The following is a 110,698-nucleotide window of genomic DNA, read 5'->3' on the forward strand; positions in this document are numbered from 1 at the left end:
TAGATACTACTCAAGTCATTTTGAGATTATTATTTTGCAGATCCCATTCTGTTAATATGCCACATTAACATATTTTCCCTGTGCCTTAAATAGCATGCCAAAGAAAGAGATACCAAGAAAATGAAGAATGTGCTATTTTCTCTTACACGGCCTCTTACAAGGTGCTTTTATTAGTAAATTACTGTAGACGTGCTTTTAGTAACTCTTGTATCTCAACACAAAAGGCAGTAAAATGTAAGGCCAAGCTACGAATAAACACACCAATGTAGAAAGGAAATTGCCCTAAAGATTTTTCTTAATTAATGCTTCTAAAAAAATAACTCAAATTAAATTAACAATACAATAATTTAAAAAAATGTATTGCTATCAGCAATAACTTTCAAAACAATTGCATAAGAATAGAGTTGGAGGCAAATTTCTGTGCAATCTTTTATTTAAATAAGCACATCTGACTAAAACGCCAGAATCAACAGACTTAATAATCATACAAAGTGAAATAATCACAAAATAATAATATTCTATTTCAGAAATAGCAAACTAATACATCTTTACTTTCGACCACTCATTTACAGTTATGATCTTTATGGTACAGAAAATGATTCCTTACACACACAAACACACATAGACACACACACACCTAAAGCCAATGGTTTTTCCCTCTAAATTCAGACAGTGTGTATGTATGACTTGTCTGCTATGCTACATGTACAGACATTGGACATTGAGGAAATAAATAAACATTAGCATAAAATTACACCCTGGTTGTTCAGCTTCTGCTGGTGTAAGACTGAACTTGCTATTATCATATTAATCTCAAGCCTTAAATCACAGCAGTCGCACACACATCTTCATATTTCAACACTTTACTGTGTCACTTACTGTATCAGTGTTTTTCCATGCTGTAGTCATTTGCTACACAACACATATAGTTTATATTACTGCTGTGTTTGATCTAATTTAAATGTGTCTTCCCACATTCCGGGTAGCAATATGCCTCACTCCTCTCTTTGAGCACGGTGGGTAGACATGATGAACGTCATATCTACCTTAAAAATGGCTCACTTGCCTGCAAATAGCTTTTTCTCATACAGACGCAGGAAAACACATTAAACAATCTTTAACTTTTCAGCAACAATGTAAAAAAATATGTGAATTGAAGTAAATGAGCTGGAACATGCATAAAACACTAAAATGGACACACAAAAAACTAAAATGTGTTCTTGAATGTGCAGTCACACACACTTACTGTACATGCACACAGTTACATACGTTTTGTGCAGCCTCGATGGTCAAATGGGTTTTTAAAAACAGCTCACAAATCAGCATTGTCACTGTGAGAGAAGTCCCTCATGGCAAATTACAGTAAGAGACTGTTTCTGAGTCTGTGTGTGTATGCGTGTTTGTAAGGTGGGGCAGTTAGAAGTAGTCTCTTCTTCGTGTATCATCACTAATAAAGGAGGGGTTCCACTGAGCAGGGTAGATGCATGAGTGGCGTGAGCCCGGCAGACCCATGAACGGGTGTAGGCCATTTCTATCCAGGTCCGAGTTACGCAATGCAGGCTAAGGGAATATGGAGAGACAGAAAAAGTAAGCATAGTACATTATTTATTTATTTATGTGTAATATTGGGATTTTCCAGTTGCAACTTTAACAAGTAAGACACATGTAGGAGTGGAGGACAATTGGAAGTGTAAGAGAGAGATGCAAGTCTTCTTACAGAGTAGTAAATGTCAGTCATCTGCAGCAGGTTCTTGGTGCTGCCGTTCTCTTGCATCTCTATAGTTTCCCTGCCCCACTCCATGGATATGCGACTATTTTTGGGGAAGTCTGCATATGGAGACATCTGCAGATCTCCACTCTTGAAGATGATCTTGTTGATATCATTCTTATCTTTCCTGGGAGATCAAAACATTGTTAAAAAGTGAAAGCTCCGCCACAGTTCATCAAAAGTGTTTTTATTACAATATAAATTTAGATTTTTTTTGTATTGATCAATTAGGTTGAATGAGTTTTACTTTATTACATCTTTCTGTGCTTTTTTTTTTAATTGTCACATTAATATTAAGCATAAAATAGTAGATTATTGTTGTAGTGTCAAGAAAATGTCTGAAAACCAAATAAAATAACAGAATAATGAAGGTATTTTATGCTAACAATATTAGCTGTCATACTTGCAGCAGGTGACAATGAGAACAATGAGGAGGATGAGCACCACAACGCCCCCTGCAGGTGATACTATGACTGCAATGAGCTTGTAAACTGTAATATAAAATAACAAAAAGTAATTATTAAGTACACCAACTAAAAACCCATTGAAAAATCTCAACAGACAATTACAGAATCTTTAGATCTTATTAATAGGCATAATCTAAGGCATTCATACAGCCACTTACAATTTCCACAGTTGAATCCTCCAAATCCAAAACTGCACCTGATAAGAAAAGACAACAACTGCATTGAGAATTTGGTCTTAAATCTTAAAATATCACTATTTAGATAGTGTAAGGAAAACAAAAATCAGGAAGTGGAACTTACGGGACACAGGTGTAATTTTCCAGCTTGTAGCCATCCCCACATTCTGAAATCAGACATGTAGCTCAACAAAATGTCCATTTCCATAGTTTAGTATGATGGGCTTTAAAATCAATAAATTTTTCAATATTCATGTCTTTAATTTGAATTTATTTTTTAAAAACTATTTTTCAAACTAAAAATCTGTGGCGCAGGAGGTAGAGCGGTCTTCCACCAATCCTACAGGTGTTGGTTCGATCCACGGCTCCTCCGCTCACATGTTGAAGTGTCCTTGAGTAAGACACTGAACCCCAGCTTAGTTCCTCCTAATGCATAGCAGCTCCCCTAACGGTGTGTGAGTGTGTGTGTGATTGTTTGACTGAATGGGTGAATAAGAAGCAGTGTAAAGCCCATTGAGTACCAATAGATAGAAAATTGCTATATAAGTGCAGACCATTTACCATTTAAAACAAAAGCTAAGACAGAGAGGGAGCTTACCTAGGCAGGACAGGTCCTCAGGATTGTGTTTATAGTATCCTTGAAGACACTGGCAGTTGGCCTTGCCACTGTTGTCTATGCAGACGGAGCGTGCTGTATCACACCGAGTCTTCTGAGCCAGACACAAACTCTCCACTGAAATATAAAATTTAAAGTCATCCTTCTAATGTAACTGGAATCTGATCATTAGTTGGACAACAGGAGAAGTAAGAGAAGTCACCAATTTTCTGCTCCTTGTTTCCCCCATTCCACTGTCAGGTTTTAATTGAATAAGTCTGTATTTATTGTCTGAGCTCAGGGTAATTTTTTGCCTATTCTGGAATTTTATGGCATTGCACCCTTTGATCTCATATGCTTTGGATTACTATATATTTGTATTTAAATAACGTTTGTGCATAATTTTAGCATTGCATCTAATAATTTCCATAATATATCAAGCGCCTCTACAGGAGAGCATTTACAGCTACATTCTGCTCTCTAGTGGCTATAAATATGTCATTACCTTATAAAGGGGATCATTTAATCATATTTACAATAGATTTAGCTGAAGCAATTGGATTTGGATTAAATAAATAAATAACCATATCCTTTTAAAAGTTTCGTTTTAATATGGCTTTAATATATTTACCATGATAACTGAGACTGCAACCCCAGACAGTGGAGGAGGAGGAGAAAGAGGGGCAGCTCTTAAGAGACATCTGGATGCTGTTGTTGACCACATCACTCGTCACATTTGTTGAAATGGAAAAAATGTTGACAGCCAAGATAGAAACCTTATCCTCCTTTCTGTGGGGAGGAGATCAGAGGTCAGTACTGAGGTCTACACTGACAAAATGGCCATGTTTCTATTAAATTGTATCAGTTTCATTAAAAACAAAAACTAGTAATAAGTCTGCGGGAGCAACAAAAAACACATTTACAAATCTAAATGTCCGTCACTTCATAGGGTCCTCCGGAAACATTGCCATGACAGTTGTCTACAATGGTTCGGGGGACACTAAAAAGTGACAGACATTTAGATTTGTAAATGTATTTTTGGTGTTTCCTGGAGCCTTTGCTGTTGTGTTGTGCCCCTTTGCAGTGCTTTTCATCATTTGGTTGTGTTGTAGCTTAATGTTGTGCCTGTGTTGTCAAATTGATTAATTTTTGATATATTTGCTTGTGTTTTTTATATTTGCATGTGTTTTCTCACTGCAGAGCTTTGAGCTCTCAGGGGCCACCGTGGAAATGGGATATGAACGTAAAACAATGCAATACTAGGAAAGCAAAAATAACTGTACCAAATTTTTCCTTTTAGGATTTTGACAACATTTTTAAAAATGTTCTGAAAAACTACAGAAATGAAAAGATCAGTGACTGAAAATCTTACTTGTTGCACAGAATTGAGCCACGATAACCTTGAAGGACTGACAATGAGGCATTGAGCTGCAGTGAAGACAGAAGGATAATGTATATCAAATATAATACACATACACGTAAAGTTGTACAATGCAATGATGTTATTGCCTCTCACCAGCTTCATGGTGGGGTTGAGGTCATGTGATTTGTTATGACTGAAAGTTCCCAGAAATGTCTTTGCTATGAAGGGAAAGACAAACATTTTTAGTAAAAAAGCCTTTAAGATAACAACTTGGATGTAGATAATAAATAAGATATATTTTTATATTTACTGTACCTCTTGTACAAGTGCGTCCATCCTCATGGTTGAGGCTGAATGGACAATCACAGTGGAGGGAGCCTATTGTCTTCACGTGTGTGAAGCCAGGTGGGCAGGAGTTCTTCCCACAGTCATTTGTGTCTGCTAAACATAGTACATACAAGTATATTCTATTTAAAGGTCCTTGAAATAAACACCATTAGGAATTCATAAATTAATTTTTAGTTTCACATTTAAATGGCCTTCACATCACTTGAAAATTCATCAACTACTAGGCAGCCACTTCTATCAGATCAGAAAGAACAGATTTCTGTATCTGGATTCTATCTCCCAAAATTTAAAAATAGGCATTTTTGTAATTACATCAAAGTTCATAAGAATCATTGATCATCACTTGGTGATACAAAAAGAAACTCACTTGATGATGGTGGTGATGTTGGTGTTGGAGCCTTAGTAAGTTGGATGTCAGTAGGTGATGTTGTCATCACCAAATCTGTGGTTCCCCTGTCTGTCTGTTTCACAGTCGTAGCCAGAGCCTCTGTAATTGTGGTTGGGGGTCTGTGGGTGTATGTGGTGGTGATGTACTGGGTGTCAGCTGTGGTTACTTTTAGAGAGCCTGTGCTTGTTGTTTCTGTCTGCAGGGTGGTGATGTCTGTAGGGCTGGCAACCCCAGTTGAGGGCTCCTGGGTTTGAAGGGTTGGCACGCTGTGAGTTGAGTGCACTGTGGAGGTCTGCAGGTCCAGGGTGGAGGCTGTGGTGGAAGGTGTAGTGTTTGGAGTGGTGGAATCTGTGTGAAACTCTGAAACAGAAATGCTAGTGGTACTGCTGAGCCCAACGGATGAAGTTGCAAGTAGTGGTGGGGTAGTTGTTCTGCTGGTGGTGGTAACAGGGGTGGTGGTGGTGGTGGTGGTGGTGGTGGTGGTGGTGGTAATGGAGGCAGTGGCTTTGAAAGTTTCTTGCTCTGTTATCTGTGGCCTTAAAGAGAAAGTAAATGTATTATATATCTAACAGTCTGCTAACAACAACTGAAGTGAGAATATGAGAACAAGTTTCATTTTCACAAAGCTGGCTAGTTCACCTCAGCGCTTATACAACAAATGTATTCATCAGGCAGCATAATGACAGTTCAAGTGAGTAAAAGCTAAATGAGCAGTAAAAAGTACCTTTCTGTTATTGTAACCGTGGGGGTGGAGAGGAAGACCTTAGTAATCAGAGGTGGCATGTCTGTCAGAGAGTGGTCCACCTCAGATGTACTGCTAATGACAGTGGGGGACAATGTGGTCAGAGTGCTGGAGCTCTGGCCGACAGTGGAGGACTCAGTGGTGGTTTCACCATTCGATTCCGACTCTTGTTGTGTCCTGGTCCCGGAGATGTTGGTAACACCTCCCGCAGGTGAGGTGAAAGCAGGCGTGGAGGAATTCAACACTTCAGTTGGGTCAGTACTGGGCTCTGTCACTCGGTCACTGACAGGTGGTGTTGAGCCAGAGATCTCCCCTGATGTGGAAGTGTATTGAGGATGGGTGGCATTAGGTAGTCCAGTTAAACTCTGGGTTCCTCCGGACAGCCCTGGGCTCCCAGTTTCTGAAGACAAGCTCTTGGAGGAGCCGGTCATGTGCTGCTCTGTTGTGTCCTTGCTGTCAGTCTTGGTGGACGGGGCACTGTGGGTATAGCCCTCAGTCTCTGCAGTCCTAGGACGAATATCAGAAGTGGAGAGCGGGTGTGGAGAGTTGGATTTTTCTGTAAATGCAGGGGAGGTGCTGTTGCTGGAAGAGGATGTGACAGACAGCAGGGTCCTCTCTCCAGCTCGGCTGATTGTGGTGGAAGCATATTCGCCGTTTGTGAGGCCAGCTGTTTGTGACCCAGAGGCTGTGGCGTCTTCTAGGCCAAGGGTGGTGCCTGTGCTATCCTGAGACAGCCGGGAATCGTCTCTAAACACAGAGGACTTGGTCTCCCAGAGCACAGCATGGGAGGTGTTTGTGACCTGTACTGTGTTAGGAAAGTCCTTCCAGGTGCTGTTGCTGCTGCTGCTACTGCTACTGCTGCTACTACTGCTACTACTGCTACTACTGCTGCTGCTGCTGCTGCTACTACTGCTACTACTGCTGCTGCTGCTGCTGCTACTACTACTGCTACTACCGCTGCTGCTGCTGATGCTGCCACTGGTGCTGGTGCCACTGCTGCTGCTGCTGCCGGTGCCGCTGCTGCCGCCAATGATTCCGCTGCTGCTGCTGGTGCTGCTGCTGATGCCGCTGGTGCCGCTGCTGCTGCTGCCGCTGGTGCCGCTGCTGCTGCTGGTGCCGGTGCCACTGCTGCTGCTGGTGCCACTGCTGCTGCTGCTGCTGCTGCTTCTGCTGATGCCGCTGTTGCCGCTGTCACTGGTGCCGCTGCTGCTGCTGGTGCCGGTGCCTCTGGTGCCGCTGCTGCTGCTGATGCCGCTGCCACTGGTGCTGCTGCTGCTGCTGATGCCGCTGCTGCTGCTGGTGCCGATACCACTGCTGCTGCTGCTGATGCCGATGCCGCTGGTGCCCCTGCTGCTGCTGGTGTCGGTGCCACTGCTGCCGCTGATGCCGCTGTCACTGGTGCCTCTGCTGCTGCTGATGCCGCTGCCACTGGTGCCGCTGCTGCTGCTGCTGATGCCGCTGCCACTGGTGCCGCTGCTGCTGCTGCTGGTGCCGCTGCTGCTGCCGCTGATGCCACCGCTGCTGCTGCTGCTGATGCTGGCCTCAGTGGTGGCTACAACAAGGGTCGAGGCAAGTGGCTCAGTAGACAGAGCTGTGCCCTCTAATGATCTGCTGCTTGTTTCTGTGAGGGTTTGTGTCTGCTCAGTTTCTGTGGAAAAAACAAAGAAATTTATAGTATTTTTGAATTTGTCATTGTTAATTCTATTTGACACTTTTAGACATGGTGCTAAAAAGATAAGTTAATCAGTTCAGAAAAGTAATGAATATTAATTTAGAAATCTGTTTTTTTTTAATGATTTAAGTGAATGATCAACTTCCACATCGGCCTGGGCTTTAACGGGTCAAGGGCATTTGTAGGGCATGACTATTTCCTGACACTTGGCCAAACTACAAACTTTTGTTTTACATGACTACTGCAAAAATATGCTTGGATTTTGTACTGTTGTAAAAACACAACAGACATTATAAGCATGTCACCTCGGACATCGTTTTAATACTGGGGTCTATGCAGTTCTTCAAAAACATATACGTTCATTACAAAAGAAAGGATCTTTCAAGTTTCTTTCATACTTCAACTAAATTATAAACTCCTAACCCAGTGGATGCTTTGGCCACCAGAGGGTGCTGTGTCAGGCCTGTTCAACCTGGCAAAAATGGGGAGATACATTATAGGTACTGGAGCTTATAGCAGGGGCAATGATTTTAGGTGGAGAACAATTGGCATTCAAGCTCGTCTGCTCTAACAAAGGGCTTAAGTCCTAAATATGGCAGCGACTGTCTCTGCTGGGAACCAGCCACTTCCTTCCTAAAGCTGAGTGAGCACAAGGCTCTGGCAGTAAACTATTACCGCAGATCAGGGCGTGTATTCATGATCACTGTCTGTGGAGAGCTTTGTAATCTGGCTCAAATTGCCCCTACATTGTTTAAAAGTAATTTCTTTAAAGCTGCATTAATTATTCTACTTTCCCTTTTTGGGGGGAAAGGACACCCTGAACAGATATTTAAACATACAGGGGGTTAGTATCGACTTTACTTTAGTTCTGTTTATGGCTTTATGACTAATTTAAGTCGAGTATTTTTTAAGTCCAGTATGTTTCTTGCCTTTCGTCTGCACCAATTTATCAGTTGTTAAAGCTGATAATGCTGCACTTTGTCATTTATAGCAGAGCACAGGGGGTTTATCTACCTTGATAAGAACAACCGTGAACTGCACTTTTTATCCCCTTTCAGCTTATCCCGTGGGTTCAGGGTCGCCACGGCAGGCCATTTGTCTGCATGTTGATTTGGCACAGTTTTTACGCCGTATGCCCATCCTGACACAACCCTCCCAAACTTCTACCGGGCTTGGGACCAGCACTGCAACGCTGAGGATAGGGACGGGCTTTTGGGGATTCAGTGTCTTGCCCAGGGACACTTCCACACATGGTCGATAAGAGCAGGGTGCGAACTTCCGACCCTATGGTCAGTAGGCGGCTACTTTACCAACTGAACCAGAACTGTGAGCTGCACCTTGAAAAGCAAAGATGTGACAGTGAAGGCAAAACACTGAGCTGAAAGACTGGATCAAAGAGGAACTGCAGTTTGGCACTGCAACCAACCATTTTCACACCACACACCGCACTGTTAAGATAAAGAAGCGAATAACTGCTGCTTTTTATTTCATAACTAATGAGCTGCTGATGGGCCAAATGAGTTTTAAAGATCTTTCTGTGACCTAAAGGTCCAGGATTGGACCAACTGCATTCTGAGGGTGAAAGTCAGTGCTGGACAGCATCCTGACCAGCTGCCACCAACCAAAACCAGTGGAGATGAGAGCTCAGCGGCAGAGCAGTCCATCCACTGGGAGTCTGTAGGGAGAACTAGGCCACTGGGCTCACTTCCTCTGCATGTGTCTCTCTTATTCTTTCGTATTCTCGATCTGGATCCAGTAAAACTCGGACTGGAACGTGTTGTTGGCAACAAGTGAAAGACACTCCCAGATTCTATTCTGTTTATCTCTGTACTCACAACTGTTAACACAGTAGTCATTGTGGTCTTTTCACATCTGGTATGCTTCACAAACTCTGTCATATTAATGTACTTACATGCAATATGTTTAGCATAGTACTGAGCAACAGCACAGGCCAAAAGTAATTTGTTACCACTGACTTTTACTGTGATCTGGTACAAAATGCTGAGCTGTGTTTGTGATTCACAGCTTTGTTTGAGTGTTTGTAACCAGATGACTGTGACCCAAGGACTTGGCTATAGAGAGGAAAGGGAAGAAATCTGAATGAGGAAAGTTAATCATTTGCACCCATTCCTCAGCAGCTTCTATGCCTTCAAGCACAGTTTGCACATTTGGCTCTTAGACTGTTCAATGGCCTTGACTGTGTGAATCAAGCTGACTTCAATACAGTCAAAATTGAGCCAAATAACCAGTGGGCAAATAATAAAAAGTAAAAATGACATCTTTAGAGTGTGGCAGACTGCCACAAGGAAAACAGATTATCACTGACATTAAATAAAATTATATGTATAACATATGTACTGTGGTGCAGCCTGATGTAAGTTTGTGTTGCCTTCATTAGAAGTAGCATCCAAAAGTTTAAATTACAAAACTACTGTAGTCACTGACATTACGTTTTTTTGACAAGTTTATTTTTAAGGCACATTTAAAAACAACAAACGTTGAACTGCTTTACAGAGAATAATTAAAATGTAGGAAAGAAGTTAAAAACAACAACTAACAAAAATGAAAATATATTTAAGATGATGTAATGAATGAAATAAAAGTGGGCTAGCCATGACAGGCAAATTAGAACAAGATATGTCAATATGTTTAACACTATGGGGAAAGTCAGGGGTCAAGTGTTCCACAGTCTCTATCACATGGAGGTTTAGACACCGAGCATGAAGAAGAGAGGGGTGAGGCATCAGAGAGGTCTGGATGTAAAATGGAAGATGAAGAGATCAGGCATAACAAGCTGGTGCCAATCTATGTGCTGATTTAAAAACAAATAAAAAGATGCGTAAAAAGTCCACTGTGTGTCAAAGAGGAGACAGTATGTAAGTGGTCTCTCTACTTAGTGCCGATGAGGTGATGCATTTTCATTTAGTAGATAACAGTTGCTTTTCAGCACCAGCGTTTCATCCATTTAAAAAGATTCCTAGTGGTTGGTGGTAGGTATATTATATTTTGTATGGGGATAAACAAGTAAAGGTAGTAGTACTTACATAGTAATAATGGCAGTGGAGGAGAATGGATTAGGTAAAGGTGGGGGGTTGCATAGTAACCTGATCTTCTGAATACATTTTCAGAATGTTTCTCATGCAGACTTTTTTTGATCTGTACCAGTAAGTATCCTAGACTCTAGCCCACCCCCCCCCCAAATAGCTAGTAGCCACTAAGCAGGAACTGTATAGGACCTTTAGGTGAAGTTGAATGGGGGTAATTGTTGTCACTGCATTTGCCTTTTTTTCTGTCCTGATGGTAAACCCCGCTGTAACGACCACTATATTAGGGACATCATCGACCACAGGCCATACAATTAAAGCTCTTTATTTGTATACTGTTTGTAAATCCAAGTAAGTCAAGTCTATATCACTATGATGTCAGGATGTTCTGAGACAAATCTTAATACAAATATGGTTTCCACTGTAAACAAAAAAGTTTTTTCTTCTAGTTTAATCTTTGACATTGGGCTTAACACCCTTCCCCCAGTCAAAGATAGTGGAGTTATGATGTAATTTTTATTCTTTGTTAAATAACAGTCCCTTTTTAACACACCTGCTACTTTGTGGTTATCATAGGTACATAGGAGGCTGTCAGTAGAAAGAAAACCAAAAAGATTTGATCTGAATTGAGTTCATTAATGCACCACCCCATGTGCTGCACATGCGGTAAGGTACAAACAACTGTCTTTAACAGAAGGATGCCGTGCTCCTCAGCATTCATCAGCATCTGTATGTTTACAGGCTCTGTGGCAACAGCAACACCTCAGCTTGAACAGGAAACCAGAGAACGTGTTAAATGGGGATCGGAAAGCAAGAAGCAGTTTGGTGGAGTGGGTGAAAGAGTGTTTAAGATATTGATCATTACATTAAACAAAGGGATAATTGGCTCGAGTCAGTTTCAAGCATCTTCCAACAAAAGAATATAAAAAAACAGAAAATCAGTCTGCAACTACTAACTATAAGAAAGTTTTTTTTAGCACAAATGCCAAACAGTTACAGAATTTCCTGAAGGCAAAAAGATTGTTTTGCTTTTCGCAATCTTACAATAAACCGAGAACCTGAAGGCTTTGAACTGTTAGTAAAGTAGTTCATATGTCCCCTGGGGCTTTAGGGAATTAAAGGTACTTTGTACTGTACATCAAGCAATCAATCACTCTCTCAAACAATAATACATACAGATATATTAAAATGAATTCTTACAGTCTTACACTGAGGATCAATGTACTTTTTTCATGGCCATTTCTTTAGGCTCCATATGACTTAATTTTGATACTCAATTTGTTAGAGAACAGCTTGAAAAAAATCTAATTATTGTAATTACTCTACTGCAAAATGTATGTGGACCTCTACATTTTTTAAGTAGACATGACTGATACTTCACACAAAGTTGATGTTAAGGAATCAGTCAATTTTTTTTGCACCATATGGATGAAATTCATGTTTTCTGACCCCTTCAGGCTACTTTAGAAGGAAAAGCCCATAGGACAGTGGGGTAAATCATGAGGCTGAACTAACATTGTGTCTAGTCTCACAGCAGGCCTGATCTTACCGAGGATCCCAGCAGTTGCAGTGTGTGTGTCAGCGGTGTGTGTGAGCAGGAGGTTCCTCTGTGATAGTGATAAACTCTCGCTGAAGCCTGAAGTTCCATGGTTTTTAGTATGACTGAGTTCCTCTGGGTCGGCCAAATAAAAAGAGCTTCTCGTTACAGGATCCGTGCTGCTGTTATTAGGGGTCCCTGTCCCAAGGCTGCGCGGCAGACCCAGCAGGAGGACAGACAGAGACAACCCGAGGACGTGATTCAGAAACCACGTTTCCATTGTTTTTAAGACCCCGAAACTGTCGCCGATAGTTTCCGTAAAGTTGAGTGAATGCCGGCGAGACTCCCGGGGACACCATGAGAGGACCGCTTCAGCGTTTAGGGAAGTTGCCTAAGAATGAAATAAATCCTGGTGCGGGTCCGGAGGAGCTCCGCTGCTCGGGCGGCGGGGAACGGAAGATAAGACAGGCGAGGCAGCAGCCTGTTATCACACAGTGGAGGAGCCCGGGCTCCTCCTCCTCCTCCTCCCGCGCGCACACACACACACACACAAACACGCATACAGTCCCGTTATTCAACCAAATCGCTTCCTCTGCTGCCGTCAGGTGTTTGAAGTCCTGCTGTTAAAAGACAAATAGGTTTCTTCTTTAGTGAGACTAGAGAGAAGGTGGCGCTTCAGACACTGGAGGAGACTTACACTTAAGTAAAACATAAAATCGGAATAACCCACCTAATCAAATAAAATCAGAAAGGATCCCCAAACTTTGCAGGCTGAATGACCTCCAGTATGACTGCAACATAGTGCAGCATTAACATGCTCATTTTGATTTGCGTAGTATTTTTCATTATTACCCTGAATGGACTTTCACCATATTTGACTAACAGAAAGATGCTTTTCAGTCCTGGTGCCCCTTGGAAATAAAGACTACTAATCAAAGAAACATTAATTCACACTGACCCATGGGTCAACTGTAAATTAACACACTCCACTAACAAACATCTGGTGTAAAGCAGTAACTTTAAGTGTCAATGGAGTTCTTACAGATTGTGATAATTCAAATATATCAATATGTTATATTAATACAAAATAAATTATTCTTAGTTTTAATTCATACTAAACGTAATTTTAAAAAAAAACATATACATTCAATCCACAAGTATCTCTCTCATTCTCACACACATTCTGTGCAACTTCACAAAAAGTTCAGATGTCCTCTAACCACCACAATAAAAATAAATCAGAGCCACTGGATGTCTCTGAAAATAAGGATATGTGTGCATAATGTGGCTCACAGAGAAACATGAGACACGCTTTGAGGCAGAGAATGTGGTTTAACGCTCGATGCACAGACATGAAGCTGAGGTAGTGTTTAATCCAGTCAGTGGAGAGGTGGTTGCACCATCTTGTCGGCCCTAATGAATGAGGATTGGTGATAGCGGTGGCGAGAGGCAAAGTCAGCATTTTCCTCTGTCAGCTGCTTGGTTTTCAGCCCAACCGCCGACAGAGAGGGTGTCACTATAATCTCATCCCGGGGAGAGCCTTTCCTTCTGAGAGATAGTATGAAGAAAATGGTTTCAGGTAAAACAGAGACACAGACTACTGCAAAATATGAAAATGTACCTTACAGTCTGAGGCTTAGCAATACTTGAAACAATATATTATGAGGAGTAAAGATTTACGCTGTGCTTCATCAAGAGAAAATCTCATCAAGGAATTTCTTCAGTGAAAAAGTAATTCTAATGACTAATACTAATGACTTTGGAAACATAACCACACAATACCTGCAAATGCCATTTACTGTTGATTTGAGCCATGTGAAAAAGCTGAATCGAGGTGAGATACCTGCAAACAAATCAAAACCAAAAAGGTTATTTTCTGTCCTGCTCAAATTAGTGAATTACATTCAACACCACCTAGAGGGTTAAAAGGAATATAATAATTTTATTGTTAATATGAAAACCTTTGTTACTGTGTCAACGTTTGACAGCAGTATGCAGAAGACTAGTAACAGAGGGAAAGAGACTCCCAGTATCTCATCGAGCACCTGTGCAACAAGTGTTGAACACTTGCTGAGCTTAAGCTCTAAAATGTCATGACTCAGAAAGCTAAAGTGCGACGTAATGTGGCGAGTTTAATGCAAACATGCTGTCCAATTGAGACACAAATCCTACGCCGCACCAGTTTCCAACCTAAATTCCAAGAAATGTGCACAAGTATGTTACACAATCGCATAATGACACCATAGGGCCCAAATCTACATTCTTCTACTGTAAAACTGCTCATGAAGATGTCTTGTGATGGACATAATGGAATACTCTAATAGGAAATGAACAACTGGCTGCTCAGCTGTCCAGCTGTTCATCAACACACGAGACGACAAAAAGTCGAGCGTCCATGTTTCGCATGTGAATTTCACATTTGTTGTTAACGGTCATTGTGAGTCCAACCTGAAAAAAATTAAAACAAACAGTTTTTTCTGTTCCATACAAATGCTAATCTACATACTGCAGTGTATGCTTTGGTATGGGTAATTAAAAATGTACTTAATCACCTATAGGTAGTCCAGGACTTGTTTTCCCAATGTAGAAGAAGAGCAGCAAGGCAACGACTATGTTTGCTAAGGCATAAACCCACTGAATAACAAACATGATGAGTATAGAGCACAAAGCCTGCAAGGAAAACAAATATATTAAAGGTTATCATTAAACCATGGAAATATTATCTGAAAAACGCCATGAAAACTAATGTACAGAGTACAATCCATCACCTACCCCGATGAGAGAAATCCAGTGGTTGCAGAACCTTGCATAGAATGAATGCGGCATGGGTTTGATTTCAAAGCTCAGGTGTTCTGCTTTACCTTCATTGTCTGACAGATTTAATAAAATGCCAGGTTACTATAAACAGGTACAACTAACTTCAATGAGCCCTGTGTTTTCTAGTCTAATGTTTAATAGGTAAACGTCATCACCTGCAACGTGACTGTGAGCATCAGCAGATGAGTCCTGTTCATGACATGCGTTTGTTTGGCTTTTGACTTGTGGCTCTTCCTTAGGCTGCCCACTTCCACACTGGTTGTCAGCTTCCTCATATGGGGGAGCTGAGCTTATCTCCTCTGCTCTCTCTTCTGTGAATGTGTTGCTGTTCATGTCCAAGCCAAAGCTGTCCATCAGCTTCTGCTTGGCAGTAGCCGTTCGGCTCTTGCCCCCGCTGCTGGGCTCTTGCACGGCATCAATGTTTGAGACAGGTGGGAAGATCTGATCCATGTCCTTAGTGAACTCCAATAAAGTGCCTTTACTCTGGGGTCTCTCACCTCCACTGCCATAGTTTGTAAAAGAAGATTCAATCAGAGGCCGGGAACTCTGCCTGGTGAGCCTGCGTTGATTTCCTTTGACTAGGACGGATGTTTCCCTCTTTTCTTTACTCTGCAGCTGGAAGGTCATGGCGACGCTGAAGAAGGAGTAGTCAATGAAGCTGTAGGTGAGCATGAAGTTGATAGTAACGATAGGTGCTAGTACGTTGACCTGGCCAATGAAAATGAAAGCCATGGTCAGCAGGCTGGTCAGACAGATGGCAGCCACTGGGGTCTTGTTTGGGCCTTTCTGTTAGAGAAAGAGAGAGTACCAAACTTTGTTTTGTGACTGCTGTCAAAATATATCTGCCTTTTGGGCATAAGACAACATTCCTCTTGACTGAAATTCATTCTTATTACAGTACATAGTTATCGACACTGAGGAGAAACATTCACCTACACAAAAGTGACTGAATATAACGTTAATCTTAATATTATAAACCAAAATGAAAGCAGACAGTCAATTTATTTATTTTTTTATGTAAACATTCAACGATGTTTGAATCTACAAACAAATGGGATGATTACTAATGTGGATCACTATGCCATGACGCAATTAAAACTGGGCAGTAACAGTATAATTTGTGTCTTGTTATACAATTATCACCACAACCATCAAAAGCTCAACACAACCCAAAGCTCATATTTTTTCTCTACAATTCTGCTAAATAAACCATTCCACAAAATCTTCCCATGACCTCATCAGACCCTTTGTTGGTCAGTAGCCACGGTCAGTCATTTCTCACATATGCTAACCTGACACTGGACATCTGCATGGTCTATGAAAGAGTATGGCCTACTTTTCAGTATTCATTCTATATAGCATTTTTCCATCAAATATGTCTGTTATCTTTACATTTAGTTACATTTAGAACCCATGCTCTAGTCCACAATTAAGAGTGAAAGTGGCAGACTTTCACTCTTTCACTCAAGTGGGTTTAAGAGCTAAATGAGATTAGCTGTATTTAAAAATCATTAAATACAGCAAGAACCAGCTCTAACAGGAGGACAGACTAAGGTTCTAACAAAATCCCTTTTCTCCGTAACGAAAACATTGTTTCAACATGTGGTTGGTTAATCTTGCTTTCATTTCCCAGGTCCCATGTCATACAGTTTAAGGAGTACTGTTGTGTGCCTGGCAGGCCTCCAGAGCACACAGCGAAGCAGGGCCCAAACGCCCTTCCTGCGTTTGTTCTAAAGCTTTGATTTGGGCCAAGATGTCTATGGCCTCACCGCAGCTCACTGAGAGAGGTCAGCCATTGCTGCCATACAGGGAAGTCTGAGGAAAACTAGGGTCAATGGGGTCAGGACGTCGACGTGACAATGTCTATTAGTGTGTGCAACAGCCGTGTGTCATAATTCTTTAATGTCAGTCCACTCACTACAGAATGAAGTTCACACTCTATAATTAGGCAGCCTTTTCATGATTTCCTGTTAATTCCACCCATCACATTTTCTTACTTGTCTTTGAGATAGTTGACACAAAAACGCTTAAGTAGCTCTTAAGACTCCACTATTAATTATTAGGTCAAAAATTGTATTTATTGCATAAATTATAAAATTAAAAAAGGACAAAAGTGTCTTGATGCATAAGTAAGTTTTAATTACTTTATAAAAAATGTACATTTAATGTACATTTAACTATGTTTCTTGTCCTTCAAGATCATGCATAATCTTAAAGACTCTATAATTGAGCTAAGCTTTGGAGGCATTCAAAAGTTAACATGAAATTGAATCATTCTATAACAACTGTTTGACTACATGTCACCATGCTGCAGATAAGTATCTCTAAGTACTCTATACTAAGTCTTATGATTGGTGATATGTGCCGCAGCAGTGGCAGCAAATTATTATTGTCAAAATCTGTTAAATGTCAATGAATGATGACGTGGTACCCTCCCTGTAATGTAAGGAAACTCACTGTTACGTAAACAAAAACTGACACTAAATAATCTACATACAGTAATCCTCATGATGATTAGCTAATATTTTTATAACATGCTGTCAGTGAAAGTCCAGACATCCCTCCCCTACTGTTTATGCAATCATTCAAACACCCACCCCTCTTGCCAGGAAGGCCAGAGCGGGGATGACCCTCTCCTGGGCGATGCACTGAAGGATCCTGGGTGCTCCATACAAGCCACCCATGCAGGAAGCCAGGGAAGAGATGTAGAGGCCCAACAGAAAGAGGAACCCCACCAAGGAGACCTGGAGGAAGAAGGAAAACAAACAGAGGCTGGAAGAGGATAGGGTGGGATTGAGAGCTTACAACAGCTACACCCAGTTCAGTTCCGCTGCAGCCAACTCATTGTGAAAACAATAGGTTCTAACCACTGATGGAGTCCTCAAGAGCTTTGACTTGATTCAGTGGCAAAATTGAATGTGTTGTTGTTGTGTGAGAGTGAGCATAATAGGCTTGTGTTAACAATAGATCATACAGTGTAGTGACAATTGGTCAGTAACACTCTGATGCTATATTTGAAAGCACCACCTACTGAATGTTAATTTACACAAGAGCAATGACTGATCTATCTCTGATTTCAGATCAACTAGCATACAAACTGACAAATGGCTGGTTTTGCTTATCTGCTCCTAACCATACTCCTATGGCAGATTTTAAAGCTGCGAGTGGGATATACTGCAGGAATCTAACATGGACAAACTACATCGATCATGCCCAGTCTTCCTGGCATGAGCTGCCAGTTGGAGCCAAACCCAGTCTAAATATGGCAAAGAATTCACCATCAAAAGTATTATAAATAAATCCAAAATAGCAGAAAAATATTTACAATAACTCACATAGCTTGACATTCTAATATTTTAAATATTTTAATATTTTAATGCTTATTTTGACATTAGAATGCAAATATTATACATTTCAATTAGAGTAAAAAAAAGATATGCTTAAGGGTTAAACATTTAAAAAGCACATAGAGTCAGTACGTGGACTAACCACACCACATCAACAACCTGAGCAGTCACGGGGACTCCCCTCACCTCGTCTCACAGGGTAGAATGGAAACAGACAGGAGTTACCTTTTCTGCTATCAAGAAGTCATAGCGCAGTGCTTCTCTGGTGCAGATGGCTCCCAGGAGAAAGACAAAGACCAGATACAGGAACCACCTGTACACCACACAGAACTATTAACAACTGCTTCTTTCTCGCTATTAATAGACAAATTGTGCCATAACAAATGCACAGGTGACTGATATTGCTATGCTGGAAATGCAGGTTTGTTTGTTCTTTCCAATCTAAGTGGAAAAGGCTGCCCTTTTCAAAAAAAATACTACAAAGCAGTCTGAAAGCACCACAAAAGTAAAAGCTAAACACTGGAAAGTACCCTAATTGATGAATCATACTTTGAGAGAGAAACTCCAGGGTGTTGAAAACCATCCTTGTACAAGGAAATGTGGTTAAGCAGATACAAGAAAGAGGAGATAAAGATCATAAACCAGACTCATCGCTTTGGCTTTCACTGTTTTCGGGTCATTGTGTACGAAATTTACTGTAGATAGAGTCTTGCAAACTGAACTCTGTGGTATCTCAATGTGGTCTTTTAGTATTTTACAAAACAGATGTGTAGTTGTGTGTTCAGGGTGTTGTCATACGAGGTGAAGACAGCTGCCAGTGTTCCCACAGGGATGTTGTGCTCAGGCCGCTGAAGATCTGAGCTCATGTTGAAGCCTGCCATTACTCCTACACACACAAGCCACAAAACATTTCACATTACACAATGTTTTTTACAGTGCATGTTTAGCTGCAAGAATTGGAAGCTTTGCTTGAGGGTTAACATTCATCCTATGTGCTATTCTGACACTTTAAATTGTTCACACAGTGTGAAAAAAAAGGAGACACCTGTAGCAGCAGGGAAGAAGACCCCAAAGACCGTGAAGAACGTTTCTCCTGAGCTGTAATCTGCCATTGTGTTGCTTCTGAGCAGCTCAGCTGAATAACCAATGAAACCATGTTCTGGAAAAGGAGGACATACAGCTCATTAGTAATATAATAAATGTGAGACAACTGTTGTTGAGTTTGAAATTAATTGAGCAAAGGGCATGACAGAATAAAGAAAATGTAAAAAATTTAAAATTACATTTTACATTTACTACTTACAAACTCATCCTAAATGAGAATAATTTGCTTTGGATTTGGATAAACTAAACTTTTTTTTACCTTTTTCCCCCAATGATGGAAGTGTTAGACGCTCTATTGCTCCCCGTGTGATGACTTTGTAATTTCTCTTAGTTTCTACAGTGTACAAGTTCACAGAAAATCTTACATATCGAGCCTGCATCAAGGGATTTACCTACAGTTGTACTAGATCTCGGTTTTAAAACAATATAAAGTATGTTATGTTAAAAATATATCTGCGTAGTTAAACTTTTTACTTGTTCCCCTGATAAGGTAAAGTTCATTGCTAACACTACATGGTTAGCAGACTAAAGACAGAACAGGTCAATCGATTTCTGATTTGTGAAGGCATTGGTGGGGGCCATTTAAACCACACGATTTGAAGGAACGTCTTATATTACAAAACCGGACATTTCCCCCTTGGTTATCTTGAGATTGGAAAGAATGAGTTCTCTCAGATTAATGACATGTTTATCCAAGAGGAAGTCACCACCCTTTTCAGAAGCTCAGCAGCTTCCAAGTTTGAGAGAAAGAATGAGAGTGAGCAAAAGAGGGAGACAGAGAGTACGAGAAGAGAGAGACAGAGAGAGAGAGAGACAGAGAGAGAGAGAGCACAGGATTTTATTTTGTTTTAGACAAAAGCCAAAACCAAAAAAGGTTGCATATACTAGCCATTCCAAGTTCACATATTGACCAGGATAAGAATTTAGAGTCTGTAAAAAACAGACATCAAATCCAAGTGGGAGGCCAAACTCTTGTTCACTCTGTGACCCAGAGAGACAGCCCTCTGTCCAAACAATCCAGATCTGAAAAATACAGGTCAGTCAATGTCCATGTCTGCAACTATGGGCTCCCCACCCGCATTACAACATCATACTCCAACATCCATCCGTGCCTATTACCCAGTTGAGGGCGTTCACATATTTAGGGGGCAAACAATTTCTATGAACACAGATGAAACTTTTAGATATGTTGTCAGTGTTTCTGTATTTGATCTTCTGTATTTGGACGGTGAACAAAAACTGCAAAACAAATGTCTCTCAAGTAGGACGTCTGTATACGTTTGTCATTTTCGTCCATTCCTTTTTTTAAATGTTATGTTGCAGCACAATCGATCAAATAAAAATTTTCCTCATTAATCTGAACTCAGCACCCAATAATTAAAAAGTGAATTAAAACAGAATTAACAGAATTTTAATTAACAGAATTTAAAAAAACAAACAAACTGAAAGGCAATGCAGGTTCCCAAAAGCACAGTGGCCACCATAATTTCTCAAATGAGGAAGTTTGGTACAACCAGGACTCTTCCAAGAGCCAGTCACCCAGCCAAGCAATCAGGGGAGAAGGGCCTTAGTAAGAGAGGTGACCAAGAACGCAATGGTCGTTCTGACAGAGCTCCAGAGAATCAGTGTGGACGAACTTAGAGAAGGACAACCATCACTGCAGCCCCCCACCAATATGGGCTTCATGGCAGAGTGGATACATAAAAGCCCACTTAAGAGTTTGCACAAAAGCAGCTGAAGGACTCTCAGACTGTGAAGAACAAGATTCTCCAGTCTGATGAAACCAAGATTCTACTATTTGGCCTCAATTCTAAATGTTATGCCTGGAGAAAACCAGGCACCGTTCATCGCTAACATCTCTACAGTGAAGCATGGTGGGTGCAGCATCATGCTGTGGGGGTGTTTTTCAGCAGTAGGGTCTGGGATACTGGTAAAGGTTGAGGAAAAGCTGAATGGTACAGAGATATCTTCATTTGAAAAAACATGACATCAATCCTACACAGACAAGACAGCACAGGAGTGGTTTAGGGACAACTTAAACCGTATTGAAAATCTTTGGAGAGACCTGAAAATGGCTGTCCACCCACTGTCCCCATCCAACTTCACTGAGCTTGAGAGGATTTGCAGAAAAGAATGACAGAAAAGTCCCTCAATTACCGACTAATGGTTTCTGAATGGTTCTTTCTTTTTTTAAAATTCTGTTTTTACTTTGTCATTATTGGGCAACTGAGTGTAGATAAATAATGCTGCAACATAACAAAATTGAAAAGAAGTGAAGGCCGTTTGAATACTTTCTGAACGCAGCGTATATGAAGCATCATGATTAACCTTTGTGGAGCCCCAGGTCCACTGTAGCAGACTTGAGCTTTACTATAATTTGCCCAAAATCCAAAGAAACAAATGAACTGGATGCCTTGATAATACAGCAGCAGCTCTTTATGGCCTCACAGAGTAGCTTGGGATTCTTAAGCCCTGTCTACACCGAAAGTGTAGCCTGTTCGGCCTGTAGTCTTAACTTAACCCCAGGCCATTTACACGTCTGCACTGGAAGCACTTTGATTAAGAGGAGCGTACTGTACAGGAGCACACTAGAAAAGAGAAAACTACTTTAAACTTGTTAAAATGCTGTAGGATTGATAGAAGAGAACCTATAGAGGATTCTTCAAGTGTGTTTCCTGATGAAATGTTCTTAGTTTTGTGTAGAAATATGTTGGTGGTTTTCTGTGCAGTGTTAAACACACACACAAAAAAAAGACTTGTAAAAATACACTTTGGGATGCATTTATATGCAGTAAAGCAAAAGTGACATCTAAGCCAACAAACAGCAGTAGTTAGATTCATTCAAATAGGAGCTCAGTATTTGTGTGACAAGCACGTCAAAAAATAGCAAATAAAAGCTCTTAGTGTAGCCAAGATGTCTGTCTTGGTGGATAAAAACCACCCATCACACAAAATGGCTTTGTTTTAATAAAGCTAGTGCCCAAGCAAGCTTTAGGACAAAGCTGAGGTGGGAGCATCAACATTTCAGAACAAGTGTATAGACAGAGGGGGGCTCCCCCTGAGCTCGGCATTCCTGATGCAGGCAGGAATGTGCAGTCAGATTACATGAGCATCTGAAGCGTCTCCTGCTGGGTGACAGACCTCAGTCCTCCCACTCTAACCAGTATAAATGCCTGCACATGGGGAACGGGGCTGTAGTGTTACAGAGGTGGGGCTGGTCCCAGTGGGCTGAACAATATATTATAGTAGGATCACAGAGAGAAATGATGTGATGGTGTCTGGAGTAGCAGCAGGCCTCGGATCTCAGTTCCGGCCTTCTCTTTTTGTCATTTTCCAAAAATGTGGGTGAGACTGGTTAACACCCTAAACCTCAGACCCAAGGAGCACATTATGGCTTCCTGTTGTATGAGGAAAAGACTTTGACTACAGGGAAAGAGTCAGGCGTGTCAGATTGTATTTAATCTAAGTACTGCTGTGAGAAGAGTTTGTGGCTGAACTGTTTTGTTGCAGACAATACACTGGCAGTGTCACTATCCCAGCTAAAGAATTTACTACACTTGGAGAGATCAAGTGAGAAATGATATTTCCTCCCTTTGGGGATGATAAAGTGCTATTCTGAGCTGCTTTACATATTGCACTTTTGCACTTTGCACTCCATCCACCTGTCACAGCTCAGCAGTAAGGACTTGTCATATGAAGTCACTCAACAAATCCTTGTAGCTGTGGAAATGAGGAAGCCAGGTTAGTCTTCAAGTGAGAGTAATAGCAATAATAATATTAATAATAATAATCAAGTGAAAATGACTGAAACCATGGTCAATAATGCAAATTTAAAAAAGGGGAATTGTTTGATACACTGAATGTAAAAAAATATATTCTTAGCTTACAATGATAAGCAGCAAATTCTCATGTTTTAGAAGCTTGAACCAGAAAATGTCAATTACAAGAAAAAGGCATTTCGTCTTGACAAATTCCCAGATCTGTTTTTTTTTTTAAAGTTTCTTTTTTTTTTAGATTCATTCATATATTGATATAACAAATCACAGATGAGACATGCCTGTAATAATGTACAGTATTGTCTGAAACCTGTCACACTGATAGTGTTTCCAAGCATACACAGGGGATATGTTATCAAAGTATGACCACATGATTTTGGCGGTGGCTCGTCTTCCTTCAGGATGTGCAGTGCAAACTAATCTGTGCAGTTTCATCTAGTGAGGGGTCCGGCTGGTGCTTTGCCAACTATGAGCTCACCCCCCAACACACAACAGCTCTCAACTGGAAGGTGCAGGTTAGGGGCAGAGCCTGGTCTTCGTAGCACAGGGGCTCTGGGAGGAGTACATTTAAGTCATACAAAAAAATAACCAGTGTCCAGTATAATTTACTGGTAGTTTACTGGGAAACACCAATGCTACAGGTATATGTATGTTTTACTGTGTGTGCACTACATGTTACGTAAAGTACAGTATTCTTCAAAAGTATTCTTATGTCTGAAATGTGTTTACAGAAAGTCTGGATTGAACTCTGGAACACTTTTCCCACTCACAGGACACTGATAATCAGTGAGAACAGGAAATGTGGGGAAGGACTTCCTGAAGGCCAACAAAAGAATACAGGCTACTCAAAAATGCCTTGCATTGCCTTACAAATCACACACACACACACACACAAAGAATGTGAAAAAGTTTCAATTAACACAAAATCACGGACAGAAAAACTGCACAAGTACTAAAACCATTCATTAAAAATGTAGCAGAAAAAAGGTGTCACAGACATACCAGCCTTCTAAAATCCACCCGCACTAGCACAGTAGACCAATACTGACAATGATAAGTGATATTACAGCTACACCTACTGGCCACAACAGATCACAGATGTTCACAGATCTGCTCCACAGGATTTATCAGAAGTTTCAGAGTTACAGCCTCCTCCCACACACATACATGTGGTGTGTTTTTACTCAACGGGCTGATAAAATTAGACTATCCTCAATATTCACAGGCTGGCTATCATCATGGTCCTCTTGTGATTTTATTGTTTTCTAAGCAGACTGTGGTAGCAGGAAAAGCACAGGTTGAACTAATGGCATGAATGAGTGACTCCGTATCTACCACTTACCTCCAGCTGTCTGCTCAAATCCCAGCTTCATTTTTTTTAGAAGAACACTGAATACATTGGGTACTATTTTGGGTTGAAAATACACACAATAGCAGGAGAAACATCAGTGATCGCTGATTTAACCCTTTTCCACCAGCACAGACACCTTTTTACTTTACCTCTTATGCATCTAGGGGCCCATTATGAGAAAATGGGCACAGAGAAGGGAAGGGCCCCCCTCTTCTTTCTTTTTGGCTGTTTTTGGTCTGTTTGCTATAAACATATGTTTTTAGTTTTTTAGTTATTTTGTTTGCTTTCAGTCATTTGGTGTGTTTTAGGTCACTTTCACCTCGTTTGTATTTTGAATTTTTAGGACTGATGCATTTTTTTGTGGTCATTTGGTGTCTTGAGCACTTTTAAACAAATATAGTATTAACAGTAACTTCCGCTGCCCCCTGACCTCTTAGGCCACCATGCCTGTTTCCGCTATAGGTCCATTCAATAATCCCTCCATGCCTTTATGTCTATATTCACAAACCAATCCCTACCTGGATCAAGGTGCGTAAAGGTGCCTATGACAAAGTCGAGCGTCGAGACAGCCAGCACAGCCAGCAGCAGCAGCTGAAGTCGGACAATCCACTTCACCCCGGCCAGGTTAATTCCGAGCAAGGCCAGCAGCACAGCCGCCGACATGCCACGCACTGCCCACTGAGTCTGCAGACCCAGCAGTTCTGCCACAGACTCAGAGAAACCAGTGATATACATGGCTCCAGCAACGCACTACAGGGGGCAACAGCATAAGGAGACAGAGGCTCATGACACATGTGGTTCTGTAACACATCTATTACTTACACTACAACCAAAAACCGGAACAAAAACATTCACATAAAGCTGTAAAGCTGAAAAGTCGAGACTGTCACTCACTTGTCCAAACACATAAAGGAGACCCACTGTGCCCCCGATCCTCACACCCAGGACGGTGGAGATCATGGAGTAGATTCCTCCACTCCCAACACCGCAGTGCTCACACACACCGATCCCAGACATCACCGTGACTAAAGCAACCACCACAACCATGGAGACCAGGAGCATCCCGAGCAGCACACCTGTGTTTCCCTGAATGACGTCAGGGGACAAACGGACAAGAAAAATAATCATTCAGTTTTTATTTTATATAAATGCAGGATGCAAGTTTCCTACAGCTGCAAACTGAATGTATTTGAATGACTTATCATCCCACTGGTATTTTTAAGCACATGTTTCGCACATTGCAAACTATATTTTATCTGCCAAATGGATGTACCAATTAAGATCACATTCTCAGTAGCTTTGTCCCAGGATGACACATGCACATTACAATGCTTTGTGCTCTATGACAGGGTGACACATGCTTAATGATAGTTGCGTCTAAAAATAAGAATCTGAGGCTGAGACAAAAGTCCACAGCAATAATAAACATGAGGCTAGATTTTACTTTTTTTGTGTGTAAAAGTGTCACCCGTTCACTTTGTCCTACAGTCATCGATAAATGGACGTTTGTCCACAGATAAACAAAATAAACTACCAGTCTCCATTGTAATGACAAACATAAGTGTCTGGTAGAGTGAGAGAGTGTTTTCTCACTGTGAGGATGAATAATGCACTAATCCAAAGTATGTTTGTAAGCTGGAGAATCAAAAGCCAATTTCCAAGTGAGGATGTTTTATTTTTCGATCTTCTTCCATCTCTTCTGCAGTACTTGGATGCACTATTCAGTTTAAAAAATAACAGGACATTAGAAACTTTGGGAGTACTGGGGTTGTCTTCATAACTGTTTATTATTTGATCTTATTTCTTTTTATTTATGTGGGTGTTAAATGTTTATCCTCTGATTTTTTAACAGTTACCTGACCCAGAGTGACAATGACTAAGCCTGAGTCAGAGAAACTCCAGCTGACAATTCATACGCCATGTTTAAACTGAAATATCTTAGGTTTGTTTTTGTTTGTCTCATTAATTCCTACTCTATTTATAAAGAGAAGATGAGGATCAGCTGCTTCATGACTGGTCATGTTTGAGGAATTTTGCCGTAACACAGAGTAAACTCACCACCAGGTAGCCGGTACGCAGGAATAAAACCACACCAAAAATGTTGATCATGCAGGTGGTGAAAACTCCATCCCAGGTCCCAAAGAGAACTGGCTCCCACACAAACAGTTTGATCCTCCACCATGGTTGGCTAGACTGCTGAAAGCCCTAAACACAGACAAACAGCTGCTTGAAAAATGCTTTATTTTAACAACCCCACATCCTAATCATATTCAATGAGGCATCCGGCATTACTCGTAAGCTCATAACAGTAAAAAGAAAAACAACACAGCCACAACATTTTACCATGAATCACCATGACTCTGAATGTTTTTTGAGCTATGACACATCTCACCTGTGCATCTTCATGAAACAGATCGTGGACATGTGTGTTCGTGTCAGTAACTGCCCCCTTCAACAGTTCTGCCCCATCTCCCTCATGGTCATCTGTGTGCACTGTCCAGCCTACAGGCAGGGTCCCCATTGCAGTCTTAGTGGTGTAAACAGGTGTTACCTGGTCAGGTGGCCCTGTTGAGCCAAGTTAATTATGTGTTAAATGACAAAGTGAGAACAACACAGCTGAAGGTTTAAAAAGGCATTAATACGTGACCACATTAGTTTGCCCTGTTGAGGAAGTACATTTGTCTTAAAAGCCGGTCCCACCTCTCCAGGTTAAACAGCAGGAACAGGTGCAGCATAATAAAACCCGGGTTCAGCAGGATGTGACACTGCAGCCAAACACGTCTCAATGAGGATTGACTGACAGTTACATTAATACGCCAGCTTACACAGAGATGGCCACAACAGAAAGCGTCAAACATTAGCAGTATGAGTTATCTAATTGTTAGCGATAAATCAACAATTCCGGCTTTGTTTGAGTCTGTTTAAACGTACAAACAGGCTGCCGGTGTTTCCGGTTTACTGGTGACACCGTTAACTGGTGGCCGATTTACGAGGTCATCTGTGCTTAATCGTAGTTACGACAGCTGTTGAGGACAGAATCCGCAGAACCCGCTCTTGTCGTTGCCTTTTTAAATCACATTACAGTAAGAGTCGTGTAGGAAACATTTAGAGTCCTTTTTAGAGTAAATGTACACTTTTCCTGTTTTTAACAGTTGTAGCGTAAAGCACGCGGAGGTCGGTCACCAGACAACGGAGTCACTCTTCACCTGAGGGTCCCCCTCCCTCACAAACACAGCAAAGACAAGTCCCATGGACAAACGTGTCAATTTAAGGTTATCTGGTGGAAAAGGTTAAGTATGCAGCTTTATTTTCAGAAAAAAAAAATCCTTACTCACTTGTGACGTGAGTCAAAATGGCAAACAATTATATTTTTGCAAATCTTGTGATACTGTCTCTATTAGGATTTCTCAGCCAAACTTTGCAGGTAGCTAGCCACATCTTACCTTTTTGACTGTAAACCTCATTCCATGGTGGTTAAGATTAAAAATTAGTAGTGAGTTATCAATATTCCACTACAGTGCTTCAGTGATGAACCCAGCCAGTATGACCTGAGCTCCCAGGTCCTCCTGCAGTTACCCCTGTGCTTTGTGTAAACGTCAGCAGCCTGTCCTGGGTTGGTGTTATCTTCCAGGGTGTGTTGCTGCTGGTTTGCACAAGGATCCAGGTGTTAGTTTTGGCAAGTCCTACAGTGGGCAAGGCGGGCCAACGATTACAGCTGAAAAATGCACATACCCAATGTCTGTACCTTTTTATTAGTGGAATTCTTTCCTAAACATATTTAAATACTATGGGAAAGGAAGTGTGTTGCCTGCATTAGGTCAGCAGAAGGATTTTTTTTTAAAAAACCCAATCAAAGCAATTTTTACTCATGGCAGGATAAAATAAGTTGTGAGAACAAATGACTGTATAACTGAAATGTAAAAACTACAAATCTATGTGTTTTGCATTCTTTATTATTAACTTTCATTCAATTGACAGAAAATCAATCCACTACTACAAACATATGTGGTCGAAGCTTTAAAGGTGAAGGTTTGTTGTGTTTCACCCTTTATTCTATTCTTTACTATTTTCTGACATTTCTCAGATCTGTGGTTTAAAAAATGTAATCTACAAATAAACCGCTAATGACAATTGTTTGCTGCAGCTTTACACTTTTGCTAAACGATTTCTTAAAACTGTTATTAGTTAACAGCTAACATATTCATGGCCAGGACTTGACTTTACTCCCTTCATTTTCAACTCAGATTTAGCATAAATGCAATATATTAAATAATCAACTTTGAAGTTCACGTACTGTGAATTCTTTTATTTGTAAAGACGTGACACACAACAATCAAAACAACAATTTAATCTGATTGTTTACAAATCATAAGATATTGCAAAAATCTAATCATATGGGTTACTTGACTGAAATTAATCAGCTACAATTAAAGCTGCACATTATTCATAAAACAAGTTCACTGGACCCAACAAGTTAAAGACCATGCAAATCAACCTTACAGTGAAGCATTAAGGCTTCCTCATCGAGTTCATTAAACATATGAAAATGCCAAAGTTCACACTCAAGAAGGAGATTCCTATATCTGCATTTGAAAGATCCTGACACAAAGAACTTATACAGAGATAAATGAAGGTAGCAATAGCAACTGCATATGATATACTGTACATATCAGTGCCCTAAATGACGTTTCAAAAATAGTTTTATCAAAAAATTCATAATTAAGATATTTTTATTTTTTTTTACACAAAACATATTTTTTTCTCTAACTTACACAAGGACACTTATGGCCAGGTTACTCTTGTTAGGTTAAGTATAAAGAAAAGAAAAAATGCCATAGTACTACTTGTACAATTCATAAATCCCATCAACAGTTTTGCATTTTAGATTCCGTCAGCTTAATGCAAAACTCTTCAAGGGCAATTTATGACATTTTCCGAACAGAATTAAAAAAAAAAATAAAAAAAAATAAGCAGAATTACTCATCTGCAATTAAAAATGCTTAAAGTGAAATGTGTGTGTGTGTGTGTGTGTTTGTTTTTGGAATAGTCCACCAGTAATCTATCTGAAGTTACATTAATGCAAGCTGCTCACACATTTGGAGGATAAATATGTAATACAAAATTCATTTCACTTTAAACCCAAATTAACATTTTCTGGAGGTGTTTCATTACATAACAGCCGTGTACAGTAAAACCCATTACAATGCACAATCTGCAAACTATTAATTTACAAAAATGCACTTTAACCAATCAGTTATAAAACTGTAAAAAATGTGAATTATCTTTTGATAATAGCAAGTGAAAAGCATTTGTTGAATTTAATAAATGCTTGAAAAACGAAACAAAAACAACATACCGTCTGTTGACAAAAGTGTCTCTTGCAGAAGCCTTGTCTGTCTATGTCACAAAGATCTAACAGTACTTCTCAGAACGTAAAAATATACAATGTATTTACAGGAGGATATTGTCTATACATTCTAGAGGGAATGTTCAATGAGGCAAAATAAAGTTTTTGATGATTAATGTTGGTGCTGTCTGTCCCTGATTGTCAGTAGAATTTTGAAGAGAGAGAGCATTGGGGGAAACAACCTTAGTTTGATGGTGCAGGCAGAAAGTGTTTAACACAATAGCACCTAAAATGACACACATTCATGTACACCTAGAAAACAATCAGTGCACAGAAGACACACCACTCAATCATTTAAAACAAAATGGATTTAACAAGGATTGGACACATGTGGTTTGCAAAAGAATTCTAGCAAATGTGTGTTAAATCAAGTATCAAAACTACAGATATCTAAAACATGATTCTGTATTCATATAGACAGCACAGTACATGAAAAGGCTTTTTACTTCTATCAATACATAATAGCCATTCTGTGCTAAAATTCTAAAATAACTCGATGGGCAAAATTAAACGAAGCTCCCACGTGTCAACACATTACAGAATGAATAGGTTGATAGCTTATGTGTTTTTATTGTGCAAGTTGAATTAGTAGCCTTAGAGCATTGACTGCATAATAGGAAATGCTCTTCAAGGAATGAATATAGGGAAAGGCTTTAATGGGGGAGAAAAGATTAAAAAAAAAAAAAAAAAAAAGGCACAGATGTAAAACCAAAACAGGAAAATTGAGCACCTCATTCCCACACGTGCTGTACATTTCACAATATAACCTTAATAAAATTGTGGCGTTCATAGAATACAAAGGCTTCTTATATCATTGTTCCCCCAAGTCCTATGCAACCTCCAAGAACAACAATAAAGTACTATAAAACTGCAGCCACAAGAGCCACATCACTGTAAGTGACAAAAGCAAAGAGCATCGTCTGTAAGTTCATGCAACCCAAACCTGACATAAGTGTTTTCACTTAATGGCCAGAAATCTCAATTAACAAACAAGTTGCCTTTTAAGTGGAGGATTAATGCAGTTCCTCCACTGTGAAAGAAAGTACTAAGTTTCCTGTAGTGAAGAATGTGCAAATTGTGCAAACATTAAGCACAATCCCATTAAATGATCTCACTACAACTCACTAATAATTATTCTGCACTCATTACATGCGTGCAGGTAGGGAAGGGGGTCAGACCACCTTTTACAACTTTTAAATGTACATGAGTCTATCCTGCAATAAAGTCACATTTGTAATATCAGTGCATGGAAATTGAATTTGATTCCAGAGGAGACCAACACAGTAAGATCAGTCTTCCCTGTTGAAACCATCACACATCTCTTGTACAAATGCCCACTTTAGACTACAAGATAAAGTGAAGAATTAGTTACGATCTAATCATTTTTTGATTTCAGTAGGCAATTTAACAGGTGTTAAGCGGTTGGAATACAAATGTTCTAGGGGTGAACATAAATCTAACCAGATAAACAAGGGGAGGTAGCTAGTGTAAGAGCGAGAAAGCGCATACAAATAGGGCCTACAGTTTAATAAGTAGAAATATTGCATTAAGCAGCAAAAGTCAAGACTTGCAAGCAACTTTATCATCTTTTGTGCAAGGCAAACTGACAAAAAAACATTCAAAATAAACCCTATGGCAATGTTATAAGATCGTATTTCATTCTCTCTTGCTTTACACTTTGGTCACTTGATCTCTTGATGTACATTCTGGAGTAAGAAATATACACATGAACAATTGCAATTTGTTTTAAAGGGGAAGTGCTAATTATGAGTGATCAATTTGCAGTATTTCCATTCTGTGAGGCTGGAAAAAAAATGTAAAAGAACAGATGTGTAATGGGACTTATTTTGGCAAAACAGGAGACATGAGATAAAGTGCAGCTGAAATTATTAACAGAAACAAATACTCTCCTCTTCCTTTCAGCCAAACGTTTCACTGGATGAAACATCAGGTGAGGAGTTCAGTTGAGACCTAGCCTCAGTTACTCTGACTAAAGGGAACTCTGAGAAGTCTGTGCTCTGTCCTCGAAGACTTACTTGTCCGTTGGTGAGAGCAAACTGTGAAGAGGAACCAGATCTTGATGTCTGGAAATGAGTTTTGAAGTTCTGATCAAAGGAGGCTATTTGAAATGTCTGCAGTATTGCCGGGGAGGGGTCTGTCTTTTTGGAGGGTGAGACCTGCTCCAGAAAGTCCTCCTCAGCTGGGGACACTGCAGAAGGAGGGGTGGTCTCATCACCTGAAAATGAGAACGAGTGCTGGGAATCCCCGACCAGCAACCCAAAGTGAGGTTTCTCTAAAGTGGACCTTAGCGGAGAGCTCATCCCTGATTTGAACCTGCTGGGGGAAGGAAATTGTTTCTCTGTGGAGAACAGAGGCTGTCCAGCTAACGTTGGGTTTTCAGAGACCAGGCTGAGGCTCTGGCTGGTCAGGTAACTGTCGTTCTGGCTGGTCCTCTCCAGTGCTTGCTGGAGAAACTTTGAATATTCTTGCAAGAGGCTGACCTTCTCAGCAGCGGGCTGAGCCTGGGCACTCGAGGGTCCGAGATTCTCCACAGGGCTGTTGTCTGAAACGTCAGATGAATTGATGGATATGCTTGACGTCACCTCTGTGTCTGCCACGCTAAAAGAGATGTCTGACTGTCCATTGGCTTTGTTGGAGTAATGGTCCAACAGCGTCTGAAGAACCTCATCTGGCAGCACGTTCTTGTCATGAGTTGCCTTAATCTCTGTGCTGATTGGCTGGGGCTCCAGAATGGTGGCAGGGACTGTTTCATCAATGACTGCTGACACCACAGTTTGTGCAACAGGCGGCTGAGAAGTAATGCTGCTTGTGTTTAGGCCATAATCCCGACTGTTGTTGGCCACTGCTGCATGAAGGTAGCGTTTCTTCTTGAGAAACTGCATGGCGTCATCATAATTTGTGCTGCTGGCCGCTGGCTTTGTTGGCCCTCCTTGAAGAGTTTCAACTGACTCGAGTTCAGTATTGCTTTCTACAGCTAGCAGGCCTTGCTTGTCCACAATTTCAAAGGTGTACTGTGTGACCTTACTATTTTCTTCAAAGGAAGACAGAGTGGACAGGCAGGGAGGAGTTTGTTCGCTTGATTGTTTTAGACTCCTCTTGGGGACCTTCTTTAGGACTAGCTTAGGAGGAGTCGTCTCCTCTGATGATGCTTCTCCTTCTTGGTGCTGGCTAGCCGTTTCTTCGGAAGCTTCCGCAGAGTAGTCAGCAATCACATACTCGTGTTTGACTTTGGAGGACACAGCGTAGAGAGGTAGACTGTCAATTTTATTCGGATTGTGCTCCTCTTTCTCCTCTGTTTCCACAACAGTGGCTGTAAGCCCTTCTGCATGGGCAGCAGAGAAAGCTGAGCCTGAGCTCTTCTCGGCACACTTTTGGCGCTTTTTCTTGGGCAGGGAACACTCTTTGGCAAGAAAGGGGAGGCCTAAGGAATCCGCTTCATGCAGAGGTCCAACTTTACCAGCAGCCTTGTTGCTCTTTCTCTCTCTATTCTCGTGACACATTCTCCTGTGCTTTAAAACCCGGTCTGTTCTGGAGAAGTACTGTGGATAGAGGAAAAAGCCCAATTCATTTGAATAGTAAACAGACAATTTAAGACAAACAGTTTCTACTTCTTAGGGAGGTGCAGGAAATAATTTGACTAATGTAAAGAATGATTTATTGGGAGTGTAACGGTTATGAAACTGAGACTAAAACTTAGACAAACATCCTTGGTCTGGTGTCACAGTTCTGAATGACGGAAGTGCAACCCACAACCTCCCTGCTGCACACACCCCACACCTCTCACACTGGAGTCTCCTGCATATTAAATGCAGCTGACACCTGCAAACTCCATAAAATATCACAAATCTGAAATTTATTGTAAGAGGAAGAGAGATTTTTTTCGCACAAAAAATGTTTTATTGACTTAAGTTAAAAAAACATACAAGAACAAACTGTAACTTACAGTGCAATTATTCATTTCAAGGTGCTTTTTAAATAGACATCATTCAACACAGTGAAATTAGTTAATAAAAACACTGATATAACACATTGGTCCTCATCTTCTGCAAGCCTTTAAATACTGAGCTTTTTCCCTCATTTAGTTAAATTTGTCCTGGACAAAGAACCATCAATAGTAGTTTTATGCTGCTTTTAAAAACCTGACCATCTTCTGTCTTCACATTGGCAGATACACTAATAGAGCAAGCAAACAAAAACAGCGTACCTGGTGACAATAGTCACATTGGTAGGGCTTCTCTCCACTGTGAGTCCTCTTGTGTCTCTCCATGTGATATTTTTGAATGAACCTCATTCCACACTCGTCACAGCGAAAAGGCTTTTCACCTAAAGAGATACAACAGACAGAAACACAGACACACAGATAATAAAAGGGGAAAACACACACTTCCCTCGAAATGAAATTAACTAACAAAATCATAGTGAACACTGATAAGATTAATTCTTCACTCACCAGTATGGATCTTCTCATGCCTCTGGAGAAGATATTTCTGAATAAAGCGCATATCACATTGGCTGCACTGAAATGGCTTTTCACCTGGAGTTTGAGTAACACACATTACATAAACCTTAATAAACAAACAGTCAAAACTGCTAAAGTATTTTTTTTTTTTTTTAATTTAGCATTGCTGCTCTTAGGTTGGACTGCTCATTTTTTGATGACTGAAAGATAATCTACAAAATAAAATCTATTCTCAAGAAGAAAATAAAAATCATATAATTCAATTCTGTATCATGGCTCAGTATTTCATACCAGTATGAATGAAGACATGCCTCTGCAGATGATAGTTTGTTCTGAATGCAGCATTACAGTGAACACACACATGGCACTTGGGGTTCTGTATCCCCAGTGATCCATCATCATTGACACTAAGAATCTGCAAAGTGAGCAAAGGAAGATACTAGTATTTGTTTCGCTTGTACAATTCTCTCTGCGGAAATCTATCAGTCTTGTAAAATAAGTCCTGCCATTCTTCAGCACACAAAAACATCTTTGCTCTGATAAAACTGAAATTCATTCCACACTACATTAAGTATTTGGACTTGTACCTTTGCTGGTGAACGCTGCTTTCTTTTCTTCTTCTTTGAACACACCATCAGGTCCTTAACTGCTTTTTTGTCCTTCTTCATCTGAACTGCTGGGTCAGACAGCTTCAGTTCATGCTTGATGAACTGTACAAGTAGAACCACAGATAAGAATTTTAATATAGCACATGACCTATATTAAACCCTACCCTCCCATCCAGCAGAAGATCCAGGCAAGGGCGAAAGGGCAAGCAGAGGACAATCAACCAATGCAACGGGACCACGACATTTGGAAGAAGCAAGGCAATTTAAGAAGCAAGTAATGTGGATCAAGCTACTTCTAATGCAGATTTCCAACTGGACTGAAACTTTAGGTCGTAGAAAATATGGGACATGCAGAGAGATTACATCTGACAAGTTGCTATGGCGTGTTTGTAGAACCTGTATTCTAGTTTGTTGAAATTATATTATATAATTTATATAAATTTACCTGATGGATAGCATAGAGACAAAAACATGACAGTGAAAGTAAGAGCTAATGCTTTAACTTAACATTTATCTTAACAGTTACTGTAGATTTTTAATTTATAAAAACAATTAAAAAAACAAACATATTGGCTGATACTTTCTTGCAGTTTGCAGACTATTTTTACCTTGATCATTAACTATATTACCTTCCACTGACCTTTAGTGGTGAGCACAGCAATTTGTTTTGTTGTCCATGAAAATTGTCAATGCAAATTTCACAGGCGAATTTATATCTTTTGGCAAACAGTTAATGTAACTTACATTAACAATGTCAGATTTAAGGTTTCACTTAAGCAGCATTAAATCTCAAACTTATTATTATAAATAACTGTTTTGCAAACTGGTGCTAAGCAAGTTCATGATGGTCCACAAGTGGTGGGAGGACCAAGACTCTTAAGTAATGTGTCAACACCTGGATGTAACAGACATTCCAAGGCTTGACATGGATAACCAATCTACAAAGAGCCTATTTGTAAAGTTTACACAGATAATCTTATCAAGACATGGGCTATTTCTTACTGGCATATGAAGCAAGCAGGGTAACTTATTGGTGAGTTTTAGGGGGAAATGCACTCCCACCTCGCCTCCTCCCTCTTCTTCTCCTCCACCGTTTTTTGTTATTTCCTCCTGCATCATCAGTTGCTCTGGTGGAACCAGATCATGAGTAACCAGCGAGGTCCCCGTCAAGTCGTCCTCATCTTCATCATCGTCATCCTCAGCCAAGAGAGGGTGGGTTGCCAATGGCCGTTCCCCCAGGGTCATCACCACCAGTCCTCCTCCACCGCCCAGCCTGATTCTCCCTCCTCCATCTATTCCTCCACTGCTGCACTTCAGCAGCATGCCCTCCAACTTGTCCTCAGCGTTCATCTTACATAGGGTAGTTCTTGAGCCTGTAAAAACCGACTGAGAGTGATGAGTATGGCAAGGAGGCTAAATGACAGACATACTCTATTGATAACAATTTTTATGTATTTGATACTAAGAATGAGAAGACTGCAGAAAAAACACAAAAACTTTTAGAACAGTGTACAGTCCAAATCCATATTGCTACTGTTAACCAGCACTCCGGGTGACCATAGGAAGCATCATCAAATCACTATAATCACATTAAAATTATAATCAGCATGGAACCCATAAGCCACTATGTGATCTTAAAAATGATAATGACTTATAACTTATAAGCGCTACAAAATCTTATGAGACCCAAGTAAAAAGTACTTTTTGCTGCAGTCTCCATTTTCAGAATGAACACACAGTTCCCCTCATCCTCCCCAAACACATGCGATATCATTAGAAAGACCAGGATGTCCTCCATTGACCACACCGGGACTTAGCAGAGTAGCTAAAACGAGTCAAAAACCAATGTCCATTACTGAGTACATAATTAAGGTTGGTCTCAGGAGGTTAAATAGGTTCAGGTACATGTTGTATTAGCAATGGGCAGTACAAGCCTAGGTTGTCTGGTAAACACGAGTTTGTGATGAATATCATCAGTATTGCTTTTCAAGAGGGTTTTTGAAGTTGCACATATAGCACTAGCTCTACAAACATGACCTACTACATTAACGTAGCAAAGACTGTTGAGATCTGTGACCCCACTCAGTCCCACGTCTTTCCAAACTCCGTAAAGTATTGATCTTTAACTACCTCTGCTTTTGCCTCTGTGAACTTTAAGAACAAAGCGTAACTTTAAGTGTAAAGCGACAATAAGCACAGTACTTACTATTACAACAATTTAATGACATTATGTGCTGCTTTTTGTAAGTCATTTTAAAACGTTAACACTATAGAATTTAATATAACTTAACTTATTAACTGATTATAACAAATATCTCATCAAACGAGGTTCAATGTCATTCGGCTTACATACTGGAATATTTCAAAATATCACACAAAGAACCAGCGATACATTTGACACAGCAACATTGCGCTGCCCTGACATATCGTTACAACAACACCTTGGGCTAAGGTAACGTTAATGAGTTCACTTAGCAAACGCTGATGTTAAAAAAAAACATGAACGCAAGCTAACCTACCACTAGGATCCGATTCAGAAGAGGGGTTTGTACTGCATTAGCAAATATAACCTGGAACCGACGCAACAGAGAGCAAGCCAGTTAAGTGTTTAAACACATATCAACATCCACTTAGTCCCAAATGTAACCACACTCACTGTGCGACTTAGATCAAATGGGTTAAGTCTCTTGCTAGCCACTTTGCTAGCTGCGCCTGTCAAAGCTGCTAACGTTACGCTCAACGACCAAGGAAACGCGGGGCTTTCAAAATTAAAGCTCAGTTTAACGCTTCAAACGGGACATGGTTGAGGATCAACAACGGTAATACACACAAAGTTTACACGGCAACATGCAAAAAGGACTATTGTTACGGAGCCACACATTTCTAAGCAACAAATATTTTCACTGGCATATTTCGGTTAATATACCGAGCCGCCTGAATGAGCACAACCACTGCATATATAAAGCTTCTAATTTGAAGGAAGCGACCGGAAATTCCAATTCACTACTACGCACTTGACAAACATCTACGGCCTGTATGAGGCTAGTTAGCGATATGCTAGCAGGTCGCTGCAATTTATTTATTAGTCTGTGCTGCTTTATTATTCTACTGACGCAGCACGCGGCGTAACGTGTGCAGCATAGAAAATACAAATTAGCTTCCACCAATGGCATGTGACAAAACTCTCTTTTTCGCATTTAAACAAACTTTTCAGTCAGAAACAGCTCGCTTTGGCGCTAGCCCCCCTCAAGCTTCCTCAGCCACTCTGCTCAATAGGCCACCATGTAGTTGCGTTCTGCTAAAGCTAACGTTCGCTAACTAGCCTGCTCGCTACTTTCGACAAACACGCCTCAGTGGCACATAAGTGATATATCACTTAGTGGAGTTGCATTTTTTTCCTCTTACCTGCTATGCACCTTAAACCCGTTTTGCTGTCATGATTGTTATGCAAGACTACAGTGTAATGATGGTGTGCGGAATAATCAAACACACCATCACATTTCGCGGAGGTACGGAGATATTAATTTGTCGCCATCTAGTGGCCAACAGTGGTCAGTGGTGAGCAGTGCGCTCCTGACTCCTGCGGCGGATACATTTCTCAATACGACCTACTTCCTTAAAGGGTTTCTATTATTGTCCTAGTAGTTTTCATTTTCATTATTTGCTTTAGTTATATTTTATCATTTAAATAGTCACTTAAACACGCATATTATTGTATGCTTAATACGTTATGTCTATGTATGTGTGGTAATAGTCTGAACTGTGGCTAAATAGCCTGTGTTAATCATCACATAGAATCCATGCTGAAATTAAGCACGACTTTATAACCGGGATAGAGGCAACACGAAAAAAATGTTTCATGCAGTCACGTCTAGTTTTTCTTTTTTTTGTATTTCAGTGGACTGCAGCATTTCCGTCTGTAAGTGAAACTGCGAAAACTAATGTGATTTCCTAATTGGGTTGGGTGATAGGGACCGTGACAGTTTTAAAAGAACCAGTAGTAAATATCCCTCCAACGAACAAACAAATAAAAAGCCCTCTAACGGCCTTTTCAGTTATGACCTTGTGATGTTTATTTAGCCACTGCGTATCTTTTCAATTTCAATACTTTTCAGTAGATAATGTTTCTCTCACTACGTTTGAGATCAGCTGTGGTCATGAGATTATTTCTCCTGTAATGGTCAAAGCAACAATATCTTGTAAGGACCAATAGAGTAAATTGACTCATATCAAATACCAACAAAGAGCCCATCAACTGGAAACATATTTACTGGTTTAACCATTTGAATTTATCTATTAATCCTTCGACTGACAGATCTGCCACGGAAGAGGGATGTTGAGGGTCGTGATAAGACGATAGCCTGACATGCACATGCACACACACACACCGCTGTGGGGAATACTAATCAACTTGTTTGCCTACAAGTGCATCTGCTCGGCACGCAACTTAGGACTTCTTCATTCTGAGTCTAGAAACGTCTCTGCTGGATTTACTCTAAAACTCCACCTGCTGAATTTCATCGTTTTTGTTGTCCAGCCCTGTTTGAATGAACAGCGGTTATCACTCCCCTGTCTTTGTCTCTTCTGATGTGCGTCTGGCAGCCAGAGAGAGTGGATCTGGGGACAGACAACACAGTCCTGCACTGCTTATAGAAAGGGAAGTCCCCCCACGCTTAGCGCGCCTAGATCGCCGGTGTATTTGCGTCTCGGAGTGCGCGTGTGCATGTGCGTCAGGCTCTAAATGTGTGTGTCCATGCACGAGAAAGCCCCGGGCTACGTCCTCAACAGTTGCCACCGGAGCGAAGGAGAGGTGAGGAGAGCAAGAGAGACAGCAGACTGAGGACGGACGGACGCGGAGCCCCACGCCGCTCTGCCCGGCTCTGCTCCTGACATGCAGTCGCTCATCTCTCCGGTTACCAAGGCCATCCTAGTAGCGCTCTTCATCTTCGCCATACTCCTCATTCTCTATGTGATCCTTTGGTACATTTGCAGAGACGTGGACTGCGACCACGGCATCTGAGGAATTCTTTAAAACGGGAATAACGGGAATACCACTATGGGGCTCGAAGAGGGGCCCACAGAGCCCAGGGTCATCCTGTAAGTCTACGCTGATTTTGTCTATTTGTTGCATGTGCGTGTCTCTGGGTTATCTGTGACAGTGCGCCTCTGTGTATGTGTACACGCGCGCATTCCGGCCGTGCGTAATGTTAAATGCGCTTTGGTTAGAAGGTGATGACCAGCGTGCGTCTCCCCCGGCATGCCGGTATCCAAACCCAACACGAGTAGAGCTCCTAATGTCTTTTTTGTTAAACTTGACAGCGACCATCTAATAATAATGAATTATGAGTTACGGGTTAGTGCCGATAGGAAATACCCAGATGTGATACAATGTCATCAGGCAGATATCGAACTGCTGTCAAACAGAAAATGGCACGGGCGCCCGTGTGTGGGCTTCCAGTTAGCAGTCCAAAGACCGCCAGTGACATTGCGGTATACAGCGCGGGTGTCCCTTAAGGTCAAGAACAACACTATTTACTCGAGGTTGCCAATATTGTCTTGTCCTCCCCGCATCCTCCTCCAACCGTGTATCTGCAGTGTTAGTTCATGTTCAGTTCATCCGTCTCTCAGGATGCTTTTACATTGGAATTTTACATCCGGTGAGATAACTGTATTATCTCCAGTGCGTCTAATGCCCATAATTTATTTTGTTCCATTTTGTTTTGACCGCCTATCACAAGGAGTCTGATAATGATTTTACGCATAGCGCATTTATGGGTCCCTTGACATTTGTGAGCTTGTTTCAACATGTTGTGTCCAATCACAGAATTAAAAGATGTTCTTACTTTAACTTTAACACACAGACACTAAGAAAAAGTGAGAGAGAGAGAGAGAGAGAGAGAGAGAGAGCACCATGGTCACGCTTAATGAGGGACTTCTCAATATTGCAGACACGTTGGGCCCCAATGCCCATGCTGTCACATGGTCTATAAAGCCATTAAACATATGAAATATGATTGCTATTTTCATCTGGGTCTGAAGCATTTTCTTTTAATCTTCAACAACCTCTAACCAGGAAATGAACTAAGTGTGCATGTTCTAAATGAGAGAATGTGAAGGGCACACCAAGGACATGTTGCTTTTTTAGGACATTTAAGCAAGATTATAAGGAGGTGAATGCAAATCTCATCCTTTTAGAATTTCTGTGAATATTTACAACAAAAACAAATGTCTTGAGGTACAATGGAAAATGATGACTCAATTCTCTGATATAATATAGGCTACCTGGTTGTTGATCACTGACTTCTGCTTTCACCATAGTAGGACCATCTTTTGATAGAACGTTTTCCCTATACACACATCAGGGGATTTAAACAATTGCACACCTTCCCTAGTTCACCAAAAAAGTGCAAGTTTAAGCTTAAAAATTTTAAAACCTTCTTATTTTGAGCTACAGGCACCACACTCTAGTATTTAAAAATCCATAAGCAGTCTAAATGCTGGATGCAGCCATGAGGAAGAAACCCTGCAGCCTTTAAACTGTTGTGTGAACTCTCCTGCAGAGAAAAGGAAAGAGTCTGGTGGGATGGCTGGTGTCCTCTTTGAGCGGACAACTAAACGATCCCTGTCAGCCATGAGTAGATATGCAACACAGCCTGTGTCAACCCTCAAAACACAGGGACACACACACACACTTGCATGTGAATGACAGGTCCAACTTTATTAGCCCCAGTAATAAGGCAGAGAGCAAAAAGGTATGTGACAACTACTCCAACTATTGGTGTCTGTCTGTTTAAACCTGTGTCCTGGATCTTCTCTCTCTGTGTGAATTAAGGTGAAAAAAAGTCTAAGAGCAGGATTGGAGCGAGTGTGTATGTTTGTGCAGTTTGTTATAAAAAGAAAAAGTGTGTGAGAGAGAGAGAGAGAGAGAGCGTGCCAGCATGGGAGGGGGTTAAACACTGACATGCTCCAGAATGACAGATGAAAAAAAAAAGTGGAGCAGGAAAGGCTCAGCGGGGCTCAACATGGGGGACAGGTGTGTGTTTGTAGCGGTGCGTGTATACATCAGCATGATACTCACGTTTATTGAAAATGCTTTCCTTATTCAATGTGTAAAACTGTAATCCTGCAGTGTACTAAACTGTGTAATAGCATAAGTAATGTGTTAGGTAGTGTGTGACCTAAAAAAATCAAAAACCAGTCCTGATCATTGAAGACTGCCTCAAAATGAGGCTGAATTTATTTCAAATTTAATCTCTCCAACTGTTGCTGGTGGTTTTCATGTTGTCGTTATGGTCAGTACTTAAACACGTGATAAAGGTATATTTATGTCTCTATCACAGGAGAGTAAAACTAGATATGATGCTGTTAGAGACAGACAGACATGGACAGAAGCCATTCTTTCACAGTGCTCTAATGTTAATACACCTTTAAAATTCAAACGTTCAATTGAAACTGAAGTCATGAAATATGTAAGCATAAAGGTAAATTATTGAAGCTGATGGCAGTTGAGAGGGGATTTGTTAACCTCTTCTGGCATCAGAACGTGCAAATACTGTGTAAGGAAAAGTGTGTGAATGAGTGTGTTCTGCCATCAGTTGTTTGTATTTACACATAACTCTTATTCATCCACCACGCTGATAAAGTTTCAAATTCTATATAATGTGCTTTTCATAAATGTAGCAATGATCAGTGAGGCTCTTCTTCATCTAACTATAAATGTGACTTGTAAAGGTCAAGGTATTCCATTTGGGTCACTGAGATGTGGCTTTTAAGATTGCAGAAAGAAGCACAGACGCGTGTCAAGAGGCACATTTTTATGTTGCTATAAGAATTTTAGATTAGAACTTTTGGGAACGTCCTTTTTTAATATTTCCCCTGGTGGAGAGAGTTTTTAGCTGTTGATCTATTGATTAATTTAGCTAAAATGATATAATGATGACCTTCACATTACTTTCAAAGACAAGAACACTACACTACTTCTACCAAATCAGTTAAAACATACCTGAAGTTCATGCCTGAAGAATATTTTCTTCTTTTTACTGGTTTATTAAACACAATCACATTAAAGGGGCCTGGTGACTCAAGGGAAGAGCAAAGGGTTGGGATGCAAAAGGCCCCGGCCAGCCACCAAAGGCCACCTTGGTGACGTCTCCGGGCCTGGATAAAAAAGGGAGGATCGCAGCAGGAAGGGTGTCCGGCGTAAAAAAAATAAACTTTTGCTAAATCAACATGCAGAACATGTTCCGCTGTGGCCGAAAGCCAAAACTCATTTGATTAAACACAATTACAGCTGAAGCTGAAAAATCCAATCCTTTGCTTCCAAGTGACCCAGATCTGATTTTTTCAAGAGAGTGTGAACACACTTCATCAGGTTTTTACAGGTCAGATTTGGGCCACTTACACGTGGGGTCCTACATCCAGTACTTACCATAAAAATAAACCGATGTTGAATTGTCAGATTTTTGGACATTTATAGAGTAGTTCCTGTCCAAGTTAGAAGGAAAATATCATAACCGAGCGGCTTTTGAGGAAATTTTAGAAATTGACTGTGGCAACAATATTTTTATTAATATAAGAACATGGTGAAATGTATGCATGTGTGCGAGCTTAGCACATCACACTGGAACTACATATGTGACTGGATTGCAAACCCTGAGTTAAAAATAATTTAATCTGAATTGAGTATTAGGCCTTGTAATGGGAATGCAGCCTTATACACTGACGCTGCAAAGCACTCAAATGTATAAATCAATTAGTGACTCCAATTTGAACTTCAGTAATTTAAATTGTACTGGAAGTAACAGTGAAACTGCACAGACTGGCTTGTACGTTATGCCCTAAATAAAAGGAAATTAGCAACTTTTAAAAAGAACGTGAATAAATCAATAAAATCCCAATAACTGCATTTAAAGGTATTTTTCATGCATGGGTCATACATATGACAAAAAAGATTGAAACACATCTCTCTTACATTGTTCAAGACAGTCTCAGCTTGGAATTCAGAACCATAAACAGTGACTATTTATTTTGGGAAATTACAACAGAATTGTAACAATTGATAGTCTGGTTAATTATTTAGTTACACAGTTACAGTATAAGCCAAATCCTTTCTAGCATGAAAAACTGCTTGGGTCTTAGCTTTATTTCATTTAAGACCCCTTAGGTCATTTAAAGTCAGATGTAAAGAAGTATTTTGTGTGTTGTTTGAAAATTTAGTTTAAGAAACAAACAAACAAACAAACAAAAAAACTGTAAATGGTTTCATCCTGAAGTTCTGTTTCTACATGTTTGTCTATTTCCAAGCCTTCATTAACTACAGTCATTCTCCTAGACCATTATCCTAATCATGTAGCTGCCAGGTCGCTGAAGCAAACTGACTTTAATTAAATGTAATTGTAATGTTTCCCTTTAATCTCCCTTAAGTAACATTGCTTCCTTGAGGGTTTTTTCTCCGTCATTTGTTTGTTCATTTCTAAGCATTTTTTAGAGCCGTTTTTCTGAGCACACACTTGGGTTGTTGGTGTGTTGATTTATTCATCTAAACTCATTTACTGCCATCAGGTCTTCGGGGCATCCTGTTGCACATCATCTCCGTCATCTCTGCTCTCATTTCCTATCACCTCTCTACTGTCCTGTATCATAAACATAACATAATGGACAACAATTTTCCCCAACCTGGTTGAAATGCACTAGTCAAACAATGTCTGTTCAAGTCTTGTCCAGTAAACATCATCCTGGCTCTCAAACATGTTCCTGTGAAGCCTGATCAGGACTTCACTTCACAAATATGTGCTCAATCTGAAGGTCTAAAACTCAAATTGGCTCTCAGAGAGATAGAAGCATTGCAACACACACACATGCACACACTCACCTCAAAGCCATAAAAATAGATTGTGAGTGACTCAGCTGTTATGTAAAGTCCAGCTCTGATAGGGCCGCCTGGGGCTGTTTATGTCAGTTTAGCTTGACGGCACTGGAGCTGAGGTGACACGCGTCTGCTATGTCCGAGCTTCAATAGACACTGACACACACACGCACACACACTTTTCCCAGAACATGCATGGGAGCCTTTCTCCGTTTCCTTCTTCCTTCCTTTTTAAGTCTACAATCCCATGTGTGTGTGTCCTGATGGACAACAATGCGATACTCTTAGCGTAATGGACTCCCACCAGCTCACAAAGTTTACATTATTAGCATTTCAGTGCAGACTGGGATGGAGACATCCCGTTAGACACGAATCACATTTGCCATCCCTATAGCTAGGTGGACAGTTCAATCAATACTGGTTAACATGAGTTAATCAGGAGTTGACTCTACAGCAATACTGAAACATTAGTTTGCTGTTCTACTTGTTTAAAATCAGATCTGGCTATGTCTGTATAATCCATTTCTCAAAACAGATGTGATGCAGAGTGTTTGATTACATATTTATCATCTGCAGTGGTTTTCAGTGGGAAAACCTTAACATGCATTAATTATAATGAGGCACTTTAATCATCTTTGATGCAAATATGTTTTTCTCCCTTATTAACCTGGCTTTAAATAGAGGCTTTTATTGTCCAATAGCGGTCAGAGGGTTTCCCGTCCTCACCAGACTGAAATTAATTTAACATATTTGTGGATAAAGAAAATATTAGTGGAGATTCACTAATATTCACTCGGTATACCATAAACGATTGGAGATAGCATTGCATTCATCTCATTCAGATGGGTGGTATACAACATGTTTTAATTTCCTCTGACACAATCAAACACCCAAAACAAAATGTGGGTGGTTATGTGACTGCATGACTGTGCTGAAGCATCTGTGTTGTTGGGTTAAACACAGTGGTAGGTGAAGGGCTCAAAGCCAGGGAAGAAACACACATTCCCACACAAACACACATGCACTCACACACCACGTCTCACACAGACTCGCTGTGTTCATGCAGCCCTGGAGTGAGAGACAGAATGTGAGAGACCAAGAGATGAAAGCGTCTCCTCACAGTCTTGTCTGTCCAGGTTTCCGACAGAAACAGAGGCACACACGCTGACTCACTGGCTGTTGAATCAAACGTGTTAAATTATTTGTGTGTATGTTTGTCTCTTTATGTGTGAGTGTGTTGCGCTGAGTTAATGACAGTCTTAATTGGTGCGAGCAAATATCCCTCCCACTGCTCCTCACTCTAAATCTACTAATGGAAATACATCCACTCCTATAAGAACGTTTTGAGAAGATGTACACACAAATACACACTCACGCTCACATTTTTATCGCCTGCGATCATTCCATAGTATAGAATATTATCTCTATAAATACATGCTGCAAAATCATTAAAAATTCACACAATTCTATGCATGGAACATACAATATAGTTTGGTTTGACACACTACCGTGCACTGCCTTTAAACTACCTGCTATAAATGAAGCATAACTCTGCACCTGTGGGCTCTATTCTTTGCCTTAATTCAGACCCTGATTTTGCTCAAAAGTTTTGGACACATCTGACATTTCCAGAGCTAGTGTCATGTTTTTCTGCTCTTAAAACTGGAAGCTAGACCAATTTACAGTTTAAGGAATGGTGTTTTTAAGCTAGGCATGTGGATAAAAGTTAATATTGATGAGCTAAGTAAAGCTGTGAAAAAAGAAAAACACACTGGACTGAGCTGGCCTTTATTTTTAAAAGTACATTTTAAAATAGAGAAAGAACAGCCTCTAATTTATACGTTAGGATCTTGCGTTATTAACACATGCATACTTTCTTAATACTTTCTTCATACTTTCTTTTCTTAATGAGCAGCAAGCACGTAGAACATATTAACAACACGACGGCCCCATGGTTACTTTTTATTTAGTCCTGAAATTTAATATATGGGGCGTAAAGTTGCTTACAGCAAACACATGTAAAAATATCAGGTTTCACTTTTATGTTTACAAGCTGGCCTTTGGCTTCTCTCCCCATGGAAATCCTGTGGCGGCTGAAGCTGAGGCGACACAACAATTACAATCTGTCCACGTACAGTCCACTGGTTTTTCCCACCCAAAGCTTTCAGTGCATGTCTGGCCATCCCTGGAGGAGGGGATCTCTCTGAATTACCTCTCCTGGGGTTTCTAGTATTTCTTTTCTTTTTACTCACAATTTAGGTGTTAATGTTTTTGGGGTAGTATTTTCTATTTCCCTACATGATACAAGAGAACTGCAAACAAATGGAAGCACTAAGTAATAAAAGCAATGTCATAAGAAATTACTGCATTCAAAATGGGCTCTATATGTTGATCTCTTTACAGCTAAATACAGTATGCAGAGAGGGATGGTTTGGCCTTTCAGGAAATAATGCTTGTTCACCTCTTTGTCGAGATTACAATAAAGATGAAACCAGCTTCAACATGGTCAAAAAGAAAAGTAGTTTAAAAATTAGTGAGTTATGTGTTTCCCAGACATACATCCACATACATTTTTGTTCCCAAATCTGTTTATAATAACAAGAAATTGTAATGTTGTCTGTGTAAACAAGAACTGATACTCAAAGCAGAGAAAAGATCTACAATAGGTTGCCCTATATAAAGTTTAAAGAATTAGACTACCAGCCTCTCTTAATTTAGGTAAAAGTTTTATCACGCTTGTTATCACACTCTGTACAAAAAACAAAATAACTACAATTACCGGCTTGCAATTCTATGGCTCTGACAAGTTGTGGTTTACATGTTCCAAATGTAATAGAACTCCCACAAGGTATACCTGAAAGAATGCTTTGATGAGAATGTGAAAGTTTTGAGGTCACATTGCAAATGGCCTTTGCCCACCAAAATCTAATCAGTTTATCCTTGAGTCCCAAGTGGACATCAATGCCAGTTTTGATAAAATTCCCTCACAGTGTTCCAGAGAATGAGATGAACAGTCTGAGAACATAATGCCTCTGGCCATGGCTGTCGCTGGTGGAGAGTCTTATAAATGACAGGTTGTTATTACAGTCTGCAGGCATTTTCTGGAATTATTGGCACTAGGACAAGAAATAATTCCACCACCTACAGTAACTCAATGTAAAATCATAACTTGTCATTTACTAAAATGAACTCATGTCTTGTATTTAGAGTGGAATCAATCTTCTTATCCAAATCTCAGCGATAAAGAGAATAACTAAAATTATGTAAAAGTAAAAGTACAATCCTTTACAGACTGTTAAGTTAATGACACATTAGGATTGATAGCATTGTAAAATACATATGTTTTAAAATAACCCTTTTAATATGAAGAAACTAATGACAAGATCTGTTACATATGCCCTTCATATACCCAGTTCAGGAAAAAATTTATCAGCTATGAAAAGTTTCCATTAGCCTAAAGTTGTACTTGTTGAAACTAGATTGATGGTCGATGCAAACTGTGCATAAAATTATGACCATCCTAGCTCACGCAAGAGCCCCGACTGCGTCTTGAGCATGCAGGTCATTGGCACCTACTTGTTGATGATTGGCTAAGTGGTGGGAGAAAATCCCACCCCAACCACTTATTTGCCACCTACTAATCTGCACCTATAAAAAGATAATGTACTGATTATTTTGGATGCGTCCCCCAATCCTGCTTTGCAAGCATGTTTTGGCACTGACTCCTATACTTACATTTTTGTAAAGCAGTGTTGTATCTGATTTTCCCGAATCAATAGCAATATATAGGTGTATTACTTTTAAGCATGACTTGGTTTCCCTCCTTGGCTAAACACTTTACAGCTTTTTCCCCAAGTGCAAAAACATATTTCTTGAACTCTCCACCCATTTTCTCAAAACCTTAAACACAAGTCCGAAATTTCAAACTACATTCACAAAACGCCAGACTTTTCTATTAACACCAAACTATCACCTCAAAACCTAATATCCTGTGTTCAAAACCAAACATTGTGTTCAGATCATACACACTCCAAGTAAAACCATTTTCACCACAGAGCAATTGTTAGACACTTCATAAAATAATCTAGGACACAGCATCCAGTTACCAGTAAGAGAAAATGTTTATTGTTAATGCAATTAGGAAAAAAATATCAGTCAAAGTGCAATCCACATTTAGCTCTTTCCTAACAAAGAACAAAATAAAATGAAAAGCACATTACTGCACAATCACTGTAATCAAGATTCATTCTACAACATTACGTCTTTGTGCAGGGTTTGGCCAGAGGACGTCATCCTTGTCACATGCAATATTTTCCCTTGTCAGGCAACTGCTTCCCTCATTGTCATGCCATAAACAAGGACAATAGTTGCCCGAATTTCTTCAGTAATGATTGTTCTCTGTCTTCCTCGTCCCCTTCATCCTCATCCTTCACTTCTTACACAAACTCTTCTTCCTCTGCCTCTCTGTATGTTTCTCTCAATTGTAGACGGATGCGCATGTGCCACCTGTGCACTCTAACTCTGAACTGACTTCAATCCTGCCTTATTGGTCATTAGAAACATGTGTGTTCAATTTTGAGTTCTTGTGTGTAAAAGTAGCAGCTGTGTTGGAGTTGTGTTCACATTTTGCTGCCAGTGTGAAATGTGTTTAGTGACTGAGAATATGTTTAAAGCTTAGCAAAAAAAGAGCGAAGGAGTTTTGCAAATTGTGTCTGACTACCTGAACAGTATTTGGGGTTTGCATAAAAGAGTGTTTGATTCAAAAAATGAATATAGGCCACTGAGAATTTGGTTCAGAGAATGGGGTTTAGTATTTTAGCAAGTGAAAAAAAAAACTGTAAAACCTGCAGCTCTGGTTGAGTCTAAATTTTGAGTCAGTGCATTCTTGATTCTCTGCCTCCCAGATACAGGAGGCTTCTCAGGAAAAGTTCAGAATTATGCTGCTGAAAAAGACAACATCGATTCACATAAGCTGATGCACTCTGAAGCCCAAATTACCCTTTGGCACACGCATGGAAAATTCCCTTTCTCCACAACATAACAATTCACCTGCCATCTCCCCTGGGTGGTAGTTGATCAGTAAAAAAAACAGACAGTGGTAAAGTGTTAAGGTACAGTGTTTCCTGTTTCAAAACTCTTAGTGCAATTCACATCTAAAAATATCCAGTATCATTCTTCTTCTCTATTCACCAGGAATAAATCTATGTGAAACATGAAATAAAGATTCCATTTTTATATGTGCGCATACACACTCAGATATAAACACACAGAGAAAAAGAGATCCCGTCAGCCTGGATTTACGACTATAAGACAAGTTGGGCTCTGCAGCTATCCAGTGGCTGTCATATAAGACTTGGTCTCTGTTGGTTGAAGCTATTCTGATGCTGTTCACATGTTATTCACATCACACACCCTCCTGCCATGTCTTGTTCCCAGCATGTGTGGTCTGTGTACATACTGTATGTTTTCATTTTTGTGTGTGTGGCTGTGGGTTTATGTGTGTAGAAAACTGTCTTCTTGATGTTCCATCATCCCAAATAATCATCCCACAGTCATCCGTGAGATGCGATTTCCTTTAAACAATAGCAGGCCAGTTCGCCTCGCTGACCCCCAACCTCTCAGTCAAACAGGACAAACATGTTCTCAGACACACACACATACACACGTGTACACTAAGCTTGCATTAACAGTAGCACATGCACATTTAAATACACACACAGCCTCCACAGTTCAGCCTCCATCAGGGCAGTGGTGATGACACAGTCTTTTTAAGTTGCTGCTTATTTAGCTGCCTCCTAAACAGGGTTTAATAACCAGGGCCAACTGCCTGTCAATGCTGCTAGCTTGAACTTAACTGCTGGATAGTGCAAAAGAAACAAAATAATTCTAATGATTTCCCTGCCAAGAGAAAAAGGGGGCATTATTGTGAATGCCCTGGACCAGTTTTAACAGGAATTATTGTAATTTTATTGAAATGAATGACATGGAGAGTTTGGTTGGCCTACTTCAAGTGCCAGTGATGATACAGCTGGATCCAGCCCTGTTAACCAAACACAATCCAGTGCTGCAGTAAGCTGTCAGTTCTGATTTGTGGTGTACAGACTGGAACACTGCTTATAATCCTTTCTTTCTGGTACGTGTGGGTGTGTTACATCACCTATCAATCAAATGTTGTGTCCTTTGCCTGAGATGGTTCTTAGATTTTCTGTTCAATTTAAACATGCAGGTAATTTCTTTCATTGGTTTTCCAAACACTCGGGTTTGACTTAAATCCAATGTTGGGCTATGTCTAAATAAAAAATACCTATTTCACTGCAAAGGATCTCCTTATTCAAATCAATTGAACTTTATTGATATAGTGCCAATATACAACACAAATCCTCTCAAGGCACTTTACATAGTTAGGAAAACAAGTTGTAGCTTTAAAGAGAATATCCAATAAATTTCCCTTGAGCAAGCAAATAAATGCAGTGGAGATCAAAAGCTCCCTTAATGGAAGATTTCACCAACAGCACCAGGCTCAGGGTGAGTGGCCATCTGCCTTAACTGGTATCACAATATTGAACAGTGTCACCTGCATCACATGTGGTATTTTACTGTTATCACAGAGGACTTATTTTGTTTTGTGTCGTATGTAAAATTTGGATAAAAACATCTGAATCTGGTATGTGAAATTTACGATGAGACGATTGTCGAAATGTTCTAGAGCATAATGTTTCCAAAAGTTGCTGAATACAACAAACAGAATCAATATCAATGCCTTTTCTGTATATACACAAAATCACTGTACAGAATCAGATGTTGCTTACAACAAAAACAAAAAAAGGCAAAGCTACATGTATAGTCTGTACAGATGCAAACACAGGTTTAATCAATATGTAGTGATATTCACTTTCATACCAGCCTATTGACTAGAATTAATTTTGTGATTTTTATTAACATTTTAACAGCATGCTATGGGAAGCTGAGTCAATAATTTACATAGATCCTTTCATAGTGTTTCCAGGAGTTGGAAATGCAGAATCATATCTTCGTTATAAAAGCCCTGATAGTCACACAAGGAGGATGTGACTTACTCAACAGGTGGCCTAATGATTTTTGGATTTTTTTCATTTACTATCTTGTCATAAAGTTCTCACTCACACAGTGAATCCACTGAGGATCCCTGTTCTACAAAGCATTTGTGGACTGAGGGGAAGTAACAAACTTACGACAGTAAGTGAGATAAACCTCAGGCCCCAAAATTATATTTTAAAAAATGTCATCTTGACATTTGACTCTTTAAGCCCATTGAAATGGTAGATGGTGTTCAGAATCGTCTGTGCATAGAGTGTATTGGTTCTGACTGGAAGTCATGGAGTGTGACATTATGTGTCAGTAGCTTATCTCTGAAAGTGAGAAATGATTTTATCTGTCACTGTAGCTATGATCCCTTCTTTTACGAGGTTTTTACGACGTTTTTATTTGAAATTATATTTACAAAATGAAATTCATGTAACAATAATGAGTTACATCGTATTTTGATGTATCATGTAACACAATTGAAAACCAGTCGTTTTTTTGTAATTGTTGAAGGATTGGATTTGTGCCAATTCATTCATAGAATTAATGTTGAGATGGCAGAAAAAAGGTCAGGATTGCCAAAGCTGAGCTCCTTTTCAACTAATTATCACACCCGCATGAATAGCCTATATGGGTAGACATGGTGTGATGGACTCAAGTGATCCCAGGAGAGAAGAATGTAACAGCAGTCACCCAGAACTCACTTCCTACTACTAAGAAGAGTAACCCAATGCTGTAGACAGCAGCTGTACTGCTCCAGAAAACATCCAAAGCCAACCCTGGGACATGGTTCAAACTACTGTGTCATCCCTCTGTTGCTCCTGTTGTGTGTGACCTCTCTGCCAGCGGATAATGAGACACTCACTGAGCTGAAGGGTGAGATATGCTGGATCAACAGATAAGGATCATATGGCACATCAAGCAGTAAAGCCAGAGCACGACTCCCCTCCATCACTCACTCATTCTAGCATCTACAGCCAAGTGATGGATTGCTGCTAGAAATCATATTGTTCAAGGTTAGCTAGTCAGTCGCCAGTCTAGTCATTTCAAGTAAGCCTTTACTGCTATTAGAGTAGTGTGAGTGTCGATCCCTTTACAATCCTCTAAATATTTAAAAGAAAGTTGTAATTGAAACGCATGACTAGGACGAGAGCGAGGTTGAAAGACTTCATATTGGAACGCTTCCCTCAGACGGAATCGCGCCTGTTAGCCCCGGAGTCTCTTGCTCCTCCTCCGTATCCTCCTGTGTAGCACACATCCTTCACAGTTCTGTACTGAGAGATGTTGTCTGCTGTTTGGATTTATCTTCTACCGGTCTTAAAGCTTTACTTACTTGGTTTGAAGGTTCTTTTGGCTCAGCTTTTTAGCAGACCGTTCAGGTTGCCAGGTCGGTTTAACTCTTTGCCGTTACTGTAGCTCACCTAGGCTGAGTGTTTTATTATTGCGTCTTAATCAGTTTGGTTTCTAATTAACGTTACAATGTAGTTGCACCACTTACCGATGATCAGTAGCCTACATTTAGGAGTCAGTGCTCAGCTCGGTGTGGGCTGACACCAAGTGCTAACGTCATGTTATCATTGAGCTTATGTTAGCCGTTTGCTAGCTAGCGTTAATGAAGAGTAAAAGTCGAAACAGGAGTCAAATAAAACGCTTTCAGGTTCTTTAAAAAATATGCCGAATTGACCAGAGGACCATGATGGTTCATTTTAATCTAAAATAAATTCTCCAAACTGCCTTTGCTTATGCTAAGCGATGTGGTTTATTCAAAATTTCAATTTTTTTTATAACACAGTTTAACTGGTGTGGCTATTTACAAGAGAACGGTACTCATCCCGGCAACAGGTCAGTTAGGAGTGACAGTAAAACTCATTTATAACCAATGAAATATGAATAGATTATGAATTGTGCAGCGAATTGTGCTCTTGTTGTACACTGAACGAGTTACAGCGGAAACTGCGTTAGCATTATATTAATAAAGGAATTTCATAGGAATAGTTTGGTATTTTTTAGTGGTGTTGTTTTAAGAAGCAAAGAAAAGTAGTATGAATTTAAAAACTACTGTTTTAAACTAAAGTTTTGTAGACTAGCTACAGGTCTAACTTGAAGGACCTGTGTCCTATAAAAGTGTCTTACCTTGAAGCATCTTCCTTATCAAATGACATTGTCCATGATATCTGTGTGCCCTCTTCTGCCTCTGCCAGTGATGCCCAGACAAGATGGCAAGGTTGCCATAGTGACAGGAGGAGGCAGGGGAATCGGCTTTGAGGTAGCCCGCCACATGGCCGGACTGGGTGCGCATGTTATCATAGGTACAGTATCAAGCACCACACCACTGATAGGCAAACATGATATAATGTAGAGTAAAACCTTTCAACAGCAGAATAACATGTAAAGAAAGATTTCTTTTGTTGTCTCATCTTATGAATAAAAATAACACTTCTAACCATTTATACAATTAATAAAAGTACAGTGTAAGACAAAAATTTGAAGGAAATCATTTAATACTAGCCTGGTCGATAAAAATAAAACAGTTATTAAAAATTTTAAAGCACGAATTAACCTTAGTATATGACGAGCATTGTTTTCTAAACTGCAGGCTCATTTAGTTTTCTGACGCATAAACCTGTTAGAAAAGTCTGTTGGCTCTCTTGCTTGTTTGTTATCTTTGTTAACAAGTTCTTGAGTGTTATTGAGAAAATAGTATCTGGCCTAAAATTTCTGGATTTCTGTGGAAGGACAGCAGCTTTGTGGTTAAACTTTTATTTCAGAATTTCTATTAATTACAGTTACAAGCCTGATTAAAAAAAATGCATTACAGCATTACATATAACACCTTTACAGTTGTATGCCGTGCTCCGTTTAATACAAACCTACATCAGTATGTGTCAAAAAGCTTCTCTCAGTGCTGTCAGAATACGTAATAATGGAAGAAAAGAGTAATTTTACTGATTATATGTCAAGATAATCAGGTTATTCTGACTTTGCATTACATACAATTATCAACATAACAAGTTAGTTGTGCACAGGCCAAAATCAATAACCCGTGTTACAACATCAGATGTCCCACTATTAATAGTTGTAAAGCACATGCCTGCATGGAGTCCAGCAGTCTGTGAGTCTGTGTTGGTTGGGTTGCAAGGCTACAGATAAACCTTTTCTACCAAAATAATATTGTTTGTACAGTGACAAAAATATGACAGCAGTGCCAGTCAAACATAATGAATCTCTGTCTGTCCCTACTTAAAAGCCTTACACCTCCTTTAGTAGTATAGGACCTTTAACAGCACATCCAGATGCCTCTTGACACCCCGTGGATCCATCTTAAGGTTTGGAATAACATCAAAACAGTTTGTTTCCATCATTACAAAATGTGACTTTTTCAGCTTTGCTTGTAATAAAAGATTTCTATCACACAGGGTGTTGAATGCAAAATTCTAAAAGTAAAAAAAAAAAAGGGGTTATAAAAGACTTTTCTTTGCAAGAAACAAGGTCTGATATTGTTGTTAATATTACTAATTACTGCTGGAACTAAAATATTTCCATTTATTCTCTTTTATTTAAGGACACGTTTTTATTCCACGTTTTTTGTGGCACTTGTGATCACTTTTATAATAGAAAAACACATGCAAAGTCAGAATACTTTAAAATCACAAATATGTGTTGTAAATAGGAAATAGCCTTTATTTCATATCATATTTATATATGCATATTGTATTATTGTAGTTTATAAATAAAGCTATTGATGGGGCAATATGGAAAGATAATTATTCACAATATTTTTTCATATAATATTTCAGTTTGTTACTGTTATTGACATCTATCTTCATTTCACATTTACATTTAGTCATTTAGCAAATGCTTTTATCCAAAGCGACTTACAATTGAAGCAAGCAAAAATCTAAGTGAAGGAGAAAACATCAAAGTGAAGTCATATCAAAAAGTGTTGAACATCACATTTCGTGTGATGCAAGTGCAAGAAAGAACAGAAAGGAAGTTTTTTTTTTCCCTCATTGTATTAGTGAAGTTTGTGTTTGAGATGGTGAAACAAAGGTGTTTCCCTTTTGTTGGTTAGGGTTTCTGACACAGATGTTTGATTTAAATCTAATGTGTTGATGAACCATGTCTAAACGATATGGAAAACAGAAAGAAGTGTAAATAGATATTCAAGTGAATTAACTCCCATTGTCCGTAAAGAGTATAGTATAATTTTTATTGTATATTGCACATTATTTCTACCTATATATCTTACCTTCGACCTTCTTGAAGTGACATCAAGTACTCACTTACCATGGTGATGTACTACATCAATCACTTCCTCATCCTCTATCACCCACAGCCACCTCCTTAAATATGTTGATCACTGCACCTCTGATGTCTGCTCTGTCTTCTTGGTAATGTGATGAGGTTCAAGGCCTTACCTGTGACTAATAACTCATCTCCTTTACTCACCTCAGCCTTTTGTTGATCCCTCTAATCCAAGGCTCAGAAGAACACGGAATAGGTTTTGTTCTCAGAAACACATCTAGGAGCATTGTTTTATAAAAAGTCAGATTATTGCATGCTGTTGTTGTTAACACTATCTACAGTTCATTGGTGTTAATTTCTCTAGTTGAACCTCTTGCTTTAAGAAAGTTTGTGTGTTTTGGGTGTGATGTAGATTCCTAGTTGCTAAAGAGCTGAAGCAAAAAAGTGTCTCTGGAGCAGTAATATCATTACTGATGCAGTGTATGGAATGTGGATGTTAGTTGGGACTCCAACTTCCACATTTTGTCACATTACAACCACAAATGTAAATGTTTTTTATTGGGATTTTATGTGATAGAAAAACACAAAGTGGAACGTAATTGTGAAGTAAAAGGAAAATTGTAAATGGTTTTCAAAATCTTTTCAAATAAATATCTGATGCTGCATTTATATTTGCACGTCACTTTGTAGAACCACCTTTAGTTGACAATTAAAGCTGCAAGTCTTTTGGGCTATGTCTCTACCACTGCTGCTCTAGAGAGTGAAAAGTTTGCTCTAGCTCAGTCAGATTGGATGGAGACCGTCTGTGAACAGCACTTTAAGTCTTGGCACAGAATCTCAAATTGATATAGGTCTGATCACATGAATAAGCTTTGATCTAAACCCTTCTATTGTAGCTCTGGCTGTATGTTAAGGGTCATTGTCCTGCTGGAAGCTGAACCTCCGTCCCTGTCTTTTGCAGACTCTAACAGGTTTTCATCTAAGAAATGTCCTGTATTTGCCTCCAGCCATCTTCTCATCAAGCCTGACCACCAGCTTCCCTGTCCCTGCTGAAGAAAAGAATCCCCACAACATGATTCTGCCACCACCATGTTTCACAGTGGGAAGTGTAGGTCCAGGGTGATGTGCAGTGTTAGGTTTCAGCCACACATAGCGTTTTGCATTTAGGCCAAAAAGTTCAAATTTGGTCTAATCTGACCTAACCCTGCTTTAAACTTCTCCACAAGTTTATCCCTGACCTGTCTGGTGTGTTCCTTGGACTTCATGATGCTGTTTGTTCACTAATGTTCTCTAACAAACCTCTGAGGGCTTCACAGAACAGGTGTATTTATACTGAGGATAAATTACACACAGGTGGACTCTTCACTAATTAGCTGACTTCTGAAGGCAATTGGCTCCACTGGATTTTAGTTAGAGGTGTCAGAGTAAAGGGGTTTGACTACAAATGTACGCCACACTTCTCAGATACGTACGTGTAAAAATCATTTTCCTTTCACAATTATGTACCACTTTGTGTTGGTCTATGACATAAAATACAATTACATTTGTGGTTGTAACGTGACAAAATGTGGAACGTTTTAAGAAGTATGAATACTTTATAAAACACAACCACTAAAATGATCTGTTATGTTGTCGTCCTTAATTACAATCTCCCAGAGTATCAGACTGGCTGGCTATAGCCTGACCTGTTACATCTGTCCTTTTTGTCTGTGGTGGAGGCACAGGAGGGATGAGATTGCATCCTGTTTAATTGTTTTTATTGTTGCAGTTTTTTTGTCTGGAAGCGTCTGCTTGCGTTTTATATTGTGAGCATCTGCATTTTCCTTTTCATCTAACATTTCTCCGAGCAGCACTACAGAACTGGCAGCTGAGCTAACTGCCATAAGCGTCTCCTCAAATGTACACTCCCATGGGGTCGAAGTAATTCTGGCTGTGCCCATTAAACTAACGGGATCAGGTTTTACTGTTTTCTCTATTTGTAGTCTGCATTAACCGGTTATGGATTCAATGTAACTCAATTTCCAGGTTATCATAATAAACCAGCCACCAAAACCTCTGGCTTTGGTGGCTGTCAAAAGAAGAGTTGCACTTGTTGAGTATATTAAATGGCTATGGAGGAGTTATACATTCTGTATTTATATAAATACCAGGGTTGGTATACCCAGAGGTTATACTTGCAAATGTAATTAACTTGATGCTAATGATGAACTAGTTTTAATTGTTATTGTTCCTTAGAAATTAAATTGGAAACTAAACAAGCTTGTAAACTAAGATGTCCATGTGAACCACCATGATGTATATAAATTCTAATTGGGCAAACAGACATAAAAATTTCCGTTACCCATTTGTTGCCATGAAATAAAAAATTTAGCTTTTTTATTATTCTTTTTTTCTGAGTGCAAAAGTCAGCAGTGGTTTGGGCATGAATTATTGACACAGAAGGAGAATATAAATAACATAAATTTAAATCAAATTTGTACAGAACTGTCACAGTAAATTAATTCATTATTGCAAGACAGGCACAGTTATAGATAACCTCTCATTATATTTAAAATGTAATGAAAATGTCCAGTGGAAACTAGAAAAACTCAGCGTGTTGTTGAAAACAATTTTGTCTTGCATATTATGCATATTATCTTTGAAAAAAACTTGATTTCACGGTGTATAATAAATTATTTAACATGCACACCATTGCACAGTTAGTTGCTGTGGATGTGAACATATTGGCTAAAGCAATTAAATTTGGCAGATTTGTGTCAGATTCAAAAGAATGAATCACAAAGAGTTTACATGTTCACATACCAGAAGTGTGTCAGTAATTACTGACAGCTGTTTGATCTCCATATTCAGCATCTTGGACACGACACAGCCCCACCTTTTGACATAGAGTTTTCTGTGGTGAGAAGAAACATTGTTAGACTAATATAAAATCTCATCACATTACTGTCTTATAAATAAAATCTAGTATTAAAGGTTTAGTATAGCAGACATGGAGTGTTTTTTTTAAAATCACTGTTACCCATATTAATATGTAAAAAAAAGAAAACAAAAGGATATGAAATGTCAATGCACACATACAAATATTGTTAGTGGATGGTTGTGGTATTTGTTCTGTTCCAAAACCAAAAATTCATGCGGAGAAATTTTAACATCCAACATGCAGTGCGAAATATTTTCATGTGCTTGGTTTCAAGGGCAATGCTGCATTTTTAGTTCACCAACTTGAAGCATTCTGCTTCAGTCATTTAGTGGCTATCCTGCAAAGTCAGTGTCAGACCAGAAATGTGCCTTGAACAGTATGTATGAATATGCACACAAAATCAATAGTCAGACTTTAAGTGTCTGGTTTAGACCCAGATAATCCTATGTGTATTGAAGTTGATTCCACATGAGTTTCAGTGTCTCTCTGTTTCACATATTCCAATCTCGAGAGAATTCATGTAGTGGGAGTATTTATGGTAGAGTGGATTCATCTCTACTATTGGAGTGGATGTATATTTCAGGTGGAGTGGTAGCATAGTGCTTGTGTGAGTTTATAGAGTTTATAGTTTGAGCTTCTGCACTGTCTAATACCAGAGCTGAAAATTAACCAGCGTGCAATTGTTCTTGAAGTGTTTTAAGAGCAGAATTAGTTTTAAAATGTTTATTTTTAAGACAACATAATAAAATAAAATTAGGACAGTTTTGTTGAATTGTAAAATGTATCAAGTGGAATGAAATGGCTATAAATGTACAAACATGAGTTTTTGTGAAGTAATGCCAACGCTTAAAGGGACAAGAATAAAAACAAAAACAGCAGTAATTATGGATTTTTACTAGGAAGATTTCTTTTTTTAGTCTTTTTCCTTCAAAGACAAGTTCATTTGTAATTCATATTACCACAGATTACAGAAAGAAATCAGTATTTACTTCTGTTTCATAATGATTACAGCTTCCATTTTATGAAGCATGAATGAAGGTAGATGAAAAGAACTCTTTATTATGATTTCCAATTAGCAGAATAATAGCTGAACACATCACTTCATTATTTTACTCTAAAAAAAGTTCTATTAGATTAGCTTTGCCATTAAATAACACATTGTTATATGTGGGTTTGATAAAGTGGATGTCAAAAGGAAGTCATCTTTGTCCTAAATTTTTATATTTGTTACAGTGGGAAACGTCTCCACGGGCCAAATTGGTTACACAACACATGATGAAATTCAACAATGAATAATCAGTCATGCTGTTGTGATGATTGTTTTCCATTCTTGATAACCAAAAAGTGTGCAGGTTTACCAGATGTACCATGGGAAATGTGATTTTCCATTTACACCAATAAGCCAGTCTTTGAAAGGGGTGAGAAATGACCTTCTCTGTGCACAATAATGATAAAAAAATACACGTTGGTCACAGAATCTCACAAAATAAGCATTCAAGCTCCTTTTCAGCATTGGTCTTATCTGTAAAATAATTTTTTATTCATGATTAAACATTACAATGCGCTAGACAACAACTTCTTGGTACACACTGCCTGAAAAAGTATAAAGAAATTACTGTATTTTACAACACAAGCCATTCTGTGCAAACCAGAAATATGAATGACAGCCTCAAGTTGTACACTGATTATCTTCACTCCTCAATCATACACTTATTGATTAGCAAAACATTGATCGTAGAGCTTGACAAATCATTTCTATGCCTTTGACACCAGATACACATGATGCAACATGTACATCAATTAGAGTGAGAAATTGAAACAACCCCAGGTCGTAGTTACTGTATATCTGGTTGTTATGAGACACAACATTATTGTATTATGTACTAGGTTACAGGCAAGTATTGTACACTTACATTTTAATTTTTATTCATTATTTTTGTCATTCTTGCAGCTATACATAATTATGACAGACTTTAAACCCCATTTTTCATTGTGCATCACTATATTTCTAAAGTGTTTCAGTTACACTCATTTCCAAGCTTTTTTAAATATATGCATCGCAACAGACAAGTGCAGTCATCTCAACATCTCGTTGTCACAGCAAGCATAAAAGATTTCAAGGGGGGTTATCTCACAAATAAATTAATATTCTGTTAAAGTTTGTATCTCAAAATTTAGCTAACTCATTATTTTGCTCAGTATATTAATTAGTTCAGCTGGAGCAAGAATATTTAAGTATATTAATTAGGTTATATTTCCAACCCCTAGCCCAAACAACTAAGTAAGCAAACTATTTCCATAGGTAATGTTTTTATTCAGTGGTTATTATAAAAGAGAGCTCTGACCACAAGCAGTTCTGTGAAATGTGCACTTAATGATATGCAGTGTTCTCCGTGACAGTGACATTCTCACAAGTTGAGAAGCCTGTTGTAGAGCAGCCTGTTATGCTTGTTGCCTAAGTGTGTGTTTGTGTTACCATTGTGACATATCTGAAGAGTTATATCCTTCTGCCAGCCTGAATCACAGTGCATCAGTCTAAATGATGCTGTGCCCTTGAAAAGGTCTGCATGATAATCTATGATTAGAGTGTCTCTGTGTGTGTGTGTGTGAGTGTGTGTGTGTGTGTGTGGTTAGTGGTGGCTATTTGTTTGTGTTAAAACGATTGTGCATTCCTTTAGCATGCAAGCAGAACATTGAGAAGTGGAATCCAGATAATGATTGATCAGTAATTCATTGTTAAGACTTTGTCCATTGACAAATCAGTTAATCAATTAGTCATTAATCATTAGTCAAGTCAATTTAAAGTGCTTATTCATAGGCAGTGAGAGTATATGCTGATCAGCCACAGCATTAAATACAACTGTTGGTTTTAATATTGTGGTGGGTGACAGGTGTCGGCATGGTAAAAATGCAATGCTGGCCATAATTGACAGGTGTCAGAACACACATTATCACAATTTGCTTACATATGGCGCTTTGTAGCCACAGACTGGTCAGAGTGACCATACTAACTTCTTTCCACCACAACCTTAAAACTAACAGATGTAATTAATGTTATAGATGTAATTTGCTCTGTACCATATGTCTGTGTTTGATGATGCACATGATTTTTTTTTTTTAAAAAAGAGGGTCTCAAAGTCAATGACCATATCTTTCACTTAGAGTATCTGCACACAGTTTTGGGAAGTTTGTAGAAGAAATAAGTTAAGTATTATTAGGATATTATCAGTACACATCCCTCACTGTGCGTTTGATTTTGTCTACCTGACACTGGTTTCATTTGATTTTCATTTCAAAATTAATATTCAGAAGTACAGTAGGTATAGTCTTATTTCAAACCACATTTAGAAACAAGCTCCTGATTGAAGCAGATGGATTTACTGGATTTACTTTAATATTTAAAAAAAATTCATTAAGGGCTAAATGTTCGTGTGAAGAACTCCTTTCATTTGAAGCCCACTTGTTGTAACTACAGTATTTTTTTATAAAATGAAAAAAACAGATGGCTGACAACAACAAAGAAACAGTATTGTTTTATACAAACATCTAAGAGCTTGTCAGACCTTGTGTTAATTTCTCTTGTTTGTGTGTCTCTTACCCCTTCAGGTGGAAAGAATGAGCAGGAGGGTCTGGCAGCCGTCAGGAGGATCTGTGAAGAGCACAAAGAGGCCAAAGGTAACTTTGCAAACATAACCATGAACACATGCACAACTACACAAAGGCATACAAAGGCTTGTGCCCGTGTGCACTTATGTTAGTATGCCAATATTAGAAGATAAAGGGCAGAGCTGCAGCAGTGTGAATCCCTCAGGCCTGTTTTTACAGTTTTTTTTAAACACACACATATAATTGTACACTTGCAGGTATACACACAAGCACAGAGCTTCCACGATGGTTATACAATGGCAAGAGTGTTGCAGAAGCATGGTGGGAATCAGGAGGATACAAAGGAAAGGGGCAGGAGAAGAAGACAAGATGAGTCAACTAAAATGTGGGGTGGTGGGTTGAGGTGGGAAATCGGTGAGCTATGCCAAGTAAGAAGGCAGAGAGGGGTAAAGAGAACATGACATTCAGGCAAATATAAAAAAATAACATGAAAAAATAAGGGGGAAGTGGAGGTGCAATGAAGGTGTACAGAAGATGATGGAGATGAGAGGAGACAAATGATAGCGGTAGATTTATTATAGCATTGACTAAAGCTTACAACTCCCATGTTGAGAAATGGTTTCAGTTGACCTTCACAGATCCATAAATTCCACCATAGGCTTGTAACAAAGAAGTCTCATAAGTTATCCTGTAGCTAATGGCCTTGAGTTTTAACCACCTTGCAGGATATGACAGTAGCTGTTTTCCTCAGGGGATGTACATAGATTTTTACAAATGCAAAGATCAATAGCAATTTTATAAATTAGCATTTTTAAAAAGGATTACAATGGGTTTCTTTCTTTGTACAGATCTTTTAGTACTTTCTCAATGCTGTTGTCAGTATTGTCAGTATTGTTAAATACAAAATATTTTCATATTAGAATACACAATGTTAAATAATTTTAGTGGTGTTTCAGTCAGCACCATTAGACCTGTCACTTCTGCTAAACTACAAATGGTAGGAAAGTAGCCTATGTAGATTGGTTATGATATATAGTTTATTTAATCCTAGTTCATACTCTTGTAAATTAAAAGTGATGTAGTAATTTACCACTAAATGAAACTGTTAGTTGGTTTTGCTTGGCTGAACGAATAGTAATATTCAAACCATCAATGAGCCAATTATAACTAATTCCACTGTCTTAAATGTACAAAGATGCTATTATTAAACGATTATTAAAGGCTATGGGAACATATGACTGATTATTACTGAAGAGGTCCTACTAGGTTGATGTAATACATTGTCTTATTGAATACACATCTGTTAAGTCCACCTCCGGTGAGAAAGACACTGATTGTAAGATAACAGCAAGTCTGTTTCAACTGAAATTGTTTCTAGTTCAGGTTCTCATAATGGAGCAAACAACACGTTATGTTCGATATTAAATGTAGCACTGCCAATTTGGAAGCAAGTTGCATAGCCTTGCAGCGGAGAGCATCAGAAAGCCAGCTGGCTGGGTCCCTGCTAGTGTGTAAGTGGCTGACAGGTACTGAGGCATTGGCCATGTAGCTGGTGTCATTGAAGTCGATTTCCCTGGATGGGGCCATGGTGGAATTGATTACTTCTTTTGTAATTGGCAAGCACTGAGGCGTGGGCAACAAGGGGGATGTCTGTAGCCAGATGCTTATGCACTGAATGTGAATGTGCTGATGCGTGTGTTTGAGCATATTTGAATGAGACGAGACAGTAATGGATTCTCATTAGTATGTGAGGCAAGAGCATTTCACGTCTTTGTCCAGACGCCCTTTGACATTCTTCTTAGTGTTTGTGCATTTGTCTCTTATGAGAAATTAGAAGCAACGTAGAATATACAGTTTGGAGTTTGGTGCCTAGGCCAAATCTAATATGTTTTTAAGGACACTACGTAGTTTCTGTGGATTCTAAGTATAATCTACTTTTTTTCTAAATCCATGTCCAAAAAAAAAAGACACTATACAGTCAGAATGTTACTTATCAGTATGTTTTGCTTTGTGTGTATGTGTGTTGTACAAATTAGGACAATTATACAAATGTGTACTTTGATCCCATTGGGTATACAGTGTATTGCCCACCATAACAAAGGTACTGTCCCCAGAAAACCTCTAGTACAATCCTGTGAAAATATGCTAATCACTTTAGACTGCAAGTGGGCTTTAGTCAATGAGGCTTAAAGAATTTAACTTTTATAAACACACATGCACGCAGATACAGAGTATTTCTGTATTTTTGCCACAGGCTCTGCTGTCTGTCCACTAACTTTAGTCACGGTGCACTTGAAAGTAACACTTTTTGCCTTAAACCATAGGCCCAGATTAACAGTATGAAGCACTGGAACCTGTGTGTGTGGTGTTTGTTTGTCTTCCTAACACACGTTGAAGTTTGTCTCAGGTAACCCAGCTGCTCTCCTCTCACAAAAACGTCCATTATTTTGCAAAGCACTTTCACTCCAATTAACATTATTTGCGGTCACATTTGTTATGTTGTACAGTCACGTAATTAAACAAGGCGCCTTCAAACTCACCTCAAAAGAAACTCACCTTTTGAAGATATGATTTGTCAATACTAGTATTTCATTGTGTGGAATTCTGGAAATCCATTGTGTTGCAAATGTTCTGTATGTACAAGGCATGGATGTCTGTGCTTTTGTGCTTTAGTGGTTTATACTTTGTTAGGTTTTCAATATACACTAATTCGGATATAACTGTCTTGACTTGGGAGAGCATCATCCTATTAACACTACAAGCTGGAGTTGACTGGGTCACCGCCAGGCTCCTCTTTCCCACATCAGCTAAATAAAAGTCTGTGGAAGAGCTCACATTGGCATGATGGCCAGACTTAACATCCTTGGATAGCACTTTTGTTTATCAGTCAGCTGAAACTGAAACTATATACTTGTCTGGGTCTCATAAGAAGTGGTTTCAGAAAGGACAATCCATTCATTCTTTTAATTCTTAAGCTTCATTTGGACAGTGTTTTTGTGATGGAGAGAGGGTTTACCAGTGGTGCATTTTATTATAGGATTTAAGTTTAATCCAGCTTTATCAAATCTGCTGTTGTCACTTTCAGGACAGAAGATGCTTTTTACAGCCAGGTAAAAAAAAAAGTGGATTTTTGGTAAGAGAAGCATTCTTTTATAGTTTATTTAAATGCCAGATATACCAGAAATAGCTGAAGATGCTACAGCATGAAAGGAAAAAACTAAACTCTTTTTCTATTAGTTTTGTGTAATGCTGCACATCGACAAACTTACCTTCTAATTACCTGCTATGCAGTTTGTAAACTGTGCTCATATTATATCAGTTATATGCGGAGGCTATATTGAAAGCATGACAGTGCTGCAAAATATGTAAAAAAAATTTGATTGTCAGGGACATTTCTGTGCATTCTAAGGTATAGCGAGAAAAAAATGTAACATAATTTTTTTATAGAAAAAAGTTGAAAATAGTTATAATTTTGTGCTGATAATGACAGAAGCAACTGTGACTCTTTTTTGACAGAGCAACAGATTGAGATAAAAAGAGAGCTGATTTTGTTGTAGAGGAAATTGAAAGGGGAGAAGGAAGTTGGTGGCGTGCAAGCTCTGAAGACTTGGAAATTGCTATACTTCTATGAAACCATCTTTTGACTTTTGCCCCCTTCAAGAATTCAAAATTCATAAGTGTGACACAGTGCGTTCAAGTGTCTTTGTTCGGAAGTAATTCCAAAAACAGCCAACTGTTTTTGTTGGCAGTAGTAAGTGCGGTCAAACAGTAATAAATGTGGCATCTTTACCTTTTAATGGAATAGGCCTTTTTATTGTCATAGTGAAAAATGTGTTACCAATAATGTTAATGATGTGTTGTAGTATGCCAGTAAAGTACTAGTTTATCAAAGTGAATAAAGAGAATCATTGATTTATTTACACTTGCTTTTCCTTCTGTGAAAAAAATGCTTTTTCATAAGAATGAGATTTTATGTATTTTCTTTGTGTATCTGAATATAGTGTAAAGCTACTTATTTAACCTCTGATCCAAATTAGAAATGAATAGAAAAGCCGTCCTGAACTTGCCTTCTGCTGATCGATTTAAAACAAAGGCTGCTTGTCTGCAAGGACAACCTGTTGACACGACAATGTTCTGCATCAAGACGACAGCAGGGGATTTGTTTAGTTAACATGCATGGCCAATGTTACTGTAATGTTTGGCCGGGTGGTGGAGGAAATCCACGCAGGGGGCCAGGGGTATACTTGACTCAGTGTGAGATTTATTTACAGTGATCCAGACAAACAGCAGTTCAAACTGGTTTTGAGGATTTGTGATAAACTATATACAAAAATATTAAAAAATAACAACAAAATAAAACAAAAATTTACCAAAACAAAATAAGAAACCTGAACTCAACAGAATAGAAGAACTAAGCTATGCCCATTGCTACTGGGCAGCTAGCTGCAGGTCTACCCATAAACTGCAGTAAAACAAAAACTCTCGAGGAGCTAGTATTCCAGGCCTTATATACCTCAAGCCCCTCCTACGAAGACAAGCTACTACTCATTAATACAGTTAATTAATACAAATTTGTTCTATAGACACAATATACAAATGTTTTTAATATATTATTATAATTTATCTCACCTGGGAAGGTTAACAATAAATGTTAATTAACGGTATTTTTAAGAGTATTTTTCAGAAAACCACGAAACTCCTTTGATTTACCCTCTGCTATATAAACCTTTCAGACCTCCAACTTCCTGTTTGGTAATCAAGACTTGTGAGCTGTTGGTAGATTAAGTACACATGAACATTTGGATAAGTATCACATTGACAATGCAGCACTTGGTCATGATGAAGGACTATAGAGTGTTTGTCCATGTCTTGCATTGTCCTAACCCTGTTTGAGACTCTCTTCTCACTGCACAGAACACAGTTCCGGATCCATCTTGCAAAAACGATAAAGGTCTGTGCACTTCAGTATTTCAGAGCAGAAAACACTCTTGTAAAACCAACCCTGAAGTCATGAGCCTATGTGTCTTTTTTCTTTTAAAAGTGGATCACAGTGTCTGAAAACACATTAATGCAAAAATATCACCTTTGTTTAGTCTTTCCAAGTGTGTTCTCGAATGCAGAGTTGTCTTGTCTTTATTCTGGTGTAGCATATATTTGCTCACTATTGTCACCTATAGTCTGGCTGTGGTTAGTATCCAATTATGTGGTAGAGATAACAAAAATGCATCAGACTGAGGAACAGGAACAACAATAAAAAATAGATATTTTTGTTAACTAAACATTAGACCCTTTTAAAAGGTCTAATGTTTTTAACCATTCTGTAATTGAAACAGAGAATCAAAAGTAACCAGAATCAATAAGAAACATGAATCAAATTAACACGGTGCCCAGTTCTAAACTGGACACTGCAATTTTTACTTATTCTTTACAAAACTGTTCAAGCTCTGTGAGGTTGCATTGGGATTGACATTTAACACTTTCTTTCAAGCCCAGCCAAAAATTGTCAGTTGGATTGAGGTCGGGGCATGACTTAGATGGTGCAGAACATTAGCATGTTGTTTTAAAACCACTTGTGTAAAGCTTTTTATATGCTTGGGGCACATGTCTTGCTGGAAAACAAATTTTCTCCCAAGTCACAATTCTCATGCAGACTCCATCAGGCTTTACTCAAAGATTATATTTAGCTGCAGTCATTTTACCATTTCCCGATTACAAGCCTTCCAGGGATTGCTGCGGAGAAGCATCACCACAGCATTATGCTGCCGCCATGATGCTTCACAATGGGAATTATAAGCAGTGTTTGGCTTTTGTCAGCATGGAGGGAAGTGATAACCAGAAAGCTCAGTTTTGGTCTCACTAGACAAAAAAACTGTATTCCACTGGACTTGAGAGTAGATGATGATAGTAACTGCTTCAAAGGAGTAATACAGTAAATGAGATTTCAAAAACAAAAACAAAATACTCCTTGTGAGATTATGCACATTTTTTGAAGTATTTTACTATTGCTATTACTTTTAACCTCTTCCATTATGCAAAAATAAAAAGACTTAGCTAATCTTAATTCACTTATAACTTTGTTTCCCAGGCTTTTATAAAAAACATTTCTGTATCTCTTCTGAATTTAAGTGCCTTCTTCAATGCCAAATTGCTTTTCTTTATCCATTTTTGAGTAATTTGCAAATATTTTTAAAAATGCCCTTTCGTTTGTGTCATTATTTAGAGTTTAGATTGATATGCAATAATTAAAATGTGTCCATTTTTGAATAAATTTAAAATGCACTTTCCGAAGCAACCTCATATTTAGCGACTAACAACTAACTCAACTCTAATATTTTTACATTTGGATAAAACACACACCCACATTGATATACATACATATAGACATATAATCTTTAGGGTCTCATAGAAAAGTTAGTTAGAAAGAAAGAGCTACTGCTGACCTCTAAAACTGCCTGTTACAAACCAAACTATGAAAAGCCACATAGAACAAAAACCTAACCAACACAGTCCCTCCCTACACTGTTGTTTGTCTAACTTAAGTTTTTAATATAGGTTTACGTAGATTTTTGCTTTATTGAATCTTTAGTGACTACTTTGCAGTTTTGTGGTTTAAATCAACTTAAAACCCCTATTTGTTCCATGCACCTGACATTACTATTTGAGTGGAAGTGCTTCAATTAGTTTTCCCATAACAGCGTGCGCATAACGTCATGACGTAGACTACTTATCATTTTAAAAGTTTTCTACTGCGGCTCATCTGCCATTTTCTCGTGGAAAGATTGTGGAAATGTTGAGAGAAAAGTGAGTTTAAACATTTTGTGCCAATTTTTACATAGCTGTGCAAAGTTTATTGATAGAAGATCCTGGGGTCTTAATTGAAGTTGGGCAGCAGCAAGCTGACACCCAATCAATGGAATTTCACTCCCAGTGGGATTTCTAGGTATGACTTGCCTGCCTGAAAATGCTTTGCCTCAAGGGAGTCAAATAAGAGAACACTGGATGTGTTTGTTCATGTTTGTTCTTTCAGTGTGTAACACACTGAAAGAACAAACATGCTTATGACCTATTACAGAGGTCATTAAATGCACAGACCTGCTGTCTTTGCTTCCATTTTTTTTTTCAATTTTCCTTCAATATTTTACACACGGACACACACACAATTTACACACAGTTTAAAACACTTGAAAATGCCTTTGAATTTTTAAGGACTGGTACAAAATTCATCACAGGGGTGGTATTTAAAATAAAAATTGTTCACACAGTTTATTAAAGACTTTACATGTATACATATAAACACAGAGGGATCTTTCTGAGGTTGTTAGAGCACACATTGACATAGTTCATTGCCACCCCCTTAACCTAACCTGATTCATCACAGCTAAGCCCACCTCTTACCCAAATCTAAACCTTATTTTAATATTAACCTTAAAAGTGTCATAACCCTATTACACTCTCTGTAGCTGTGAGAATTAGTCCTCACAACGGTGACCTCCCCCACTGTATGATCTACCTGAAACACCACCAACACTGCCACTTGTATGTGCACACAGACACAAACAAACACACTTGCACTCAGCTAGCAGGAGATGACTGACATTGTTTGAAGATAAGGTTGCTATCAGACCTTTATCGAGGACGGCTGCGCTCTCATCTGTCACAATGGCCTTTTTCTCAAAAAGCTCCACCGAACCCCTCCATCTCAGTCCTCTCTCCCTATAGTCATTTGAATTATAAGGAGTTATAATATATTATATTCTCAATGTTTTAATAACAAGATCCAGGTTACAAGTAATAGAAAGTGTTATTGTAAATATTAAAATTACTGATTACATTGCACATCTATGAACTATGAAAATTTTGAAAAACAGGTTGTAATTTTCTTACTGTTAATAAAAAGTAAAACTGGTAAGGAGGAACTGGCTTTGAACGCCCCAAAACATATTCGTATGACAGTGAATAACAATTTGATTTTAAAGATTTACATAACCATAAATCAAAAAGTTGTAATTAGTCTTATAATAATTTTCCTTTCCCAGAATATGTTCCATCTAGGCATGCTAGGAAATTTAATTAAAGCTCACAGTGTATGTGCAGATGAGGATAGAAGATAGTAGAACAATTTAAAACATTTCTTGAAGAGATGAGATTTCAATTTAATGTTTAAGATTAGAAAGGATTCTGCAGTCCTGTCTGGATTGAGAAGGTTGTTTTTCGTGGATGCGTGCTTTTATTTATCACAATTATAAGTAAAGGAGAAAGCAAAAAATAAGTAAAAACCTAACACTAGGTTCAAATAAAAAGCTTTGGAGAAGCAGAAGGGGGGTTAAGTAGCAGATAATGATAAAACTGTGGAGGTGGAATGCAGTGGGTGGGGTCTGGTTTAAGTCTGTACAGATCAGTGCTAAACTTCTTTTGGAAAGATGCTGGTGGAGGGATTTATGGATTGTAAAGCAGGTCAAAATTTTAATGTGTAGGGTGGCATGAGTTGGACATCTCGTTGCATGTTACTTGGCCTGGCACGAGTGCATCTCACCACTGGAAGGACGTTTGCAGTCAATTATCTTTTTAGATGAGCAGAAAAAGCACTGCAGCCTCTGTGTGATTTTTTTTTTTTTTTTATTGCTGTGCTGTGCTGGAAAGTAATGGATAACATCAAGATGGACTGTAGTGTAAAACCTGACTAGTGCTGCCTATAGCAGATTGAGTTTCTTGTACTGCCTTAGGAGGAACCTCCTCTGTTAGGCTTTGTCATGGAGCATCTGTTTATGACCAGTGGGTGGCTCACACACTGCCTCCTGTCTGACAGGATGTTGAGGATCTGCAATCAGAGAGGCTAAGGAAATGTCAGCTAGGAGTCCTTAGTGGGGAGGAGCTCCTGTACAATGGTGTCAAATGTTGAGCTAAAGTCAAAAAGTCTTCTTGAGATGCTAGAAGATATTTCGCAGCAAAAGGTTGACTGCATCATCCACAGACCTATTAGCCTAGTATGCATTTTGGGGTCTGTTGGGATTATTGTTTGATAAGTTTTTAAAAGATCTGAATGGTAACAAAATATCCAAATTCTGCTAATAATTTTATACATTTTAAATATAATGTATAATGAGCATTTTATCCATTAAGCTAATGTTCATTAGGTGGTTAAAAATAGCATCTCCATCCTGAATTTTAAGTTGAATCCTTGAAGTTTGAATTCTTGTAACGAAGTATTACATATACAGTTGATTGCAAAATGTGTGTTATTTTCTGAACAGATAAAGTTAATGCTGCATGTCTGAAGTAATGGATGTTACCCTGACCAGCCGGTGGTCCATGTAGAAGAGAATGTAAATTAATAAATAAAAACAGCACAGGTCTTGTATTGCACGTGCCATGGACATCTATTAATAGTCACTAGCAGACAGTAGCCAGAATTTACATTTTAGCAATGTCTTTTCAGGATGTCTTTTGTATGTAACCATGTGGACTCAAGGAGCCAGGAATAGAACAGCTGTCTTTGCCATTGGCTGGAAAACTTGCTTTCCTCCTGAGCTAAAACCACCCACATTTACACAGGGGGCAACAAACCAAACCAGGTGAAGAATCCAATGAAATAATGCTGGCCGAATACAGGCTGGCTGATTCTTTCAGTAAAGGAATCATGATAAGGATTTTTAGAATTATTTTTAACTTACAATTTTAATCAATTTCAGATTTCTAAAATAGATCCTGCAAGAATGTACACTGAACCTGTACTAGATGTTGGCAGTTTTCTAAACTCTTATTTAGATGTATATATATTTAACTTGTACATGTAAATAACCATAACATATCATAGACAGATATCTTGAGACTGAAAGTGCAATTGTCTCCAGTATTTGCCTCAGAGCACAACCTTTAGGATGGTTCTGCTTCACAGTCATTAACACACACACCCCAGCACACACAAACATCAAATCTTTGTTTGAAATCTGTTTTGGATGTCTACTGAGCTTCAAAATGGGTCCATACCAGATGTCCAGGTTCCTAAATCTGAAATACAAATCTGTAAACATCAAGATTTTGTCTTGTGTAGATGTTCAGATAATGGATTTACTATACATCTTTGAATATGTCCAAAGGCGTTGTGTGGATGAGTACTGGACTTCTAAATTTGACATAGAGAAAAATGTGGATTCTCTGCTATCTGTGTAACGGAGGGCGAAGCAGCTCGTACACACACACAACGGAGCTGCAGTCTGCATCCAGTGAGGCAGATACCAGCTTAGGTGAGGCACTCTGCTGGACAGTTCCTTTGTAGTCAAATAGCAGCCCTACCAAATACCCTACTAATTCCATAATTCACTAACAGAATGAAGAAGTCCTCTCTGGACATCCAAATACTGAACCCGTATTAGACTTTAAAATACATTTTTTAAAAAGTCATATCTAGATGTCTCTTTTGAGCCTGTATCATGCAGCTCAACAAATAAATGGAGACATTGACCCACCAATGTGATATAAATGTCACAAACTAGCGTTAGAGTTAACAACAGTATAATAAAGGAGAACATAAGGCCTTATTCAAATTTGTGTTCATTTTCTATTGTAGTGAGTGTATTATCTTAGAATTATAGTAAAGAGTTCCCAAAGTATTTAAATGAATGGAAACAAAACTAATTAAATATATTACTCTTCATCTACTTACTATCAAGCTTGGTATGAATGTAAGCATAAGACTGAAACAGAAACAAACAGCATGGTGACAAAATACAAAAAAGTTGTCCATCCACTATTACAGTACACATACTCAGAATATATGTCTTTCATATGTCTTTTCAAGTTAGTGTTCATTATCTCTTAAAGAATTCTTCTGTAAGCCTTTACACACAGAGTTTGAGTCCCTTTCGTGCTCTGATGATACCAGCTTCTGGACTTTGCCTTCCTACCTGTGTCTTATCCTACATTACACCTGATATAATGGTGTGTTAAGCTTTGATGGAGCACAGGAAAAAGTATTGGGTTTGATATAATATGCTGAAGCAACAGATGCAGAGGGCTGCTAGTATTGTAGTGAAAGAACCCTCAGATATGATTAATACACTCTTTGATGTTTTACAGCTAAAATAGCCAGCAGAAATAATCCATTTACAATGGCTCTGATGTGTGTGTGTGTGTGTGTGTGTGTGTGTGTGTCTGTGGGTGTGTGTGGGTGTGTGTGTGTTTTCATGTCTATTCTAGTGGAGTTCAAGAAACTGGACCTAGCCTCTTTGCAGTGTGTCCGGCAGTTTGTCCAGAACTTCAAGGAGCGGGGGCTTCCGCTGAACATACTGATCAATAACGGTAAATAATGGAAATTTCATGTTGTAGCCATAGGGGTTGTCATCACGGGAGAGACGGGGTACACCCTGGACAGGTTGCCAGTCTATTTCAGGGCCAACACATAGAGACATGCACAGACAGACAACCAAATTTAGATTTATCAAACCCACGCAAACTCCACAACCTTTAGATGTGAAGCGACAGCGCTAACCACTCCACCCCCGTTCTGCCCCTTCATTATATAATATTCCAGTATTCGTACTTGAAACCAGCTATGTTTTCTGGATGTACTTCAAAGGCTGGCTTCATGTAGTCATAAAAACTGTATCTTTAAACCAATTACACAATTGACAGTAATCTTACATAACTGATATTTCCACTGCAAATATCAGTATTACAGTAAGTGCCAAAAAGGCTTTGCTTAAAGGGTCAGATCAGGGTGGCAATATATATAAGTACAATGTCACTGCAATGATTGTGTGAAAAATTTTGTCACCACATTCTTTCACAAAGTATCAGTTGATGGTCTGTAGAGCGACATAGTCTGTAGAGGTCCAAGTCTGTTACCCTGGACAGGGCAGTTTAAAGCTGATATAGAAGTCTTAAATATAACCACCTCAAAAGTCTGTAGGGTAATATTATTTCTGAAGGTTGAAGTGTAAATAGACATGTAATTTAGGGCTACACAACTACCTTCTTTGTAGTGGACGGAAGATGGGCACTGTTATTCTCTGTTGAAGAAGCCTAATTTAAATTAATAATTTGCTGGGGAGGGGAGTAGGCTGTTGGGGGTTCGGTATCTTGCCCAGAGACACTTCGACATATAGCTGGGACCGGGGATCGGTCAGGATGTAGTGTATAGCCTTACCAACTGAGATACAGCCGCCCCTTTGACATGATTAATCGTATCCAAATTAGTATTACACAAGGTTTGATACGTATAAAGCCAAATTTTTGTGCATGAAATGTTTTTGTGTGTGTTTTTGTGTCCAGCTGGTGTCATGCTGATTCCTGAGAGTCGTACGGAAGATGGATTTGAGCAGCACTTTGGAGTTAACTACCTAGGTCACTTCCTGTTGACCTGGCTTCTCCTGGACAAATTGAAGGCTTCTGGGAAATGCCATAATTTCTCCCGTGTGGTCAACGTCTCCTCTTCTGCCCATCGTATTGGCAATATCAGACTAAATGATTTAAATAGCTGGTAAGTTCATGCAACTTGCACACACATAGAGTATATGGATACAGTATATATACAAAATTGCTAATGAGATGCTTACTACAGAAGAAATACTAGAGCTTTACTAGCAATATTTTGCCATCACAATCATGAGGAATTACATTACTGATGATTTGCATAATAAGCTACTGTATGTTACATGTAGTAGCTTATTGTATAGCTTAAACATGTTTCAATTGCAAGAATATTTTAAGCCGAAACATATCAGACTGGCATTATTGGGCAACTTCTGGTTTCATTAGGCTCAGTATTGTCCCTGGTAGCAGTGACACAGTCCAGAAGTATTAGCAGCCTAAACATCTTAACTGGGATGTTGTTGTTTTTTTAGGGGTCAGCTAAGACACATAGCAGTGTATATGTTATAAATTCTGAGGTAGTCTGTAATACCCAAGTTCATAAAATGTACTGAGCTTACTGCATGGCCACAGTGAGGTCAAAACAAACCAGACCCTCCCTGGGATTCTACTGCCATCCAGTTGTCAGGACTTTGTGATTTTGAAATAGTTCCTTTATGCTTATTATTTAGAAAGGATTCTTGCCTCATTCTAAAGGGATTTCTGTTACATTGATGATTAAGTTGTCATTCTAAATGAACTATAAAATGAGCTGTAAATCCTCAATTTAGGCATTGACAAACACACAGAGACATAAAATTCTAAGTCAATACAAGGCAAGAACTTTGTAAAGACATCATGTTTCCTTTAATACACTATGAGTGTTAAATTCAGACTAATGTTAAAAGTGCAGATACTGCTCCTATCTATTAAATGATCTACTACTCTACTTTCGGCTTATCCCGTGAGTTCAGGGTCGCCACAGCGGATCATTGTCCGCATGTTGATTTGGCACAGTTTTTACGCCGGATGCCCTTCCTGACGCAACCCTCCCCAATTTCTACCGGGCTTGGATCGGCACTGCATCGCTGGGGAGGGGGGATAGGGGGTTCAGTGTCTTGCCCAGGGACACTTCGACATATAGCCAGGGCTGGGGATTGAACCACTCACCCTGTGGTCCGTAAGCAACTGCCTTTACCAAATGAGCTATAGCCGCCCAAATCTAATCTATTAAATGATGTACTTTGGAATTTCTCTTTCTTCAGGTCTAAGTCGTTATTACTTTTACTTGTATTGCAAACAGCCTGGCAAGGGTCACCTTGGGGTTTATGGAGCTCCTTTTAAATTTCCAAGAAAAGAAGAAATTGTTGTTTAGCAGGAAATGTATCTGTTGCAACAGTTGATTAGAATGATCTGAACAAAACTGAAAAACGTACACTTTATCTTGTCTATCTAATATTATTTTTTACTTTCATCTTTTTCAGTCAGTGTTATTCAGCCCATGCAGCTTATTGTCATAGTAAGTTGGCCCAACTGTTGTTTAGCTCCCACCTCCACCAGGACCTGCAGTCTGGAGGTTTCCCAGTGAGTTCTTTTGCTGTTGATCCTGGGATGGTTGATACTGCTCTGTACCACCACCTCTGGACACCACTCCGTCTGGCACAGAGCCCGATGGCTCACCTGCTTTTCAAGGTAAAACACCATTCTGACTTTCATCTGCTTATTCACATATTAGGGCAGAAATCAATAGGTTTTATTTACTCTTATATATAAACATCTACAAAGCCTGCTTTTCTGGAAAGGAACTACACTAAAGTTACATTTTGAACAGTGTACCACAGTGGCCTAAAAGTACAAACTAGACTGTGTACTGTACATTGCTCTGGATTTTATTATACAAAAGGAAACACACTCAAGCAGGTTCACAGTCTATCCACATTGCTAAAATTGGAAATGCTACTAAAATTCAAGACATCACTCTGTGTTATATTTTAAAACATTTCTTGCACATCTTAAGGCACTGGCTGCAGGCTGCTGTTAATGTTCCTGGGACTTAATGGAAGGAGACATGAGTATGTGTTTGAGACTGAAAGTGCAATTGTCTCCAGCATTTGCCTCAGAGCACAACCTTTGGGATGGTTCTGCCTCACAGTCATTAACACACACACCCCAGCACACACAAACATCGAAACTACCGCCTGTTAAAATACCTTTTCAACTGAAGTCATAATATGTTGGTGCATTCAAAGCCAAAGGCTAGATGATAAAGTGAAATAGAGAGTTTATTTATTACAAAACAAACGCGTCTTTGATGTCTTTGCGGTGTGTCCAAGTGCCACTTGTCAGCCCAGACAGCAACCTGAGCTGACACAGCAGTTGCTCATCATGGGTCCTACTTCTTTGACATCACCTTGATGTGTCATGGTCGTAACAGAGTCTTAGTAGTCTTCTGCAGAGATGGGAGAACCTGGAGGAAAGATGGTCATCCTATTAACATGTTGTGAATCTGGCCTTTGGAGATTGCCCATGGCGGTGCTTCTCAGCAGCATGGACAGGATGACTGCTCAGAATTTAGAAAAGAATAAATGCTCTCAAATATAGAGAATCCTTAAAGTAGCGTTGGGCAATATGGCAAAAGTAAAATTAAATATAGATTTTTTTTCAGTGTTCTGGAAAATTTGAATACTTTTTTTTCTCTGTGCATCAACTTAAGATAAAATACGGATCAAAAATCGGTTCATTAAAACTATTTTGTGCTCTGTAATAACTAGGGCCATGTGTGCCGTATTAATGAAGAAAAACATCACAGAAAAGCTTCTCTCTTTTCACATACTGTAAACCTTGTAAGGAATAACACTTGGAGCAAATATGCAACAATAAAAGTAACACCCAAATATAGTAATTGCAGAAAGGCCCAGAAAGGCAAGCGAAAGAGAGATGAGCTTGGATGTCTGACATTTCCATATCAGGAAGGATACATGATGTTTTTGTTGTTTTGTCATCTTCAACTGTTGCGACCACCATTACTCCAGCTTATTGACTAGCAAAGCCAACACATGTCTCTAAGGACACAAGTTTGTATTTCTTTAAAAAAATTGTTCAGCATTTTTTTAAGCTGTAACTCCATTTATGAACAGCAGTGACAGCAAAATAAATTGTGTATAGCAACTGTAAAATGGAGATACAGGCAAAAGTAAACTTCAGCCTGTTTTCGCCTATATTGTCACACATACTAAAACATTTAAACCTACAAGGGAAACAATAATTCATTCAGAAGAAGAATTAAAATTCATGCTTGGTAGTACTTTATTACAGCACACACATACACACATACTATTTCACACAAGCATACAAGTGTACTGTTGATGCTCGCAGGATGTGATCCCCTCGCTGTTCTGAAACCTGCTTCTGGTCTGCGCCTGACACAGAGATCATTGTTCTAATCCATTAACACTGACACTCATGCACATTTATGCATGCAGACACACACACAAGCATGCATCCTGAGCCTTCTTTTCTCTGACACTAACATACAGTGACATCAGCCCTCCTCTGGCATTCATAAGCAAACACACACACACACAAATTTTTGTTTTTTGCAGCGATAACTTGTTGCTGTCACTAAATGCTGTCACTAAAGTTATTTCTTATGCTTTCATTTATTTTTAGTATGCGACTATTGTTTTCATTTAGATTCTGATGTACTGTGCGTTCAGAAAGTATTCAAGACCCTTTTTCACCTTTTTCAGTTTTATTATGTCGCAGCCTAATACTAAAATCTTTCAAATTATTATTTTTCTCATTTTCTCATGTTGACAGAGAAAACTGAAATAAAAAAAATATATTAAAAAGAAAAAAACTGAAATATCACATACATTCTGTAAGTATACAGAACCATTACGCTGTACATTGTTAAAACACCTTTGGTAGAAATAACAGCCCTGAGTCTTTTTGGGTATGATGCAAAAAGCTTTGCACACCTGGATTCGGGGATTTTCTGCCATTCTTCGTCTGCAAATCCTCTTAAGCTCAGTGAGGTTGGATCGGGAGCATCCAACATTGACAGGGGGACATTCACAGAGTTGTCACTTAGCCAATCCTTGTAATGTTGGAACGTACCCCTTTGAGGTCCTGACTTTCAATGAGGATATCTCTGCACTTGTCTCCATTCAGCTTTTTCTCAACTCTGACCAGTCTCCCAGTCCCTGCTGCTGAACAACACTCCTACAGCATGATACTGCCACCACGATGCTTCACTGTAGGCATGGTTTCCTCCAGACATAACATTTAGAATTGCAGCCGTTTAACCTGAACAGAGAATCTTGTTTTCACAGTCTGAGAGTCCTTCACCTTAATGCTTTCTTTACCCTTGGGTTCTTGGTCACCTCTCTTAATAATGCCCTTCACCCATGATTGCTTAGTTTGGCTGGGCAACCAGCTCTTGGAGTAATCCTAGTTGTACCAAAGTTCTTCTATTTAATAATTATGGAGGCCACTGTGCTCTTGGGAACCTTCAGAAATTTTTGTAGTCTTCCCCAGATGTGTGCCTTGAAATAATCCTGTCCCTGAGTATGCACTGTCAGCTGTGAGGCCTTCTATAGAGAGGTGTGTGCCCTTACAAATCATGTCTAATCAACTTAATCTACCACACTTGGACTCCAGTCAAGGTGTAGAAACATCTCATCAATGATTAATAGAAATGGTCGGAATTCTTAGGCCAATGTGATATTTCTATTTTTCCTTGTTAATAAATTTAGACATTTGTAAAGTTCAGTTTTCACATTGTCATTATAGGATACTGACTGTAGATAAAAATGTAGGGAAAAAATAGAATTAAAAAACTGCAAAATAACAAAATAAAGTGACAAAAATGAAATGGATTTGAAAATGTTCTGAATGCAATGTAAATGTGTTTGTTTGCATCTGTTTTTATATATTCCTCAGACTCCTGCAGAGGGTGCTGCCACTGTGCTATATGCTGCTCTGTCACCAGCCCTGGAGGGAGAGTGTGAAGGAGGCTATTGGGCCAATGGGTGCAAGGAGATGACAACACCACCAACCTTTGACCCTCAGCTGCAGCTGAGCCTATGGGAGACCAGCCTGCAGTTACTGGGACTGCAGTAGCACGCAAGTAAAAGATGACCAACAGGACTAATGCCTGAAGAAAATATCAGATGCAGACCCTTAACTTGGGCCAACCAGCTAATTTTTCGAATCTCCAGTCTTTTTTCTCTCAATCCATACCTCATATCAAGGGGTTTGTAGCGATTTATGTTGACAATCTAACAATTCACCGCTGGACTGTGATTGGTTACTTGGGAAGTGAAAATCCTTCTGCTCTGGACCCGTCAAAGAAGGGCTACACGAAATGGAAGACAATTTGTTTTTCACTGTGAGCATACAAAATTATACACATTCTAAGGTTATACTAATTTTGCTCTCATACATACTAGGCAGATGTTGTAATCAGTTTTCATTAATCTCTGGTTTATTCTTTGATCATAAAAATTGTTCCATGTTGTTTTACTCAAAAACCTGCAATGACATGTGCCCCACTTTGCCTTAATGTCTGGTTTTCAGTAAAGAGTTTAAGCGTGCACAATAACTCAATGCTGTTTCAGAGGCTTTACCATACGGAAAAGGGGTTAAAATGCTTGTTGTGCACCTAAATAGATCCGCAGAGAAGATAAATTTTGTTGTAGTATATTGGCTGCAAAACCATTTCAATCAAACCTTAGAACACAGTCACACACATTCATGCACCATGACAATGATCTGATTTTTCTGAACCTGCCTCGCTGTGTTTGCTTTGACACATCACAATGAGTATTCAGATCATCTTGACATCCCACCAATTTTACTGGGAGCATTTATTTATTTAGGTACAGTCTTGTGCTTTTACTAGTTATTATTGAAATGTTGTGCGAACTGCTGGTTTAAAGTTATATTTAAAAAAAAAAAAAGTAAACTCTGCTGTTCACATGAAGGTGCTGTGAAAACATCAACTCCTCTCTCTTCACCACGCAGCATTCACCAAGAGATGTTTTTATGGAGTGATGGGGTGGGCCGCTGAAAAAGGAAGCAGTCTTGAATAAAACAAGGCCTAAATTTGGAATAATTCCCTCTATAGAGATGAGAGTGAGAGACCTTGGTTTAATTCTGGGGAATTTTCTTGCTTTTGTTATTTTTGAAACTAGGATTTTCAGAAACAAAAAGTGAAGAATGGGGAATGAGCTTTCTCTTCAATTTTTGCCGGTTTTCCTTTGTGATCTGTATTAATTGTTTTTACTGTGCCTGTGATACCTGTGTATGTGTGTGTGTGTTATGCATATGAGTTGAAAATTAACTCATGCTATAGACCCAATTCATGTTGATGGATAGCACGACAATGGTTCATCCTGGAGGAACAGTGAAAGCAATGGCAGAGAGAGAAAGCACTTTTTTCTTTTTTAGTATTCAAGCAGTGATTGGTTCCTCATTGTTGCTGCTGCTGTTTCCTCATTTGGCGCTGCTCCCAGTGCATTTTGGGATTTGAATTTCCCAGTGGTGGGAAATCAAACTCCATCTGCTGAGCTGCTACACACACTCATCCAGAATCATTGGAAGCAGTACATCCAGGCATAGGCTTATCTAAACAAGCACACAGCAAGCAAACACGTCTGCCTATGACGCAGGAAAATACTCACACACACACACACACACACACACACACACACACACACACACACACACACACACTACACCATAATACCATCTTACTGTGATTAACCATTTCAGCTCTGAAGATGAACATTTTTATCTCAAATTAACAGGTTTTGGCTAAAACACATTCAGCAAATGCCGTCCCACTGCAGTATCTGTACAGTATATCATTGCTTTGAATACTGCCACTGAGCATCAGCCATTTGTTATCTGCAATATGTGAAGCATTGTATCACTACAGTAGTTAATTCAGTCATTAGCACAGAGCCAGGTATTCAGAATCGGAAAAAAATGAAAACCCGCTTGAAAGCATAAAAGTAATAAAATATACCAGCTTTTCTGTTAAATTTCAGCCCTCCTATATGTACGTTAAGTCAAATATGTCGATGACGAGATGTTGTCATCAAACCTTCATCATAATTTAGTGCAAGCATTGAAACTGTCAGCAGCAGGCAAATAATGGACCAAGTTATTCATTTTGCTATCATTTATTTGTAATGTCCTGTGATTAACTTAGTACATGCTGCAAATCGGGAAATTCATGTCTGGCTTCCTTTATATACAGCCTATTCTTGATCTGGTCCATTTCATACAATTACCAGTGATAGCTTTCTTTGATGCATGGACCTGGTAAATATGACATGATCATGTGAATTTACCGGCTCACGAAGGTTACCTGAATGCTCCATTAAGCAACCAACAAAGATATAATAGACTGTGAGATACACAGGCTGGGTTGTGACGTGTAGATTCTGGGCAAACAAATTGTAGCGGTTCTTAGTTGTATGAATTTTTGAAAAAAGGCAGGCCTCGGTTTGACAAAATGCAGACTCTGGGGATAAATGTTTAGACAAATGCTGCGTTCACATCATGTGGGACAGATATGAGCGGTCACATCACCTGACAGTTTAAAGCCTTTGGTACTGGGTGTTTTATAAATACTGTGAAACAATATAACATTAAATACTTAAATTTAGGTTGAATTATTTTATATTGGTTTTCAGGAGCTTGTGAAAAATGATATCCAACACACAAGTTTGATCCCGATATTACCTGATAGAACCATGAATGCACCAACTCCAAGAAAACAGATCACAACTTACCTTGGTACTGGTTGGCTCTTTGGTCAAAGATTCGGCCATATTTCAGTGCTTGAACTGAAAAACCTTCACCTGCATGGTTAACCCCTTTGAATGAAGCTGATTTTATGCTAAGTTAAATTCTTTCAAAAATCCAGCTGCATATCACAAACATCTGCATAATCGAAAATACAATTTCAAATCTAAATGTAATGCAAATGCTTGTTTTTAACATGATGTTTTTTCCATTGCAGCAGGTGTGTGGGAATTGACTCCAAATGCCAGCAATACTCCTCAGTTTTTAAGTATTCTTCTTCTCTTCAGTGTTGTCAACCGCTTGGAAACAAGCAGATTATTGCCTCAGTGCTTCCTTGTTTGACCGTCTGGTTCCCTGAGGCAACTGTAAGGTAAAGACTAAATAACAATGGCAAACATCCAAACTGTGTCCCAGTGAAACAAATGCACTTGTTTCCCTTCACAAAAATGAAAACAACAGCTCAGCATCACTCATTTAACAAGTATAAGGCTATGGGGTGGGCTACATCCTGTCAAGGATCTACTGTGTTTTTTATAGTCCAGATGCCACAGTAGATGTTTTAAAACCTAAAAGGAAGAACATCACTGACTGTCTTCTGTATCTGAGCACAAGGTTTTCCAAAGACAAGGTCAGGAGGATTGTGAGGGTCTGTCTCTGTGTTTTTGATGTGTCAGTGTGCAGAGAGGGCTGCTAAATTATCAATGATTACCTTGTTATATATTTAGCGTACTCCTGAAGCATCCTACACAAGACAACACAGTGAACTTTTTCAACTTGAATTGCAAATATAGAAGAAGAGCAAAACAGCTCAAGTGTGATAATTGTTTGTATGTGACTTGTAAATGATCATTTCAAAGTGTTGTCCCCACTGGAAAAGGGCCAGTGGCGCTCAATGTAGACTGAATATGCTCTAATAGCCATTGTCCTGACTGACCTGGGATTGCATTTATATTAAATGTTCTTGTCCCAAGTCCTGCAAATCCTAAATGTGCATATGTATAGGAAGAGATAATGTAAAGATGTATACAGGGGTTACCAGATGAACTGAGTCGTTACTCTGGTGGACCAGGACCAACTTAGAGAAGACAAATGCCATGACATTTTTCTGCCTTTTCACCTTTAATACATAGACCTATATACCATTTTCTCCTTTAGTGCAAGTGCGACCTTTCGCTGGTGCCCCTGCAGGTTTCAAATACTGGATGTTCCCACCTAAATCCAGTGTAAACATTCAGTCCATCTGGACCCCTGAGGATTTGTGAAAAGAAAGAGCAGAAGGTTTTATTTTTTATCATCATTTAGTTGTTGAGATACACATCTTATTGCTTTTGCTGTGCCTATGACAAAGATGTCCCTCATATATGTGTAACTGTGAATTTTTCATGTGGAAATTGGCCTGTAGAAACTGTGATACTGTCTTGTTCTGTGCGTTGTAAGTTTTTTTTTCCTATTCTTTTGAACTGATGGAAGTGGAGGTGAGGAATGTGTCTGTGTGAGTGAGTATGTGTCAGTGTGTCTAGATAAGGAAGTTCAACTCCATGTTTTTTGTCGATGGTTGTGACATTCCAGCAGCCACCACCTTTTATATTATCCAAAGCCTCTCAATAAACATATCATTGTGCCACTTTTGCCCTCTGTCCTTTAGACTCTGAGAGTGAGAAAGTGTCAGTCTGATGATGCTCGGCATGAGACAGCAAGCCTCCAGCACTGTCTGAACTTTTGAGATATTCTCAGATCCATCAGTGAAACACAAATACACACATGCACAAAAACAAGCATTTACTAGGTCACTGGGATTAAATCAGTTCAGTTTTTCATGTCAATGTTTTGGTCGGATTAGTACTAAAGTATCTCCCTCAAAAGAATTTTTTCCTCTTGATTCCACGGGGTAAAGGAAGTTCAGTGTTTTTCTTATTGAGGACAGTTGGAACACCTGCATACCATGAAGGACCAGTTTACAGCTCTACCTTTATGCCTAAATTTATTGGTCACTTTTTAAACATTGCGTCCTCGATTTAACAGTTTGAGGCACAAATAGGATTGTTATTTCTAAGACACAACTGTAAAATACATATGAAATAACATCCATTGTTTTTGTAAAAATACAAGTTTACCACAGCATGTTCCTGGTTTTTATAGGTTTCTGAGAATTTCCATCCATAACAGCAGCTGCTACAAAGAATGTAAACCGTTTTTACTATAAGAGATAAAGACTATTTTATTAGCACACACACCAGTAGTGACTAAAAACTACAGCTCCTATGCTGTGGTGGTTGTCGGTCTTATAACAAGCTGATAAAAACATAATTACATACAATTAGTGGCCTTTTAGTTTATTCCAAATCCTTATGCAAACATATGAAACAACGGCTAGATGTGCTCTTGAAGAAGAATGTTTCAGGGCTTTGTTTCCTTCTGAAAGCAGGACAGAACTGCCGTAGCGTAAACACAAGGACTATCTCCAGCTGTGTCTTACGTGTGAAACTCAACTCCAGACAATATCTGCAGCTGATTTCTCCTGACATTGTCTGGAGTTTATAAAGGCTATAGAGGCACTGCCATGCATTCACACAGTGAGGACATTATACATGTGGAAATGTGCACAGTGGATGTGCTACACATGAATGGGGATTTTTCTTCAAACCTAATCTGTAACCCCAGAAACTAATGCAGTTAGTGATCTGTTTGATCTTTGTATGCTTGGTGCCAAAGTAAATCCGTTACCCATTTTATTTAGAGTCGATGACCAGCTCTGTTTGATCCGATACTTATTGTGTGTAGGCTATATGTGTTTTGACACAACGCAGAATGAGCAGAATGGGTTAAGTAGGGTGTGGAGCAGCTTGACCTATTGCTGCAGAGAGTCAGCCCAGTTTTGGTTTTAAAATAACTTACACCTATTTCAACTTGCTGGGTTATCGTGAGGAAGCTGTAAAAACATGACTCAAATGACAAATGGTTCAAGTTTGTTTTTTAATAATAAAACAACTATGTTTAACTTTGTAATTTCATATCTTTAGCCACCAGAGATTCTTACAGATCAATTGCCTCCAGCTACAGTTGGCTGTGCCCACTGTGAGTGACATTATCCAGCAAGTAAGACCATACATTGCTTGATAGAGGATTTGTGCCAAAAGAAGCTGACTGAAAGGTGATCGTGGAAGACTCCAGCGATCTTTGGAACTAACTGTTGGTGTGGGTAGCACAGACATTGTCAGTTGGGCTCTACGAAATTCAGGATTACTGTGCTACGACCACAGGGGGTTCTTTTCTATTTTACTGTTAGCAGTGGGTTAGGACCAATACCGTTTCTGTCTAGTGGACATAGGGGTGTGTGTACATTTTAATCTGGGTTCACCCTGATACCACAGACTGTACACTGTCTACTACTTGCAGTGTACTAACTACCACTTGCAAAAAAACAAGAAAACTTTCTAACAGACATTGTTGGTGTTGGTTTTTCACCATATTTACACACAATAATTTATTATTTGTAATTACTTAATCCCTAAAAAAATGGTCTGTACTTATATAGCACTTTTCTACCTATTGGCAATCAAAGCACTTTACACTGCTTCTTATTCACCCATTCACACTGACAATCACACACATACTCATACACCGGTGGGGGAGCTGCTATGCAGCTGGCCAACACTCACTGGAAGCAACTAAGTTGGGGTTCAGTGTCTTGCTCAAGGACACTTTGACATGTGACCAGAGGAGCCGGGGATTGAACCAACAACTGTGAGATTGGTGGACAACCACTCCTTCCTGCGCCACAGTCGCCCCTGTCAAAATATTTTTTTATGTCAGGTGTAACGTTTTTATGAAATTCTGCATTAAACCTTCAGCAGGCATTGAAGAACTATTGGATGTGACAGCTTTAGCAAAAAGTTAACTTTTATATAGTGCAAAGTAGTTTAGGTCACCTTAAATATTGTCATACTTTGCATAATTTTTTAAATCTGCAAAGTAAATGTACAGCTATGAAATGAATGTTATGGATAGAAAGAACATTATTCTCCTTTGTAATATACAAACCCAATTTCAAAAAAGTTGGGAACACATGAAAACCTAAAAAAAAAACATTTTATTCACAACAGAACATAAACAACATATCAGATTTTGAAACTAAGGAATTTTACCCTTTCATGGAAAATATTTGCTCATTTTGAATTTGATGGTAGCAACACATCTTTAGTTGGAAAAGAGGCAACAAAAGTCTGAAAAAATAATTGTCACAAGTCCAAAACAAATGGAGGCGCATTTCACAACTTGCTGAATTGGTAACAGGTCAGTAACATGACTTGGTATAAAAGGAGCTTTTCAGAGAGCAGAGTCTCTAAAGAGCCTCTAATGTAAAGATGGGCTGATTGGGCAGATGGGCAAGTTGTGACAAACTGCATCAAAAAAGTGTGGAACAATTTCAGAAAAATTTTCATCAATGTAACATTGCAAAAACATTGAAGTTCCCACCATCTACAGTATATAATATCAAAAGATTCAGAGAACCAGGAGAAATCTCTGTGAGCAAGGGTGAAAGTGTGTCATCTCTGGGCCCTCAGGCTCCACTGCATTAAAAACAGTCATGATTCTCTACTGGACATGGGCTCAGGAATACTTCCAGAAATCATTTTTTGTGAACACAGTTCACTGTGCAATCCACAAATGTAAGTTACAGCTGTAACATCCAAAGAAGAAGCCATATGTGAACACAATCCAGAAACCTCGCCCGTTCTCTGGGACAAAGTTCATTTAAAATGGTCTGAGGCAAAATGGAAAACTGTTCCGTGGTTAGAAGAAACAAAATTTTTAATTGTTTTTGGAAACCCTGGATGCCGTGTCCTGCAGACTAAAGAGGAGAGGGACCATCCAGCTTGTTATCAACGGACAGTTCAAAAGCCTGCATCTCTGATGGTATGGGGGTGCAGTAGTGCTGTGTGGGCAGCGTACACATCTGGAAAGATACCATTAATGCTGAAAAGTACATAAGGCTTTTAGAGCAACATATGCTCCCATCCAGACAATGTCTCTTTCAGGGAAGGCCTTGCAACTGGTCTCCTCACTTCCCAGACAGCTGTTAAAAGCAGAGAGGATGCTACACAATGGTAAACATAACCATGTGTTGCTGCTATCAAATTCAAAATTAGCTCATATTTTCCAAGGGTAAAATGCCTCAGTTTCAACATCTGATATGTTGTTTAAGTTCTATTGTGAATAAAATAGGGGTTGATGAGATTTGCAAATCATTGCGTTTCACACATCTTCACAATTTTTTTGGAATTGGGGTTATAATACGAGTATGTGCACCTACTATCCAAAGGAAACAAATGAAGCAACAAATTGAAGAACAAATGTAGAATCAATATGTTTACTCCTCAACTGATAATGCACAGAACCGACCACATTTGCATGAACAAAACTCTATAACTTAAAGAAAAAGAGAGGAAGGTGACTGAGAGGAACGACTGAGGACTGGGCTATGAGGAGTGTATGAAATAAAAGGAGCACTGACTGCCCATATGTCAAGACAAATGTCAAGCCATATTGTATGAAAGGGATTGCAGCTTTATATTGTTTTAGGGATGTGATTCTTTAGTTCTTCTTACATTCATAGTGATTAATAGTGTGTGTGTGGGTGTGTCGGGGGGGGGTCATATTTGTAAGAAGAAAACCCAGGCATGAGAATCATAAAATAATCTGCTACTTTCTAAATATATTCATGAAGTCAAAAAAAGAAAAAGGTAACAACAAAGCTACTAGAAGAGACAACGAAAAGCTGTCAACTTGTCTTGCAGACAAGCGTTATTTAGGGCGGATCAGGCAGCTGAGCCAATATGACTAAGCAACGCTGCAAAGTCACAAGAATCACAGCAGAGAATCACCACGATGGTAAGACAACTCATCAAATTTCTTTTGAATGGCGGGGAAGGGGAGATATATCATGTATATGCCTTCTTATTATAATGCATATTTGACACAATGAGGAGAATCAGGTGCCGTCTCGTTACCTCTTTGTAACATGAAGACACATACAATACAGCGTGTCTGCACTTTAATTGACTGTCGCCTCAGCTCGTTGAGGCAGAAAACAGAGAGAGAAAGGGAGCGACCTGAAAGGACAAAATGATCATCCTCATTTACGCCCTGATAATTGACGCTCATATACGTGGGACAGATGATGCTTTGTAACAATGAGTGTAATCCACAAAGCATTATAAACACACTAAAGAGGTCCTTATTCAGCCATTAAGTGGCAGCTCTCCCCCCATAAATTCCTTATGGGCAATTTAATGAACTCATTGCATCAACACTCATAAACTAGGAAGTGGTTAATAAGCATTCATTTTCATAATCACTGCCAAATGACTGAGGAGACATTATTATTCATAGCAGTATTCAAGGGGGACCTGGTTGTACAGTCACTCTTTTTTTGACCTGTATGAACAGTCACTGTAACTCTATTGTGTCAAAGGATCAGTAACAGAACATCTGCTAATTATACGCACTAAACACAAAGTACAGCAGTGGCTGACAGGTAAGTATTTAGTAACCAAACCAAACAGTTTTTTTTCTTCGTAAACTTCATAGTATTTGAGAAATGTAATAATAATTTGTTACATCTTTGTGAATCTTTTTTTTTTTTGCCACCTACTACCTCCAACAACAGATGATTTCTCAGTGTGTTATCAGAAGGCATTTTGCCAGCAGCTGCAGATAGGGAAGACTGAGGAGAACTCTTTCATTTTTTCCTTTTCTTAATACAGTATCAATCACAAGCCAGGGATCCAACCTCTTCCAGTTTCTTTATCCCCTGATCTGAGTGCTCAGCAGATGCCTAATAGATGAGCTGATTAATTTTCTCAGTAAACAGTGAACAGAAAATTCTTTGCTCAGACAGGAGCAGGACTAAAATCTACAAAGTAGGAGCATTTAGGTGTGCAAAAAAAAGCATGAATACAGTAACAAGACAACATAACAAGCATGCATATTTATTTTAAATTAAAAGTGTTGTATGTCCACCTATTAGCACCATCTAAGTGTACAGCTAAGTCAGCCATTAATCTTCCAGGCTGCGGTGGTTAATGGGAAGAGCCTGACAGCCCAGGGCGAAGTGATACAAGGACCTTGTCAAGGCCCCTGATGGAGGGATGGATAGGTGGATGAAAGGATACGTATACATAAAACCCCACCTGGTGTGGTCTGTCAATAAGATGTGCATGGAAAAGAAAGCAAAAGTGAAAACACTGAGATTACTGAAGACACTGTTACTTTAGGCCACATCGACAAAGCTTAAATGTTCAATAATTAAGATCACATTAAAGATCACCAATGCACAGAAAACCACCAACAGTGTTGTTTCATGTAAAAATCTTGAGATAACATTTTAAAAAAATCTAAGGAATTACCTCAGATGTTACACCAATTGTGGTAATAATAAAAATAAAATAAAAATAAACAGCATGTAGACATGAATGTATGTTTGCTTAGCTCACCTAAGCATGTAACTCCTGGCCTGATCTATACTTTTCCATTTGCATTCTCCAATACTTTTTGTCAATGATTTGCAGGTAAGTTTATTTAAATTCAGTATTTAAGAGCAAATATATTAAAGGGCTGCACTATAAAAAATATTTAAAGGAACAGACATTGAGGACAGTGAATATTCCTCAACCTGCTTCTAACTTAATTCCTTTATTACTTGTACACTGATGTCACACTCTCCTGCAGTATAAATCCAGTTCCTTTAAACATTTACCACTTAACAGGAGAGAGAGCTCACATTGCTCTGTTTTCCATTCTGTTCAGTCGTAGTTTGTTTGCTATGTATCTCAGTTAATCTATTTATAATTATGGACCAGGCTGGGCTCTCACACTGCGTGTCCAGATTGAGTTTGGACTTGGGTGTTGGCAGTGGTTGGACTGAGGCCAGTAGAAATGCAGATGGTGATTATTATTCTTTTGCAAATAAAATAACATCCCTGATTTTGTTTTTCATTGGAGGTGTATGTACACTGAAGTATTGTCGGGTCCATGGAACAAACAATATTTCAGCATGTGTCAATGGAATAGAGAAGGAGGGTGATTACTCAGACATTTATGTTGTAGTGGTAAATATCTTGAATTTCTGCCTGAGAATAAAATCAAAGTCTACTGTACAGGAAAAGTAGAACTTTAATAAACAATGTATTTTAAAATGTTTCATTTAAGTTTTCTAAAAAATAAATTATATGTTTGCATATTTTAAGAAATAACCTGATGTGATTGCTTACCTTGAACAAAATGATTCATCTGTATTGTAAAATTTTCAGCCAAAGTTAATAAAAATTCCTCTACAATCAAAACTACTAAAATAAAAAAAGGGAATCTGAGAGTTAGAAATTTTAGACCCATATGAACTTTAGTGACATCCCATTCTTAATCCATAGGGTTTAATATGACGTTGGCCCACCTTTTGCAGCTATAACAGCTTCAACTCTTCTGGGAAGTCTTTCCATGAGGTTTAGGATTGTGTTTATGAAATACGTGATACACAATGCTTGTAGTCTTCGCTCTAATTCATCCCAAAGGTGTTCTATCGGGTTGACGTCAGGACTTTGTGCAGGCCACTCATCCATGTCTTTATGAACCTTGCTTTGTGCACCTGAATCCATTTATTTGGATGGGTGAGTGAACACTTTTGGCAATATAGTGTATATACATTTGGTTTGATTTGAAAGCTCGTTGGGAAGGGATCGCTCCGCAACCAGCATGGACAAAAGGAACAGTGACCATTAACTGTGGTAATGTGCTGTACAGAGAGCATGTCAGTAAAGACAGAATCATAAAAATATGAAGCCATCAATCAAAGGTCTATCCAAACCAACTATCATAATACTACATTTCACTGGCTTTTTGCACTTTGGGCATTGGGCTAAGTATCTTGGTGCCTTGAGAAGAAATGAAAATAACAAATGACTCCACACTTCAGTGATTTATGTAACAGCTGAGTCAACAAATTCAGACATATATACTCATTGCTTGAGAGTAGTTATTAAATCAGCTGTATGACCGATGAGCATTTTATCTGCTTACAAAGATTAGTAATGTATGTCATCATTTACCCTGATAATATTTGTTTAATTTAATATAAATTTCTAATTCTGCCAATAAGCCAATGCTGTATAAAATCAATTATTGTGGTGAAGATTTCACCATTTTACACTAGTTCTTCCCCTTTTCCAAGATTGCAAGTGATAAAATACATTGCAAAATGTTATTTAGTGGTTTACACTTGTGCATTAGTGAAGGTATCATATCTAGTCACAACCAGTGTGTTTACTGTGTGAGGAATGAGAAGGTGGGTGGTGGCATATTGCTCAGCTTTCATGTGTGTCTGTATGTCCGCCCATCCCATACTCTCTTAAAGCACACACATACACACTTGTACATAGAGACTCAGGCACTCACAGAGATGTACTGTAGGAGAGGATGGGATTTACCATCTAAAAATGGCCAAAGTGGAGGAGGGGAGGAGACGAAGACAGGATAAGTGAGAAGATAAGTGGAAATGTAGAGAAAGCCCTCTGAGCTGGAAAGCAAAGAGAGAAATAAGGGACACGTCATGAGTAACAGAGGAATGAGGAAACAAAATGAAAATCACGAAAAACAACAGTGAGAAAAGAATGGCTGACCACAAAATTAGAAAACAAAAGCTATAGAAACAGAAAATAAGCTGTCATGTTCTAAGCAAGATTTATAGATTTGTAGAACGACGACGATGAACCAATAACTCAGATCATTTATTTAAGCCAAAGTAAAATGGAATGTCCATTTTTCTTGTTGTGTTAGGGCTCTGCAAGCGCACACACATGCATGAACACACACGAAACACACACACGAGGTCTAGCCTTTCTGAAAAGCGGATGGCTCAACAATCTCCAGGGCACAATGCTTCACTCCACCCACTCATCTCCGCTGAGAGGATGGAGGGAAGAAGAAAGAAGGGGGGAAACAGAGAAGTGGGAGGACAGAGAGCTAAAAGGAAAAAAATAGCAGTAAAGAAAAAGTGGAGAGAGAGAGAGAGAGAAATGCCCACAGAGTGAACAGAGGCATGCAGAGAGAGAAAACAGCAGGAAAGACTAGAAAAGAAAAAGAAATGAACATGAAGGATAGGAAAGTACACAAGTGAAGAGGAGGGTGAGGGGGATGGCACAGCAGAGGGAAGAGAAAGAGGAGTGTATGTTTGCGTCACATCTGCAGTGGAGAAGAACTGCCTGACATCCATCAGACGCCTGCTGAATGACAATCTCCTCTCCTCTCTCAGGTGGCCGGTTTATCCCCCCTTTGCTTTTCCAGCTTTTCTTGGAAGAAAACACTTTGCCTTCCTCGACCCTACAATGCCCTTGAAAGTTGCAATGTGCCGCATTTACACCGACGGCCGATTTCACACCTGGCAATCCATCTTTTACATGGCGTTATGAGCTCCTGGAGCTTGTGTCCAAAGACAATGGCACATCATTACGGTCGATAAACTATTACTGTGGAATCAATGCCTAGAGTGAAACATGAATTGAAGCAGTCAAGGTCCACGTGGTGTAATTTACAGTCATCAGCTGCAACAATACTGAAAGCAAAAGATAAGAACAGTAACAGGTTATTGGCTTGTAACTGATGACTTAGTTTGTAAAAAAGCTGGTATGTCCAGTCCTGAACGGTTATTGTTGGGTTAATTGGCATTAACATTAACATTGGCATAAGTATTGTTAAAATAACAATGTGACATTTTGGAAAAAATGTTTGTTTGACGTCAGACCAACAGTCTGATGAGAAGATCGATATCAATTAAATCTTCTTTGGGTCCAGGACATGTTTAGTTCTACAACTAATGTTAGATGCTGTGGGAATAGTTCCCCAAAAGTACAAAACGTAGTTCATATTGACTGTTTCAGGAACTTGCACAGATCTAAAAATAAGCCACTTTCATGTCATTGATGCACCATATGTCAGATCTCCCATTCTTAAAATGTGCCCTGAAGAACTCAAGTAACCTGACAGTTTCATTGTACATCTGCAGTTCTGTTGTATGTACTTACTTGCAAAATGCATTAGCGGAGCAAGTCAGTGCTCCGACTGAAAGTTATTCCTTTTCTCATGAACAATGTCAGCAACAGGTAAGCAATCAGAGCAAGCAGGTAAGTGGAGACATAGTTAACATTCCAATGCATCAAAATCCAGATAGCTATTACATTTCCTGTTTGCAATTGTGTTTAATTCTGAATAAGTTGCAAGAATGTTACTTCTAGGAGACGGGGTGGTGAAGTAAAATTAGGCAGAGAATCGTAACAAAGCAAACAGACTGAGCTAATACAGTTGCTTGCTATGATAAAACTAACGTGAATATGTATAAATATTATGTTATCATATCGTAAAACAATCAAAACTACAACAATTACAACTACAGTAACGAGACGAGCCATGCAAGCAATGATAATAAAGCAAATGGTGATGAATCCCTTATTAGGACCTTAACCCTGAGAGGAAGAGTGCAGCAACTATTTATTTTCCTCCAGACTGTTTCAATCAACATACCAGATGGAGAGCTGAACATATTAAGTAGAAAACGGACCTGAAATAAAGATGAGCAGAAACTTATCGGACTTACAAACAGCAGCTCACCAGTGTTTATTTAGTTCAAAGAGCTCAAGTTTGTCCCTGACAGTGTTTGTGTGTTGACAACACAGCAGCCTCCGGTTTATTTCCATAATGGTCATGTGTCTTGGTTGCCATGCAGTGAGTGCAGCCATGTTTATTTGAGTCTCATCGTTGTTATTTAACTAGAGCAGGTGATGACAGGCTGCTCTGCAGTGGCTTTGGCAAACGTGTAGACAGGGATCAGTGTGGAAGTACTTCTGGCACTGCGTGGTAAAGTCAGTTCACAGAGCCTGTTAAATGAAATCCATTCAAACAATTCTGCTTGTCTCTGATTGATTTTTGACAGAACAATTTTGTACGTTTCTTGTAGGTTATTGCCTAAAGGTTGTTTATCAGAACAAAGACATTTTCCACCTCAGTTATTGCTTCGGACTGTCGTCTAGTAAATCACCATAATCACCTATAGTTCACCATGTCACAAAAAAACATGATTAAAATTTCAGCGATGTGTATAATGTTGGTGTGAAATGAAAAGAGTTATATTGGATTCAACAGAGAAAGTAAGCTGCTGTGCTGCACTAAAGCTCGAAAAATGCCACACCACAAGAGAAACAACTGACCTCTGAGATGTCACTCTTTAAAGTTTTAATTGTGTGACAAAAATTGCACTAGAGTGAAGAATTTACACGGGAGACTTTAGTGATTAGACCCCATCCTGAAATTAATTAACAACCTGTGAAGACAACAGATGACTGTTTTTCCCTGCTGGTGTAGCATCTAATCGGATACAGTCTGACAGTTGTAAGGCATGTTGTGTGTACATGTAGTGTGTATATATATATATATATATATATATATATATATATATTGTATATACTACACAGAAACACACTTAAAATGCAGTGGTTCCACAAAATTGTCATTAGGCAACAATAAGGTCAATAAGTCATAATGATAATATGTGATATAATAATAATAAAAATAACAAATGTTTGCAATTGTACTAAAATTCAAAGCCTGAAATCTATCATTTACAATAGTCTTCAGAATTTATTTTAAGTACTTTGTAAAGGCTCATTTGATAGCTGTTACAGCTTCAGGTCTTTCTGAGTAAGTGTTTTACACCTGGATTTAGACGGATGTTTCTTCTGTCTTCCATGGTCATACACAGAGTTGAGCAAGCAGCCCAGTCTTATATCTTGTGCACTGAAGCAAGTTTTCTTCTTCATGTACCTTTCTGTGTTTAAATGGCAAATATTCCACCTCTATCCAAAGCACTTTACGGTGTTGCTTCTCATTCACCCATCTGCATGCTGATGGCTTCCATGGCAGGATGATGAACATCAAGTTGGTCAGGTCAGCACCTTGCATGGCACTAATGTGTTTTGTCTCATCATATAGGTGAGACTGACAGGGTCCTGCTGAGGTATCAGTTTATCGTTTTGATAGATACTTCCATCTCTGCAGAGGACTCCTGGAGCTTTGTTAGAGTGACTATTAGGTTTTTTAATCACCTCCCGACCAGGGCAATGCATGTGAAGCTGGATGGCCAACTCTAGCAAGAGACCTGGGGGTTTCAGACTTTTCATATTTATTAAAGCATTGTGCCCCTGGGTACACTCTAAGCTCTAAAAAGTGTTTTATACCCTGGATCTGGTCACAAATGCAGAGAATTTCACAGAAGTTTGTTTTTATGTCCAGACTTGCAGTGTGAATTACATGTGTGCCTTTTCTAACTGTGTCCAATCAATTCAATTAGCCATTGGTGGACTCCAGTCAGGTTCTAGACTCATCTCCAGGATAATTAAATCAAACAGGATGCCCTTGACCTCAGTATGGAGTGCCATGTGGTATAAATTTTTAGATGAGGGAGGTTTTGATTTGCAATAAATTAAAGGAGACCAAAGAAAACTGTGGATGAAATGAGCAGGAGGAGCACAGCCCTCTAACACACAACCATTTGTTTTTTATGGGACTGCTGTGGTGTCCTTGGGCTTCAGGTCAATAAAGCCATTACCTTATAGTGACGTGTGTATGCGCACAGACCCACTCTTTCTTTATCGCTCCCTCTCTGTCTCCTTTACTAAAGGCTGTCCAGAGACCTGTTCGGGAGACAAATTAATGGCACTGCATGAACATGCAGTGTACTAGAAAGACGATATGTGATAATGTGAACCTGAGCTCTGACAGGCACACACACACCCTCAGAGTTTCAGTTAACTCAGAGAAAAAAATGTGTGTTAATAGACACAATGCACTATTTTTCCTACTTGAGCTCTGAATGTCTGTGTTAAGGATACAGTCAATTAGATGCCTCTCTGTCTTCCCTGTGTGACGAATATACGCTCGAACAGTGTTTGTCAACTATGACATGAAAACATGAGCTTCTGTCTTCTCATGTTAGTAGAGAAGGTGGATTATTAAGATAACATCAATACTATATTCTTTGTTCTAAAAATAGCCCTGAAAATGTTCATATCTGTTGTAAACTACTTTTTTACTTAATTGTAATTTGTTGTTGCATTTTCTATGGCTTAGGAGGTAGAACCCCAACTTATGTTTTTATATTAAACCAAAGGTCTGAAAAAATACCTCTAATTTTCTGGTTTCAGCCTCTCGAAGTGAAGATTTTCAGCCTTTTCCTTCTAATAAATTTTATTAGACTATTTGTTGGACAAAACAACCATTGTGAATTATGTCAAAGAAAATTCCTATTCATCTATGTGAGGTTATCTGAAGGTTGACTAATTGCAACTTCTCATTTCCACATCTTCCTGTCCATGGGGAAAAAGGCAGTATGAAAAATGCGAGACAGACTGTGTCTGAGACCTCAGTCACTGTTTAGGGAACTACATTTTTCTGGCTGAATTAAACCTTTATGTACCAGAGTAGAGCACTGAATCTTCTTCTCAATGTTGAACCACAAACAGTTTGTTTTCTTGTGTTTTTGTGTCTAATCTTTAGATAAACCAAACAGATATAGAGAGGAAGATGGCTCAGCACAGGCACCTGTTTGAGGACAATAATTCACACATTTTGAACAAAGATAGAGAGAGGATTGAAAGAAGTGAACAAGTGTTCAAGTGGTTCAGAGGTGAAGGTCTCCCACACAATCTGTCTCAAATGTGTCATGCTATACTTTCATCCATTTCCAAGAAGATTAGGACCAATTCCCAAGTCCACTAGCGAGGTCACACCTAATGACTCATTTTGGGGGTACAAGAGGATGTAGGAGTCAGGGAGTTTGGTTCTTCCAGAAGGCAGGATTGATCATCACACTCCAATTGTCCCCTACTATCACTCTTTCTATTGTCCGTCTAGTCAGGGCAGATAAGACACAAGACCATCATGCAGGACACTGTAGATTTGGGATGCCCGAAATAACTTTCTTTGTTTTGTAAAACCTACTTAGACAACTAGTGTTTCAAACCAGTGTTTTTAAACTTGACATGACATGAGTATAATTCCAGCAAACATTGAAACAAGATATCAATCGACAGCTAAAAGTAGCTCCACCTCGATCAAGTACAAAAGTAAAATGCTGTTTGGACATTAATGCATAACAGATAATAATCTAGTGATTATTCATATAACCACAACAGAGGCCACTTCACTACTTTACTATAATTTTCTGCATGTGATTATTTATACAGCCTAAATACTATTTTTATAATACATTTCTTTATGTAACATTACATACAGACAACATAACACACAGAACCTTCAAGGAGTAATTAAAAAAACACTTTTTCTATTCTGCATGCAGGAAATAAAAACGTGTCGCCCTTCCAACTGGAAATTGTTTCTGAGAAAACGGGGGCGACTCTATGCCCTGGTTCGGTCTAATTTCCTGCAAGATGGCAGACAGAGATGAAGTCTGTGATATAAAGATGAAATTCTTCTTGGATTGTTTCATATGTTTGAGTAGATAAAGTCTCCCACCTGAAACTCTGAAGGTGTTTTTCAGTTGAGATGTACCCAGCCACTAACATATGGTTAAGTTTAATCTGCACACATTTGATTAAGTCTATAGAAAACAATCTGAAAATAAGTGTTTTATGACACTAGCTTTTGCTGCTTTATTGTTAAATTAATAAGCTGAATAAAAAAGAAGGCTCATGCTGGGTTTACAAGCCTGATCATGTCTCTGTACCTGTGAATCTTTTCTAAAAAGAGCCTGTGTAGTGATAAATTTTACTTTGTGACACCTAAAGAAATAAAAACATGTTAATGACTTTTATGGCCAAACACACAAACACCCTCATCACAGTAACACTGGTTATACCATTGTCTTCTGTTACTTTAGTTTTGCGGCAGCCGACTTTCTATCCTGTGTGCGTCTGTTTGTTCAAATCTATCAAACATTAACGCTTTCTCACTTTTTAGACCTATTTCTTTTTCTCTGGAGGTTTTTCAGTCAATCATGGCTGTGTTTGTGTGTGTGTGTTTGTGTGTGTGTGTGTGTACTCCAACAAGGAAGCAACACAGTTGTGTTGTGTGCAGTGTTTTTATTGATGTGATTTGCATTTCTTTGCTTGTCAGCATTCCCGTCCTTTCATTAATTATCCGTGATTTTTGAGCGTGTACGTTTCATTGAGTGTATCTGGGGTATGGGTGTGTGTCTAAGCCCCCTATGGTGTAGTAATGAGACATACTGGCTAGACAGAGCTTTGGGAAGGTCATGCTAAATTGAGGCATTGAGGAGGAAGTAGGGAAGGTGTGACTAATGAAGAATCAGAATAAACCTGCACTAAATTAGCAGGCGAAAATCACCCTACAATGACCCGAGGAGGAGACAAGAGACAAAGATGGAGCAAGGATAAGAGAAAAGCCATTAGGAAATGTAAGAAAGGATAACACATTTAATCTGTCATCTCTCAGTCATCAACACCTCTAGGATCTGTTTCTCCAGACTCAGAGGGTTGATGGCGAAGGAAACTCAAAGGATTGTTATTTTTCACGTAATGTGGACCCGATGACACAAAACATGATGCAGCTGTCAGACAGATTTGAATGAGTAACACAATGGTGCACTGGCCGTTTTCCAGCCCTTGGAGACCAGCCCTTATGGCCTACATCCTTCACTGGCTAGACCAACACCCTTCAGCAAGCCAGTCACATTTTGTCTCCTGCAAGACCTGTCACTTAAAAATGATGTTGATTTGCCAAAACAGAAAAAAAAAATCTTTGGATTTAAGATGGTTTCATAACATGAAACCCTTAACTGATTATTTTCTTTTGATTTCCTAATCTGCTCCATATATATTAGTATTAATCCTTTTATAAATTTTTACTATTATCAACAAACACTATAACTAGAAACCAACAATGAATTCCTTCTTCTCACTATAATGTCTGTCAGTGCTTTACCTGAGTTAGCTTATTTGTCATAGATCTTTTTTCAAAAATGTTTAAAACACATCAGTGTTAAATGGTCTGCACTTATATAGTGTTTTCCACCTGTTGGTACCCACAGCGCTTTACAATTCTTTTTTTTCATACAGTTGCACTCACAATCACACACACACCAATGGGGGAGCTAGCCTACCCTCACCAGGAGCAACTAAGTTGAGTTTCAGTGTTTTCTCAAGGACACTTCGATGTGACCGGATGAGCCGAGGCTCGAACCAACAACCCTAGTGTTGGCTCCTATATTTATGGGTATAATACCGTAGTTAAGGTTGTCGGTTTTTCATGAGGACGAAAGCCCACTGCAGCAGGGTGGCTCACATAAATGTTTTTAAAGGCTTTCAAAGAAAGCCCTTAGTACATATTTGAGATTTTAAACATCTTTTAAAATATGTAATATACAGAAGAAATGCATCTTGGATTGTTTCACAGAGATGTCTGAGCACATAAAGTATTGCACCTGAATCTCCCTTAAACATTAGTTCCATCACACGGTTAAACACATAAGTTGAACAAATTTCAGTCTCCTTTGACGTAAGTGCCATAGCAGCAACAATCTAACGACCGATGCAGAACACAAACCCCAATCTCCATCTGTCCTCCACAGTCTTCTCCCTACAACTGTGAATGTAATCAACACAGCAATTATGTTTTCTCCAATGTGTATTTAGTAAAGCAATGTAGTTGTTTATAAGTGCAGTTGTAGCAGATGGGGTTGCTGTTGCACTACTTGGACACTTACAAACTTGTTTCTAGCTATTGTTTTTTTTACCTTTCATCCTTTAAATGATTCTCATATACCCTCTCCTCACTGACCTTGGAGGCCAGTGCGAGCGAAGCTAGCCAACAGCCCCTCTTTTTGTCTATCTACTCTAGTTTCTCATTCACACGAGGGGGCTGCCGCAGCCTGTGGTGCTAAGCCTCCAGCTGTTCCACTGAAACAGGACGACCAATTGAAACACTATGAAATTGTGCGGGGAGGTAAATACACTTGGAGCCCAGTTGACCTTCTGTGCAGTTAACTTATCATTGACAAAGAGTTGAATCTTAAATTACTTATGAATGTTTTCTCACTGTTTCTGTACAACTCCCCCCCCCATTGCTTTTAAAGTGTCTTTGCTGTGTTACTGGAATTCCAATTGTGGAATTTCTTCCGACATGATGAAATAGTTTGCAACTCATCCTATGGGGCATTGTCTGTCTCTTTACAGCTGCTGACTCATTATGGCACATACACCAGCTGTGGTTCAGCTCACTCGCATCTCCGTGGTAAATTCACATGGCTCAAACTCCTATTTGGCCTGTTGGTTGTAACAGAACAAAAGGATCTACGCAGTTCTTGTGATTAAGGCAAAACAAACTCCCTGTGACCCAAACTTTAAGAAAGACTTCAGAAGCTGATTCTGCAAAGGCAGGTTAAACAATTGTGCAACTAATGTCAGCAATGTCTGACTATAGAGAATTAAGATATTTCATGAGTAAACATGTCAAAAAATACATAATAAAAATTTAATTTTAACGCTATTTTTGGAACAACCCTTAGTAATATAGTTTATACTAGTATAGTATTGTGGTATAGCTTAGTATTGCTACAATAGTAATGCATATTAAAAAATTTTAGGGGTACTCCAAACTAAATTATGCAAAAAAACTAAATTAAAATTTCAAGTACTGTACGCTGTTTTTTAGCTGTACAAACTAAATTGTAAGTGTACTACACTTAATAAGCATTTGTTAGTACAAATATAATTACTTTTCCAGTTCACTTGTTTTTTCATAGCATAGCAATCGGTTTGCAAATATTAGAATTGAGGCTAAGTCTCCAGGTAATAAGTGTAAATCAGTCTCACCTAAAGTTATGCAAATAAATATGGAAACCAAACGTGTGTGTGTGCGTGTGTGTGTGTGTGTGTGTGTGTGTGTGTGTGTGTGTGTGTGTGTGAGTGAGTGTAAAACAGAAAGAACCTCACATGAAATCCAGCGATAAAATGTGGTATAAAACATGGCAGCTGAAAAATCTCAGAGGAGCAGAGATTCATATAGCTGTCAGCCAGGGGAGAAGAAGCATGTACAGCGTGAAACTGAGCATCATGGGCTGTGTTCAACAGATGCTCGCTGGTATTACCTGTTCGTCTCTCTGTCACACTGCAAAAAGTATTCATAGATAAATCACTATTCATGTCTGTAGAGATAAACTGGAGAGTTCTCCAAACAGCTATCTCAAGGTACACTCGTTTGTTTTTCTCAAGAATTTACTTGAAGTCGCAAAACTAATCTGCCTTTGTATGCCTCATTTTAACATTACATTTGTTTCTTGGCAAGTCCTGAAATGTGTCAAAATGTGTGGACATCAAGAGGAATTTCTGCAGCCCACCAACCCTTTTCTAGTTTTAGGTAATGAAAAGAAAAAAAATAATACTTGTCCTGGTGGATATTTTTTGCAGTGTGGCCCTCCTTTCTTATCTCTAGTTATTATTCTATTCCAGTCTGCCAAGCTCTTACTCTGTGCAGTGGAGTGCCAATTATTATGGTAATGACTGAAAGAGATATCAGATGGGTTTCCCTGAAATAAAGCTTTTAATTTTCACATACATCACTGTGTGTGTGTGTGTGTGAGAGAGCGAGAGAGAGAGAGAGAATGAGAGAGATGACAGCAGAAAGCAACAGAGAGTCTGTCTGTGTGCAGAATTGAGTTTTCTCACCTTCACTGGCTGAATTAGATCGGAATTAGAGGAAATGTATAGCAAACTGCACTGCTCTGCTCATCAAAAACATATTCCTTTGAACACTGTAGACATAAATTTTTGGATTAGAATACGTCAGAGCTTGTGACAGAAATTGGACACAAAGGAGAGATGTGATAACAGTCCCGTTACCAAGGTCATCGCTCAATCTACTTCCTATTAAATGTCTGCTGCCTCTCTAAAGGATGGTTCATGTCCTGCTCACTGTGATCCTCACAACATGGTGTAATATGTCTCATCAAGTTGTCAGAGAAGAGAATGACATTCAGGTTAATTTGAGGACAACAGTTAAACTGGGTTCAGAAAGATACAGGTAGAGAAGTGCACATCCTGTCTTATATTTAGGAGCAGGGTAATAGATCAATGAAGAACACAGTTTTCCACTGTAGATGATCACAAAATAGATTATTCAGTATAAATGACCATGACAATAAATGTCAACTTTGTGTCTACAGTCTGTATAAACTGCACAGTATCTCAATCCTTTGCAGTGTGGATTTTGGCACCAGATTTATATAAGAGAATATGTTGGATTTAAGTCCAATATGAATTATTCGATTTTTATTGCTACATAACGTCACTATCGTTGTTTCATACAGTCAAGCACCATTTTGGTCTGTTGTTAGGTTAATGTAAAATCAACTGTGCACTATTTGTACTAATCTGTAAAGGTTCACACAGAGTACATGTGGACTGGCTCTCATAGTGCTTTCAATCCCAAACATACTCATGGTCTCTGTCTTTCCCACTGCCCTATTCCCTGCCTGGGTTTAAAGTAAGATTAGATAAAACATCAGGTCACACTGACACTTTGATATTGTGATAATATTTGTTTGGCAAACATCAAGAGCTCTTTTCCTGCTGATAGAAACACAAAAGATAGTCAGATGAAACAACCGTTATACTAAAATAAACAGTATTAAACAGTGTTGAATGAGTTTAATATTTTACAAATGTCAGTGTGCTGGTCTGCAGGTTTTTGGTATGTCCCAGTTGTTTTGCTGCTGTTTTTTGGTCTAGGAAGCTGAATGTCACAGGACAATTTGCATCTGATGCAAAGGATGTTATGTTTAAATAGTCAGCACATTGACAGTAAGACCTAGGTTTGTTAAGACTGCAGCACTTGCTGCTTTCAGTGCCCCAATGCAGCGTTTCTGATTTGAGGTTCATTGAGCTTCTTTTTTACATTTGCTATAACAGGCCACTTTACCTCCATAATTCATGTGTGATTGCCAGTTTTAATAACCCAAAACATCTATTTTTATTCTGGTCATGTCCAACACCATTTGAAATATGCTTTCAAAAATAATCAGCCCTGAGCTAATCACATCTGGTGTGATGTTCAAAAACATTCATTCATTTATTTAGAGTTTTACCTCAACATGCTTCATTGACGTCCTTTTGAGTCTTTATTTACAAATACTGACTTATTCGGGGCAAGTGCTCTTAGGATAATAGATAACAAATAAAAGGATGAAAATGAATGAAATGAAATCAAAAAGAAAACAAACATTTAGGGAAATTAGTAGACATTAAATGTTAAACAAGAATAATATACGGGGCGACTGTGGCGCAGGAAGGTAGAGCGGTTGTCCACCAATCTCACAGTTGTTGGTTCAATCCCAGGCTCCTCCAGTCACATGTCAAAGTGTCCTTGAGCAAGAGACTGAACAACTTAGTTGCTCCCGGTGAGTGTTGGCCAGCTGCATAGCAGCTCCCCATCGGTGTGTGTGTGTGATTGTGAGTGTGAATGGGTAAATAAGAATCAGTGTAAAGTGCTTTGAGTGCCATTAGGTAGAAAAGCGCTATATAAGTGCAGACCATTTACCATTTATAAAAACCCTTAATAATATATAACATAATATAATTTTGACATAAACCAGTAAAAAGGGAGGGTCTGAGACATTATTTCCACATCTTTTACAAAGCCTCTGAACATGTCCCATTTGTCTTTTACATGTAGGTGTAGAGAATTACAGTATGATTAAAGAAAGAGAAAAGTTTGGACATTGTACAGACATGCAGTCTGATACTGATCCGTGCAGATTCTCAGTCGTCCAGGTGAGGTTATCTGGAAGTTGGGTCATGTCAACTGGACTCATGTTTTGCTAGCTCAAAATGTTTGCCTACTTATCCATGTAGGTCCAGATGACCGCTGGTTCTGACCCAGATTTATCCTCCAGGATGGTTTCTCATCTGAGCTGAGTTAGCTCTTTAGGTGGACAATGGAGAAGGTGAGAGTAGAGAGAGAGATTTTGGGATGTGATCGTCATAAATCCTCCAGGGTGGTACCGACCAAATTAGGTCCAAAATCAGCAGTGTACCTTTATATAAAGGACAAAGGACACTTGTTTGAGGACAATCACATATGTGCATTTTGCACAGAGATGGTTTGAGAGATGAGTGAAATTGGTGAGATTGGTCTCACACACAATCTGTCTATAATCTTTCATGCTACTCTTTCACACGTTCACCAGGGACGCCACACCTCACGACCCACTTTTAATGGGTACGAGGGGTTGAAGGAGTCGGACCATTACATCCGAGTGACTCTCCCCCTACTTTCACCTTCTCCATTCCCTAATGAGCCTTTTCAGGTCAGGTGAGAAACAAAACCGCCCTGAAGCATGAATCAGGGTCCTTTAACCAACCTTCCTCCCGCTGTAGAAGTTATGTGGAGGAGTGGATGAGTAGTGAAACATATGAACTAATTAGAAAGCAGTTCAGTCGACTTGACTCAACTTCCAGATACACTGCTATAATCTGACATCATTTCTAAATGATAGCACACGTGGTAACATGAATGTCATAGAGAGGCTTCAGCTATAGCCAAAAGGCAACGTTTCAACTGCAAGGACTTTAGCAGGTGCTATTAAAGGGACATAATCCTGTGCCATTTCCCCTCAGCATCTTTACAAAACTGTCTTGCTTTAAAGCTTTAGTTTATACCATCTACAAATATTTTAAATTTAACTCAATATCTCGATGTTTCTAAACATCAAAAACATGCCATGCTAAATGACAGGGAAAAGGCAATTTTTTCTGGAAACATTTCAGAATCTATTTGGCGCATGCAATATGCAGTTTCATTGTGAGATTGTGCAGGTTTTTAATCTTTTCCTTCGTTTGTGACGAAGCCTCAAGGCTAATGCTGTGATTGGAGCTATAAGTGTACATGAGGAGGAGGGTGATTTGCTGCTCTATTAGATTACCTTGTTATTTTGTACCAAGGAAACCTCATTGAGGTGCTGTGGAGGAGGACATAACCAGATGGCTTATATTGCACAGAGAGAGAGAGACATTTCTGCCAAGAACTGGATAATCTGTAGAGTTATTAACCCAACATAAACAGTGATGAGAACGACAAGTGAACACATCTCACCTCAGATTGTTGCTTAAGTTTGGTGATTTAAGTAGCACAACACATAAGAGTTCAAAGGCACAGAAATGTCCCAATGTTCCTTTTTTGAAATGATGTGTTGTTTTATTTTTCACTCAGCTCCTGAACGTATGGCGGTCTTTCACTATGATGTCCGAGTTCACCTGAGAGTCTGCGGCTCCCCTGTCACATAAAACGCATAAAACCAGGCATAGACAGTAAAGTTCATGTTCTCTCTAGCACATTTTCTTCGCTTTGGATCTGGATGTTGGTCCTCCAGGAGTCACAGCCTCCTTCCTGTCTCTTCTGCCCATTTGTTTCCTTTGTCCCATATGTATGGGTGGTGTGCTTGAGGTTTCCTTTTTTTATGTAGCCTGTCCTCTCCCTTGGTCTCTGCTGACAGCAGTTAAAAAATGTTTGACCTAGTCCTCTTTCATCTCTACAGTCTATCATGTTTTTGTTTTGACTAAAATGCACAAAACACTGTTTAAATTGTTAATAAGGTCTTTGGGGATGCTACACAAAATGAGAATGAAGCCACAGGTACTTTGGCACAAACATTACATCGCTTTACAGATATCAATTCCAAATAAAATGGCTGCAATGAACTCATGCATGTTCAGACAGAGCAGTGAAAATAAGATGGTTTATATTTTCTTTTTTTACTTCGAATTGATTGAACTTTTGCCAGCTTTAGTGAGCAGGTAGTGCTTTGGGGAAATGTTCTGAAATCTATGAAGAATTAATTAAACCACAACAACTAGCTGAACACCTAGCTAAATGCTGCATAAAGCTGACATATACTGTGTGGTTAGCATTGGTGATAACTGTTTGTGGGTATATCACATGCAATCATTTTATTTATATACACATATATCTGCATGTATGACAAAAAACACAGGTCTCATCATTGTTCCGTATTGTCAGGTTGTTTCAGGTTGTGTGGACCACATATAGCAGACCTGATGAACTTTAACAGGTGAATGATACATGAGCTGCATCAAACAGTGGATTCTGGGTTTGCTGCTCTCTCATCTTTTCATCCTATGTGTGTTATTGAATACTATTGACATTTTCATTTAGCTGGTCTCTATAATACACATTACTGTTTGAAGAAGTACTTCCACATTTTGAAAAATTATCTTTACTGAAAGATGAGATGAGTTCACTATTTAACAGATTTCTTGTTAATAACAATGTTAAGCACTGCATTCAGTCTTTCCATAAAGCTTTAATGCATGTAACTCTGTGTCCATTGGTATAGGGTCAGTGTGACTGCATTATTCTTTTCACCACTATTACAATTCTCCGCACTGGAAATGTGTAGATAGTTATTTTGCAAATCCCTTGCCAATCTGTTACATCATGCAAACCTTTAATTCTGATATAAAGTACCTAATAAATAATTGAAGTAGAAAGTGCCCAAAGAAGCACAGACTGGTATTTGTTCCTCTCCTGCAGTGTGTTTTCATGCCATACTCACATGGTTTGGCATGTTTTACGGGTCTCCAGAGGAGACAATGGTCTTGTACAATTCTGTCAGCTATAGATGTAAGTGGACAGTTGTAATTTTGCAACTGCACCATGTCCTCATTTACACTCCTTAATTAAACTTCACATTTGTCATGGCTGATTTGGCCTCTCTCTTTATGTACTGATTTAGCTAATGAGCACAGGAACAAAGTGTCGACCTGATGTCATGGGACATATTATACACATAAACCCACATTAGCAGTGGTTGTATTTTGGAGCCTATTGGAACCAAATTTTTTTTTATTCTACCTTTTTTGACATGTTGGCCACCTCAACCACCTTTGACATCGCATTTGCATTAGATTTCCACTAGTCCAATATTCGCTCGGTTATTTGTATTCTACTCAGTCTAACTTGGTAACAAACATGGTTTTAGGAGGGGTGGTGTAAACACACAACTACCATTATGATTTTCTTTTACCTGACACAGTGTCATGCTCAGAATAGTTGCTGTAATCTGGCTTCTCAGGTAATCAATGCAACATTGAAAATTTGTGGAGAACAAAATGTAACACTGATGCTGTCGTATTTTGCCAGCAGAGTCTTCATGTGCTGCACTAGCAATGCATCTAGTTTCCCACCACACGACCTTACTTTTATTGATTAGGAGCAACATACTAAACCAACAAACCACATAATAGACTAAGAAATGCAAAAAAGCGGCATGCAACACACTGTTTTTGCCCACAGTGGGTCTCACATTGCAATATACTAGTATTCTCACTTACACGTATCATGCTGGCTTCTTGGCATATTAAAATCATGCTCAACAAGAGAAGGTCCTTTATAAAAAAAACACCCTTTACTGCATTATGACTAAAAAGAAGAAGCAGTTCCTTTTCACTCTGCTTGTCATGCAGCATTCTGTTCTCCCTGCTCCTCATGGTTAACATCAGTGGCGGATCCCGGCTCTGTCTTTTCATAAAGCTGCTGCAGTGACATGTTGCTAGTCCATATTTTTTCTGAGGGGGTTTCAAATGCAAGAAATGAAAACCTTTTCCAAAGAGATGGAAGGAGAATCTTTCAGTTTTCTTCTTTCACAGAAATGAAAGCTGCTTTACCTTCACCTTCTTTGATGTAAAAACAGCACTGGATGTACTCTGTCATCACAGAGCATGGATGTGTGCATGTGTTCTCTACAATGTTGGTTTGGCTATGATTGAGACAAACACTATGCTAATGTTGAACCTTGTATTTTGGTGTGAGCACATCCTCGTCTGGGAATTTAATCTCCTGAATGTTGACAGTTAATCGGATCATTAATGGCGGCGGTTTAACCCTCAATGGCACCTTTTTCCTGTTCCACTTGGTTTATTTTGTGTGTGAAATATCAGATTTACTCTATAAATCTGGGGCATATTCTTTAGATTTTACATTCCCAATCTGTAATTTAATTATGAATATAAAAACTAAACTTTCAAAATGAATAAAGTAGGCTTAGAAAAGCTCTACCCGATTTGTCAATCAACCATTTACTGCAGTTGCACTGAATGTCTAACTTGATTTCATTTTCCAACTATAATAAAAAATAGAAATAAGTAGTGGTACAGAAGCGGATGGGGAGCGTATAGTCCTGTTATCGTGAAAGATCAGGTTTATTATGTCACAAAGACAAAATAAAAAGAATAACAATCTCTTTTTTTCAAGATAACAGATAATGAGATATCTCATTGTGTCAGTGAAGCCTATGGAACTGGCTAATATAGAATCTGATTTCAGGTGATAGAAATGATCAGGTTAACACAGACATTTTCTTCATTGTTTAGATCAGAGTTAATATTTAAATCAGTCTTGTTACATTTTGTATTCAGTGTTCCTGCAGATTATTAACAATATTTGTATTCAATAAATTGGATTATGTTACTGGAGTCATGGGATTGCATCTGCATCTGCACTTTAAATGTCTCATTGGGAACATTTGTGGCTGTTCAGTGTTTCCAGGTCCCACAAAGACACAGAGGGCGACTGGAGTTTAATTTAACCAACATGGGAAATAATAGGACAAATAATAAGCCAAAATAAAATCTATAAATAGGTGTATGAGACTGCAAGGGTAAACATTGTTACTCTAGTTTATGATCTACAGCTTCCATGTAGATTTTTTATCCTTAAATGTAAACGCTATTGTGAAACCTTTGGTTTAACACAAAAAAGTGAGTCCCTGAGAGTTTAGGACATTTAAAGTCATTTAATCATATTGTGTTTAGTTAACAGTTTAAAAAACACAAATTAGCTGAAATTAACTCATTTATTGATTATTTATTTATTAATTTTATTCAGGAAGGGGCATTTTGTGCCTTTATTATACAATCCAATTGTACATCCCCCCCCAAAAAGGCAACATTGTCTATCAATTCAGGTTTTTGCCTCGGCTCCTGCACACTTACAGCATCATAACCTGCTGGTGTGAAATCTTCTTGACATGTTGACATGTCACCTGTCACTTTAATCCTCACATGTGTTCTATTCTTAGTCATTTTCATTTATTATTTTGGGCTGAATAAACATAAACATACCCTGTTGCAATGACCCAATTTCTCCACAGACATCAGTACAACATCATCAAATCTTTTATGTCTTTGCATACATCCTGCTATATTCCTTCCTTTGCACCATTATGACAGAGTGTGTTTTGTGAATTTTTGGGATGTGAAATGTCTTCCGACAGCCCTGAACTGGGTCTTGCATTGGGAGGCTGAGTTGTCCCGATTTCATAACCAAGTAATGACAAGCTCACCCTAGTGCCTACAATGCATGACTCATAAAGATATAATTTTTGAAATGCTAATGAGGTGAAGATTATACAGAGTGGAAGAGCAAGATTGAGTGAGAAGGAGTGAGATAGAGACAGTAAGACAGAGGGGGGGGATTCTTCATATCTTAGTAGGTCTTTTGCCAGAGCTGTCATGGTTTCCCACTAAATGTGTAAGATAGTTTTAAAATAATCTCTCTTTACCCGCTTTAGTATTTCACGACTTTGCAATGAGTCAGAGAGGTTCTGAGGGAAAAGAGAGAATTTAGGCAGTAAAGCCTGCAGCACTGTGAGAATGCTCTTCTTACTTTTTTCTCCTGCTCTCTCTCGCGACGCCGCGCATGTGTTCATCTCCAGTGCAGTGAAAGGGCTAAACAAGGTTAAAGAGAAGGT

At 38.9% G+C, this 110,698-nt stretch overlaps 4 protein-coding genes across 16 annotated transcripts; 1 reads left to right on the plus strand and 3 right to left on the minus strand.

Moving 5' to 3' along the window:
• Positions 1–820: 820 nt before the first annotated feature.
• On the minus strand, positions 821–12,545 carry heg1 (heart development protein with EGF-like domains 1). Of its 3 annotated transcripts, none has more exons than XM_067514809.1 (13): positions 12,113–12,542; positions 5,830–7,495; positions 5,085–5,641; positions 4,685–4,807; positions 4,523–4,587; positions 4,379–4,434; positions 3,638–3,795; positions 3,010–3,144; positions 2,536–2,578; positions 2,394–2,431; positions 2,172–2,259; positions 1,718–1,895; positions 821–1,560 (listed from the first exon to the last, which is right to left on the minus strand). In XM_067514809.1, exons 1-13 carry the CDS (start codon positions 12,378–12,380, stop codon positions 1,417–1,419), a joined length of 3,519 nt encoding a protein of 1,172 aa, XP_067370910.1. In that variant the 5' UTR covers positions 12,381–12,542; the 3' UTR covers positions 821–1,416. The 3 variants fall into 3 exon arrangements, 2 of the variants coding, with proteins under 2 accessions (XP_067370910.1, XP_067370909.1); XM_067514808.1 differs by having other exon boundaries at positions 4,685–4,810; positions 12,113–12,541; XR_010915116.1 differs by lacking the exons at positions 821–1,560; positions 2,536–2,578 and having other exon boundaries at positions 1,755–1,895; positions 4,685–4,810; positions 12,113–12,545.
• Positions 12,546–12,732: 187 nt separating this feature from the next.
• slc12a8 (solute carrier family 12 member 8) lies at positions 12,733–28,085 on the minus strand. 2 transcript variants are annotated; one of them, XM_067514816.1, is made up of 14 exons: positions 27,939–28,085; positions 26,888–27,060; positions 26,554–26,700; positions 25,390–25,581; positions 25,014–25,245; positions 19,310–19,423; positions 19,063–19,150; positions 18,490–18,577; positions 17,515–17,661; positions 15,073–15,703; positions 14,873–14,970; positions 14,653–14,770; positions 13,883–13,943; positions 12,733–13,648 (listed from the first exon to the last, which is right to left on the minus strand). In XM_067514816.1, the coding sequence occupies exons 2-14, from the start codon at positions 27,014–27,016 to the stop codon at positions 13,480–13,482; spliced, it is 2,214 nt and encodes a 737-aa protein (XP_067370917.1). In that variant the 5' UTR covers positions 27,017–27,060; positions 27,939–28,085; the 3' UTR covers positions 12,733–13,479. The 2 variants fall into 2 exon arrangements, 1 of the variants encoding a protein (XP_067370917.1); XR_010915117.1 differs by having other exon boundaries at positions 13,560–13,648; positions 13,883–14,548.
• Positions 28,086–28,827: 742 nt separating this feature from the next.
• Positions 28,828–38,556, minus strand: znf148 (zinc finger protein 148). 5 transcript variants are annotated; one of them, XM_067514814.1, is made up of 7 exons: positions 38,396–38,556; positions 35,993–36,376; positions 34,970–35,092; positions 34,674–34,797; positions 34,374–34,457; positions 34,128–34,246; positions 28,828–33,462 (listed from the first exon to the last, which is right to left on the minus strand). In XM_067514814.1, the coding sequence occupies exons 2-7, from the start codon at positions 36,338–36,340 to the stop codon at positions 31,822–31,824; spliced, it is 2,439 nt and encodes an 812-aa protein (XP_067370915.1). In that variant the 5' UTR covers positions 36,341–36,376; positions 38,396–38,556; the 3' UTR covers positions 28,828–31,821. The 5 variants fall into 5 exon arrangements, with proteins under 5 accessions (XP_067370915.1, XP_067370911.1, XP_067370916.1 ...); XM_067514810.1 differs by having other exon boundaries at positions 35,993–36,363; positions 38,396–38,550; XM_067514815.1 differs by having other exon boundaries at positions 36,053–36,363; positions 38,396–38,549.
• A 732-nt stretch (positions 38,557–39,288) lies between these two features.
• Positions 39,289–84,975, plus strand: LOC137132423 (dehydrogenase/reductase SDR family member on chromosome X-like). Of its 6 annotated transcripts, XR_010915118.1 has the most exons (8): positions 53,140–53,304; positions 54,119–54,226; positions 62,689–62,757; positions 73,885–73,986; positions 74,959–75,166; positions 76,521–76,728; positions 79,981–80,428; positions 83,072–84,975. XR_010915118.1 is itself a non-coding variant. In XM_067514822.1 (7 exons), the coding sequence occupies exons 2-7, from the start codon at positions 54,121–54,123 to the stop codon at positions 80,158–80,160; spliced, it is 855 nt and encodes a 284-aa protein (XP_067370923.1). In that variant the 5' UTR covers positions 39,289–40,087; positions 54,119–54,120; the 3' UTR covers positions 80,161–84,975. The 6 variants fall into 6 exon arrangements, 5 of the variants coding, with proteins under 5 accessions (XP_067370923.1, XP_067370921.1, XP_067370920.1 ...); XM_067514822.1 differs by lacking the exon at positions 53,140–53,304 and adding an exon at positions 39,289–40,087 and having other exon boundaries at positions 54,119–54,208; positions 79,981–84,975; XM_067514820.1 differs by lacking the exon at positions 53,140–53,304 and adding an exon at positions 39,293–40,087 and having other exon boundaries at positions 79,981–84,975.
• Positions 84,976–110,698: the final 25,723 nt, after the last annotated feature.

The sequence above is a fragment of the Channa argus genome, chromosome 9 (assembly GCF_033026475.1).
Source record: "Channa argus isolate prfri chromosome 9, Channa argus male v1.0, whole genome shotgun sequence".
Lineage (NCBI taxonomy): Eukaryota > Metazoa > Chordata > Actinopteri > Anabantiformes > Channidae > Channa > Channa argus.

What these genes read in the sequence shown, in the direction of transcription:
- slc12a8 (XM_067514816.1), bottom strand. Translation starts at nt 27,016, where the DNA reads ATGGGGACCCTGCCTGTAGGCTGGACAGTGCACACAGATGACCATGAG. An exon ending in CTTTACGCACCTTGATCCAG is followed by an intron (nt 19,424 to 25,013) that starts GTAGGGATTGGT and finishes CTCCTTTTCCAG; the next exon opens with AACATGGTTTCATTGGTTAT. An exon ending in ACTGGATTTCTCTCATCGGG is followed by an intron (nt 14,771 to 14,872) that starts GTAGGTGATGGA and finishes TTTTCCTTGCAG; the next exon opens with GCTTTGTGCTCTATACTCAT.
- LOC137132423 (XM_067514817.1), top strand. Translation starts at nt 53,199, where the DNA reads ATGTTGTCTGCTGTTTGGATTTATCTTCTACCGGTCTTAAAGCTTTAC. An exon ending in CAGACCGTTCAGGTTGCCAG is followed by an intron (nt 53,305 to 54,118) that starts GTCGGTTTAACT and finishes TGCCTCTGCCAG; the next exon opens with TGATGCCCAGACAAGATGGC. An exon ending in GAACATACTGATCAATAACG is followed by an intron (nt 73,987 to 74,958) that starts GTAAATAATGGA and finishes TTTTGTGTCCAG; the next exon opens with CTGGTGTCATGCTGATTCCT.
- znf148 (XM_067514814.1), bottom strand. Translation starts at nt 36,340, where the DNA reads ATGAACGCTGAGGACAAGTTGGAGGGCATGCTGCTGAAGTGCAGCAGT. An exon ending in GCATGAGAAGATCCATACTG is followed by an intron (nt 34,247 to 34,373) that starts GTGAGTGAAGAA and finishes GTATCTCTTTAG; the next exon opens with GTGAAAAGCCTTTTCGCTGT. An exon ending in AATGTGACTATTGTCACCAG is followed by an intron (nt 33,463 to 34,127) that starts GTACGCTGTTTT and finishes CTCTATCCACAG; the next exon opens with TACTTCTCCAGAACAGACCG.
- heg1 (XM_067514808.1), bottom strand. Translation starts at nt 12,380, where the DNA reads ATGGAAACGTGGTTTCTGAATCACGTCCTCGGGTTGTCTCTGTCTGTC. An exon ending in TGAGGACCTGTCCTGCCTAG is followed by an intron (nt 2,579 to 3,009) that starts GTAAGCTCCCTC and finishes GTCTGATTTCAG; the next exon opens with AATGTGGGGATGGCTACAAG. An exon ending in AGGATTCAACTGTGGAAATT is followed by an intron (nt 2,260 to 2,393) that starts GTAAGTGGCTGT and finishes TTTATATTACAG; the next exon opens with TTTACAAGCTCATTGCAGTC.